General features: G+C 43.4%; 1 protein-coding gene across 3 annotated transcripts; it reads right to left on the reverse strand.

Annotated features, from left to right (window-relative positions):
- Positions 1-11,270: 11,270 nt before the first annotated feature.
- On the reverse strand, positions 11,271-88,542 carry LOC125464981 (sestrin-1-like). 3 transcript variants are annotated; one of them, XM_048557985.2, is made up of 10 exons: positions 87,951-88,542; positions 28,937-29,002; positions 23,131-23,328; positions 18,771-18,953; positions 16,716-16,940; positions 16,279-16,426; positions 16,071-16,186; positions 14,840-15,030; positions 14,611-14,755; positions 11,271-14,174 (listed from the first exon to the last, which is right to left on the reverse strand). In XM_048557985.2, exons 1-10 carry the CDS (start codon positions 88,230-88,232, stop codon positions 14,088-14,090), a joined length of 1,641 nt encoding a protein of 546 aa, XP_048413942.1. In that variant the 5' UTR covers positions 88,233-88,542; the 3' UTR covers positions 11,271-14,087. The 3 variants fall into 3 exon arrangements, with proteins under 3 accessions (XP_048413942.1, XP_048413941.1, XP_048413943.1); XM_048557984.2 differs by having other exon boundaries at positions 16,071-16,189; XM_048557986.2 differs by lacking the exon at positions 87,951-88,542 and adding an exon at positions 41,536-41,725 and having other exon boundaries at positions 16,071-16,189.
- Positions 88,543-108,152: the final 19,610 nt, after the last annotated feature.

Consider the following 108,152-nt stretch of genomic DNA (forward strand, 5'->3'; position numbering starts at 1 on the left):
CAACAATCCTGTTCTGGCTCTGCTGTAGAGCTTATTTACATGATCCTGTCTTTCTGGCCTTGTGAGGTTTTTCACTTCAGTTACGTGGCCAATTCCTTGAGGAAAGATGCAGCTGAATCTGCTTCCATCATCCTTTAGGCAGTGTGTTGCTCCTCTTTCCTCTAGCTGGCAAGCTCCCTCAAAGTGAAGGGGATGTTTCACACTGAGTACAGCCTGTGACAAGTAGAATCTTTTGCTGTGGGGGAGACTGTTGAACTGCAGTTGCTGCACTGCCCTGACCAACTAATACTGTCTCTGCTTTTACCCTCCACCACGGGAGAACATTGGTAGGATTTGTAGGTTCGGTTGCATCATGAACATATCTTCCATGCCCATTAAGCCTTGAGGGGGACTTGAACCCAGAACCCCCACGGATGGCGGGGTGGGGGGGGGGGAATTGCACAGTGTACTTCCAACCTTGACATGTTCTACAAATAATATTTTGCTGTTTCACCTTTGACTCTTCAGCCATTCGCCTTTAACCTGTGCCCTCTGCTGTTGCCAAAGAATTTTTACTATTGCTTACTCTACTAAAGTCATTCATGAGTTTGAACATTTTTTATAAGTTTCTTCTTAGTCATCTCTGTTCTAAGAATGAATCAAGTTTCTTCAGTCCCCGCAGAACTGAGGTCCCTCAACCCAGCTCTGTTCCTACAAATCTATCGTGCGTCTTCTTTAAAGCATTGACATCCCACAATCTAATCATTGCAAAAAGAGTTGATGCTTTTCATATCCTTCTCTACATTACTCTAGCCCTCTGGATAGTTGTCATTAACTCCTATCTTAGTCTTACTTTCATTATACGGGTCAGCTCTATGATGTTAAAGTAAATGGGGTCAGTTGACTACATGGCTGGCTTGCGATGCAAAGTGATGCCAACAAAGTAGGTTCAATTCCCACCTCGGCTGAGGTTACCTCTCCTTCTCAACCTTTCCCCTCACCTGAGGTATGGTGATCTCTAATCAGAGACAGCCCTGTGGTCCAATAGGGCTATGGTGAAATTACCTTTATGAAATTAGTTTAAATAAACAATGCAACTTCTCTAAACACAATGCTCATTAGGATACGCAGCAGTTCTATTCTAGCACTGCTCGAAGTTGTTCCGTTTTCTTGTGTCCCAGCCTTTCTTGGTTGGACCTTTAGCGATTTTGAGTCCAATAGCTTGGATCGGCCCCTTGAGTCCTTTCTTAAAACCCAACTGTTTGGCCAATCGCTTGGTCAGTGCTCTGAATTTTTTTTTCTAAGTTTAATGTCCATTCTTCCTGATAACAATGTGAGGGGGGGGGGTTTATAAGTTAATGCTAAAACACGAAGGATGTTACATACAACACACATACAGGCAAACCACGGGCCATGGTCATACTGGACAGGTCAGGTCCCTGAGTGAAACCTGGCTTCATATGTTTTCTTTTAATTTAGTGATTATTCAATGAAATATATTCACACAACACTGCAAATTTTTTTCGAACAACAGGACATAAATTTACAGTTGGTTCTGTTATAATGTGCTTTCCAGCAACGGGGAATTGGTGATAATGTAACTGATAAATAGGGGAATGCTATTTCCAAAACGCCAACTTGTGTTGGCTATAACCCGGTTCTATCGGTGCACAGAAGAGCATGTGTCAACATCAATCAGTTTCCTCAATTTCTCTGCCCTTCTCACCAAATCCAACCTATCTCTCTCCAAACTGACTGCACACTGTGCTCTCAGATCTAACATATTATTAAGCCTGCTGATTAGGGTGGTGCTGTTGTAGTCTGGTGTACTGACCTCCACGGTGCAGAGGCTGAGTGCCAGCTCTCAGATACCTCCTCCTACCTTCCCCTGGACCATGAACCCACCATGAAACATCAGGTCATTCTATCTGCTACAGTTACAGATTTCATTTCATCTGGTGATCTTCCCCCCGTACTTCCAAGCTGATAGTCACCCAGCCCCACACAGCTTGCTTCTACCTCCTCCCAAAAATCCACAAACAGGGCTGTCCAGGCAGACCCATTGTTTCAGCCTGCTCCTGCCCCACAGAACTCATCTCTTCCTACCTTGACTCGGTTTCCTCCCCCCAGTCCAATTCCTACCCACATACATCTGTGATTCATCTGACGTCTTACACCAGTTTCAAAACTTCCAGTTTGCTGGTTCCAGCCTCCTCCTCTTTATCATGGATGTGCAATCCATTTACATGGCCATTCCCCACTGGCAGGGTCTTCAGATTCTCTGCATCTTCCAGGAGCAAAGATCTGAACCATTCTCACCCACCACCACCCTCCTCCGCTTGGCCAAGCTCGTCCTCACACTCAACAACTTCTCTTTCAGCTCCTCACATTTTCTTCAGGTCAGAGGGGTTGTCATGGCTATCTGCATGGGCCCTAGTTATGTCTGTCTCTTCGTGGGGTATGTGGAACATTCCTTGTTCCAGTCCTATTCCGAACCCCACCCACAACTCTTTCTCCAATACATCGATGATATCATCGGTGCTGCTTCCCTGTCTCGTCTGGAATTGGAAAACTTCATCAATTTCACCTCCAATTTCCACCCTGCCCTCACTTCCACTGGTCTATCTCTGACTCCTCCCTTCCCTTCCTTGACATTTCTGTTTCCATTTCTGGGGATAGACTGGCCACTAATATCCATTACAAACCCAACGACTCCCACAGCTACCTGTTCTATGTATCCTCACACCCTGCTTCCTGAAAAGACTCCAACCCATTCTCTCAGTTCCTCCATCTCTATTCTATAGGTTTGGATGAGGCCAATTTCAATAATGGAGCCTTCGAAATGATCACCTTCCTCCTCAATCGAAGATTCCCCAGCTCCATGGTCAACAGGGCCCTCAACCAGGTTCAACCCATCTCCCAGACTTCCGCCCTCACCCCTTCTCTTCCCTCCCACCACAGCAATAGGGTTCCCTTGTCCTTACCTATCATCCCGCCAGCATCCACATCCAGATAATCAGGTGCCATTTCTTCCACCTCCAGCGAGATGCTACCACCAGACACATATTCCCCTCCCCTCCCTTGTCCAACATCCACAGGCACAGTCCCCTTCAGGTCACCCTGGTTCACATGTCCCTCACCCCCAACACCCCCCCACAGCCCTACGGCACCTTCCCCTGTAACCGGCAAAGGAGCAACACCTGACCATTTACCTCCTCCCTCCCCAGTATCTAAGGGCCCAAACATACCTTCCAGGTGAAGCAACACTTCACCTGCACTTCCCAGAATCTAGTCTACTGCATTCGCTGCTCACAATGTGGCCTCCTCTACACTGGGGAAACGAAGCGTAGACTGAGTGGCCACTTTGCAGAACATTAACGTTCTGCTCACAAAAAAGACCCTGAACTACCTGTTGCCTGCCACTTTAATGCACCACCCTGCTCCCTAACCAACATCTCTGACTCTGGCTTGCTGCAGTGTTCTAGCGAAGCTCAATGCAAGCTGGAAGGACAACACCTCATTTACTGCTTGGGCACCCTGCAGCCCTCTGGACTCAATACCGAGTTCAATAATTTTAGGGCCTAAACTCTCCCATGTCCCAGCCCCTACCCCACAAACCAGGCCTTGCTACCACACAGCCTGCCATTACACTCCCCCTGTTGTTAGTCACTAACAGTCCCCATTAACAACTATTCACCCTCCCAGCCTGATCGATATTAACTCTTTGTCTGTCCAACTGCTCATCTCTCTCTTTCGGCTCTATCCTATCATTTACTCCCTAGCCCCTCCCCTCCCCTTTTTTCTGTATATAAACCAACATTTTCCCAGCCACCATCAGTTCTGAGGAAGGGTCACTGGACCTGAAACGTTGACTCAGTTTTTTCCTTCACTGGTGCAGCCAGGCCTGCTGAGCTTTTCCAGCAATTTTGTTTTGATTCCTGATTTACTTTTGGGTTTTATATCGTTAACATCAGATGATCGTTGCGCACGCTTTGTCATGAAGCGTTTTCTGTGAGAGATACAGTACTCCGTGATTTTCGGGATTTCTTTTGCAAATTATGCCGTGTTACTGACAAAAATGTGAAGACAAAGTGACAAGAATGTTAGCTAGGAGTGTCTTGGCAATAATATTGCGGGTAGTGAATGTAAAAGAAAAGCTATAACACTGGAGGAGAAGATAGATGTTATAAAGCGTTTTGAATATAGTGAGAGATCATGTGATATAGTTTGCATAACAAGAATAGAGGAGTCTATCTTACACACCAACAGATACAATGCAGAGAAGATTAAAGCAAGCTGTATTGCTGGAATAAGTCTGAGAGCTAGCAAATCTGAGAGGTCATGGACAAAGGAACTTGAGGGGATGAAGCAGTTTCTAAATGTGTGGATAGAAGATCAAACGAAACAGTGATCTGGGACCAACTTTCTTGCCATAAAAGAGAAAACCTTATCAATTTGTGAAGATTTAACAGAAATCACTGAAAAACCTGCAGATGTGCCTGCCTTCAGTGCTAGCAGTGGTTGGTTTGCTGCTTTTAAGAACCTTTATGCTTTTCATAATGTCAGAGGAGTTCCCAAGAACCAAAGAGCAACGTACTGATCTTGCAAAGTAAGTTGGATTTGAAGATGTGGAGAGTGAGGATGCTGAAGAGCTGCTTCAGTCCCACTATGAAGACCTCTCTACAGCTGATCTACAAAAACTTATGGCTGAAGGGAAAGTGGAAGCTGGAGATGAAGTCCAGGATGCAGCACCATGAGAGCTTTTTACTTCTGTTTTGTCTTCTATCCTGAGGGAAATTGAGAAGCAGTCGCAGCTCGTATTGGACAATGATTATTGTGCAGAACACAGCAGGGTAGCAGGTTGTGGAATAAGATCTTCCTCATGAAAGAAGAAAAAGGCCAAAGCAGTAAAAGCTGGTTGTCCTAATTAAGCCAACCCTCAAGTAACAGTAAGAACACAATGAACAGCCGCCCACATCTGGATTAATTATTTTCACCCTAACCCTGCAACCACAAATGCACCTGATGGTGATGATGATGATAATGGTGATGATGACCCTCAGCCCCTGTATTAACAATACAGCAACCTCAAAACCTCCTCCCCAAGTTTTCTTGACATTTTTTGAGGTATGATATTAGATTAGATTAGATTCCCTACAGTGTGGAAACAGGCCCTTCAGCCCAACAAGTCCACACTGCCCTTTGAAGGACCCCACCCAGACTCATCCCCCTATAACCCACACACCCCTGAACACTACGGGCAATTTAGCAAGGCCAATCCACCTAACCTGCACATCTTTGGACTGTGGGAGGAAACCGGAGCACCCGGAGGAAACCCACGCAGACACGGGGAGAATGTGCAAACTCCATACAGACAGTCACCCGAAGCTGGAATCGAACCCAGGTCCCTGGTGCTGTGAGGCTGCAGTGCTAACCACTGAGCCACCGTGCCACCCCTAAGTTTACTTTAATATTATTATTAGACGTTAATTAAACATTTATTCAAACGGTGCTGTCCTTTGTGTTAGGTTTTCAAGTGATTTTGAGTGGCATTTTTTGGTGGTCTGCCCCAACCCTGTTTTTCCTATAGGTCCCATGATTTCTATTGCATGATTTTTTATAATGCAATGTTGTGCAGGAACTGTATTACACAAAGGGCATTCAAAAATCAAGTGATGTGGAAGGCAGTTTAGAAAGATCTTAACACAAATGTCAAACCAAGTTTCAACCTGCTTCCCAACTCTATCCATTAAGTCCAAATAAATGATTTTCCAAACTCAAGTTTTTACTTAAATGACTTCTTTCAGTTTCTTCCCTGTGGTCTATGGGTACAATTTTATGATTCCTGTCCAGGTTTACAAATATAAATGTTTGACAATTCTGAAGGCTTAAACGTTCAGTTTGGACAAAGTGAAGACTTTGATATAAACGCTCGAGGCTTGGAAACTCCCCAGGCTAGAATTTTTTTTTGCTGAAGTAGCTGGTTCCCCTGAATTAAACTCTGTTCTCCTTCTGCCTAAATGTTGAGCTCTTTCCTACATTTTTTTTCTCACTAACAATCTAAGGCACTTCACCGCAATCGTGTGTTTTCTTGGATTCAGGTAACAGTGCAAATGCATTTCAGACCCATCTGCGACTCATTTTGAAATAAATCAAATTCCAAAATTGATGAAAGACACTTTACCCCACTCATCCATCTTTAATTTTTCTTTTCTAAAACTCTGCCATGGTCTTTCCAGACCATAGGGCTGCTCTCTCATTAGAGAGAGACTACTGGTGATGATCTAACCTGAGGGTCACCCCATCTCAGGTGAGGGGAGAGGTTGAGAAAGAGAGTCTTTCACAGTAACCTCAGCTGGTGTGGGAATTGAACCCACACTGCTGGTATCACTCTGCATTATAGACCAGCCATGCGGCCAACTGAGTGAATGATCCCCCTTTTCCTTTCAATATTTCAGGGCTGAAATTTTAAATAGAAACGTTTTCAGACAACCTCCACCACAGATACTGCTAAGTTTCTCCAGTGCTTCATTCTTATTTCACATCTCTGGCATCCAAAGCTTTTTTTCTTTTATTGCATAAATTTTTAGAGTGCATGTGCTAGATTTAGACAATGAAAGGGTGATATAAAGTTTCTAAGATATCAAGAGGAACATACAGGGCAGATGTAGAGAAACTACTTCTATTGCTTTTGAAGTCTAAGGCTAGGGAATAAAAAAAAGACTCTTTAGGATTGAAATTAGGAAACATCCAAAAAAAAATGGTTGCAGAAATATGCAATGTTCTTCCAAGCAGAGCCATTGACACCAGGTCAGTTATTAAATCAGAGACTGATTAATGTTGACTGAGCTAATAAATCATTTGGGTCGAGTTAGGTTGGAATTCAACCATAATCTCATTGAATGTCAATAGAACAGGTTCATGACTAATTGACCTCCTCCCATTCCCATGTTCTTACCTGCCATTTCCAAATTCATTGTGACCACCCCTTATTTGCTCATACCTTTCCCAATGCTCACTAATTCAAACCTGTTTTACAGAGTTTAGACATTTTCATGGGGCAGCAGGAAATAAATTATGACAGTTATCATGATCCATATCCTTCGTCATGATTCCTTTTATAAATATACTCAGCCATTTCCTGCAAAAGTCCATCTTTGATCAGGAACATTCAAAGCCACAGCACCCTACAATAATGTGTGCTGTTGACTATGACTGGGCTGTATAAGTTTTGGACCATTCCCTCTGAAGTAAACTTCCATTACAACTTGCAATATGAGAAGAGGATACTTTATTCTAATGTGGTTCAGGTAAACCAGGGCCCAAGGTATTCAACTACAGGAGGAATGTGTTTGTGTTGACAAGGATGCAGATGAGATTTACCAGGATATTGCCTAGACTGGAGGGTTTGCTACAAAGAGAGGTTGAACAGATTTGGGGTGGTTTTCATTGGAACAGAGGAGACCAAGAGTGGACATGATTGATATATATTAAATTATAAAGTACATACAAAGGGTAGATAAAACTTTGACCCCTTATGACCACTGGCAGAAGTTTATGGTAAGAGGTTTAGAACGGATGGAAGGACTTCTTTTCCCTCCCCTCCCACTTGTGAGCGCATTGGGAATCTCGAGCTCACTGGCTGCAAGACGCAAAAACCCTTATAACGTTTAATATGCCTTTAGATGTTAGTTTGTGATGCCGAGGCATGCAAGGCCATGGGCCAAGAGTTAGGAAATAGGATTTGAAAATTTTGACAGCTGTAGACCTCTGTGATTTATAGAACACATACTCCATGTCCACAACTTAAGGACTTTAAAAGAATAACTTATGCGTGTACGAAAAATACAGTTGGCAAACTGGGTAATGGCGTCTGCTCGGCATCAATTTACATAGCAGGTTTGGATTTAAACAGCATCCTATGTTTTGAAGGACTTTCTTGGTCAGAATAGGAATGTGGAAAATAGGAGATTGTCAGGCAGCATACAGCTCACAAAGGTACAGGAAGTGCTGAGAAGTTGATAAACGTGTTCACATGGTAGACACTGTAGGTCACTGACTTGGCCCTCCCCTCTGGGTCCTGCCCTGTGGCAGAACCCAGCACACATTCCCAGTTTGGAAACTGTTCACAGTTCTCCATTCAGTGACACCTATAATTCACACAACAGCTTTAAGCAACCCAGATTATCTGAAGCATAGAGTGAATAGGCTTTCACAATTTTATACTGCACAAAGACAAACACTGAAAGGCCAAAACCAGGCCATCCTGTGCATATGCAGATAAAGAAGCAACATCCTGGAATACGGAGGAGACAATGGAAAAACAGGGAAACGCCAACATAAGTGAACACCCACATCCTGAGCTCACTGACCTACAAAGGTTCCTGGTTAGGAAACACCTCGATTTTAAAACTCTCATCCCAATTTTCAAGTCCCTCATGACTCTGTCTTTCCCTATCTCAAGCAGGGATATGGAAACTAGGACGGGCATTTTAAAATAGCGATCATCGCCTCCAGTCCCACAACTCTTATCTACATCCTCTAATTCTGACCTCTCGCCCATTCCACATTCAATGACATTTTTGGATTTTCATGCCTGTGTCCGCCTCAAACATCCACTTGAGATCCCCAAACCAAAACCCTTCTCCTTCCCCTCAGGCAATTTTTAATTCCTACATCAAAAATGCTGTCTGTACTCTTCAGATTTCTAGCATCTGCAGTATTTTGTTTTCAGAATCTTATAAACCTACCTAATCAAACATCTGGCTATTCCCTCAATTTCTCTCCACATTGGTCAATATCACATCACACTCTTAACAGATACAATGGGGCATTCACTCATGCTGCTATATCAATGAAAGCTCCTGACCCACAATTACAGTATTTTAAGGATGCTAGTATTGGGTCCTGTGGAACTGTATTAATACCAACTAGAAATAACTCAAAGTGCATTAGCATGGCTGGGCTGAGGAATGAGGTCAACTGAGAATGTCAGTTGCTAAACCATGTAAAAAGGCCATTCAGACCAACATACCTGCACAAGTTCTATTACCAAGCGTCAGTCTCCTCCTTTTTCCTCTGCCACCTCATATGCCTACAGAACCATTTCTATCCAAACAGTCAACTAGTACCTTCTTGAATGCCTCTACCACATTACCAGGCAGTGAGTGCACTCCAGGCCCTACTCACCAAATGATAAAAGTTTCTTTGCAATAGAACTCCTGCTTTTTTTTTTGCACATCCCTTTAAATCTATGCCCTCTACACAGGAACAGACCCTTCAGTCCAACTTCCTGTGCCAACTGGGTTTTCTAAGCTGTGCTCATCGCATTCGCCTGCATTTGGTCCATATCCTTCTGAACCTTTCCTGTCCAACTATCTGTCCAAAAGTCTTTCATTGTATCTGTAACTGCCTCTACCATTGCCTCTGGCAGCTTGTTCCATATACACACCACCCGTAGGGAGAAAAAGTTGTCCTTTAGCTCCCTTTTGAATCTTTCTCCTCACATTTTAAACATATCCTGTCTAGTTTGGGACTCCTCTAACCTGGGGGAAAAGACCTTTGCTATTTATCTTGTGGTGGAGGCAGGTTCAGTTGAGACATTCAAGAGGGATTTGGATGGTTACTTGGGTAGAAATTATGTGCAGGGGTATATGGGTGGGAAAGGGGAGACTGGCACCGTGTAATGGAACCAGTATAAATGCAATGGACTAAATTACCTCCTCACATGCCACAGCAATTGAGATTCTCAGCTGACCTCTCATTCCCCTCACAATTTTATGAACCTCTTAAAATTAACATCCCTCAGCCTTCGAAGCTACAGCAGGAGAAGGAAAAAAAGTTTCAGCCTCTCTTTAATAACTCAAGCCTTCCAGTTTCAGTAACATCCTTGTAAAATCTTTTTTGAATCCTTTCCAGTTTAATAATATCCTTCCAAAGCAGGGCAAACAGAATGGAGGTCAGCACTCCAAACATATCTTGTACAGCCATAATGTGACACCCCAACTCCTGTACTCAATGTTCTGACCCAGGAAGGCAAGCATGCCACACGCCATCTTCACATCCTTTGGTACACCACGTAAGGAACCATGTATCTGCACCCAAGATCTGTTTGAGTGCACGTCCCATGGTCCTACAATCAACTGGAAACCTACACAATTCCTACAGAGCCAGACAACAAATGCAGGAATATTTCCCTTGGGCTGTCTAAAACCTGGGGACAGTGTGAGCATAAGGAATAGGCCATTTTGGATGGAGAGAAGCAATTTCCTTACTGAGGATAGTGAATCCCTGGAATTCTCTAATCTCAGAGGGTTTGGGGGCTCAGATTTTGAGTACATTCGAGACAGAAAGGTAGACTTATAGATAAAAAGAAAGTTATCTTTGGATATGGAAAAACAACATCTTTGGGAGCATGTGGAAAAAAAATGGTGCCGTGGTGAGTCAACCTTGATCTTACTGAATGGGAGAGCAAGCTCGCGGGCACCCCTCAAAAGCAGAAACAGTTGGAAATGACTAGTGGTGGTTCAAACCAGAGCTTGTTTTAAGATAACCAAGATCAATTTGCACCAGTAGCAGATATTTCTCCCATGTCTGTAATCCAACAAACCACCCCCCCACCCCACCAGCCCCATCCCTGACCCTATCCCCTCTTGTTATGACATGGCCTGCTATGCTAACCACCCACTGTTGCCACTAATAGTCCCCATTAGTAACCATTCTCAGAGGCTGATTGTTATCCATTCCTTTATCCAACTGTTCTTCTCTATGGGCTCTATCTCCAACTATAATTTAGTCCTTTCCCCTTCCCCTACCCTACCTTCTACCTTAAACCAACATTTTCCTACTGACCAACAGTGCTGAGGAAGGGTCACTGGACCTGAAACATTAATTCTGATCTCCCTCCACAGACCTGCTGAGCTTTTCCAGTAATCTGTTTTTGTTTCAGATTTCCAGCATCTGCAATTTTGTGGGTTTTTAAAAAAAAAAAAAATTTCCAAGTTTTACTGGCTCTTCTCGCTGCTCCTAGGAGGCTTATATTAAAAATCAAACTCTGATTGTCCAGTTCAACAGACAAATCTTGAAACAAATCATTCTGACAGGGCATGGTGACACAGAGGCTTCTGAATGAGATTTGTTTTTGTAGAAACTGGCTGCCTATGTTCATTGACATTAAAAAAAAGTGACAACACTTGGCCACAAAACAAATCTGGCATTTCTTGAGGATGCATAAATACAAACTTATTTCTAAGTCAATAATCCAAAAATATTCAGTGTAAGAAAAACAGGCATTTTGTAAAAAGTATCTTTATTTTCAGAATTCAAGTCAAAAGTGGTTTACAACTTCTAAAACTCCCACAAAACTCCCAAGATGAAATTAAGTCAGTCAATAAACAGCTTAGTAAGTTCAACATAGGTTTCTGAAGTCTGTTACATTTTCTCTCAAGTCCTGCTTGTAGATTGGAAGCCAGCAGAAAAATATAACCCAGATCAGTCACCCATGGACAGAATCAAGCTATGTTTAGCTTCCACAAATGCAACATGCCCATTGACACAAATCCAAGAGAATTGCCTGTAAAATTTGTTGCAAGCTTCTAGCTGTTTTTAAATTCTCGCAAATCTAAATGTTATACCTCTGGAGGTCAAAACCAGCATAAAACTGAACGAGGGGAAAGAAGAGTTAAATATGCTGTAGAGTTTGAGGGACAGCAAGGAAATGGAAATCAGCAATGCATCAGTTAACTTTGCTGCCCATTATAAACTAAAATAGTTCAGTGCATCAGTGCAGAGGATGTCTCAAATGTAGACATTTCCAAAAATTGATTTTGCCTGTATCTTACTTAGGAAGTCTAATATCTGAGAAACTAGGGAGTGTATTAAAGCTCAGTGCATTCTCAGACACTACCTACAAAACATATTCAATGCTATGTCACAAATAGGCATCAACCCTTGTTGACTTTAAAAGGATTCTTTTTTAAAAAACAGAAGTACAACGACTTTCACGCGATTAGGAACATCTAAATAGCTATTCCAGCGTGTTCGGAAATTGGTACTTGCTCATTTGACCTTGTTATTGCAAAAAAGTAGTTTATTGAAATTGCACAGATGATTCTTTTTACACTGAACATACTGTCATTACTTTTATCCTTTGGACTGTGCTGTGTTTTATTTGAAAACCCAACCCTATGGCTAAGGAAATGAGTGCATGATCATCCCAATCCAGAATTCAGGCAGGCTGTTTGACTAACAGGCCATAAACAGGCACAAACCAGACATCTGTATTCATTCTACCTTCCCCTTTCCTCCAATGATGCTGCTGAAACTGAGGCTTCACAGGAAACCTTTGAACAAATTCACACAACTGCAATGGGTTACTGGGCAAGCTAATAATTTTAGTGTTCAATCACTGGTGTATAAATACTCACCAACAAAGTACATATTTGAAACATGGCGCATTATTTCAAACCACCCAGTTTGTCAGGCATCATTTTCCCCCACTATTTAAATAACTTCCCACCATATAAAATAAAGCCAGGTGTTAATGTTGCAGAATACTTCTACGTAAACTGGTGACTCCACACTTAAGGACATCAGGTGGTAACTTCACTGTACAAGTTAGGTCTCTGCATCAGTCACTTGCCCACTGCATTCTGCCAGGGAATCCTCTAATGTTATGGATAATGTAAGCGGCATTGCATTTACAAATGATTATAGCTTCATTTCAAAAGACCAAGAACAAACTCACTGAGCAAACAAAACACAGTTGAGTGCTGGATTTATCTGCTCTGCAAAGAAACCAGTATATTTCAGGGGCAAAAAAAACTTTGCTCAGATGTGATGCTGAATAAAGATTCTCTCCCACTACTGTACAGAACTTTGTTACAAGAAAAAGGTATCACATCTTATATTGGTGTTGGCTCGCAGGAAATAAATTCTACACATTACAAAAAAAATGGTAATTCTAGTTTATCAACGTGTAAAAACATTAACAGCAGAAAAACTGTTTAGTGCAGTAACAAAATGCATCCGGATGCTTAGAAAATGCTTTGTGCAAAAATCATGAACAAAAAGTACATTTCACAGAGGAAGGCATGTGCAAATCAAGGCATCAACAATTCTTTACAAGGATGTGTATTTTGCAAAATATTGACTTTTTTTTAAACTCAACCTTTTGGAGCACTAATAATCATTGACTAAAAAGGAACCTGCTACACTGAATCCAAGAAAAATGTATTTCAACACCACAGGTTTATCATGGGTGACCATGTAACAGCATCATATTTACCGAATTTCATTGCTGCTGTTAAAAACGTCACCACTGGTGACACTTTCTACACGATCATAATAATAGCAGGGCAATGAAAAGATTTAAATGCTGCAAGAAATATGTTTTTGCAAATTTGTTCCTGTTTAAATGTGTTTCCTGGGCTATACAACAGCTTTGTTTCAATAATCCTGCAAAACAGCCATCCAATTTAAGGGTTTAGGGAAAATACTTAAAACCGGACTAATGGTTCCTTGAAGAGAATTTCAAACTTGGCATTCATTTTCCCCCCCGCAAAGGTAAACAGCCCATTCCAAAATGAAAACATGCCGAAAGTGAACATTCTAGTCTAAAGTCACCTTTGGTAATGTACTGTAAGACCAGTGTATGACAGATGATACCATGCAAAACAAAAGCTCAGTAAAGAAAAATCGATTTGTGACAACATAAATAAATACGAGATCAGTGAGAAGTGTCAACATACACACATACAACAGTCTGTGCTGTGACAGCGCAGCCAGGTTCACAGTTTAAATTTAATACAATACATTCAAGCTTTTACTTCTCTAGCATTAACACCCATGAGGTGCAAATAGAATATTTATATGCATCTGGTTTAAACTCAACGTTTCAAACCTTTCTCCAAAATTCACCATGTAGTGAACACAGCAAAAGGAATACTGAAATTCTTCCCCCAAAAAAAAAACCACATTTGTAAATTTTACTCTAAAAAGATCGAATGTCAAATATCAAGAATCTGTTGATTGCACACTGCTGCTCACTTCAGGTGAAGGTGGTCAATAGATGCTTTCGAATGGGGCCAGTCCTGAAAGTGTTGACGGAATCATGTCATGTAGCGTGTGATAGCCCTCAATGCATACAGGAGTGCAGCTTGCATTCTGGCTTCAAGAAGGAGCAGGTTTATATGCACCTAAAATTAGGGAAAGAAATGGTCTTAAAAAATGGCTTCCATTGTGACATTTGCAAAAGAATTAGAGGACAGAAATACAGGTGAAATATTCCACTGCTTTCAAAACAAAAGAGAGAAAAAATATACAAAAGGAAATAAAAATAAGTAGAAGGGAACAATCAGACGCACTAAACCCTGGGGCTCTCTTACTTTTAAAGAGTCCAGTTGTGGGGCCGTAATAAAGTCTATCACTAACTCTCATCTGTAAAGCACAGGGGTAGATTCAAAATGCTTGACGACAGGTTTTGTTAAACCATGCCATTTTTCATTAAGTCTCTTAGATTTAGCATCAGACAATGGGACAATTTTGCATAATTATTGATGTTCTACCTAGCCTTGCAATCAGAATTAAAAGCTAAAAGTGAAAAGATAAGATTGCTTATGGGGAGAAACAAACCTTTTCTGAATGTCGGAAGTGTCTCCAGAAACCGAGATACATTCTCTTGGTCGTTTTCTCAGGGTAGCAGGCAACAGTTTTTATATAAATCTTCAAGTTGCGCTCCAGAAGCTGGTTGACCTCTCCATAATCATAGTCATCATATCTTAGCCAAAAAGAGAAACAAAGTGTATGAAAATTGAACAGCTTTTGAGTTAGAACATTCTTCTTAAATTACACAGCAACATACCTTATGCCAAAGACACAGTGAATGTAATTCCAAATGGCTCGTCGCAACATGGAGGTGTCAACATCACAGTGCATGGCCATGGTGTTATAGGTTAAATTGTACACAACCTGAAACTTCTCATCCAAGAGCTGTCCGACCTCAGGGTACAGCCGGTTAATCAGAGAGTAGCCATGGTCTTCCCATGAGTAATCCTGTCAGGATATACATAACATGTGAATACAGATCAGAAAAAAAATTGGATAAAATAATTAAGAGTCTCAAAGATCCCAGAGATACTTTTATAACCAACAATATTTTTTAGCTGACCCCAACCCCCACACATCCCCTGGAGATGCTGCTTGTGATAGAGAGAGAGCGGAGGAAAGAACAAAAATCAACACAAGTCAGAACTTCCTCTGGACAGGGAGCAAAACACTAGTTAGTTAGTTAATTTGTTGAGTCAAGAGAAGTTAATTGTAGTCTTTTTATTAAAAAGATGATTTAGTTACAGGATGCAGCCAGCCTTTATTGCCCATCCCTCATCACCCTGGAGAAGGTGGTGGTGGTGAACTGCCAGTCCTTGGGGTGTAGGGACATCCAGAGTGCTGAGAGTTCCAGGGCTCGGACCCAGCGATGGTGAAGGAACAGGGATCTATTCCTAAGCTGCTATTGTTTCCAAGTCTGGATGGTGTGTAGTTTGGAGGGGAAATTATAGCTACTGGAGTTCCCATGTATATATGGCCTTATCCTTCTAGCTCATAGAGGACTTGGGTTTGGAGGATTCCATCAAGACAGCTTTGACAAGTTACTGCAAGTTATCTGGACGTTACACACTGCTGCCACTGAACATCAGTGGAGGAGAGAGAGAGCGGTGAAGGTCGTGGATGTGGTGCCAATCAAGCAGCTTCTTTTTCCTGGATGATATCAAGCTTTGAGTGTTGTTAGAGGTATATCCATCCAGGCAAGTGGGAGTATTCCATCACTCTCTTAACCGTACCTTGTCAATGATGGACAACAGCAGGGGAGTTACTCTGTGTAAAATTCCTATCTCATCCAATTAGCATAAAACTGAAATCTGATTTGTACACAACTCATTTCAGACCCTGGCTTCATCGTGCTTGCTCTACCAATTCAATTCAACAAGTGAAGAAGGCACAACCTTTAGTGCTAACTAACCAACATTTAGGACCTTTTGTCTCTGTAGTTCAGAATCCTCTCAGAGTTCATCGTTTCTGATGGAACACTGAATTACCTGAGCCCGGAACGTTGGAGGAGTCTGCTCGCCACGCCTGCTAAAATCCTTGTACCCAAAATCTGCATCTTCAACAAAGCATGATAAGTTGGTCAGAGAGAGCGATTCATTATCATCTGCTGGGAGAGGAGAAGTGTTTTATTTTCCTGAATACAAGGAAAATTCTCGCTTATTTGTTTGAATCAGAGCAGCAAGCTGGGTGATTAACCTGTAGGCGCAACCAGCAAACTTTCCCTCTTCTCCTTTTCAAATCGCGTTGCCATCTCCTCCTGGCTCGCTTCCTCATCCTGTCTGCCTTCCTGCAGCAGTCTCATTTTCTCTATTAGAATCTCCAGCTCGTGTAAATCATCTCTACTCTGAAACACATTCAGGAAAATGTTTATGTGAGATGAAAGCCCATTCCAAAAATAAGTTCAGGTACTATTTGCTGTAAATTCACCCCCGATTCTTAATGAAGAAATGCTAATACAGAAACAGGGTTGCTGCAATTATTCCACACAACAGTTCAACGCAATACACAGATAAATATATAGATCGACAGAAATAAAACTTCTCATTCACAAGATTAAAAGTATTGTCAATGCATTGCTTGCTGTATAGCTATTCATAAATTACACATTAAAAGGAGAAAACCTCTGTACTTACCGCACCACCATTAACAGTCTCTTCTGAGCCACTGTTACTAGCACTGTCGGAGTCACAACTTTGTGGAGAGGGAGATCTGAAGGTGAAGCCACCATCCTGGTCCAACTCTGGCCTGATCCCACAGCCTAGAACGAAGGATGCCAGGGAATGGTAATGCGTGAGGAGGACGACAGCATGGATGAGTTCGGCGAGTGACCAGCTACTTTCGCCAGTCTTCAGCAGGTTCTTCAAGAAACAAAAAAAAAACCGGAAGATAACAAATTAAACATCCAGAAGTTATCAAGTCACAAAGTTGCCATAGTCCCAGAGGACCATAGGGCTGCTCTCTCATTAGGGAGAGACAACCGGTGCTAGTTTAACCTGGAAGTCACCACCTCAGATGAGGGGAGAGGTGGAGAAAGACAGTCCTTCAATGATAACCTCTGCTGGTGCAGGAAAAGAATACTGCTGACATCAATCTGTACTGTGTACCAGCTGTTCAGCAAACTCAGCTGTCAACCCCAAGTCACAATAATGGCATGCTGTTGTGTAAAAGTGGAGGGGGAACCAAAATGAACCGTGTATGTTCCAATGTGGTGAAGTGTAAAATAATGCTCACATATTTAGTGCAGACAAAAACAAACTTACTAAAGAAGGGCCAGGCTATTCAGCCCCTTCAAGCCTGCTCCACCATTCTGAGGCATCACGGCTGATCTGATTGCGGCCTCCACTTTCTCGTCTATCTCAAAACCAGCAACTCCCCCGTTACTCAAGGGCTTACTTGTTGACAATTGTTAGTATACAAACGAATATCTCCACTGCTCTGAAGACTATTGTTCCAAAGACTCCCCTATCAATATTGCACATTTCAGTAAAACCCTGTCATTTTTCTAAACTCCAGAGGGGACAGGCCAACTTCTCCTCATAATGCAACACAAGGGCATCAACGCAGTGAATGCCCTCATGTGTCTGATGCGTTTACAATTTTCATTAAATAAAGAGACTAAGACTGTATACCATACTTCAGACATGGTCTCATCAACACCTTGTAAAGTCATCTCTTACTTTCTACTCCAATTTCCTCCCAATAAACAGCAACATATTTTTGCCCTTCCTAATCATTGCTGCATGTGAATACTAACTTTTTGAGATTCCTGTATGAGGACACCTAAAATCACTCGATCTCCATTGAAATAATCTGCTTTACCACTCTTAGAGAGAAGCTCAGTATTCCATACCAAAAAGTCAACTAAAAGCAAGACAGTTCAATAACGTGTCCCCATAACAAGCAAACACTTCAGTCTCTCAAATGAGATCACAGTGAAAATTCAAACAAATGGCAAACTTAATCAATACTATACATGCTAATTACTGAGCTCCAACAATTTAAGTAGCTTCTGGTTCAAAAGGTGATGTCCTTCCTCTGGCCCAGGAGGCCTACGTTCAGAGGCCTATATTCGAATTCCACTCTCCACAGTAGTGTTTAATCATCTCTGAACAGAGTGATTAGAAAATATCTAGAATGGAGTAACGAGGGTCCTTGTGGCACAGCAATAGTTCGCCTACCTTAGGGCCAGAAGCTCCTAGTTCAAGTCCAATTTGCACCAGATGAGCATCACAGTGCTGTCGATTGCTGTTTAAAAACCCAACTGATTATTAATACCCTTTAGGGGTGGAAACTACCATTTTTACCTTGTCTGGTCTAAGAGCCTAGACCCCACAGCAACATGGCTGACTTTTAAATGCCTTCTGGGTAATAAGTGTCCACACCCCATAAATGAGATATCTTTTAAAAAAGTAACAGGTCCAAGCAGGTTGATTAAAATAACTACAATATTATGGTCAGATTGCAGGCTGAACTTCTCTTTTGTTTGGGGTCTTGTGGTTCAGCAATAGTGTCCCCATCTCTGAGCCAGGAGGCCCAGGTTCAGATCCCACTTGCTCCAGAGGTGTGTAACAATCTCTGAACAGGATAATTGGAAAGTCTTTATAAATAAAAGTTATCTTTGATGCAGAGTAAATATGAGCATTTTACTTAATTTTATATTAGTCATGATCAAATTCGTTCCAATTTACCTCTATATGTTCTTTGGTGATCAGCCATGGTCGATGTGCTAGAATTTTGTTGATTTCATTGAGATTCCTCATTTTCTGAGGTACAAAGTTGAGGCCATTTAGCCACTCGGGATTTCCACCAACGTGAAGAAACTCACTGATATGGAGGCTGACAAGGTAGGAACACTGATGCCGTGCAGCAGCCTGAAAGACAGATATACGATCAGAACTGACTTTATTCTGATTTTACTCATTCGCAGAAGAGATCAGAAAAATTCTGCCGATGTTTCACAAACTATTGTGAAGTGTTTCTCAAAATTGTGCATTGAACCATAGCAAACAGGCAGCCTAAAGCTCAAAACTTCTTTGAAAACAAAATGTTAAAATGTTGGTCTCGTGCATGCTCGCTCTACATTCATGAATACTTTCAAACTATGATTCCACCTACTGAACCTTGCAATACACTCAGAGATAATGGGAACTGCAGATGCTGGAGAATCCAAGATAATAAAATGTGAGGCTGGATGAACACTGCAGGCCAAGCAACATCTCAGGAGCAGAAAAGCTGACGTTTTGGGCCTAGACCCTTCAGAGAGGGGGATGGGGAGAGGGTTCTGAAATAAATAGGGAGAGAGGGGGAGGCGGACCGAAGATGGAGAGAAAAGAAGATAGGTGGAGAGGAGAGGAGAGTATAGGTGGGGACATAGGGAGGGGTCAGTCCAGGGAAGACAGACAGGTCAAGGAGGCGGGATGGCCGACTCCCACGGCTACCAAGAATACACCTCCTCCCACCCACGCACCCACCTGCAAAAATTCCATTCCCTATTCCCAATTCCTTTGCCTCCGCTGCAGCTGCTCCCAGGATGAGGCATTTCACTCCCGCACATCCCTAATGACCATGTCCTTCAAGGACCCCAACTCTACCCCACCCACCACCCCCCCTCCCCACCACACCCCCCAACCCGCAGCGGTCGAGAACACCCTTGACCGCGTCTCCCGCAACACATCCCTCACACCCTACACCCACAACAACTGCCCTAAGAGGAATCCCCCCTCGTTCTCACACACCACCCCACCAACCTCCGGATACGACACACCATCCTCCGACACCTACGGCATCTACCATCTGACCCCACCACCCAAGACATTTTTCCATCCCCACCACTGTCTGCTTTCCGGAGAGACCACTCTCTCCGTGACTCCCTTGTTCGCTCCACACTCCCTCCAACCCCACCACACCCAGCACCTTCCCCTGCAACCGCAGGAAATGCTACACTTACCCCCACACCTGCTCCCTCACCCCCATCCCAGGCCCCAAGACGACTTTCCATATTAAGCAGAGCTTCACCTGCACATCTGCCAATGTGGTATACTGTATCCATTGTAATCGGTGTGGCTTCCTCTACATTGGGGAAACCAAGCGGAGGCTTGGGGACCGCTTTGAAGAACACCTCCACTCGGTTCGCAATAAACAACCGCACCTCTCAGTCGCAAACCATTTTAACTCAGAAGAGCCATGAGGAGACATGAGAAGTTGTTGGCGGATAGGATCAGGGTAAACCCTAAGGCTTTCTATAGATATTTAAGGAATAAAAGAATGACGAAAGTAAGATTAGGACCAATCAAGGATAGTAGTGGTAAGTTGTGTGTGGAGTCAGAGGGGATAGGGGTAGCACTAAATGAATATTTTTCAACAGTATTCACTCTAGAAAACGACAATGTTGTTGAGGAGAATACAGAGATACAGGCTACTAGACTAGGTGGGATTGAGGTTCACAAGGAAGAGGTATTAGAAATCCTACAGAGGGTGAAGATAGATAAGTCCCCTGGGCCGGATGGGATTTATCCTAGGATCCTCTGGGAAGCCAGCGAGGAGATTGCGGAGCCTTTGGCATTGATCTTTAACTCGTCATTGTCTACAGGAATAGTGCTAGATGACTGGAGGATAGCAAATGTGGTTCCCCTGTTCAAGAAGGGGAGTAGAGACAACCCTGGTAATTATAGACTAGTGAGCCTTACCCTCAGTCATTGGTAAAGAGTTGGAAAAGGTTATAAGGGATAGGATTTATAATCGTCTAGAAAAGAATAAATTGATTAGGGATAGTCAGCACGGTTTTGTGAAGGGACGGTCGTGCCTCACAAACCTTATTGAGTTCTTTGAGAAGGTGACCAAACAGGTAGATGAGAGTAAACCAGTTGATGTGGTGTATGTGGATTTCAGCAAGGCGTTCGATAAGGTTCTCCACAGTAGGCTATTGTACAAAATGCGGAGGAATGGAATTGTGGGAGATATAGCAGTTTGGATTGGAAATTGGCTTGCTGAAAGAAGACGGAGGGTGGTCATTGATGGGAAATGTTCATCCTGGAGACCAGTTACTAGTGGTGTACTGCAAGGGTCGGTGTTGGGTCCACTGCTGTTTGTCATTTTTATAAATGACCTGGGTGAGGGTGTAGAAGGATGGGTTAGTAAATTCGCAGACGACACTAAGGTCGGTGGAGTTGTGGATAGTGACGAAGGATGCTGTAGGTTGCAGAGAGACAGAGATAAGCTGCAGAGCTGGGCTGAGAGGTGGCAAATGGAGTTTAATGCAGACAAGTGTGAGGTGATGCACTTTGGTAGGAGTAAGCGGAAGGCAAAGTACTGGGCTAATGGTAAGATTCTTAGCAGTGTAGATGAGCAGAGAGATCTCGGTGTCCATGTACACAGATCCTTGAAAGTTGCCACCCAGGTTGACAGGGCTGTTAAGAAGGCATAGACTGTTTTAGCTTTTATTAATAGAGGGATCGAGTTCCGGAACCAAGAGGTTATGGTGAAGCTGTACAAAACTCTGGTGCGGCCGCACTTGGAGTATTGTGTACAGTTCTGGTCACCGCATTATAAGGAGGATATGGAAGCTTTGGAAAGGGTGCAAAGGAGATTTACGGGGATGTTGCCTGGTATGGAGGGAAGGTCTTACGAGGAAAGGCTGTGGGACTTGAGGCTGTTTTCATTAGAGAGAAGATTGAGAGGTGACTTAATTGAAACATATGAAATAATCAGAGGGTTAGATAGGGTGGATAGGGAGAGCCTTTTTCCTAGGATGGTGACGGCAAGCACGAGGGGGCATAGCTTTAAATTGAGGGGTGAAAGATATAGGACAGATGTCAGAGGTGGTTTCTTTACTCAAAGTAGTAAGGGAATGGAACGCTTTGCCTGCAACGGTAGTAGATTTGCCAACTTTAGGTACATTTAAGTTGTAATTGGATAAGCATATGGACTTACATGGAATACAGTAGTTTAGATGGGCTTCAGATCGGTATGACAGGTCGGCACAACATCGAGGGCTGAAGGGCCTGTACTGTGCTGTAATGTTCTATGTTCTATGTTCCTGCTGTGCCACAATGATGGCAGGAACAGGAACAGCAACTCATTCCACTTGGGAACCCTGCAGCCCAATGGTATCAATGTGGACTTCACAAGCTTCAAAATCTCCCCTTCCCCCACTGCATCCCAAAACCAGCCCAGCTTGTCCCCGCCTCTCTAACCTATTGCCTCCTCAAGCCACACCTCCATTTCCGACCTACTAACCACATCCTGCCTCCTTGCCCTGTCCGTCCTGCCTGGGCTGACCTATCCCCTCCCTACCTATACTCTCCTCTCCACCTATCTTCTTTTCTCTCGATCTTCAGTCCGCCTCCCCCTATTTATTTCAGAACAAGGGTGGCAACTTTCAAGGATCTGTGTACATGGACACTGAGATCTCTCTGCTCATCTACACTGCAAAGAATCTTACCATTAGCCCAGTACTTTGCCTTCCGGGTACTCCTACCAAAGTGCATCACCTCACCCTTGTCTACATTAAACTCCATTTGCCATCCCCCTCTCTGATGAAGGGTCTAGGCCCGAAACGTCAGCTTTTGTGCTCCCAAGATGCTGTTCAGCCTGCTGTGTTCGTCCAGCTTCACACTCTTATCTTGCAATACACTCAACTTCCTTCATGCTGCCCTCAATAACCCAGACAAGTCTTTATTACACCAGAAAAAAAACTACATACCATTGCTTGAAATAGACAACTCGAGTTCTGAAGCGTCTCATTGAATTCAAATGTTAACTGTTTATCTCACCACATTTGCTGCCAGACTTGCCCAGTTTTTCCAGCATTTTGTTTTTAAATACAGATTTTTATCATCTGCAGCATTTCGTTGTAAAACATATGCGTCATGCTATGAGCAGTCAGCTGCTGAAGCACTGGGAGAGGGAGAAATAGGAAACTTTATGAAATTCCCAAGAACTAGATTAGTTTGATCTTTGCCACTTGCAAATTCAGTGCTGTTCCAGCAACTTTATTCAGTTTCCTTTAAGGAATTACAAAGTCCCAAAAGCACTACAAAAGGAACTTACCATTACTGCAATGTAATGTCTATAGTGATAGGGTAAAGGGCCGTCCATCTGTAAAAGATAGTACTGTGTTTTCCAAAAGCTCTCAAGGTACTGAGGGTGTAAGCCCATCACCATGGTAACATTATCTACACGACCAGTGGAGACAAAAGCTTCAATAAAGATCTGCCTCTCAGCATCTTCTAGATCTTTCTGCAGAATCTGTAAAGAAAAGAAATTTTAGATAAACTATCAAATGATCATCTTTACCAATCCTAAACATCCCCTTTAATAGGCACTTAATGTTAAAACTTCACATTCTGAGATTCAGTTAAAGTCACCATCAGCCCAGAGGACCACAGGTCCTCTCTCTCACAAGACGACTGGTGATAGTTTAGCCCGAGGGAAACCGTGCCTCAAGCGAGGGGAGAGTTCTTCATGTCCTCCTCAGCTGGAATGGGAAGCGAACCCACACTCCTAGCATTATTCTGCATTCCATATACTCAGTAGACAGGCAAAAGACTATTTTCATGTATTTCCAACCAAACTGAGTTTAGGAGAAGTGATCCCATAATAATGGGGGGAGTTTTAAATCAAAAGCTGTTCCTGGAAAATGATGCTTTCAATTTCAGAGTTTTCTGACAGATACGTTGCAGCAAAACTCAAAGATGTTCTGAACAAGGTATCTGGTTAAATGACTGCATTGGTTTGAGTGTAAAGTAGTCAGATTCTTTGAACAATAAATCGGACATATAACAACAGCCTCTGACTTTGAGAAACTGACCCCAATATCCCTGACTCAGAGTGTTCAGGTTTTTTTTTGCTTTGGTTTTCAACAATGTCAGCAGCTGGATATTTGAAACTTACTTTTAAAATTCACATGGGCACTTTTAAACAATTCATTCTCAGGATGAGGGCACTGCTGGCTAAACCAGCATTTTATGCTCATTCTTAATTGCCCTGAGGGCAGATCAGAGACAGCCACATTGCTGTGGGTCTGGAGTCACATGTAGGCCAGACCAGGTAAGAATGGTAGTTTCCTTCCCTAAAGGACATTAGTGAACCAGATGGGTTTTTCCGACAATCCACAATGACTTCACGGTCATCTTTTAAATCTTAATTCCAGATTTTTGTTTTTATATTTTGATTTCAATTTCCATCATATGCTGTGGCATGATTCAAATCTGGGTTCCTAGGACATTAGCTGGGTCTCAGGATTAACAGCCCAGCAACTATCACTAGGTCACCCCTATAATCTGGAGAGGCGCGTTGGCCAGTCTTGGTAATGGTGGCAGTTACTTTTTAACCTTTCAGTGAACGGGATAGATTTTTTCCTGACAATCATTATCAGATTGTTAATTCCAGATAATTTCTGCCATAGCAGGATGTGAAACTGGATCCTGTGGCTTCTGGACAAATAGTCTAGCTGGTAAGTGTTGTGAGCAAAGCATACATTTACAATTTCCTGAAAGTAGTTCAAATTGAGCTAGCTTACTTCTAGGTGAGCCACAGATATAATGGTTTGCTAGTAAAAAGCCAACTGTAAAACCTAGATGATTATGAACAGCTTTAAAATTCCATAAACCTCTATTTTACTAGCCCTGTCCTAAACCACACCATATCCTATTCGTGGAGCACTTGTGCTCACTGACCTGTAATGCCTCTGAGTTAAGTAAGGCCTCAATTTAAAAATTCTTATTCCGATTTCAAATCTCCTCACAGCCTTGTCCCTCCCTTTTTCTAAACATTTCAGCACAATTTGAAGAATGCAGGAGCATCTCTGATTTTAAAACTGCTCCACTGTCAGCAATTGTGCATTCAGCTGACTGATCCCCAAGCTCCTTAAACCACTCTGATGACAGTACAAAGAATAAGCATGCTGCATCAGCAAACTCCCAGAAACAAACCTGAAACATAGCACTTCAGAACCGGAAACAGATCTTAAGATAGTACGTTTCCTCAGGCTGTCATTCCTTCAGTTCAAATCACATCCACAGGGTTTAAGTTTTGCTGTCAATATCCATGATGATTCACTTCAAAAGTAACACTATGCTCCCACTACCCTCGTCTTTAAAGACTCCAGCGAGGAAAATAAATTATTGCAGATAGGCTGCTCGCCATCAGTTCAGAGTTTACACATCTACTTAAGAACAGCTAGACAGGGTAGATGCAGATGTGATGACTCGCTCAGGCTAGTGAGTCTAGAACCAGGGGCTACCATTTAAAAGTAAGGGAACATCATTTCTGACCGAGAGTAGAATTTTCTGTTTTACTCATAAGGTGGTAAATCTTGTAAATTCTCAATTGACAGAGGGCTGTGGGAGCCCAGACTTCAAGTATCTTTAAATTGAGGTTGATGGATTTCAGATTCCCAACATCAAAAGAGTCATGTGGGTAAAAGGCACTAAGTGTTCAATCAACCATGATCACACTGAATGACACGCAGACTTGATGGGCTGAATGGCCTACTCCTGTTATTATGTTCTAGTGGGAACAGATCTAGGAACATTGCAGAGGGTGGAAACACAGAAGTAAAGCAAAGTTTTCTGATCATATTTATTTTTCTTAAAACTAGGCACAACTGAACTCCATGTGAGACTGTGTCCACATGACATGCAGATATGAAAATAAGGAACAACTCGCTACCAGTAAACAACTTCCCAGCTGATGTAATCTAAGGCTCAGATTAGATCACTTGTTTACTCAAATTGCTGTACTGCCTTACACACGTTAGATCATGGGTTTTCTGATCAATTTGTAGAATTAAGAAAAGGGAACAAAACGACCTTGCATCAGTTATTGATTCTGCAACAAGGCTCACAACGAGAAACTCAGGAGGCAGAGTATAAAGTATGGCTTAAAATGTTTACAGGACATGGCTGAGCTGCTTCGGGTCGGTGTTTAGCCTTTGCAGTTTTTACAAGCTCCAAACAAGGATTCTCCACCATTTTTAAAAGCAAAACCAGCAGCTTACATTGTCTTAAAACGGGCAGCCATTTATTTTGAAACTGAGACGAGCAGAAGTTCTCACTCCGAGCTGGACAGTTTTTGGAACTCTCTTCTTCGAAAGGTGGAGGAAGCAGAATCTTTGAATGCTTTTAATAGCAAAGTCAATAGATTTTTGACAAAGAAAGATGTGTGATGTGAAAGTTATGTGGAGTAGCCAGAAAAAAGGAGTTACAGTACATCAGCCATGATCTCACTGAATACTGCAGGGTTGAGGAGACCTATTCCTGCTCCTAAAGTAGATGTGGGTATATTTACATAAATCACATGCACCATGACAATAGTTTCACGGAGCTCCTCCACCCAAACCAGCTAGATTTCAATTCCCACACCCTTCCCTAACCCGCTCACAATCCTCCAACCCAATTCTGGTCACCTTTAAAAGGAAAGAGTTCAAACCACTTTCTGAACAGCAGACTATGACACTCATTCCTGTACATCTCCAAATGAGGCAATGAATTTCCTTTCAAAGCTAAATACAGTTACGTAAAGACTGGTGTTATCTGAAAACCAACTTCTTTATTGACCATTCCTCACTTTGAGCAGGTTGCAGTAATGTAGGAAAGTGACAGCGCTATGAAAGGACGATAAAATCCAAGCTGAGAAGTTAATTAATATCTGCAACTACAGGGCCATTATCCTAAAGTGCTTGGCAATCTGATCCAGGGATGGGTTTGCAGAACTGACAGTCCCGTCCTGGGACCTGGCTCTATTTTGGTGTTCAACAATAAACAATGTTTCTTTCTAGTCAGGTTTCCTGAGTTAACATACATATCATGTGCTTTTCCTGCGTGTTCCAGTCACCAAAATTGAGGCATTTTGATTGGAGTTACCACATTCTAAATTATTTTAAAAAGTGGGAGTTTCTGAAATCCAACCTGGTCTCAGTGCTGAGACTGCTGGAATGATGACAGAGTGTACTTGCACTGTCAAATACTTTCACAATCCACTCCAAACAGATACGAAGCCGTCACCCACCGCAGAAACACCATCACATAAAAGCGCTTTTAAAATGCAGTAGCTTAATATCTTTGTGACAAGGTGTCACACGGGAGGCTGCTAAAAACAAAAACACAAGCCTATGGTCTTCTGAGCAATGTACTGGCTAGAGGATTGGCTGATGGGCAGAAGACAGACAATAGGGACAAAGAGGTCTTTTCCAATATGGTGGCTGTTATCTAGTGGAGTTCTACAGAGGTCCGTGTTAGGACTGCAATTATTCATGTTGGGCTTCAACTATCCGGTCAAAGGAACCAAGGTCATTATCACTTACAAACATGGAAACAGACAGATAGGTGGAGGGGGAGGTAGTGTTCAGGAAGTGCAGAGGCTGCAGAAAGACTTGGACAGGCTAGGAGAGTGGGCAAAGAAGGGGCAGGTGGAATACAATGTGGGAAAGAGAGATGTTATATATTTTGAAAGAATAGAGGCATTGGCTATATTTTCTAAATGGAGAAAGGCTTTGGAAATCTGAAGCACAAAGGGACTTTGGGGTCCTAGTTCTGGATCCTCTTAAGGTTCAGTTGGCAGTTAGGAAGATAAATGCGATGTTAGCATTCATTTCAAAAGGGCCAGAATACAACAGCAGGGATGTACTGCTGAGATTGTAAAAGGCTCTGATCAGACTGCATTTGGAATATTGAGATCAGTTTTGGGCCCTGAATCTAAGGAAGGATGTGCCAGCATAAGAGAAATGCCAGACGGAAGACTCCACTAAACAAGAGAGAGATGTTTACTTCAGGGGATGAAGTTTGGTATAGGAACCACAGGAATGGCCCTGCACAGGGAAGAGGCATGGTTGACATCAGGGCAGGTCCAATAACATATAAAGTTACTGCAAGCGCACGAACCATTTGAAAGCTGCAAAAGTGTAATCAGTGGAAGAGCAAAACATGCCTGGTTCCTCAACTGCCTTTCAGTCTATCAACCATGATCGAATGATGGAGCAGACTCGATGGGCCGAATAGCCTACTTCTGCTCCTGTATCTCATGATGTGTCTGAAAGTGGGGAGCAAGTAGATGGCTCTTGTTTACAAACCAGACATTTGGTCAGGCAGTCAGTGTCTTGGCTGATATCTACGTAGAGTTGAATGCTCAACATTGCTGGAACCATGCTCCTGATATACGTGGCAACACTATTGTTCAGGCTGTCCAACTGTCAGGCTCCAAAATACAAAAACATTAAACCTGCCAGTAGAACTGGTTCATGATGACAGCGCTGCAGTTATATTGGCAGGGATGTGTGGTCACATAGATAACAAGATTGCATCATACAGGAACACCTAAAACATTGTAAACAATTCAGGGATGGAACCACTTATTTCTGAACAAATGATCTGACAGTGATATTTAATGAGGGATAAGCTTATGGGGTCTAGAGTGCATTACCAGAGTTAATGATAAAATCAACAGTCATGTCAACATTTAAAGGTCGACTAGCTAAATGTCTGTGGGAAAAAGGAATCAAATATGAGGAAGATGAAAGACACAAAGGATTACAGCTACAGTTCAGCATGGATGGGTTGGACAGACATTTGTATGATGCAATTTCTATGTAACACAGACAAATCCTGAATAACTCAGAATGGAGGTGAAATAAATTTAGTTTGGAAATGAAGCTCTAAAATTAAGCCTGTTAAATCTGGAGTCTTCTTCACTGATCTGCAGCCAATGCTCATAAAACAAGTGTGGTTTATAAAAACAAAAGCAGAATAATCTTGATTCAATCCAAGAATTACACAGTTTTGATACAGAAAAGGAACATTGCAGCAGTAAGCACACACAATTAAATCAACAATGACTGAAATTCAAGAAGAGACTGTACCTCTTTGACTGGAATGAAGGCACTTGGACCCTGTCCTAATGGGCGAGGTATTTTTACCCTGCGATCCTAAGAAAAGTACAAGAAAGGCACAGTCAAAGCCTGTATGACATCACTTGTTTTAAAAGCAATCAAAAACCTTTTACATTTCAATTACTTAGAATATTTCACATTTTATCAGAAGCTGGGCTTGAACCACGCACTTTCACGTGGAGTGGAGAATAAAAGATTACAGTACAGACTCACTGGAACTTGTTCACTTGTCTTTTACATCATAAACACATTTGAACAAACACTTACAACTACACTCACCATCAGCAGGTACCAGTCATAGCTCAGGAAGAAGGGCACAGACTGAAGCACACAGTATTCCATTAGATCCTGCCAACCGTTCAAAGGTGTGGAATTCTCTTGTATCAAACAATTCACTGACCTATTCCAAATACATGCAGTCTTCCGGTTTCTGAATTACTCAGAATTCCTCACTGATGTCACACCCATACTAATTGCAAAACCAATTAAAACATGCCTCTGTGCTCTGCCACAGAATCCATCAGTTATGTGTCCCACAGAAAAAGTTTTAAAAACTAGGGAATTGAACACTGGTATAAAATTCAGTGTTTAGAGATATCCAATCCGATTTTGCTCTCATTTGGTCAGGCTATAAAATAAGTTCAACACAGTGGTTTCTCGGTTAGGGAAATAGAATACTTGATACTTAGCTAGGAAGGTCAGGGCTTAGTTCCCACTTATGTGTGAGCTTAACTGCAGAATGAGATCAAGTTGACAAACAGAAATTGCTGCACAACTTGAGAATTAGATGGAGCCTTGTTCCTTAGGAAAGCAGCAGCCCAGATCATTTCTGATGTCATCCTTGTGTCCTACTGGGAAATGCAGGTAGAGTTTGATCAGCAAGATGAGCCAGTTGGGCAAAGCTTCCAGCAGGAAATTGATGCCCACCATAATGAGGGCAAACTATCCTACTGCAGGAAACAACCTGCATCCTGGTTACCAGTTGTTAAACACAGTCTTATAATCACAGCCACTTGCAACTTGCAAGTGGAAGACATCATCGGGTACGGAGTGGATCACAGGTGGTGAATGCAGGAATGCTCACTTCAAACCCACTTCAAACCCAAAGTAAATGAGTGGTGGAGCTCTCATTCACCTACAAACATTCCTGATGGTGTGTCAAAAGCACTTCAAGCAGAGCTGAAATAACCACAGCAAGGCAACAGAATAATATGAAACGAGAAAGAAAGAATTTATACCGATGAACATTAAAGATGGAGAGAATTTGCCATTTGAAATACAATTACATTCATGAAAGCAGAAAACAAGGACAAATCATGATATCAAGAAAGCTCACCAGGAGGGGCTGTTTCTAATTTGACTACAGTACTCACCTCTTCGCAGTAACTACTCCACGTAGGAGCCAGAAGACCATAAGACAGAGGAGTGGAAGTAAGGCCATTCGGCCCATCGAGTCTACTCCACCATTTAATCATGGCTGATGGGCATTTCAACTCCACTTCCCTGCACTCTCCCCATAGCCCTTGATTCCTTGTGAGATCAAGAACTTATCGATCTCTGCCTTGAAAACATTTAACGTCCCGGCCTCCACTGCGCACCATGGCAATGAATTCCACAGGCCCACCACTCTCTGGCTACAGAAATATCGTCCCATTTCAGTTTTAAATTTACCCCCTCTAATTCTAAGGCTGTGCCCACGGTCCTAGTCTCCCCACCTAACGGAAACAACTTCCCAGCATCCATCCTTTATAAGCCATGCATTATTTTCTAAGTTTCTATTAGATCTCCCCTCAACCTTCTAAACTCTAATGAATACAATCCCAGGATCGTCAGCTGTTCATCGTACATTGAACCTACCGTTCTAGGGATCATCCGTATGAATCTCCGCTGGGCACACTCCAGGGCCAGTATGTCCTTCCTGAGGTGTGAGGCCCAAAATTGGACACAGTATTCTAAATGGGGCCTAACTAGAGCTTTATAAAGCCTCAGAAGCACATCACTGCTTTTATATTCCAACCCTCTTGAGATAAATGACACCATTACATTCGCTTTCTTAATCACGGACTCTACTTGCAAGTTAACCTTTAGAGAATCCTGCACCAACACTCCCAGATCCCTTTGTACCTCTGCTTTATGAATTTTCTCACCGTTTAGAAAAAAGTCCATGCCTGTATTCTTTTCTCCAAAGTGCAAAACCTCGCACCTGCTCATGTTGAATTTCATCAGCCATTTCGTGGACCACTGAACCCTGCGGGACACCAATTGTCACCGGTTGCCATTCGGAAGAGGAGCCTTTTATCCCAACTCCCTGCCTTCTGTCAGGCAGCCAATCCTCAATCCAAGCCAGTAGTTCACCTCGAACACCATGGGCCCTCACCTTACTCAGCAGCCTCCAATGAGGCACCTTATCAAACGCCTTTTGGAAGTCTAGATAGATGACATCCACTGGGTTTCCTGGTCTAACCCACTTGTTACCTCTTCAAAAGAGTTCTAACAGGTTTGTCAGGCATGACCTCCCCTTACTAAATCAATGCTGACCTGTTCTAAGCCGACCCTGTACCTCCAAGAATTTAGAAATCTCAGCCCCAAGGAGATGTGTAGCAGGAATTATAGGAGCAACTCAGAGCACTTTTCAACTTCAGAGTCACTCACCCAACTCCTCCAACAGAGGAACTGCAGTAAGATTTGAAGTTCAAATCTATTCATTCTGAATGCTGAGCTTTAAAGTCTGTTTTAATGTGATGGAGGAATGACGTGTCACCCCAAAGCTCTGAATTGACATTTCTGTCTGACAGATCAGTGGCTTTTTTAATTTGGTATCAGTTTGGGCAAACGAAAATCAATCATTCAGATTACACACATTCATCCTCCTTCGTATCAGGAAAATGAAAACAGTTGCTTTCCCACCACCTTTATTCAGAACATTTCTTCTAGTGGGAAGGCAAAAACACTTGCTGAAACTGCACAAATAAATTTACTCAACAGTAGACTCTAATCATCAGTAAGGGCGCAGGGTAGTCAAAACACAAAGCTCTGTAACTGTATGGTGGGCAGAAACCAAACTCTGTTTCCATCTTCCCTTAGAGAGAGTTTGGAAGGTGACCACACAACCTAGAAAAGCAGCAGGTTCTGAGGGAGGACAGTTAGGAGTCAACCACATTGCTGTGCGTCTGGAGTCATGTAAGCCAGACTGGCAGATTTCCTTTCCGAAAGAACATTAGTGAACCTGATTTTTTATGACAATCAACACAGTCGCCTTTAGACAACCTTCTTATGCCCAATTTTTGTTAAATTCAAAGTTCATTATCAGCCAGAGTGGGATTTGAGCACATGCGCTGCGAACGCTGGCCTGGGGTATTGGATTGCTAGCCCAGTGACGTTGCCATCATGTCACAGACCTCCAGAGATTGAAAGTCAAATTCAATGACTGGTGGCTTTTCTGAAGAAGGGTCTAGGCCCGAAACGTCAGCTTTCCTGTTCCTAAGATGCCACTTGGCCTGCTGTGTTCATCCAGCTCTATGCCTTGTTACCTCAATGACTGGTGACTTCTTATGGAATAGAATCACAGAATAGTCACAGCACACCAGGAAGTCAGCGAGTCCACTGTCTCTATGCTAGGTCTCTGCAAAAGCAATTCACCTACAGCCACTCCACTCTCCCACAAATCTGTTACTTGCAGATCCAATTCCCTGTCAAAAGGGAGGACCAAACTTGTTTGAATCACACTCTCAGGCACCACATTCTGGATCTTAACTACTGTGTGTGTTTTTGCTCACGTCACCATTGCTGTTTTTCTCACCTACCTTAAACAGGTACCTTCTGTTTCCCATTCCTGTCACCAGTTTCTTCCCCTTTACTTTATCTGGGGTCTGCAGGAGTTTTAACACATCTATTCAATGCCAGCTCCTGCTTACAGGCAGCCATTGTTACCTCAATATGGTTGCCAATTTCTCAGGGTTATATCCAATCTTACCCCATTGAAGTTTTCTTCCTTTGCATTGTTTCTTGTTTCTTTTCTTACATCCCACACATTGACATTTTTCAGAAAAACTCTCAACTGCAAGTTTATGAAGACATAACTACTATCATCCAATTAAATCAGAGAGAGAAGGCAAAATGTTCTCTCAGATGGGTCTTCAGAGCTTTCCACCTTAAACGGTGTTGGAAGCAGAGTCCGTGAATAAATTGAATGTAAAGGTGCATAGATTCTTGTTAAGCAAGGTGAAAGGTTATTGGGGTAGGCAGGAATGCAGATTTCAGTTTACAATCAGGTCAGCTATGATCTTATTGAATGACAGGGCTGGTTTGAGGGACTGAATGGACTACTTCATAGAACATTACAGCACAGTACAGGCGCTTTGGCCCTCGATGTTGTCCCGACCTGTCATACCAATCTGAAGCCCATCTAACCTACACTATTCCATGTACGTCCATATGCTTGTCCAATGACGACTTAAAATGTACCCAAAGTTGGCAAATCTACTACCGTTGCAGGCAAACTTCCATTCCCTTACTACTCTCCGAGTAAAGAAACTACCTCTGACATCTGTCCTATATCTTTCACCCCTCAATTTAAAGCTGTGCCCCCTTGTGCTCGCCGTCACCATCCTAGGAAAAAGGCTCTCCCTATCCACCCTATCTGACCCTCTGATTATTTTATATTTGTTTCAATTAAGTCACCTCTCAACCTTCTTCTCTCTAATGAAAACAGCCTCAAGTCCTTCAGCCTTTCCTCATAAGACCTTCCCTCTATACCAGGCAACATCCCCGTAAATCTCCTTTGCACCCTTTCCAAAGCTTCCACATCCTTCTTATAATGCGGTGACCAGAACTGTACACAATACTCCAAGTGCAGCCGCACCAGAGTTTTGTACAGCTTCACCATAACCTCTTGGTTCCGGAACTCGATCCCTCCATTAATAAAAGCTAAAACACTGTATGCCTTCTTAACAGCCCTGTCAACCTGGGTGGAAACTTTCAAGGATCTGTGTACATGGACACCGAGATCCCTCTGCTCATCTACACTGCTAAGAATCTTACCATTAGCCCAGTACTTTGCCTTCCGCTTACTCCTACCAAAGTGCATCACCTCACACTTGTCTGCATTAAACTCCATTTGCCACCTCTCAGCCCAGCTCTGCAGCTTATCTCTGTCTCTCTGCAACCTACAGCATCCTTCGTCACTATCCACAACTCCACCGACCTTAGTGTCGTCTGCGAATTTACTAACCCATCCTTCTACGCCCTCACCCAGGTCATTTATAAAAATGACAAACAGCAGTGGACCCAACACCGACCCTTGCGGTACACAACTAGTAACTGGTCTCCAGGATGAACATTTCCCATCAACTACCACCCTCTGTCTTCTTTCAGCAAGCCAATTTCCGATCCAAACTGCTATATCTCCCACAATTCCATTCCTCCGCATTTTGTACAATAGCCTACTGTGGGGAACCTTATCGAACGCCTTGCTGAAATCCGTATACACCACATCAACCGGTTTACTCTCATCTACCTGTTTGGTCACCTTCTCAAAGAACTCAATAAGGTTTGTGAGGCACGACCTTCCCTTCACAAAACCGTGCTGACTATCCCTAATCAATTTATTCTTTTTTAGATGATTATAAATCCTATCCCTTATAACCTTTTCCAACACTTTACCAACAACTGAGGTAAGGTTCACTGGTCTATAATTACCAGGGTTGTCTCTACTCCCCTTCTTGAACAGGGGAACCACATTTGCTATCCTCCAGTCATCTGGCACAATTCCTGTAGACAATGACTTCCTGCTCTGAATTCCTATATTAGTACATTCCAGGTCCCCAGGCCTGTAAATCTATATGCACTTTTTTTCTAGCAGTGGGCCAGTGCTGACAGTGCCTAATTGTGCTTCTCTTTTAAAATTTGTTCATAGCCGGGCCAGCATTTATTGCCTCTCTCCAATTGTCTGGAGGACAGCAAAGGGTTGATCTGTTGGCCTGGAGTCACATGTAGACTAGTCCAACTAAGGACACATTTTCTAAGCCTCTTGTGGTACAATGGTAGCGTTCTTAGCTTTGAACTAGAAGGCCTTGGTTCAAGTCTCACCTACTCCCGAGGCATGTCGCAACATCTCTGAACAGGTTGCTAAAGCAAGAACAGACCGCCTTCCTTAATATAGCAGCTTTTTTTAAAAATTGCATTCAAATTCCACCATCTGCCAAGGTGGGATTTGAATCCACTTCCTCAGAACATGAGCCTGGAGTTCTGGGTTAGTCCTCCAGTGACACTGGGGCATTTTCACTCCACCACTTACTCCCCAAGTGGCTGATGGTCCCCTCTCCCTTTCTCTTCCCCTTCCTGAAAACCACCATTAAGCCACAATTACTGGGAGCAGCGGAGCACCAAGTACGGAACTCAGTTGGGTCGAAGTTCAAGCCACAAGCCAGGGAGCCAACACAAAAATCTAGACTGACATTCCAGTGCAGCACTGAGTGCGTGCTGTGGTGTCTCATCTTTCAGATGCTCCAGTTGTTCTTAGGCAGATGTGACCAATTCCATGCTGCCATTTTGATATCTCCAGCATCTTGGCCAGTCATTAAATCACATGACTCGACCAACTGGCATTTGTGGGAATCTTTTGTGCACAAATGAGCTGCCATGTTTCCTACATTTTATACCAACTACACTTTGAAAGTACTTCAATAATTTTAGAGAACTTTGGGATGTCTTGAGGTTGTGAAATACAAGTCTGTTCTTTATTCTTCATTAACCAATCAGGGGAGTGTGGTTCTGGGAGATGGAGAGGCAAACTATCATATCACATCTGCACTTTAAACAGGCTTGCAAATACCAGAATGTAACAACTACAATGTGACTAATCTTTATGCCATGGACAGAGACAAATTAAACCTTCATGCAGCCTCAGGTTTGCTGCCTTTCACATTTCAAAGTGGTTTTAACAGGACATTTGTTCAAAAAAAAAGTTCGGTATTATTTTACATGCACTGATGGTTACAGGAGGAAAGTTCAGGACTTATGCTGAGCCTCAAGAAACATTATATTGCAGACATTGTATCTGGCAGGTAATCTTATACAGAAACAGGCCAGGTCAAACCGAAGGCTACTGTTAACACTCCAACCGTTTACATGTTGATTCAGCATGAGTTACAAAGAGGATTCTTAAGGAGCTTGAGAGGGTAAATGTTGAGAGCTTGTTTCCCTCATGGGAGTGTCTCGGACCGAAGAACGTAGTCTCAAGGAAAAAAGGGGTGCCAATTTAAGACTGAGATGAGAAGGAATTGAGGTTGAGCATCTTTGGACCTCCTTGTAACAGAGAGCTGTGGGGGTAGAATCCCTGGGTAAGGCTGAGATAGATGGTGAAGGGGCAGGAAAGTGGGCGTGAGGAATGCTGGATCAGCCATGATCCTACTGAATGGCAGAGTAGGCTCAAGGGGCCATGTGGCCTACTTTTCATGCTATTCCTTATTGTTTTAGTTTCAGGAGCAAAAAAAACTGTGTTTTAAAACACATTTACATGCCAACGATCTGCACGACGGCTTGCTGAAAGGGTCTTTCGATGGCAGCTTTCGAGGGTTACATGGTTTCAGTATTATTTCCAGCAGCCAATTCCCCAAGTGAAACCCATTTAGAAGGGAACATTTATATTCCCATTTCTGTTTCTACTCCAACCCCAACCACTTCCTTAAAAAAAATCTGATTCAAGCAAAAAAAAACTTATTTTTCTAAAATAACTGCCCCACTTATTTATATTTGCACAATGCTTGAGTATACTCGTCTTTTAACAGCCCAAGCTCTCACATGGCAGCACCCACGAATACCCACCTAAGATGTTTGCAGGACTTTTAACGATGTTTGTGTTAAGCTTGGAAAGGGTAATGGGCAGTCTGCTGCGGGGTTCTGGAGACCACGGTCAGGTTGCTTCTTCACTTCGAATGATGAAGAATGTCTGAAACTGCCTGACTGATGCTAAAATAGTCTTTGAAGGTACTTCAGTTTTAATTTTAGTCTAAAAGTTGGTATGGGACAACCGGCATGTTTCTGTTCAAACTCCTGCCTGTGACTCGAGGTTTAAAAAAAAAATTGAAGTGTACTGGAGGACTACATCAAATAATCTAGACCAGAGTCAGAGCATTTCCAAGAGAACATTGCTTGAGTCAAGGTTACTTTGCTGATGTCAACAGGCAGCAGTTCTGATAGCATTAGCCTGCACTAAGCCTACCAAGCCACAAATCAAAGTGCATCGAGCTCTCTCAGCCTATCCAAACCATCTTCAATATTGGCTCACATCATTATTGTTTTCTTATTTGCATCAAGTTACCACAAAGTCCACCCTCACACTTAGCTAAGCAAGCACCAGTCTTAAAGCAAAGACTTCCATTGGCATAGCATCTTTTACAACCACAGCAAGCTCCCTCGCACAAAACGTGAGACAACAGTGTGATTTTTCAGAAGTCAGTCGAGCAATTAAATACTGACCAAGGTTAACTCTTGGCTTGCCTTTGCCACAGAATCTTTTAGATTCATGCAAGATGCAGACAGGGACTCAGTTTAGCACGTCACCCGAAAGCTGGAGAGTGCTGCACCCTGTCAGTGTGGCACACCGAGTGCCCACTTTGAGTTTGGCTCAAACTCTGAAGCGCAGTATACTTCAGCCTCAAGAGACAAAAAAAAATGCAGCTGCTGGAATCCAAGGTAGAGAAACAGGAGGCTGGAAGAACACAGCAGGCTAGGCAGCATCTGGAGGAAACGAGAAGTCAATATTTCGGGTATTACCCTTTTCAGGGCAGCAGTGCTAAAGAAGGGTAATAACAGAAATGTCAACTTCTCCTTTCCTCCAGATGCTGCTTGGCCTGCTGTGTTCATCTAGCCTCTGGATCGTATTTTAGCCACTGACTTGAGGGGTAAGAGACACTCACTAAGCCATGGCACCAATAGCACATATCATCATAGAACATAGAACATTACAGCACAGTACAGGCCCTTCAGCCCTCGATGTTGTGCCGACCTGTCATACCGATCTCAAGCCCATCTAACCTACACTATTCCACATACGTCCATATGCTTTTCCAATGATGACTTAAATGTACCTCAAGTTGGCAAATCTACTACCGTTGCAGGCAAAGCATTCCATTCCCTTACTAATCTGAGTAGAGAAACCACCTCTAACATCTGTCCTATATCTTTCCCCCCTCAATTTAAAGCTATGCCCCTTCGTGCTCGCCGTCACCATCTCGGGAAAAAGGCTCTCCATATCCACCCTATTTAAGCCTCTGATTATTTTATGTTTCAATTAAATCACCTCTCAACCTTCTTCTCGCTAATGAAAACAGCCTCAAGTCCCTCAGCCTTTCCTCATAAGACCTTCCCTCCATACCAGGCAACATCCTAGTAAATCTCCTCTGCATCCTTTCCAAAGTCTCCACATCCTAACATGTCTATGTTATTATATTATCCCAAGTTATTAAGAACGTGAATAACTGAGGCCCTAACATAGGTCCTTGTGAAACCACAATTCGTTCCAAATTAAAACCAAAACAGGACTTTGGTGCAGCTAGTGGGCTTTTAGCATGGAAATTGCTCATTATGATTCTACAAAAAACAGTTATTAAAATTTTTTAGTGGTCTCAACATGGGAATAGGCAGGTTAAAGAGAAGAGTGGTCCCTTTTTATTTAAAGCAAAGCCTCTTTTTGAAAGGTTTGCTTGGAACACTTGAGAATTGTCGCTTGGAGAAAAAAAAACATCAAGACACATTTAATGTGGTCTTTTAACCCAAAAAAAGGTTGCTCTAATATTCTTCAGGTCTCCAACGTTTGACATTTGCGATGAAGTCTTTTGTTCTTATCTCTTGAGCAATCTTTCAAAATAGTAAAGTAAGCAAACTTCAGTACAATCTGCTCCCAGCTGCACATTTATAAGCAGGTCAGGCCATATATAATTGCTGCAAAGACATTAGGAACTGCTGATGCCAGAGAATCTGAGATACGGTGTGAAGCTGGATGAACACAGCAGGCCAAGCAGCAGCATAGGAGCAGGAAAGTTGATGTTTTGGGTCGAGACCCTTCTTCAGAAAAAACAATGCTGCTTGGCCTGCTGTGTTCAGCCAGCTTCGTACCGTGACATCTCATATATAATTGCTGTCTTACTTTTGAAAGCACAGCCAAGCAACAAAAACCATTTCTGCCACCAGTAAGGTAATTTGTTCATTTATTGTAGTTACACAGCTGGCTTGGAAACATGTCCAGATAGATCCTCATCAATGTGGGGCTGTGTAACATTTAAACATCTGAAGTTGTTTTCCTTAATTTAAAAAGGATGCATGCAAAACACTGCTCCTGACTTAGTAACCACTCTTCCCACATTTTCAACTTTCCTTCTGAAGCTTGAAGTACCATACAATGTGGTCCCAGTGTTTGATTGCTGGTTTGTATTGGTCGCAACTGGTTTTAAGTGGAAATCGGAAGAGCACCTCAAGAATTTTTAAACCAACTTAGACTCTCAATTCTCTGACTAGGACGACAATACTGTTAATCCTGATCAACAGTAACCAGCAACATAAACAAACATTCAGCTAAACAATTTCCCAAGGCCTTGAACAAACACAAAATCACAGAGTTACAGGAGAAAAATCAAGGCACACAATCAAAAACTCATTCAAAAGGTGTGAATTTGAAAAAAGAAACCTATCATTTTGAAACACTAGGTGATAGAGATGACAAATTCGATACATTTATCACAACTGGAAGCTGGGTGTTACTGAACAATGAAGCACATGTTCCACGTGTCGTTACATCTTGCAATTATGGACTTAGCATTAAAATTCTCCCTAACCCAGTCACAGGAATAGAAAATGGAGAAACATTCAAATCAACACCCCCAAGGAACAAAAATTTATAGTTTGTCAAGAAAGGCTTAAGAGTGGGAATGAGATTAGTTTGCAGATTTCAAGAAATGGTTTAATAATTCCTCAGACTCTATTGACCCAGAACTGAACATATCTAAAATCACTCCGGTTCCTTATGGTGGTTAAAAATTTACTCTCCCTCTCCTCCCACTATTTTAAAAAAACTTGCTTTGCTAACCTCCAAAGTTGGAGTTGGAATATAACTGCAAGACAATAAGTTGCTGAGTTGACAAATTCAACACAGGGCCTAAAGCTCAAAGTTCCACTTTTTAATACAAAAGTGAAGAGGATTTTTGTTCCAGAAACTACACCAGGCGTTTAAACTATTTTGCAGCTTCAAAACGACTACCACTACTTCTGGGAAGGGGTGGCTTTGGAATCTAAAAGAAAAACCAACTACAGTGGGTTCTTTTCAAATACAGACACCCAAGAAATGGTGGGTATGTTTAGATTTGAAATATTTATTTTTAACAAACAGAAGAACATCCAATAATGGGTCTGGCTTTTGATGGTAATCAAAATTATTTTTTTAAAAACTATTTTACTGAGCTTATTATGGCACATTATCATCTTGAATGCATTTAAACAACCAGTTTACAAAATAGGAAAACAGACAGTTGTCGGGGGAGGGGTGTTGATTTCTAAGACCACACAGTAATGATACTCCGTAACCTTCAGAGGCACTTCCAAACATCTCTCACTCAAACACACAGACACAAATCCAGTAAAACTCCTGTGTGAGCAAACTTAAAGACAGGATTGAGAGGGGAGAAGGGGTTAACGCATCCCAGTTGCACACCCTTGTATGATGCAGGAACTCACCATTAAACCCCAACAATGAAACAGTTCTTACAAAAAGGAAAACACGCATCATGTTTTAAAGGGACTGGATGACAAATTGACATGCAGATCATAAAAGAACTTGTTATCAAACAGAAAATATGGATGAAAATAGGCACAGCATTAAAAGCAGAGCACCAGCTACTGAAGTAAATCCACACATTATAAAAAGCCTGGGATTATCCCCTTGCTAAGTAAGCTGACAGCAGAAAGTGTCCACTTTTAGTTCTTTAAGCAAAATCAAGCTGATGAGGCATTCACACAAAGCTCAGTCTCCAGTTGACCTGATATAGTCTCCTCTTACAAGATCCAACAAAAGAGAAATGACAGCAATCCTCAGACCTTTTGGACTGGCAGGAGGTGGCTACGGCGACTGAAACAATTGTGTTTGAGACAGAGACCAGTACAGAAACAGAAGTAGACGATGAAAAAAAAATAAAAACTCAGCTGTGTTATAAACAGAATACAATAGAGATACAGAAAAAGAGCATGTAGCCAATATCTAGGAGACAACATAACAGAAATATATAGATGATACGTAATGGTTATAGCCAGACAGATAATATATCTACAGCCAGTTTCTGCGAGATATTATAGACGATAAAGTTATAGGTAGCATACCACATTTATAGGCAAAGTGTATAATAGATAGACGGTATATATGTCACAGACAGTTGGTATACAAGAGGACGGTAGACAGTATGCAATACCTATAGACGGTATACTACAGAACAAGAAACAGACGGTATATCTCTCACACATAGGCCCACACAGTGTGGGCCAGGCCCTCTGTGATGAGGTGATTACCCCCTCTCTCCCTGTACCTTAGTGCGGACCCTCTTGCATTGCTGGCAGGTAGGACAGTCCGCGGCCACAGGCTCCAGGCGGCCCGATGAGACGGGGGCAGCGGCGGACACTCGCATCCCGCACGGAGCCGGAGGTGAAGCTGAGGGCTGGTGGCGTCGGGGGCTGGGGGGTTGAAGAGCCGGAGACCGGTGCCTGCTCCGACCACGGTTGGAGACGCGGAGAGTCCGCGAGAACCCCGCCCCCAGCCGCTTATATAGGCAGAGTCCCGCCCATCACCAGAAGCCCCGCCCCTATGCCTTGTATAGAGAGGCTCCGCCCATGGCTCTCAGCCCCACCCCTACCTGATGCCCCTGCTCATCCATCGACGCCCCGCCCCCAGCGTCTCATACAGACAGGGGCTCTGCCCCTATCACCAGCGACACGCCCCCACAGTTCGGCCGAGTGCAGCAAAGCCCACCCACATGTACTCTGGCCCCGCCCATTGAGCCTTATATAGAATGAGTCCCGCCCCCTTCTTTTACATAAATAGTGTCATTTACGCGTGAAAATGTTACACCTTTCCCCTCTCATCTCAAGCCTGGTAAGTTTGGACTCGCCTCCCCTGGGGGAAAAGCGGAACACCGTGAAAAATATAGAGTACAATCCCCGTCCTAGCACACTTTGCATCTATCCTCCTTTCCCCAAAGCCCTTTGCAGAAATTGTTGGTGGTGGGGGGGGTAAAAAAAGAAAATTTCCTCCGGAGAATGTATGCACGAAAAAGAAACCGAGTTTATGGAACTCCGGGTCACATTCAAACTTATAAAACCCTTGCGATGGAGAGTGTCCCAGCCCTTCCAGCTCCACATTGCTTCCTGAAGGACAGTTTCTCTTCCAGCTTCATGGGAGAAGTGCCTCAGCTGAAGCCATCCTGTTTTTAAGATGTTCAGACACTCAGTTCCCACAGCCCATTATAAAAAATATTCTTTGTGTCAGCTTCTGCCCGCAAACCTCCAACGTGCTACTGTGTACAGCCCTATCAACTTTAAATGCAACTCTATTTCAGCCCACAAACACATGTGAAGTGAAATCGGAAAAGCAAACTTTCGTTTCAATCCTAGCTACAATATTAGAACACAATGTGCTTTTATATCTAGAATTTAACGACGAAAAGGGGATTTTTAACATTTGTAAATTGAGGCCAAAAGGGGCGGAAAGCGTTAAACTTTGGTCCAAGTAACAGACCAGTTCCTGGAACTAATTTAATCAGGGCATTTCCATTTGCGCCGATGGGAGTTTGCGGCAGATTGAGCCAGAGTTACATTGAAGTAGCAACAAGCTAGATGTGGAATCAAGATATCAGATCAAAGGTACTTTGTATACAGCCGTGGCCAATGAGGATCCCCCAGACCAACCTGAGGTTTTCTATTGGTTGCATAACCAGCCAATAATGTCCCGCTAGCAACAACTAGTTCTTTAAATAGTGACGTGCCTGTAAACAGGAAAAGGAACTGTCCTTACAGCCATCCGCTTAAAGTTTTCTTGTTCCACACAGTCCTCACAGCCCAGAGTTACAAACATAGAAAACAGAAGCAGAAATAGGCCATTCAGCCCTTCAGTCCCCTGTTTCCACTTTCTCCCGATCTCTTTAAGCCCGAAGAAAACACAAAGTTTTGACCTCTGTGGCAGAGAATACTCCAGACCACGTGCGTGTGCTTGAGATATCCCAGCTTTTCCTGCACTGGGAGTGGGGGAGGAGCATACTGTTCATGCTTTTTTGTAAAATATGAAAAATAAACAATGGCCACCTGAAATGAGCTCCCCAGCAAAGCTTCAACCTTCCACAGAAAGGGCTCAATGGTAATATCGTGACTTCTGAGCTCAGAGGCTCAGGTTTAAGCTCCTCCTTCCAGAGGTGTATAATAGGATCTCCAAACAGGTTGTTTGGAAAATATCTCAAGCCTTTCAGCACAGGTCAAGGAGAGAAACCGGTAAGAGGCAAAAATATCACCCAACAGCCCCTTACAGTCAGAACCAGGGATACTTATAACTGGGAACATAGAAATAGCTGATCAAACAAGGACTGTGTTCACAAAGAAGGACACAAATAACCTACCAGCAGTAGTGGCGAGCGCAGGGTTTAAGTCATGGAAGGAAATCTGTATTGGTAGAGAAATGGTATTGGATAAATGGATGAGATTTAAGGCAGATAAATCTCTTGGGCCTGATAATCCACATCCCAGGGTACTTAAGGAAGTGGCCGTTGAACATAGAACATATAGACATAGAACATTACAGCACAGTACAGGCCCTTCGGCCCTCGATATTGTGCCGACCTGTCATACCGATCTCAAGCCCATCTAACCTACACTATTCCATGTACGTCTATATGCTTATCCAATGACGACTTAAATGTACCTAAAGTTGGCGAATCTACTAACGTTGCAGGCAAAGTGCTCCATTCCCTTACTACTCACCGAGCAAAGAAACTACCTCTGACATCTGTCCTATATCTTTCACCCCTCAATTTAAAGCTATGCCCCCTCGTACTCGCCGTCACCATCCTAGGAAAAAGGCTCTCCCTATCCACCCTATCTAACCCTCTGATTATTTTATATGTCTCAATTAAGTCACCTCTCAACCTTCTTCTCTCTAATGAAAACAGCCTCAAGTCCCTCAGCCTTTCCTTGTAAGACCTTCCCTCCATACCAGGCAACATCCTAGTACATCTCCTCTGCACCCTTTCCAAAGCTTCCACATCCTTCTTATAATGCGGTGACCAGAACTGTATACAATACTCCAAGTGGGGACGCACCAGAGTTTTGTACAGCTGCAGCATAACCTCTTGGTTCCGGAACTTGATCCCTCTATTAATAAAAGCTAAAACACTGTATGCCTTCTTAACAGCCCTGTCAACCTGGGTGGCAACTTTCAAGGATCTGTGTACGTGGACACCGAGATCTCTCTGCTCATCTACACTGCTAAGAATCTTACCATTAGCCCAGTACTTTGCCTTCCGATTACTCCTACCAAAGTGCATCACCTCACACTTGTCTGCATTAAACTCCATTTGCCACCTCTCAGCCCAACTCTGCAGATTATCTATGTCTCTCTGCAACCTACAGCATCCTTCGTCACTATCCACAACTCCACCGACCTTAGTGTCGTCTGCGAATTTACTAACCCATCCTTCTACACCCTCATCCAGGTCATTTATAAAAATGACAAACAGCAGTGGACTCAACACCGATCCTTGCGGTACACCACTAGTAACTGCTCTCCAGGATGAACATTTCCCATCAACTACCACCCTCTGTCTTCTTTCAGCAAGCCAATTTCAGATCCAAACTGCTATATCTCCCACAATTCCATTCCTCCGCATTTTGTACTATAGCCTATTGTGGGGAACCTTATCGAACGCCTTGCTGAAATCCATATACACCACATCAACCGGTTTACTCTCATCTACCTGTGGATCACTTTGCTGGTCATCTTCCAAAATTCTCTGGACTCTGGACCCGTTCCTACAGATTGGAGGGTAGCTAATGTAACCCTTCTATTTAAAGTGGAGGTAGAAAGAAAACTGGGCATTACAGACAATGAGTCCGAAACTGGTAGTGGGGTAAATGCTAAAGTCCATTATAAATTATTTAATAGCTGAGTATTTGGAAAACAGCGACAGGGTCAGATAGAGTCAGCATGAATTTACGAAATGGAAACCATGCTTGACAAATCTACTGGAATTTCCAGGGAATTAACTCAGGGTTGATGAGGGGCAGCAGGTGGATGTGGTTGATTTTGACATTCACAAGGCTTTTGACAAAGTCCCACAAGAGAGATTAATGTAAAATTAAAGTGCATGAGACTGGGGATAGTCTATTGAAACAGACAGAAAACTGGTTGGCAGACAGGAAACAGATTAGGAATAAATAAGTTTTTTTTTCTGAATGGCAGGCAGTGACTAGGTAATGGTACAAGGACCCCAGCTATTTACAATGCATGTTAATGATTTAGATGATGAAACTAAATGTATCTCAAAACCTGCAGATGACACAAAGCTGGGTGGTACAGTGAGCTGTGAGAAGGATTCAGAGATTGGCCCCACCCCCCACTTCCTGCTTCCCCATTCTTCTAAACTCCAATTGACTCAATATCTCCTCATACCTCAGTCCTCGTAGCCCAGGAATCAATTTGGTAAATCGTTACGAAAATCCCTCCAAAGCAAAAATATTTTTGAGATGTTACAGAGTGATTTGGATAGGTGGATGGCAGTAGAAATGGCAGAATGTATGTTGGCCTTTATTAATAAGAATTCGAGTACAGGAAGAAGGATGTATTACTGCAATTATACAGAGCATTGGTAAGGCCACACCTGGAATAGTGAGTGCAGTTTTGGACTCCTTACCTGAGGAAAGATAGCTTTGCTATAGAGGGAATGTAGCGAAAGTTTACCACATTGATATCTGGGATGGAAGGACTGATGCATGAGGAGAGACTAAATCGATTGGGATTGCATCCACTGGGTTACAAGAATGGGAAGGTGGGGGATCTCATAGAATCCCATAAACTTCTAACAGGTCTAAACAGGTGAGATGCAGGAAAGATGTTCCCAATGACCAGGGAATCCTGAACTGGAGTCTCAGTCTATGGATATGGGGTAGACCATTTAGAACTGAGATGAGGAGAAATTTAATCATCCAGAGGGTTGTGAGTCTGTGGAATCCTCTATTATGGAAAGCAGTAGAGGCCAAAAGATTGTATGATTTCAAAAAGTTATAGGTAAAGGGATCAAATGATATGGGAGAAATGTGGGAATGGGTTATCGATTTGGAAGATCAGCTGTGATCACAATGTTAGAGTAGGCTCAAAGGGCTGAATGGCTTATGCCTGATCCTATTTTCTATGTTTCAATCTGAACAGGTTGATTAAAACAAAAACAAAATAAATACCTGAATCACCTCCCAAAAATTCTCTTTAAAACATATCCTTTCAGTGGTTATCACATTACATTTTGTGGAGGCTTCCTGCATGCAAATTTGCTGCCATGTTTCCTGCATTCCAAATGTGACTACACTTCAAAAGGTGCTTCATTAGTTGTAAAGCATTTTGGAAAGTCGTCATTGTGAAAGGTGAAGTTAAAATGAAGTCTTCTTTACCATTATACAGTCATAGACTCACTGAGTTATACAGTACAGAAAGAGACTCTTCAGTCCAGCTTGTTTATGCTAACCAGAAACGACAAATAAATCTGGTCCCATTTGCCAGCATTTGACCCTTATCCCTCTAAACCCTTCCTATTCATGTACCCATCCAGATGCCTTTTAAATGTTGTAACTGTACCGGCCTCCACCACTACCTCTGGCAGCTCATTCCGTACACACAGCACCCTCTGCTGAAAAAGTTACCCCTCAGGTCTTTCTAAATCTTTCCCCTCTCAACCAATGCCCCTCTAGTTTTGGACTCCCCCACCCCAGGGAAAAGACCTTGGCTATTCGCCCTATCCATGCCCCTCAGGGTTTTACAAATCTCTACAAGGTCATCCCCCAGCTTCTAACATTCCAGGGAAAATAGCCCCAGCCTATTCAACCTCTCCCTATCGCTTAAACCCTCCAACCCTGGCAACATCCTTTGTTTTTATGCTTTTTTAAAGCCTGAAAAATTACATGGCTTCCCTTTAATTGATAATTATCTGAATTGCATTTGAAACCATTAGGCCATAATACATTGAAGAAAAAAACAGACCATTCAGCCCATCGACTCACCTTCGCCATTCAATCAGATCGCAGCGAAACTGTTAATCCTCAACTCTACCTTCCTGCCTTTTCTCCATAACCCTGGGAACCCTCACAGATTAAAACGAAAATCTCTCTCACCCTTTAATATACTTAATGGCTCATCTTCAAAAGCCCTCTCTAGTGAAGAATTCCACAGATTCACTCCCCTCAGAGAAGAAATTCCTCCCCATCTGCCTTAAGTGTGTGACTACTTATTCTGAGACAATAACCTCTGGTCCTAGGCTCTCCCACAAAGGGATGTACTTGTCTCCATCTAATCTGCTTGGTGCCCCAAGAATCCTGTATGTTTTAATAAGGCCACCTCTCAGTCCTTTATTTTCCAATGAGTACGGGTCCAAAGTATTCAGCCTCCCTCACAGAATAATCTCTCTGTACCTGGTTGTCCATATTTCTCTCTCAAAATCCAGCAGAGACATCAACTTAGAAGGCGTGATCAAGTCAAATTTAGTATTTCTCCTGCTTTGGACCTATGTTTGTTTTTGATTGAGCAGCTGTTGCCAGGAAAAAGTAGGGGCAACACAACGGCTGTGTTTAGCATTGCCACCTCAGCACAGAGGGACCTGAGCTTGATTTCACCCTCAGGCGACTGTCTGTGTACAGTTTGCACGTAAGCCCCATGTCTGTGTGGGTTTCCTCAGTGTGCTCCAGTTTCCTCCCACAGTCCAAAAATGTGCAACAGGTGTATTTGAAAACACAAGCTTTTGAAGTCTTGCTCTTTCTTCAGGTGGTAGAGAAAGAGGTGGCATGAGACATAGAATTCATAAGTAAAAGATCAAAGGGTTACACAAGTGATGAGGATGTACTAAGCAAACCTAAGACGTTGTTAACTCTATAGTCAGTTAAAAGTTTTTAATTGATTAAAATGGATATGTATATTCTCAAATTTTTTTCAAGTCACTGCCCTGAGAGAACTAAAAGGTTTTATCAGTGTAAAGAAGAGGTGACCTTTTAGGTCAGACAGTGCATGTTAGGTGCGAGACCTTGCTTAGAATCTATTTGTATTTTGGTTTGGAGTCAGAGTGGTTTTATTTCTAAAGCAGGAATTTATAAAATGCCATATTGACTGACTATTGATATATTGTGTGTTTTTTGAACAAAATTCACCCCATAGATTTACATCTATCTATGTACGTGTGTGAGTGTATGTTTATGTGTGCGGGGGGAAAGAGAGTGAGAGTGTATATGTCTGTGGTGGGGGTGTGGGTGGGTGAGGCGGTGGGGGAAGAGAGCGAGCGTGCGTGCTTGTGTGTGGACACAGAGAGAGAGAGAGGCCGTGCGAGACAGCAAGTGAGCGCCCGCACATATGGTGTGTGTGTGTGTGTGTGTGTGTGCGCGCACACATATGGTATGTATGTGTAAGGCTGTACGGTACGGTGGCGTCGCCTGTAGCACGGCATGAACCCAAGATCCTGGTTGAGGCCTTCCTCATGGGGACCAAACTTGGTTCTCAGCCTCTGCTCAGTGACCCTGCTTTGTTGTGTATCCTGAATTCCGCCTTGGAGAACATTTACCCGAAGATCCGAGGCCGAATGTCCTTGACTGCTGAAGCGTTCCACGACTGGGAGGACATCCCCGTTTGGCAACTGTTACACGGCATGTCTGATATGACCTCTCTCACTAACACCCGAATGAAGAGTGAGGCTCTGAAACCTTGTGTTTTCAAATGAGCCTGCTGGGCTGTAACCTGGTGTTATGTGATTTCTGATCTTTTCCACCCCAGTCCAACACCAGCACCGCCACATCAAAAACGTGCAAGTTGCATGGATTGGCCATGCTAAATTGCCGCGTAGCGTCCAGGTATGTGCAGGCTAGGTGGGTTAGCCATGGGAAATGTGAAGTTACAGAGAAAGGGTGGGGAGCTGGCTCTGGATGGCATGTTCTCTGGACGGTCAGTGCACACTCCATGGGCCGAATGGCCTCTATCTGCCCTGTAGGGATTTCATGAGTCTATGAAAATTACACCCTGCGCAGCTCCCTGTGGTATATGGTAGTTTAGCTCAGTCATTAGACTGTGAGTATCTTGATCACATCAACACCAACAGCATGGGGCCCAGCCCTGTTACTGTCTGGATAGGCCCAAAGTTTGGATCCCTCATCCCTCCATTGCTAAATGTTGACAGCACTTGACAACACATAGACGTTCACTAAGGATGTGTTTTTTCACAAAGCACAATACAGCTCAGAAACAGGCCCTTCGGCCCTCCAAGGCTGCAATGCCACATTTTGCCCTCTGTACTAAAACTGTCTTCTCTTACAGGATCTGTATCCCTCTGTTCCCTTCCTATTCATGTATTCACCCAGCTGCTTCTTAAACGCTGCTATTGTGTCTGCTTACGCCACCTTCTCCGGCCACGCGTTCCTGGCCCTCACCATTCTTTGTGGAGAAAAGCCTTCCTCACACATCTCTTTTAAACATCCTCCCCTAGCACCTTCAGCCTGCGTCCCCTAGTAATTGATCCTTCCTCCCTGGGAAAAAGCCTCTCACATGCTCTAGGCAAATAACTGATTCTATTCGGCAGGCCCGACAGAAAGGAAGAAAGTACACAGGATCAGACCCATCTGGAACAAGTAACCATTACTGACTTTCCTACAACTGTCCTGATGAGGAGGCGGCCATTCAGCCCATTGTATTGTGAAGTTGCATTGAAGAAACGATCCAACTGGCCTCTTTTCCCACAGTCCCGAAAGTAGACAATAATGTCCAATTCTACCCAAAAAGACACCTCTGATTCCAATTCCACAGCCCTTTCAGGACTCAGGCCAACTCATAACTCAGTGACTAAAAGAAAATCTCCTACATCAGCTACAGCTACTGGTATAAGTCTTTGGCCATTATAGAAGAGTATCAGCCAATATTTAGCAAATGGATGAAAACAGGAAACATTACAGTAGCAATATCCCTTACATATGAAATGATTAAAATATATATATTTTTAAAAAGTCTACACTTTAAGATACATGTTGTGTGAAAAGAGAGAGAGAGAGAGAGAGAGAGAGAGAGAGGGAGGAAAAAAAGCTCCATTGTTGAGTAGATGATTATAGCTGAGAAAAATGATGAGAGCGCACTTAATATTGTGGAAGAGGACAATGTGTACCTTACTTTATAGCATCCGGTGAGACAAAGACACGGCTATCTCACATACAGGGGCTGAGCAGCTGCCGAGTGTTGCAGCAACAACAAGGGCATGTGAGAAAGTGGGAGTTGGAGTCTGCAGAGACAAAAGATGATATACAAGGAAGGAACGCTAGACAGCAGCTGCAAATGTTGCAAACAGAAAGATAGGCACTGAAAGCAACTACAATGCTGAATTCAGGGAAATAAAACTGTGATAACAGTAAGTGGCTGAATCAGTGAAATAAATGGGGGATTTAAGGAAAGATTTAATTCTGCATCCAGTATTTCTATCTACTTTGTATACGCCTCCTCTAGCTTGTGAAGGAAGCCAAGGGTATGTTGGCCTTCACAGCGACAGAATTTGAGCACAGGAGCAGAATGTCTTGCTGCAACCGTACAGGGCGTCAATGAAACTATGGATTCATACAGCGCAGGAAAGGCCCTTCGGCCCATCGAGTCTGCACCGGCATAACTACCACTAAAACAGCACAATCCCAATTTCCTGCACTCGTCCCATATCCTTGAATGTCATTCCACACCTGGAATATTGTGTACAGTGTTAGGCTCCTCATCTGAGGAAAGGTGTTCCAGTTACAGATGGATTTCAGCAATAGTTCACCAGACTAAATCCTGGAATGGTAGGATTGACGTATGAAAAACAACTAGAACCACACTTACTGGAGTTTAGGAGAACGGGGTGGAGTACAAATCTCATGGAGACTTATAAAATTCTAACCGGATGAAACTGGGTAAATACAGGGTAATGTTTCCAAAGACCAGGGAGTCCAGAATTTGACTGAGACCTATGGATGCAGGATAGGCCATTTAGGCCAGAGCTGACGAAAAATCTCTTCACCCAGAGTACAGTGAGGTGTGGAATTTTCTGCCACAGAAACTGGTTGAGGCCAAAACATTGAATGTTTTAAAAAGGACTTAGATATAGTTTTTAGGGTTAAAAGGATCAAACGGTACGGGGAGAAAGTCAGAACTGGGAACGGAGTTGGATGATTAGCCAATGGCAGAGCAGGCTCAAAAGGCTGAATATCCTACTCCTATCCTTTGTCTATGTTTCCTCCTCTCCTCAACTAGTCTATCCTGCCACAATATAGTGGCACCGAAATAACATGCCCAAGAAAGTGCTACCCTGATATTCCCATTCCAACATGGGATGGATATGAGGCTCAATGGAAAGAACTAGTATCCTGTCCAATGGTGGACAATGTGAGGTGAGGCTGAATTCCAACAGCATAAGGACAGGGTCGTACCAGAGCAGACAGTGTCAAACCCAGACTGAATGTGAAATTCAATCATGGAGATTTAACTAAACTGGCTCCTGGGATTGTTCTGAGAAAGAGTGAGCAGATAGGCGTTACAACTATCAGAATGGGTTTCATTGAAACAAACACAGCCCGGGAAGGTTTTTTTCTTTATTCTTCCACAGAATTAGGGTGTCACTGGCAAGCAGCGCTCCCTCCCAGTGACCATACATGCCGATCACCATGCCAACACATTCTCGACTGGTTTCTCCAGCCACTGCCATGCATAGGCCCTGGAGATCTGCACAGTCGCCGCAGAAATCAGAACGTAGCTGGTGAAGCCAGAATTTGTTGCCCATCCCTAACTGCCCTGAAACTAAATGACTCACTCGGCTATTTCAAAGGAGCAGCCAACGCTCAATCGTGCTGCAGCGGGTTTGGAGTCATGTGTAGATCAGAGTCAGTTACAGCGACAGATTTCCTTCCTTACTGGGCATACAGGGTGGACGCTGAGATAGCATTCCCCCGGCTGTGGAATTCGACGTATGCGTGTCACAGTCTTAGGATAAGGGGTCAGCAATTGACAAACAAAGGGAGAAAAGTTAGGCCCATTGTATCTGTGCTGAATCTTTAAAAGAACTCTATCCAATTGGGAGACCTTGGAAAACAAAAAATCCTTTCCTGCAACATGGCCATTCTTGGTCAGGCCAGCATCTGTCAACTATCCTTAACTGCCCCTTCAACCGAGGGCTTGGTCGGGCCTTTTTGTAGAACCATAGAACACCTACAAGTGTGGAAAGAGGCCATTTAGCCCCTCAAGTAACACTGGCTCTCCAAAGAGCATCCCAGCCAGACCCACCCCCGTGCCTTATCCCTGTAACTCTGCATTCCCCATGGCCAATCCACCTAACTTGCACATCTTTGGATTGTGGGAGGAAACCAGAGCACCCAGAGGGAGCCCACACAGACAGGTGCCCAAGGCTGGAATTGAACTCGGGTCCCTGCTGTTCTGAGGCAGCAGTGCTAACCACTAAGTCCCCGTGCTGCCCTGCTCAGGGGGCGATAAGCAGTCAACCACGTTGCTGTGTCTGGAGTGACAAATAGTCCAGACCAGACAAGGCCAATATCCTTCCTTCCCCAAAGGACTTTAGTCAATCACTTGGAATTTGACAACAATGGTAGTTCTCCTGGTCACCATTACCCAGCCTAACCAAATAGCCCAGATTTATTAAGTGAATTAAAATTCCAACAGCTGTGGTGGGTTTTGAAACAAGGTTGCGTTATGGAGGACCTTTGGATTACTGGTCGAGTCGTATTCACAATACACCACTGCCTCATCCCCCCTTCCCACTCTCAAATAATTAGGAATTTTGAAATTCTCTACACTAGAGCGCTGCGGACATTGAGTGTGTTCAACATTGGGTTAAGAGTTTATTGGAAACTAAAAGTAAAAGGGGTGAGTAAATGGAGGCGCGTAAAGTTGAACCAAAAACTGCTATGATTTGTGATGTGCCCCTGCTCCTTTTCTTAAACTATCACATTTTTAACCATTTCCATCCAGCGTATCCAGTGCTACAGATGTCAGCTGGCCATAAGTCTAGCTCTATGCAAAATTTGGAAACAAGATTAATCTCAAAGACAATGACAACTGGGCGATTTACTCTCACTAGTTTCATTTCACTCCATTGAATGATTTAACTTCAAGATTTTTAAAAAATCCATCACAGGATGAGTGTTTGTCTGGCTAGCTAGCATTTATTGCCCATCCTTAATTGCTCAGAGGCAGTTAAGAGTCCATCACATTGATGTAGGTCTGGAGGCACATGTAGGTCAGACCAGGTAAGGATGGCAGCTTCCTTCCCTCAAACACAATAGTAAAGCAATTACAGACTGCATTCGGAAATGAATTTTTTTTGCGCGAAAATAAATGAAGGACATTTTTGTAAAAAAAAATTCATTTTGTTTGTGGTTATTAGACTGAATGTTAAGACTTTTGTCCTTCAGCTCCACTCATTTGATGGAAACAACTTTGCTGCTTACGAGACACAGCTTGTGGCCTGCTCTTCAGTCCATGCAATGGGATCCAACCCAAGGTGAACTGCTACTAACTCGTCAGCAGAAATCTCTTAATTAGTCAACAGAAGCTGAAGTGATCTGAAAACATCAATCATGCAGAGCGGAGAGGGGAATGCTTTATCTGTTTTGTGTATCTTTAGATGTGGGAGTGCTGAGTCTCAGTCATCCACTGTGCTTTAAAGTGCATTACACAGAAATCTCTTTAAACATTTGCAGTAGAGCAAGAAACACACAGTCTACAAGTTATTTGTATGCAAAATATCTGAGAATTATCCCATGGTGGGTCAGCGGTTAGCGCTGCTGCCGAACAGAGCCAGGGACCTGGGTTCAATTCCGCCCTCAGGTGACTGTGTGGCATTTGCACATTCTCCCCATTTCTCTGTGGGTTTACTCTGGGAGCTCTGGTTTCCTCCCACAGTCCAAGGTCATGCAGGTTAGGTGGATTGGCTGTGCTGAAAACTGTCCCGTTGGCCGTGGTAAATGCAGGGTTATGGGGATAGGATGGGCGGGGAGGTGCTGGCTCTGGGTGGGATGCTGTGGAGGGTCGATGTGAGCTCAATGAACTGAACAGCCTCTTTCCATCCTGTAGGGAGTTTATGACAAGAAAGTAGCAATTGTCTCAAATTTGCTGACTCAGACCCTGCAACAGGCAGAAACTAGTTAAGAGACCGAGTTTTGCAACTGCCAGAGATCAGCTCTTCAGACAGAAATAGTGTCAGAAAAATAAGCTTTTGTTTTGGCACATTACGGAGCTATTTTAGAAAAGCAAATAAATTCATATTTAACTTATGGGATTTTTTTAATCCATAACAAATGGAGGAAAATGCTTGATATGGCATTTTAAAAGAAATTTGGACAAGCCATAGAAGAATAGTGACTGTAATCCTATAGTCCGTAACCTCACATTTTTGTAATAATACATTACGCACGAACAGCAGTCACTGATAAACTCATCATTCCAGCATTTCACTTCTTCCTATAAAATAAATATTCTCTAAAATTCTGCAAGATGAAACATTTTAACAGGATTAGACCGGGTAAATGCAGGAAGGATGTTCCTGATGACCGAGGAGTCCAGATCCAGGGTGATAGTCCGAAGGTATAAGGCAGGCTGTTTAGAACTGATTGGAGGAGAAATTTATTCACCCAGAGAGTGGGAAGCCTGTTGAATTCTCAGCCACAGAGTGTGTTTGAGGCAGGAACATTGAATGTTTTCAAGAAGGAATTAGATAAAAGTTTTAGGGCTAAAGGGATAAAGGGGTATGGGGGCGAAAGCAGGAACAAGGTACCAAGTTGGATGATCAGACATGATTATAGTGAATAGTGGAGGAGGTCCAAAGGGTCGACTGGTGTACTCCTGCTCCTATTTCTGATGTCTCTGTCCTACCTTGAAAAAGCATATATGATTTGTTGCACTAAAAATTTAATACATCAGCTTGCACAATGTTTAACAAACCGTGGCACGGTGACTCCGAGGTCAGCACTGATGCCTGACAGCGCGAAGGGCGCGGGCTCAATCCCCCCCTCTGGTGACTGTCTGCATGGGGTTTGCTCATTCTCCCTGTGTCTGCGTAGGTTCCCCCACAGTCCAAAGATTTGCAGGGTAGGGTGGATTGACCATGCTAAATTGCCCATAGCATTCAAGGATGTGTAGATTAGACGTGTCAGCCATGGGGAATGCAGAGTTAAATGGAAAGGCCAGGGGGATGGTTCTGGGTGGGATGCTCTTCAGAGGGTCAGTGTGGACCTGTAGGGCTGAATGGCCTATTTCCACATTTAGGGATTCTATGAACTGAAGCATTTCTCTTGACAGAGGGTATAGCAAGGGGCAGGTGAAATGCTAGATTAATTTCATTCTGTTGTACATGCAAGAGGTAGCTAGGGATCAGATTGTTCAAAAATAATGTATGCACACAGGCTCCACAGCAGCTTACCAATGAAATTCTGCTCATTCAAACTGCTCAGAGCACCAGAAGCCAGTGAGGGGTTGTTCTCAGTCTCAAGTGCTCTGCAGGGCCTGGGAATAGAAAATGCTGTGGTTTGCTAATCTCAATGGGAAGAAAATTACAATCCTTCAAAAGATTATAACATTTAGAAACAAACATTTTATCAGCACAGAAATTGGAGCACACAGAGTTTGTGCTGATTCATCGTGGTGTGGGTGACGTAATGCTCCTTTGATGGGGTTGCTGGGAGTGAGGCTGTGACAATCCAGGTCTACGACTGTGAGCCAGCTGCACAGAACACAGTTACAGGGAGCAACATCTTTCAGTTCAACCTCATCCTCTGGCACATTTCACAGTTTAAGAGTTACAGGTCAGCTGATTATATCCACCTCTAAGTTGGTTGTGTGAGAAACAGGCCAGTCTTGAAGATTGGCTGTTTTACAGCTCAGTTACAGATTTAATATTCAAATGTCAGGCTGAGAACACCCACAGAGGGATTTGCTGAACCTTTTGCATTTGCCATGGTTTAGTCAAACAAACATCATAGATTTATAAAAACCAAAGGAAACAAAAAAACCAAAATCAGGAACAAAAACTAAATTGCTGGGAAAGCTCAGCAGGTCTGGCAGCATCTGTGGAGGAAAACACGTTAACGCTTTGAGTCCAGTGACCCTTCATCAGAACTCATAGATTTACAAGTGAGAGGGACCAAGGACATCACAGTTCCCCCCACTACCCTCACCCCTCAGGACAAAAGAAAAACCTTGCAATACTGGGTTCAGAGTTCAGATGATAAAGGGAGTACGGAAGAGAGCTATACTGGCTCCTGAAATATCCCAGTACCAATTCATGTTGTGTGGCAATTTACCTAATCTTAACCTTAGGCAGAAGAAAATCGGACCAGGATTACTGCTCCTAATAACTAGCTGGTGTCTGGCTTCCCAAAGTGGGAGTTGTAAGATGAAATTTTGGGGCCACCTGTTCTGAAGCAGCAATGGCCACTGTCTGATACCTGCTCCTGCCTTAGTATGCTCCCACCCCTCTCACTGAGGGCTTGTGACAATTTTCAAACCTCAATATGGTTCATAATGGCATAAAATCTGGGGACATCTGTGTCTAGTGACAGAATCTAGTCTGGACGAACGCTGCAATAATGAGTTTTCAATAGTTGGTTTAACACTGCCCCACACAGAGAAAGGACTTCTTCCATATGCAAAGGAAGAAATCTTGAATGATTTATGGTTTATCACTTGTATTTTACAGTGAATAATAGTAAAATACACTGTAAAGCTTCAACTGTCACCACAATCCAGCACTTTGAACAGTTTCAGTATAAAAAGAGTAAAAAGGTTTAACTGAAGCGTCTACCTTTGTTCCACCATGAGTTTGGAGTCAGCTCACCAGCTGCCACCTTGTAGCCACCAATAAAGAGGTGTCACTACTCTTTCAGCAACATGTCTTCGCCCCTGAGCCTGCCTCACCAACACCGAGTCCCATGTTAAACCTACACTCAGCCCATAACGAGAAGTCCCGAGCTCCACTGCCACCATGGCATTGCCAATGACCAGGTGTCCCTGCTCCAGGCCCACCATGACTGTAACCAGAAATCCTTGGCTCAGCCGCCTCTATTGATGCCAGGAGTCCCTGCTCCAGGAATACCATACTGCTGCCATCTTGACGATCTGGATCCACTGGAACAAACTGCCTTATTCCAGCAGTGTATCTGCCAAGGTACATCCTGATGAGTGCGAGAGAGGTAGGCTCACTGTGAGTCTTCCTGAAAGGTCCTCATTCAATGTCATTTTTCTGATACAGGTGTAAAAGTTGTATAGAACAGCGATTGGGTACACAGTTTATTTGTCAGTGTTTCCCCAAGCTCCATGGTTTATTCTTATCTAGAGGTACTTTTATAGGCAGTAATCTGATGGCAGCCAAACACACTACAATCGCAGCTGTATGCAGTAACCTTATCAACACAAAATAAGAACCAAAAGAACTGCAAATGTTGGAACTCAGAAACAAAAACAAAATTGCTGGGAAGTCTTAGCAGGTCTGACGGTATCTGTAGACAGAAATCAAAATTAATGTTTTCAGTCCAGCAATCCTTCCTCAGAACAGGTTCAGAACGAGCTCTGAGGAAGGGTCACTGAACCTGAGACGTTAACTTTTATTTCTCTCCACAGATGCTGCCAGACTTGCTGAGCTTTTCCATCAATTTCTGTTTTTGTTTCTTATGGACACAAATTCCCAAACATTTTGGGATGCTAAATACTCTATTGGAAGGCTGGAACACTGGCATACTGCCCTCTGCTCAGCTCAAACACTGAAGGGACCAATATTTACAACACACCTCATGCCAGTTGAAATCTGTTCACTCAGCACAGACCAAAGACCAAGGACATAGGCTATGTTGGTGCACTGAGTGTTGTAATCAACGCTGGTTCTCTGCAGACCTTGTTTATCTATTCTCCTTAGCTTGTGATCAGAAAAAACAGCAAGACTGGCATGAGTGCAACAGAATGATGAAAATTATTGTACAACAGGGTCTTCCACTGATATAATATTGATGTCTATAGCACCCCCATATCTCCAACTGGACCAAACCCTCCAGACATTACATCAGCTAAAAACACGCTGTATTGAACCTTTTGTTGAATTTAGAGTTTTGGCAGTCGAACAAAAACAAATGATATCACTTTTTTGCCTCAGCAAATATTAATCTTTACATTATAAATTTTGTCCAGGTCAAAGTTCACAAAGATACAGAAAAAAACTCCATAAATATGCAATACATTTAAAAGAGAAGATTATCACTGGCTTGTCAGTAAGATTGAATACATCACATTGTAAATATTACTGTCCTTGACTAACAAAGTAGTTTCTCAGTGAAGATATTCAACAAATCAAGTTTAAATGAACAGGATTAAGCTCAACTGTGTTTTTAGTTGATGAGGGAAAAACACTCATGCTTTACAATGTTAAACAAATTAGTTAAAAGCTGTTGCTTATTACTTGGATGAAACTGTCCATGCAAGTCACTACGTCCTTTTTGTTAAATTCACTCATAAGACATGAGCATTGCTGGTAGAGCCAACATTTATTGCCCCTCCCTAGTTGCCCTTGAGAAGGCAGTGGTGAGCTGCCTTCTTGAACGACTGCTGTCCATGTGCTGTAAAGGGAGCCACAATGCTGTGAGGGAATGAGATCCAGGATTTTGACCCAGTTACACTGAAGGAACGGCGATACATTTCCAATTCAGGATGGTTGAGGGGAACTTGCAGGTCATGGCATTCCCATGCATCTGATACCCTTGGACTTCAAGATGGAAGTGGTTGAGAGTTTGGAAGGCGCTGTCTAAGCAGCTTTGGCAAAGGGTTGGTGTAAGGGATGGGGGTGGCGTGAGGGTAAGACAGAGGGACTGCCAACCAAAATGTATCAGGTCAAAGGACAGAGCTAGCTAGAAAGTAGCTGTACCCATTCTTAAGAGAACAAGAATGAGAGGGCGTAGATTTGAAGAGATGCACAAAAAAAGGAACAGTGATGTGAGAAAACACTTCTGTACAGTTAGGGTCTAGGATGCACTGCTTGGAAGTTTGGTGGAAGCAGGTTCAACTGAGGCACCCAACAGGGTACGGGATGTTTATCTGGATAGAAATGGTATGCAGGGAAATTGAGAAAAGGCAGGTGACTGGCACTGGGTGACAGGGCCAGACTAGATAATAGGAGCTGGTGCAGACAGGATGGGATGAATGGCCTCATTCAACATAGTAACAGCTCCATGATTCTATGGGCTTACTTTCCTTTTCAACAGTGCTTGGTTTCTTCATCTGCCTTCTGAAAAAGTTTCACCATTGCTTCTCATCTTTGAAATAATTAGTGGAATTAAGTAAAGATCTTTTATTCTTTGGCAACTTTTCTAGTTTCTTGGCAATCTTCCCCTGGATCCTATTTTTCAGCAACATGACACTTTCACACGACTGTGTAATTATGTCTTCCCAGCAAATGCTACACCCTCCAGCTTCAACAGCGTTGTATGCTTGTTATTCTTTCTCAAAGCTTTCTTGATGGTTCATCCAATTTTTGGGGAATATTAATACAAATAGGTGATTACATCCGGTCTTAACAAGTGAATAATTTTGGGATTTTAAATGTTGTTGACCATTCCGGTCATCTGCAGGATTGTACTTTGGTTTTCAAATTTTGGAACATTGTATTCTCTCATGAATCAGTCACTTTTTAAAATGAGTTAAATGAAAAATTAACCCAAAAATCAGGATTAAAAATTACATGGCCAAATATGAAGGGATACAGTGCTGGACTTTCTTCTCCCAGAGAGTGGTGAGCCTGTGGAATTCTCTGCCACAGAAAGACCAAAATGTTGAACGCGTTCAAAGAGGAGACAGACAGTTCCAAAGGCCAAAGGGATCAAGGGGTATGGGGGATAAAGTGGAAACAGGATACAGAGCTTGACAGTCAATCATGATCATATTGAATGGTGAAGCAGGCTTAAAGGCCCGAACGGTCTATTCTTGCTCCTTTTTTAAAAAATGTTTCTACGTTAATTACGCTGCGGTTTGAAAGGTTAAGATACAAGAACATATAATGGACAAGGTCTTGTTTTTCTGAGTTTACAGAGTTTGATTGGAAATACTTAACATGATTAAAAGGATATGAAAAGACAAGAGATCCTGTTGGAGGATCCAGAATATAACAATCTGCAAACTAGAGCTGGGCTAAATGAAAAGTCAGGAAACACCCTCTCCTTCACACAACTAGCAGTGGAAACCTGAAATCCGTCTCTCTAAAAAGGCGGTGGAGATTAAATCAAACAAAATTTTCCAGACAGACGTCAAGTATGTTGTTGTTAGATAAAGGTTATGAAGGGATGTGAGACAAAGCCACGTTAAACAGAGTGAGGTGTTTTCTGCAGCTGAATAGTGTGATAGACTTTTGGGCCGAACAGCATAATCCTGTTCCCACTTCATGGATGCTTCCAAACCCATTCCTTTAAAGCAACCATTTTTAGCCCTGTATTAGAGTCAGAGAGATCATGCCAGTTAGCTCAGTTGCCTGGATAACTGGCTTGTGATGCTGAATAACATCAACAGCATGAGTTCAATTCCCATACTGACTGAGGTTACAATGAAGGGCCTTCACGAGGGGACATAGCTACAGGACAGATGTCAGAGGTAGGTTCTTTAGTCAGAGAGTGGTAAGGGCGTGGAATGCCCTGCCTGCAACAGTAGTAGACTCGCCAAGTTTAAGGGCATTTAAATAGTCATTGGATAAACATATGGATAATAATGGAATAGTGTAGGTTAGATGGGCCTCAGTTTAGTTTCACAGGTCGGCGCAACATCGAGTGCCGAAGGGCCTGTGCTGCGCTGTAATGTCTATGTTCTCAACCTCTCCCCTCGCCTGCGGTGTGATGACCATCAGGAATAACCACCACCAGTCATCTCTCTCTTATGGGACCAGCCCTACAGTCTGGTAGGACTGTGGCGACTTTTACAGCACAGAAAGGGACCCTTTAAGGCCACTCTGGTCAAAAACCAGCTAACTATTCCGAACCCATTTTCCAACGCTTGGCCCAAAGCCTTCTGTGCATCAGCATCGCAAGTGTGCATCAAAAATACTATTACTTAATGACCAAACTTAATCTACTAAGTGCAGAAACTGTTTTATGCAACACATTGGTACATTCCAAAAACATTATAACGTCTGTTCAAACATTAACTGGTTACTAATTATCTCAGACAGATAGAATGATCAGACATAAGCATGTGAAAAACATTAATGTTTGCATGGGACATTATTCTGGAATTAATTGCAAGGCTTTGATGAGAAAACAAGCATCTGAGTGTAGGAGTCATTACTAATGTTGTTAAATCAATATGGTGAGTTCAGATCCTATACGAATAGTGGAACACAGGCACAGGACCAGCCATGTGTCTCAAATCTCTTCTTGATCGTATACAATGGATTACTTTGTAGTTGGCTCCTGTAAATCCACAAGTCAGCTGAAACCATCCATGCACCACCTCATTTATCAGTCCATGATGACCTGTTTCATCCAGTTCACAGCCACATTGGCACTCCATACGAGCAAACTTCTGAGCAAGTTCTGCCAGCAAACATCTTTTTGAATCAAAAATGGAGTTACTGAGACCAGAATGGTCCTTGCTAAACACATTCAGAACAGGATAAGGCCTCTGTGCAGTTGATCTCCACTATGGATGCCCTCAGTACAAACCCTTTACACAAAGACTCGAAAAAAAATGCACATAACAGAGAAGTCTTGGCCTGGAGAGAAAACGGGAATATGGCATTGAGATACAGAATTAGTCATGATCATATTGAATGGTGGAGCAGACTGGGGCAGGTCATTTGGCCCTGATCACCAGTGAGAAGGCTGTCACTGGGCTCTGGGAATTTGTGATTAATAAGTGAATAAAAATTACTCTGCAGTTCAACCATTACAGTTAGAAAGTATGGATACCATTTTGTACATTGTTCCTTGAAAGTGGAGACACAGGTAGACAGCATAGAGAAGACAGAGTTTGATAAACTTGCCTTTACTGCTCACTGCGTTGAGTATAGGAGTTGGGAAGTCACATTGTGTCTGTACAGGACATTGGTTAGGCCACTTTTGGAATACTGCATGGAATTCAAGTCTCCCTTTTATAGGAAAGATGTTGTGAAATTTGAAAGGGCTTGGAAAAGATTTACAAGGAAGTCAGAATTGGAAGGCTTGAGCTATAGGAAGAAGCTAAACAGACTGGAGCTATTTTCCCTGCAGTGTCAGAGACTGTGGGGTGACCTTACAGAAGTTTATAAAATCATGAGGGCATGGATAGGGTGGACAGCCAAGGTCTTTTCCTTAGGGTGGGTAAATCCCACAGCTGGAGGGTTTAAGGTGAGAGGGGAAAGATTTAAAATGGGGCCAAAGTGACAACTTTTTCACTCAGGGTGGTGCGTGTATGGAAAGCTGCCAGAGGAGGTAGTGGAGGCTGGTGCAATTACAACGTTTAAAAGACATCTAGATGGGTATATGGACAGGAAGGGTTTAAAGGATGGCACAGTGGCTCAGTGGTTAGCACTGCAGCATCACAGCACCAGGGACCCAGGTTCAATTCCAGCCTCGGGCGACTGTCTGTGTGGAGTTTGAACATTTTCCCTGTGTCTGCGTGGGTTTCCTCCGGGTGCTCTGGTTTCCTCCCACAGTCCAAAGATGTACAGGCTAGGTAGATCGGCCATGCTAAATTGCCCATAGTGTTCGGGGTGTGTGGGTTAGGGGGGGATGGGTCTTGGTGGGATGCTTCAAGGGGCGGTGTGGACTTGTTGGGCCAAAGGGCCTGTTTCCACACTGTAGGGAATCTAATCTAATTTAAAAAGGGATATGGACCAAATGCTGACAAATGGGACTAGATCAGTTTAGGATATCTGGTTGGCGTGGACAAGTTGGACTGAAGCGTCTGTATCCATGCTGCACAGCTCTAAGTCCTGCAATCACAATGAAATAAATGATGGTTAATTAATTTTTCTAGTGGACTTGGGAAGAATACTGCTGATGTCAAGTGGGCAAGGGAATGTTCAGTGATTGGATCGGGCTTAGTGGAGGAAAATGATAAAATACACCTTCACTCTTTAAATACAACATTCCCAGGGTAGTTCACAAATAATAATGAGGGAGAAATCAACATGTGCGCATTGACCTAAGCAAATCCAATCAAAAGCTTATTATTTATGAAGCACATCTTCAGAGAGCCAGCTGGGAGTTTGGAAGCACTTCCACACTTGATTGATCAATTGCCAATTTTACATTTGGAGACTGACTGATTTGCATTAACCAGGTTTATTGAGGGAAATGCAGCAAGGGCAGATAAGTGGAATTAGATCACAGGTCACCCACGTCCTCACAGAAATGTGAAATAGGTTTAGGTGGTTCAATGACCTCTACCTGTTCTTGCGCTCAGTTCCAAAGTGATATTACTAGATGTTATTACACACCTCTGGAGCAGGTGGGCCTTGCTCACTGCAGGGACATTGCCACTATACCACAAGAGCTCTTCAAGTGGTATTAATTGATTTCAATTAGGCAGTTATCAGGGCTCCATGAATGATCTGAGGAAGCAAGAATCAAAAGTAAAAATTCTCTATTGATCCCAAGAGTGTAGAATTGTGAATTGGTAATGAAAGAGTTGGGAGCGAACAATGTTATTCTAACCAAATATCATCCATCTCGATTTGGGTCATAAATTTGATTTGAAAGTAAATCTTTAAGCTAACAAAAATCAACCTAAATAAACACTTTCCCTCAATGGGAGGATCAATGAACAAGAGGCATTGATTTTAAAGTAAGGGGCAGGAGATTTAGAGGAGATGCGAAGAAAAAGATTTTCGACCCACAGAATGGTGAGAATCTGGAACTCTCTGCCTATAAGGGCTGGGACAGGTAGAAACCCTCATAACATTGAAGAGGCTATGGGCCAAGTACTGGAAATAGGATTAGAATAGTTAGGTTGTTGTTTTTGAACATGGGTTGGATGGGCTTAAGGGCCTTTCTCGGTGCTGTAAACCTCTACTACTCTGACTCACAAACTAAGAAAGGAGGAGTATAATATTTCATTTTCTCTGGTTATCCTGGTGCGTGTTACAGCATGCTACTGTTTAAAGTATAGTTACTATTATTTAGGCAAATTGAACAGTGTGCACACAGCAAGGTCCAGCAAACAGCAGTGATATCAGTGACCAATTAATCTACTTCGGTGTTTGCTGATGGATAAACATTGGCCAGAGCACACACAGAGTTCCCCAAGACTTCATCGAATGGCGTCATTGGATTGTTTACAGCCACCCGAGCGTGCAGATGGCAGCCTTTACTTAACACCTCTTCTCAAATATGAAAGCTCAAACAATGCAACGTTCATTTTGTACTCTCCTGAAAACATCAGTCTAGATTACATGCTCAGGTGCCTGTTGTGGGGTATGAACGCTTGATCTCCTGACTCAAGGGGTTTGGACTCACCCACGCCATGCTACAACTTCAATAAACATATGCACACCCAAATTTAAAAGGCCAATAGAAATCCCAAAGCAATGCACAGGTCCTGTTCATTTGTCTCATAATTTCAGACAGCAGTGTCTGTCAAGAAGAAACTGCACTAGTTTTCTCACTGGGATTCACAACTTTCATCCAAAGAGCTTCGTAGGATGACAGCATTAAGTCAAGATTCACGAATCTCCCAGTAAACTCACTTTGCATTACTGAGGTAGTTGTTTGACGTACTAAAAACCTGCCACCAATGTAAATTTTGTTTATTGGCAAAGTGGTTTCCTACAAGGTTTTAATTTTGTATTTTTATATCCTGAAGTGCTGTTAAACACAACTAAATGTTCTTTCCCTCCCCATCATCAAATCACCTGTAAAATGTGACTGATAAATGGGAACTGCAGATGCTGAAGAATCCAAGATAACAAAGTGTGGAGCTGGATGAACTCAGCAGGCCAAGCAGCACCTCAGGAGCACAAAAGTTGACGTTTCGGGCCTAGACCCTTCTTCAGAGAGGGGGGTGAAGGATCTAGGCCCGAAACGTCAGCTTTTGTGCTCATGAGATGCTGCTTGGACTGCTGTGTTCATCCAGCTCCACACTTCACCTGTAAAATGTATTTTTTTTCCATCTATTAACCACCAGTTAAGTCATCAGTGTTGCCAATTTGTTAATCCACTAAGGGCATCACAGAATATCAAAGGTATGAGAGGGGTCGGGGTAGCAGAAGAGTGCTAATGCAAAATGGAGTTGGAAGGGATCTGTAAGATTTATTTTTTATATCCAGAAGCACTCTTACACATATCTGAACTTTCTCCTTTCCCCATTACTAAATCACTCGTGTTATTTTTTAAAATCTATTAAAGTCTGTTATTTACCAGTAAATCACCTGGTGTTTCCAACTGAGCAATTTATATGCAAAATCTGTCAAGGCCAATGGAAACCAATTTGGGAAGTAGGGGGAGGGACTAGGTCAGAATGGAGCTGGAAGGGGGCCTGCAAGTTTTTAAAACTCTTTGAAGTAAGCTATCCAGATATGTACCGATGCACCTCTGAGCTGAGTAGGAGTTGAGGCCTGACCTCTGGCCTAGAGGTAAGGATAGCACCACTGCACCCCAAGATATCCTTCCTGTAAAGGTTTAATTTTTTTAAAAAAACTGATTTTCTAATCAACTTGGTCAGAGACGTTACTACACATGTCTGGAGCAGATGAGACTTGAAACTGGTTCTCTCAGCCTGGGGTAGGGACAGGGCCTATACACCACAAGAGGGACCAAGTTTAACTTCAATTTATTTCCCTTTTTCTAATCAATCTGTTCAAAATGGATACTACCATTGCACCACACAAGATCCTTCCTGTAAAGTTTTAATTTGTTTTTAAACCTGTTTCAGAGATGTCAAGACACCTCAAGAGCAACTCTCAAACTTGGATCTCTTGGTCCAGGGATAGGGACACTGCCATGATACCAAAACGGCCCTTTTTTTTGCCTCCTTTCATGGGGCCAACTGAGCGCTTCATTTTCCTGTGGTTATATTTTTACTTTTGTTTTGGTATATAGAGTGAGACACAAAGAAAAACATCATGGTGAACATCCTAAATTATATATATTTTACAGCCACCAGGAGAAAACAAGAAAACAAGCCCCTCTTTGAGCTCTCATTGATCAATTTCAGCTGGACCAATAGTTTAACTATAGATTCAACTCAGTCTTCCTGGCCACTGTGTTCTCTCACGTCTTTTGTGGTTTGCCGGATAAATATTGTAGGAGTGATAATGGGTGTAATCTTAAACCAGGTCAATTGAATGGGGTAGAAATGCAGCATTGCAAAAGTTATTGAGTATTCTCTACATATTTCACTGTTGGGTAGTTTGACCTGAAATTTGTTTATATATGCTCAGGCTGTGTGTGTGAATTCAAACCCATACATGGTACCAAGTCTATTAAATTTTACTTACTGGAAGCTACTTGGGCAAAATATGGATCAAAGATGCATTCATGTGGACCCTGAGAAAACATTAGGAGGTGACATCTGACTGTCCTGCAAATCCACCTTGGTGTTTTTGAAAAAAAAAGTCAAAAACAGATTCAGAAAGAGTAAGATAGGGAGCAATTTTGGGCCCTGCTTCTAGGGAAGAATGTGCTGGCATTGGTGGGCGTCCAGAAGTGGTTTACAAGAACAATCCTGGGAATGAAGGGCCTTGTCATACGAGTAGCTGTTGATGAGTCTGGATCTGTACTCAGTGGAGTTTAGAAGGATGAAAAGGGTTGAGACTTAGAGAATACTGAGAGGACTGGATAGAGCGGGTGTTTCCATTAGTAGGAGAGACCAGGACCTGATGGCACAGTCCTCAGAGTAAAGGAATGGCCCTTTAGAATGGAGATAAGGAGGAATTTCTTCGGCCAGAGGGTGGTTTAAACTCTCTGCTGGAGAAGGCTATGGAGGTCACATCACTGAGTGCAAGAGACAGACAGTTTCTTGATTAGTAAAGGGATCAAGAGAATGGGGTTGAGAAACATATCAGCCAGGATCGAATGGCAGTGCAGACTTAATGAGCCAAATAGCCTGATTCTGGTGACACACAGCTTATGGAATTATGACACACCAGAAATTCAACTTTAGAACATTTCCTGAAAACAGCCAGTCTAACCTCAATATGTTCATACACACCTCAAGCAAAAGGCAGATTTGAATGGCTCATAAGGAGACTAAAATTGATCCTGAAAAACAAAGAGTGTTGAATCATTGTCTCTCTAGCTGGATATGTGATATGCTCATTGCACTTATGCATTTGGCGAGAATGCCCAGCTACTTCAAAGTTGTTCCTTGCTAATGGATAAGTTGCCTGCAAGAATAAACAAGTTCACCATTCTCATGGTTGACTTAAACATTTTTCAAACACAGGCAATTTGCTTGCCATAAGTATTTACGATTTAATCCACTAGGTCAGCTCAGGCATTAGGTAATAATTGGCTTATGTTGTGGTTAATGAGGCAAATCACAGGTATTTTGTAATGGGAAGGTGCAGAGAATGTTTCAGTTTTATCCCTTTATTTCCCATATCCTTTAATTCTATATGAGGGGTGATGGTCAGACAGGAAAGCTCACTTTGGGAGCTTAATGGGGAAGAAATGCAAGAGTCTATACATTGAAAGATAATGACAGGCATAGATAAAGAGGATAGCCAGAGACTTTTTTCCAGGGTGGAAATGATTATTACGAGGGGGCATAATTTTAAGGCGATTGGAGAAGGTTTAGGTTCTTCACACAGAATGGTGGGCGTGTGGAATGCACTGCCACTGGAATCCACTGGTAGTGGAGTCAGATACTTTAGAGACTTTTAAGCGACCCTTAGATTGGCACATGGAGGATGGTAAAATGTACGGTATGCAGGGTAGATTGATCTTAGTAGGGTAATAGGTCGGCACAACATCGCGGGCCAAAGGACCTGTACTGTGCTGTACTGTTCTATGTTCTATGTAAGCAGATCTTGTCGCAAAACTTGAGGATGGAAGGAAGAATAAAGACAAGTTTGAATTTAGATGGTATCTTTCACATCCTCTGGCTAGCACAAAACAAACCAAGTAACGAATTGGTTTAAAGTCACAGCAATATAGTTAGGTGGTTACACAATTAATTTACGCAGATTAAATTTCAGCAAAATAAGTCAAATTGGTGGCTCATAAGAATTTTGAGGGTTGCTTTAGCTGAGACAGCACAGAACACTCCATTGTAAAATGTTTTCATCCTGAACAGGTAAATGGGGTTTCAGATTTAAACCCATCCTAAGGATTACACTTCACTTCCCATATGACCCTTCCCTCAGTGCCTTGCTGAAAAATGGCAGATTGATTCCACCAAGCCTGCACATCCCCGACCCTACAGACAATTTCACATGGCCAAACCACCTAACCTGAAAATCTTCGGACTGTGGAAGGAAACTGGAGCACCTGGCAGAAACCCACACAGACACGGGGAGACGGAGGGCGGCATCCAAAGCGGGCCACTGGCACTGAGAGATAGCACTGAGCCACCACAACACCCCATAAAGGCAAATTACAGATGAAATCTGAACCTGCTGAAGATAATTCATACTGGTCGTGAAATGTCAATTCTAATTTTTATCTCCATAGTTGCTGCCAGACCTGCTTGGTTTCTGCAGCATTTCCAGGTCTGTAACCATCTCTGACATGCCTCGCCTGTCACTCAAGCTCTTCATGAGCAGCTGAGGTGTCAGAAATTTGCTGAGATCATTGAGCAAGAAGGTTTCAGCCTGTCTCAACAACCATGTCGTCAGGAAGAGCCAGGTGTTTCTCTCTACAGATACAAACGCACCGAGCGATCCCTCTCGGCCTAGAGCGCACGTTCAAGCCCATTGGAGAGACGCAAATGCAGTTCTGAAACAATACACAACAAGCTTTGCAATAATTTTAATTACTAACAGTTTACAACATTCTACAGTGTCATGTCCAACTTTCAAAAGAAGATTATTGACAAAAGCAATCAGGAGAGAAATTCAGGCAACATAAATATATATAATCATAGAGTACAGAAGAGGTCATTCAGCCCATCAAATGTGTACTGCCAAAAATATGATAATCTCACTTTCTTGCTCTAGGCCCGTAGCCTTGAAGGTTATGACATTTCAAGTTCTCATCTAATCACTTTTAAACGGTTGTGAAGTTTCCCACTGCATCGATCTTTTCAGGTGGTGCATTCCAGACCTCCACCACACTCTAGGTGAACAATATTTTTTCTCAAATCCTGTCTAAACCTCCCGCCTTTCACTTTAAAATGATGCCTCCTTATTACTGACCTTTAACCAAGGGGAACAGTTACTTTCTATTTACCCTGTCCATGCCCCTCAATGTTATACACCTCAAAATGCAAGAAATGACGATTAAGAATGACATTGTTTTACGTAGCATGGGATGAAGGTGCCAATTCGCCTGACCATTGTGATGAGGAAATGCAGACGGAATTGTTAAACTCTCAATCTTAGCTGATTAATTTCAAACCAGGCAGGTAAACACTGTCAATCATTGCTACATTCCCCATGGCAATCTCCATTACCCTTTCTTCAAAGGGAAAGGTGCAACAAATGGACTCTTTTTTTTTGCCTGCAGAGAACACAATCCTGTGTGATATTACACACAGTTTCCAGTGTGCACAGATGAATCCCATTGCAAGCCCAACTGATGATCTCAAATTGGTTTCTGATGTAATTCTAGCAGAGGTTGGGTTATTCAGTAAAATGTTGCCCAACTGCAGAATAACATCATTTGCAAGCGCAGGATGACAGGACACAGATGGCATGCTGCCAATTGTCAAAAGGGTCATGTTGTTTGATGGTCCCTCTGTTGATAGGACCTACATATAAAACCTCGCAATCTCATATCCCCTCTCCAACAAAAAACAGTTTGTCTCTCTCTTCCACAGCTATAATGTACAGCTGAAATAGTTTCTGTTGGCAGTCAAAATGCTGGTTCCTTCACAAAGTCAGGGAAGGGCAGTGCCACTGTAGAACAGCTTGTTAACTCAATCTAAAGGTACCGTTCGTGACTAATGCTTCAAAGTACAACTGTTTTGTGGGTGAGGGCAGCAAATCTTTTTGCTTACTGTTCCTTCTTCCCAGCAAAATGACTTGGAGTCCAAGGGATTAGTCTTTGGGTTTGACTGTTCAGCTTGAAACCTGCACTCATTAGGAAAATAACCAGGCCAAAATTATGGAACCGAAAAGATTTTAAGTGATCTCAGCATGAACTTACAATATGGTAACATCAGCTCACTAGGAATGCATCAAACGCTTGTTTGCCCCCTCCACATTTTAACAAATTTCTCTACAATATCCTGGTAACCATTTGCTACCCAGAAAATGAACAAAAGCCTTTCATGAAACACTGTTGCACCTTTAGTGAGATACTCTTAAACCAATCTGTACAGGACTCCTCACAATGTCCCAATTGAGATCAAAGACACTACAAGTTCAGATCTAGGTTCTCCTACCTTACTCCTGTACTCAACTATAGCAAAAGTTGGAATAAACTATTTATTTCATGTATTGTCCTCATAACAGCAGGTTAAAGATCATCATGTTCCTACAAATACACCACTCCTTTTTGGTATTTGGAGAGGTTATCTCTGTCATTTTGCTTTTATAGTTACGCAAGTAACAAATATTGACATTCTAGTCTTTCTCATTCTTCCTTTTAAAATTTTCTGTTTGGTGTAAACTAAATTGGTCAGCTATCTGTCAAGATTTTAAGTTAAGACACTCACGCTAACAGTATTGTTCTGTGTGAACAATACATGGAGGATCAGGGTTTGATCCACATTCTGTTCCAATCTAGTCATCAAGATGTTCTTGCGATGAGTCCATTACTTTGGGCAGACAATGAAGAATTAAAATCAGACTGAGTAACTGTTCCTCAGCAGCCACAGACTCCCACCATACATCTCGCATGTCAATGTTAGTTGGCTGGACAGCTGCTTTGTGATGCAGTGATGCAAACAGCATGGGTTCAAATCCTGCACCTGTTGGGGTTACTATGAAGTACTCTCTTTCTCAAACTTTCCCCTCACCTGAGATGTGGTGACCCTCAGGTGAAGTCACCACCAGTTGCCCCTCTCTAAAGACAGCACATTCTGGACATATAGGACAACAGCGACTTTCCCGTTTTAATAGAACATGGTTCAGTTGGATGTTGTTACGAGTCAAATAGTCCATTTAGTTCAAAACATGGAAAAAAGTGCCAGCCAAGTTATTAAATACCAGGGTGAGTTAGGAGGTTACAGCAATTTTACCGCTGGCTAACTAAATAAGTTACAAATAGTGTAGTCTCTTGAAATGAGCAGAGTTTACAGAAAACAACAATCATTGTTTTGAGGACTCTGCTTCTCTTTCATTCCTATCCAGCATTCAGCTGAGTTCAAACAAAATCAGCTGCAGAGGCACATCGCCATGTCCTAGTTACACTCAACTGGAATGGACTGGTTCCAATTAGCTGTAGCCTAACCTGTGCTCCTCAGTGTTTGCAAATCAAATAAGACAGTGACAATTGGCACCAATAAAATAAGTCAGTCTCATGTTACTGAAAAACGTTCAAATCGCTTGATCAAACTCAATGCAATTACTGAAGTTCTAATTGTACAAAATTCAAAATTTCCAGCTCAACCTTCCTGTATTTTATTTAATGAGCAGTAAATTAACTCAACAGCGTCATTATGTCATGCAGCACAGAAGCAGACCCTTCAGAACAATTCATCTATACTGACTAGGTTTACTAAACTGATCCAGTCCAGTAAGCCAGCATTTGGCCCATATCCCTCTTAAACCCTTCCAGATGCCTTTTAAATGTTGTAATTGTACCAGCCTCCATCACCTCCTCTGGCAGCTCATTCCATACAAGCACCACCCTCTGCAAGAAAAAGTTGCCCCTCAGGTCCCTGGGAGAAAGGCCTTAGCTATTCAACCAAGCTCAAATCCTCTAATTTGGCAACATCCTTGTAAATCTTTTCTGAACCTCTTCAAGTTTAACACCATCTTTCCTATAACAGGGAGACCAGAACTGAATGCAGTATTACACAGTAGCCTCATCAATGTGCTGTACAGCCGCAACCAGTCATCTGTGAACTTTCACAGTGAGGAGGTCACTCCTTTCCAGCATGTGGATACTCTCATATTAAAAGCTGACATGCCCAGAGTTCCAGAAGAACGAAAGACATTCCGTTACGTAGACGCTTTCAGGAATTTTTCACATGGAAAGCAAAGGAGCCAATAGTACAAAGCAAGATCCCACAAATAACAAGGTGATTTTAAAAAAAACCAGGTAAGATTTCAAAATATCTCCACAAATGTGAAATTCAGGGTTTTTCCCTCGGTCATGATGATCAAATATTCCAAACCAGTCTTGTCAATAGACACTAGCAGTTATTTAATGTATTGCAAACAGTGTACATAGATTGAAAGGATTCTTCTCGCTCCTCACCTCCATGGTAAAAAGAATTGCAATTAGAAAATTGTAGTTGAAGATGATGATATGATTCCACTTATCAGTTTAGCTAATTAACAGAACACTCATTCCAGTCAGAGCATTTGGGTTTCAAACCCCATTGAAGAGATAATAACTCTATGTTGGCCATGTTATTCAGGCAAGAATGACAGACTCCATCTCAGCATCTATCCTGGGTCCTTGTGGTGCAGTGGTAATGTCCCTACCACTGAGTCAGGAGGCTTGGGTTCAGGTACCTGCAACTTAACACACCACTGTGTTCCCTGGCCAATGTCTCTGTCTCGGGCTTACTGCAGTAATCCAAGGGAAGCTCAGTACAAGCTGGAAAAACAGCATCTCATTTTCCGCCAGGGGATCCTATAGCACTCTGGACTCAATATTGTGTTCAGTAATTTTAAGGCTGGAACATCTTCCATGTTCTTTACGTAGTCCCACACCCAGGCCTGACATGACCAGGCTTTCAGCACAGCCAATGCTTTTTCACCTACTTATGGTCCCCATGATCAGCTTTACTTTCGCCTTGGCTTACTTTCGTCCATTCCTTTGTCTGCCTGACTGTTGTTGTCTCCACTTTTTTGCTTATTCCCCACCACTTCCCCATCTTCAGCATCTGTTCCCAAGTTACCTTAAGTCCAATGACCCTTCTTCAGAACTGAACTTTGCTTTCTCTTCATACTTGCCGAGTTTCTCCAGCAATTTCTGTTTCAAGTCCCATGACAGTTGGTCATTTTGATCAAGAATTGATGGAATTCTGTACTGTTATGTACCTGATTTTTAGCTGTAGTGTTAACCCTTAGGTGATGTAGACCTAAAAACTAGGGTTAGGAATGGGCCATTCAGCCCCTCCAGCCTGTTCAATACGATTATGGCTGATCTCATCTCAGGCCCTGGTCTCCATACTGCTTTAACACATTAATTGATCCTTTGAGAAAAGTAACTTCTCCTCATCTGTTTTAAATCTGCTACTCCTTATCCTAAAAACTACACTGTCTCACAAGGAGAGGCATCTGCTTTTTGTCTACATATCCAGTGAATATTCCATGGCACACTTTAAAGAACAGGGGATATATATGCAGATCAGAATTTATCCTTCAACTAACAAAACATTTCACCATTTTTCACAGGGATTAGTGTGAAAGTTAACAGCAGCACTAGTCCAGATAGTGGTAACTACCTCATTTAAAAAAAACACACAACAAACAAACAAACAATTAAGACTGTTGCCTTTGGAGAGATGGAAGCTAAGGAGAAGTCTGACGGAGGCTTTCAAAATGAAGAATGAGCTGGAGAGTGCACACGGGGAGATCCTAGCTGTAAAAGGAACAAGAGCGCAGATTTAAAAAATGATATGCAAAGGAGCAAAAATGTAGTGTGAAAAGAACATTTTCACTCAAAGAGCAGTTAGGGTATGGAATGTGGTGGAGGTAGGTTCAACTGAACCATTATCTTTATTTAAATAATTATATCCTTCACATTGCACAGGGAAAAAGCAGGAGACCATCTAGTGCCAATGATGATCATTTGAAGAGCCACCCCAGATATGAACAGCCAAATGGCCTCTATGATCTATGAACAATTAGTGACTGTGACACGGTTTCGGTAAGAGAACTCAATAAGACATCCTAAAACGCTACACAAAAACTGAAATTATCTTCATCAAATCCTTGCTAATAGCATGCAGGTGTATAAAATTGCCTGAAGATAAGAATCTAGTTTTATCCTTTGCCACTAAGCTTCATCCTACAAAACCCTTCCCTATTGATCCATTTCTGTCACACTTATTCTCTTTATCTTGTTTTCCCAAGTAGCATCATCAAGCCCTCTCTTCTGCCCGAGGGCCTGCTCAGTGACAGGAGGGGGGCATCAATGCAGCAATTTGTATACTCCATCTTTGCCACTGACATCGAGCTTCCTTGTCATCTTCCTTGCTGCATTAAAATGCACAAGTCGAGAGAAATGGGTTCAATTTGTTTGCACTGCTCTGCAACGGTGTTCCAGCTGGTGGTCCTGTTGGAATCACCAATAACTTCAGCCAGCTCAACACTGCCACCAGCAGAAACCAGGAAATAAAGCAACAATAGGCAGCACGCAGTTTCACAAACAGAATGATCTATAAACTTGAAAAATAAAGCTTGTTGATCCCAGCCAAGGTGACGAGACAATTTTGAATCAGAGCAAGGTATAAAAGGTGAAGCAGAAAGCCACCAGTACTGACTACGTACTATTTGAACAGTGTGCACATGGGTCGAGCTCAATTACGAGCAACTGAACAACATGTCACCTTTAGCAGAAAAGGGAACAAAAGTGGAGAGTTAAAGAGAGGAAAATGTGTTAGTTAAGCAATAGGAATTCTGCAGAGTGTCGCAGATCAATGTGTCACTCTATTATGATAGGAGTTAGAAACTTGCAGAATGCTTGTCTTTAAAATATATGGTTAAGATCCTAGGAGATTTAAGTATGGTATTGTGCAATGCGTCTAATTTAATTGTACAAATCATAATCCTGAGGTTATGTCTCCCTCACTTGAAAAACCTGTTTGAGCTAAGGCCAGCACCTCGGCATTTAATGCAGCTGCAATTATTCAACAAAACAATCCTTTTTATCCTGAGGGAGACGTTTGTAGCACTAATCAAGATTATTTAATTCCTTTCGGAGGGTCAGTGCAAACTTGAAGGGCTGAATGGTCTCTCTCTGCAACGTAGGTGATACTGTGATTCTATCATGTCAGACTAGGAGAAGATGTTTCTTTTTTTTAATATACCATTATGGTGAAGGTCACGTAGAGTTAAATATTTTAGTCCTAAACATGGATCATTGAAGAACAAAAATTTCAGGTGTAGGCCTGGGTGGGAGAAAGTGGGAAAGTGGCACCAACTGAGCTCTTAGAGAGCCAGCACAAACACTTTGGGCTGAATGGCATTCTTCTGTAGCATAATTGGTCAAGAGCCATTTGAATGTGAACATTTAACCTCGTTTCTGTGGCAATACAAAGAAGTTAAGATGATCCTGTTTACAGTACCATTATTAATACTTACTATTTTCTTGTGGGTCATAGGGATTGCTAACAATTACCTGTCCCTAGTTGCCCTTGAATAGGTGGTGGTGAGCTGCTTTCTTGAGCTGCTGCAGTCCATATGTTGTAGGTAGACCCACAATGCCCCTATGGAGGGAATTCCAGGATTTTGACCTATTGACAGTGAAGGAACGGTGGTATATTTCCAAGTCAGGATGGTGAGTGGCTTGGAGGGAACTTGCAGGAGGTGGTGGTGTTCCCAAGTACCTGCTGCCCATGTAGTGGATTTAGAAGGTGCTGCCCAAGGAGCCACGGTGAATTTCTACAGTGCATCTTGTCAGTAGGTACACACCACTGTGATGTGCTAGTGGTGGCTGATTTATCCTGGATGGCAGCAAGCTACGTGGTATGAAGTGGTTCATGAAGATCCTAGCACTTTCTCAAGGGAAACTAGGAATAGGCAATAAATGGTGATCCAGCCAGCAAGGCCCACATCCCATGAAAAAATGTGAAAAAAATTAATTCAACTCGAAAACAAGCCAGAAAACCTCCTTTTCTTGTCTCAGAACCAGAGATGGTGCATTAAGTCAAGACCAGAGTGGCAGAGTACATCTTACATCCATTACAACTCCACTTAAAAAGCAAAATATTTCAGAGTTCCAGCAGCTGCAGTATAAACAGAAAATGCTGGAAGTACCACATCATTTAGGCAGCGGAGTAACTGGATTAACAGGTGGGATCTGCCCCTCCCTAGCAGTGACAGGAAGTGCGAGTAATCGGGCATGTTGGCTCACCTGTTCCTACTACTTCAGCACTGAGTTCCAAAGGTCAGGGGCCACGGTCAATCCTGCTGACCTGCCATCAATTACAGCCTTGAAATGGTCAATTAACAACCAACTATGGGTATCCACCCACTATCGTCCCAATTAACCATGTTCCAGACGGGCAAGAGAAGTGGCTCAGGTCCCACCTGCCCCAGAAGTCTCTCATTTCATGCCTGAACAAGTTGATTAAAAATATTAAGCAAGGTGGTGGCCATCCATCGTGGCATGGTGGCTGGGTTTGAATGGGGGCTTTTATTTTCCCCAATCTGGGGCCAATCAGGTACATACATGAGGGAGTAAGGGGTGCCTACTGAAAGGCCTTTGCTTTGGACCCCACTCACTACAAAAATAAGCTAATTGCGGACCAAAATGTACCATAAAATGTGAAGAAGGTAACACCATTATTAAAATAAAAAGCAGACAGCAACCTTCCAGCAACCACAGCTGCACAGTTAAACTACAAAATCAGGAATTTGCTGTCCAGGATAGCTGCTGAATCAACAGATGTTTGAGAATATTATTCTGCTAAAAGACTCACCATTGAAATGCATGGAAGAACGCTCAAATACAAATGTCAAAATTCTGAGACTCCCTTCCTAGGAGCAGTGCAAGTGTACCTAACCCACCTGGACTTGCAACAGTTCATGAAGATGGCACACAACTAGGGATAGGCAACAAGCGATGCCCACATCAAATGAACGAATACATTTTTTAAAAATTGCATTACTGGCCTCATGCCATATACAGTGAATTAGTGAAAACTTTGTATCTTTAAAAACTGACATCTTGTCATTTTTAAACAGCACGTCCTTTAATTACTGTTAAGCAAACTCTGTTGCTCAAAACCAAAGCCTATAAGTGTAAAGCATCATTCCTTCAGACCTGAGTTATTTTTGGAGGTAAACAGAAAATATAACTATTTTTGAACTTTCAATTTCTGTGCATGATTTGGAATTGTTCAATTCCTTGTTTGGATGCTGGCTGTTCTGCTCACAGGTTCCAGATCCCCGCAAAAGGGCACTTCACTTTCTGGATAGAAAGCCGACAGCAGTTTCCTTGCAAAAAGCTCAAAGCGCCCAAGAGAACACAGTAACTAGTTGCTGCCGAGTGTTTACTGCAGGCTACAAGATCCAGCCCATTGCCTGCAGTTTATCAGCTAGGTTAGTTTGCAGAGTCACCAACAGATCTCCTCCTCACTCCAAAGACAAGTCTCAACACATTCGAATTTTCTACTGACTTATACTTTGTTCCATTTTGCCTGTAAATAAAAAAGAAATCAATTCACCAGTGGCTTCAGAAAGCTTAACAACACGTGGATTGGTCTGGAACCATCCTGGATACAATATCATCTCCACACATAATAATTTTGATGAAGTCTACCTAGCGATCTACACAGCTCAGGCAGATTAACAGATATCTCAATGTGCCTGGATAAGAAGGACATCGGAGGAGAAGGAGGCCATTAAGCCTATGAAACCCATTCCACCATTCATTGAGATCACGGCTGATCTGATAATCCCCAGCTCCACTTTCCTGTCTTTTCCCCATTACCTCAACTCCCTTACTGTTTAGAAATCTGTATCTCAGCCTTGAATACACTTCACGACCCAGCCTCTACAGCCCTTTGCAGTAAAGAATTCCACAGCTTCACTATTCTCAGAAGGAAATTCTCTCTCATCTGTCTTTTATATGCAGCCCGCAATTCTGAGATGACTCCCCCTGGTCCTAGACTCTCCCACAAGAGGAAACAACCTCTCCATATCTACCTTGACAAGTCCCCAAGATTCTCTTATCTTTCCTCTCATTCTATGTTTCGATGCGTACAGGTCGACTGACTCAAGCTCTCCACATAAGACAGACCCCCCCAAACTTGGGACCAGACGAGCGAACCCTTCACTGGACTCCCTCCAATGCCAGTTTATCGTTCCTTTTAAAGGGACCCCCAAACTGTTTACAGTATTGCAGCCCTGGTTTGATGACTAAAACAGCCAGAATCCCTACTCGAAGCTACTTGTGGAAAGTGGTTAGGTGGGGATATCTGGCAGAGTCAAGGCAATGCAATTCCTTCCACTACTGTGATCAAAGATTGAGTGCTCGCCTTAGGAAGTGGGAGATGCCTAAGAAATTGTACCCCTACAGGAGCTGCAGATGGACTCACAATGGATTATCCACGAGGCTGAGAACATTTGTGGACAGCACGTTTAGCGAGCCGCTCACATCACCAGTAAGGGCGACACAGACAGAGGGGTGGGTGATCACCAGGAAGAGTAGTGAAGGGTAGGCAGGCAGTGCTGCAGCCCTCCGTGGCCATTGTCCTCTCAATATCCAATGTGGTTTGCCTGTTTGTTAGGGGGCATCATCTCTCAGGAGAGAGCAGCAGCATCCAAATCAATGATACCGCGACTATTCCTGTTGTATAACAGAGCGCGATGACGTGGCGGTGCTGGTGCTGGGGCTGGGCTGGGCTGGACAAGGTCTGAAGTCACATGACACTAGGTTATAGTCCAACGGGTTGATTTGAAATCACAAGCTTTCATAGCACTGCTCCTTCATCAGGGGAAGTGACGAAGGGGCAGTGCTTCAAAAGCTTGTTATTTCAAATAAACTAGTTGGATTGTAACCTGGTGTAGTGTGATTTCTGACTGTGTAGGAGGGTCGAGGGTCAGCGATAGGGGACTGCGTAATCAGGGGCACAGATGGGCATTTCTGTGGCTGCAAGTGAGAGCCCTGGATGATATGTCAAGGATGTGTTGGAGCAGGTACTGGATATTCTGAAGGGAGAGGGTAAGTAGCTATCAGTTATAGTCCATATTCATACCAACAACACAGACAGACAGAGATTGGAGGTCCTACAAAGGGGGTAATGTAGGAAATGGAAAAGCAGGACCTCTGGGATTGCATTCTCGGGATCACTTCCTGTACCACATTCCAGTGAGGCTAGGATGGGGAAGATAGCACAGGGTAAATACATGGCTAAGGAGCTGGTGTAGGAGATAGGCCTTCAGGTATGTGGATCATTAGGAATGTCAGCAGGGGCAGGTGGGACCTGTACAAGGATAATATGATGGATAATTTTAAATTCCCCTACATTGACTGGGAATCACTTACTGCCAGGGGTCAGATGGAGGTAAATTTGTTCAGTGTGCCCAGGATGATCTTTTGAAATGACATGTAAATAGTCTAACGAGGGAATGAGCCATACTAGATAAAAACTGAAAGAACCATCAATGCTGTAAATTAGGAACAAAAACAGCAGTTGCTGGAGCCATGCTAGAGCTGGTATTTGGGAATAAGCTCGACCAGCTGATTGCAGTTCCAGAGGGAGAGCATTTCAGGAACAAAAAGAGAAATTGCTGAAAAATCTCAGCAGGTCTGGCAACATCTGTGGAGAAAAATCAGAGCTAATACTTCAGTTAACAGTGACTGTCCTTCAGAACTAATGTAGCTAGGAAAAAGATTTTTATTGCAGAAAATAGGTGCGGAAGGAAGTAAGGAGTAAACGATAGGTGAGTACAGAACCTAAACAGAGAGAGGAGAACAGTTGGATAGAGAAGCGGATAACAATCTGCCTAGGAGGCTGAATAGCTATTAATGGAGACTGTTCGTGACCATTATTGGGATATGTATAATAGCAGACCATGTGATAACAAGATCTGGTGTGTGCGGGTTGGGGCAAGGACATGTAAGAGCTCAAGCCATAAAGCAAGTTAAACTTGATATTGAATCCAGTAAGAGGAGACTGTAGGTGGCCCAATTAATAAGTTTACAGATGACACAAAGATTGGGGGAGCTGTGGAGAGTGAGGAGGATTGTCAGAGGATACAGCAGGATAAAGATATGCTGGACACTCGGGCAGTGAAATGGCAGATGGAACTTATTCCAGACAAAAGCAAGATAAGGCACTTTGGAAGATCTAATGCAGGAGGGAAGTATACAGTAAGTGGAAGAACCCTTAATACCATTAATGTACAGAGGGATCTGGACGTGAAGTTCCACAGTTCCCTGAAAGTGGCAACACAAGTGAATAAGGTGGTCAAGGCAGCTTATGACATGTTTGCCTGCATCAATTGGGACATAGAGTATAAGCAATTGGCAAGCTGTGTTGCTGTTGTATAAGATTTGGTTTTGGAATATTGTGTATGGTTCTGGTCACCATACTTCCTGAAGGATGTGGAGACTTTGGAGGAGGTATGGAAATGGTTTACCAGGAAGTTGCCTGATTTGGAGGGTATTAGCTTTGAGGAAAAACTGGACAAAGCTGGTTTGCTTTCACCTGAACATCGAAGGATGTTGGGGGGGAATCTTAAAAGAAGTATGCAAAATTATGAGAGGCATGGATAGAATGGAGATTTGGATTCCTTTTCCCAGGGAGGAAATGTCAATCACTAGGGGACAGAGATAATGGGAACTGCAGATGCTGGAGAATTCCAAGATAATAAAATGTGAGGCTGGATGAACACAGCAGGCCAAGCAGCATCTCAGGAGCACAAAAGCTGACGTTTCGGGCCTGGACCCTTCATCAGAGAGGGGGATGGGGAGAGGGAACTGGAATAAATAGGGAGAGAGGGGGAGGCAGACCGAAGATGGAGAGAAAAGAAGATAGGTGGAGAGAGTATAGGTGGGGAGGTAGGGAGGGGATAGGTCAGTCCAGGGAAGATGGACAGGTCAAGGAGGTGGGATGAGGTTAGTAGGTAGATGGGGGTGCGGCTCGGGGTGGGAGGAAGGAATGGGGGAGAGGAAGAACCGGTTAGGGAGGCAGAGACAGGTTGGACTGGTTTTGGGATGCAGTGGGTGGGGGGGAAGAGCTGGGCTGGTTGTGTGGTGCAGTGGGGGGAGGGGACGAACTGGGCTGGTTTAGGGATGCAGTAGGGGAAGGGGAGATTTTGAAACTGGTGAAGTCCACATTGATACCATTAGGCTGCAGGGTTCCCAGGCGGAATATGAGTTGCTGTTCCTGCAACCTTCGGGTGGCATCATTGTGGCAGTGCAGGAGGCCCATGATGGACATGTCATCTAGAGAATGGGAGGGGGAATGGAAATGGTTTGCGACTGGGAGGTGCAGTTGTTTGTTGCGAACTGAGCGGAGGTGTTCTGCAAAGCGGTCTCCAAGCCTCCGCTTGGTTTCCCCAATGTAGAGGAAGCCACACCGGGTACAGTGGATGCAGTATACCACATTGGCAGATGTGCAGGTGAACCTCTGCTTAATGTGGAATGTCATCTTGGGGCCTGGGATAGGGGTGAGGGAGGAGGTGTGGGGGCAAGTGTAGCATTTCCTGCGGTTTCAGGGGAAGGTGCTGGATGTGGTGGGGTTGGAGGGCAGTGTGGAGCGAACAAGGGAGTCACGGAGAGAGTGGTCTCTCCGGAAAGCAGACAGGGGTGGGGATGGAAAAATGTCTTGGGTGGTGGGGTCGGTTTGTAAATGGCGAAAGTGTCGGAGGATGATGCGTTGTAACCGGAGGTTGGTAGGCTGGTGTGTGAGAACGAGGGGGATCCTCTTGGGGCAGTTGTGGCGGGGGCGGGGTGTGAGGGATGTGTTGCGGGAAATACGGGAGACGCGGTCAAGGGCGTTCTCAATCACTGTGGGGGGAAAGTTGCGGTCCTTGAAGAACTTGGACATCTGGGATGTGCGGGACTGGAATGTCTTATCGTGGGAGCAGATGCGGCGGAGGCGGAGGAATTGAGAATAGGGAATGGAATTTTTGCAGGAGGGTGGGTGGGAGGAGGTGTATTCTATGTAGCTGTGGAAGTCGGTGGGCTTGAAATGGACATCAGTTACAAGCTGGTTGCCTGAGATGGAGACAGAGAGGTCCAGGAAGGTGAGGGATGTGCTGGAGATGGTCTGAGATGGAGACTGAGAGGTCCAGATGCCACCCGAAGGTTGCAGGAACAGCAACTCATATTCCGCCTGGGAACCCTGCAGCCTAATGGTATCAATGTGGACTTCACCAGTTTCAAAATCTCCCCTTCCCCTACTGCATCCCTAAACCAGCCCAGTTCGTCCCCTCCCCCCACTGCACCACACAACCAGCCCAGCTCTTCCCCCCCTCCCACTGCATCCCAAAACCAGTCCAACCTGTCTCTGCCTCCCTAACCGGTTCTTCCTCTCACCCATCCCTTCCTCCCACCCCAAGCCGCACCTCCACCTCCTACCTACTAACCTCATCCCACTTCCTTGACCTGTCCGTCTTCCCTGGACTGACCTATCCCCTCCCTACCTATACTCTCTCCACCTATCTTCTTTACTCTCCACCTTCGGTCCGCCTCCCCCTCTCTCCCTATTTATTCCACTTCCCTCTCCCCATCCCCCTCTCTGATGAAGGGTCCAGGCCCGAAATGTCAGCTTTTGTGCTCCTGAGATGCTGCTTGGCCTGCTGTGTTCATCCAGCCTCACATTTTATTATCTTGGAATGTTCCTGTGCTGTACTGTTCTTTGCTCTAGCCACTGTCATTGGCTGAGCTTCAATCTCCACACATTGAATTTCCTACACAAGTGGCTACACTTCAAAAGTACTTCATTGGCTAGCATATACTTCAGGATGTCCCAAGTCAGAAAAGGCATGACAGGCCAGACACTGGAGACACATGTGAACACGAACCTAGGCTAATTTGTCATCTTCCAAGCCAAGGCTCTACTTTACTCAAATCAGGATAAAATACACAATATGTAGTTAGATGCCCTGTGAATGGAAATAGCGCTGTCTGAAAGCCCTTAATTGAGCGCTTAAACTAAACTTACTCTTGCAATGTTGAAAAGCATGCCAGTCAATTTGCATACAGCAAAGTTCTGTCAACAAGAACATAGTTCATGCCTGATAGCCTGTCATGAATGCATGTTTCTCACCAGAAGAAATACAAATATCCTTCTTCAAATGGTGCCTCAGGTTCTTCCAATTCCATCGGGGAGGGTGGGAAAACCCTTACATTAACATCTTGTTCCACCTTAACCGAGGCCATCTCAGATACAGCAGTACTGAAACATCAGCCTGGCTAATGTGTTAAATTCTAGAGTGAGGCTTCAACTTATGGCCTTCTGAGTCAAGGCAGATAACTTGAATAACTAACTTGTCACTGTAACCCAGGTCCAGTCAGACTGGATAATTCCCTTTTTTATGCTATGCCTGGCCCAGTGATATTATAGCTAGGCTTTTAATCTACAGACCTAGGTAATGCTCTGGGAATTGGGAACAAATCCCACCATGGCAGATGGCGAAATGTGAATTCAATAAAAATCTGGAATAAAGAGTCTAATAATGACCATACTTTCATTGTCAGGAAAACCCCATCTGGTTTACCAATGTCCTTTTAGGGAAGAAAACAGCCATCCTTACTTCATCTGACTCCAGACCCACAGAAATGAGTTTGACGTTTAACTGCCGTCTGGGAAATTTGGGATCGATAGTAAATGCTGATCTAGCCAGGGTCATCTGCATCACATGAATAAAATTTTAAAAGGCGATAATAAAACAACAGTTATCAGTCACTGGCTCAGATCTCCTTCAATGACTACAGGTATGAACTGGAAAATAATTTAGAAGCAATTCTCTTCTTTCAGCAGTAATGATCAATTACAAAGAAATAAATTGCTGCAGATGCTGGAAATCTGACACAAAAACAGACAAATCTGGTGAAAACGCAGCAGGTCTGGCAATCTCTGTGGAGACAGATACCGAGTTCATGTATCAAGTTGAAAAAAGCCAGACCTGACAGATTTCAACAGCATATTCTGTTCTTATTAACGACCACTCACTGTCAGATGTAAAACTAACTCCAGCTCCGAACAAACCACCAGGATTCAGTGTTTCAAAATTTTAAACAATCCCTCTACAGCATTTACAAATTCAAATAAAAAATAACTTATCTTTAAATTCCTGTAAAATGTTCTACTGTGGGAAGGGAGTTAAATTGATATTAAGAACCCAAGCCACCTAATGTCCACTTTCCTACTCCTACCTCTGGTACAACCTAGAACAGTTCATTCAATAAGTTGACATGTGCATGCCCACAGATAAAGAGGACTACTATCATCATCATCATCATTCCATGAGCATTCAATCCCAATTAGATCAGCCCCAAATCCACCTTAGCTATGATGGTGGATGGGAGTAGTTGAGGTATTAGGATAAAATTTTAGTTCATGATTTTCATTTGACTGAAGATAAGGTTGAGTGAACTGAGCCATATTTTATTGCTGTTACCTAGGTGTAGGTAATTACATGTACACAGGGGGTTAGTTAGCTCAGTTGGCTGAATGGCTGGTTTGCAATGCAGAGTGACACCATCAGTGTGGGGTTCAAGTCCTGTGCCAGCTGAGGTCACCACGCAGCAATCTCCTTCTCAACCACTAACCCTCATCTGAGGTGTAGTGACCCTCAGGATAAACCACCACCAGTCATCTCTCTCTGATGAGAGAGCAGCCCTACATCCGGACTTTACTTTGCACACCCACAGAAAAGGTTACACTGTCTTATCGCTGCGTGAACATTGTTTCCCCAGAACCAGCAGGCGAGCAAGGGAGATGAACAGAACGCAGCAGTTTGGTGGTAGAAATACATTCTAGGGAAGAAATAACAGAATACTATTGTATGGCAGTGATTGGCATTTCAACAGTCCTTGCCCATTACCTTCCAGTCGATGGAACAAAGGTAAAGTTTCCAAATGAGTGCAAAATTGGTGGTGAAGTGGACAGTGAAGGTGGTTATCTCAGAGAACAACAGGATCTCGATCACATGGGCTGAGGTGTTTAATTTAGATTAAATGTGAGGTGTTGCATTTTGGTAAGGCACACCAGAGCAGGATTTATAGAGTTAATGGTAGGGTCCTGCGGAATGAAGCGAATAAAGAGGCCTTGGAGGTGTAAGTGCGTAGTTCCTTGAAAGTGGAGTCGCAGGTAGCGAAGGCAGTGTTTGGCACACTCGCCTTTGTCTATCAGAACACTGAGTTCAGGAGTTGGGATGATATATTGCGGCTGTACAGAATATTGGTTACATCATTTCTAGAATAGTGCAATTAGTTCTGGTCGCCCTGCTATAGGAAATACATTGTTAAACTTGAAGGGGTTCAGAAAAGATTCACAAGGATGTTGGTGTGATTAGAACATTTGAGCTACAGGGAGAGGCTGAATAGGCTGGGGCTATTTTCCCCGGAGTGCTGGGGGCTGAGGGGTGACCTTATAGACGTTTGTAAAATCATGAGGGGTATGGATAGGTTAAACAGCCAAGATTCTTTTCCCAAGGTAAGGGAGTCCAAAATTAGAAGGCATAGGTTTAAGGTGAGAGGGGAAAATTTTAAAAGGGACCTGATGGGCAACCTTTCCACACAGAGGGTGGTGTGTGTATGGAATGATCTGCCAGAGGAAGTGGTGGAGGCTGGTACAATTACAACATTAAAAAGGCACCTGGATGGGTATATGAATAGGAAGGGTATAGTGAAATACGGGCCAAATGCTGGCAAGTGGGACTAGATCAGTTTAGAATATCTGGTTGGCATGGACTGAATAGTCTGTTTCCATGCTGTACAACTCTATGAAGTCCACTGCTGCAACGTCCATTCACAGGGAGAATAGTGGGCTATTAAACACATTATTCTATTAAAGGCCAGAATAGGTTGTACAAGACTGATCTATAAATATCTGATCCAAGTAACTTGCTAGAATTAGCATTTTATATGTGGAAATTCAACAGTGTTGGTTACAAAAATGTTTGTTTTTGCACATCTTTATCAGAATGTTCTAGACCACCTGAACTCACCAAGGGGTGTAGACCTTTTACATGTCTGAGGCGAGTAGTTCCAGCCCCATAGGCATTCGTATTCTGTATCGATAATTGGGTACTGAATTTGATAACCTAACAGGCAGACTGCATGGTACTTGTTGCCAGCTGTTACTACCTCAGCTGTCCATAAAAGTAGATAGCAAGGGACCTCTACCCCGCAAAACCCTTGAGGGTGGCTTTTTAATTACGAGCTTACAGCACACTCCTTGCAAGCCTCTAATGTCTTACCTTCTGTCAACCTGAGGCCACATAAAGCCAAGATTCTTTCGCACCAAGTCCCAGTCACCCATCAACCTTGTGCACTGACACCCAGTCAAGCAAAATGTTGATTTTAAAATTCTCGCTCATCTCAAACTCCACCTTGGCAGTGTCCCTCCAGACAGCAATCCTCAGAATATTGCAATTCCCCATGTTCAAGAGTCATAGAGATTCTACAGCACAGATAAAGGGGCTTTGTCCCATCGGCTCTGCACAGACATCCCTGATTTATATCGTTCTGTCACTGCTGGCCGGGCCTTCAGCCGCCAAGTCCCAAAATTCTGGAATTCCCTTCTTAAGCTCTCTGTCTCTTCCTTTGAAACTCTACTATTTCCATCAGGTTTTGGGCTATCTGCCCTCATAACTTTCCTGTTGTGGTATGTAATTTCTTTCTAGTGCTCTTAAAATGGCCTCAGGTTGCATCACTATGCTAGAAGCATTAACATCGTTGACCTGTTTTATGTCAACAGGCCTCATGTCAAAAGTCAAGGAATAGCAATTGATAAGGTTTTTCCTTTAATAAGATAAACAGCTCCAAGGATATCCAAAATCACAAACCTGTGATGCACGTACACTGTATTTCTGGAACACTTTCAGTGCCACAGATGTAATTAATTTCAAATTCCACTTGCCTTTTTTTGTAAACTTGTTTTAATTATCACAGGGATCAAGCTCATATCCTAGCATGGCTGAATTGAACAATGACCGAAATGCGAGGAGAAACAGACCAGAAAAAATAAGAGCTGGCAGACTTTTGGAAAATCCAGCCTCCGTACTGCCTTCATTATCGGAAGAGGATCATCGACATTTGATCGGGCACACTGGATACAAGGTCAAACTCAAACGTCACGTTACAATCAGTTTCCCTCCACCCTGCCCCGTCCCCTCAGCTATACGTAAATATGGTGAAACTCTCCGTCCAACAATTTAACAGAGAAATCGCCCCGATAAACTCCCAACATTCAGCAGCAAACATCTGGAAAAAGACGAAAGCAAAAGGCACTTTGCGATCGACTTTGTAAACAGAGGTGGGCGTGACCCCACCATTCTGGAAATCTAGACGTCCCTTTAAACAGCAGATTACAGCAGCAAAATGAATCGGTCTCACATAATGAACAGGCGACTCAGAGACGAATATATCAACGGGATGAGGAGAGAGGGAGATGGAAATGGAGAGGGAGTAAGAGCTAGAGAGAGATGGAAGGATGGAGCAAAAGAGAGAGAGATGGGGAGAAAGAGAGAGCTGTAGAGCGAGAGATGGGGGTGGGGTAGATAAGGGGATGGAGGTGACAGGTATTGGAGCCACTCTGTAGGAAAGGGCTGCCTGGAATTGTACTCACCAGCACAGTCTGCAGGATGTGCTCGCTCCTCTCCTGCACATCGGGGAAGGGGCAGCTCCGGGAGAGCCGGAGCAGGAGCAGAAGCAGTTGCTGGAGCTGGCTCCCCGCCGCTTCCCTTAGCTGCTGCTGGTCAAGGCAGGCGTGCACGGTGTGGGCCGCTCGCTCCATCGCCGCCACCCGGCTGCCCGCTTCCCGGCTGCGGACTAACTCGCTCCATTTGCGGAGGTCTCCGGGCGGGCCCGGCTCCAAGGCGGCGGCGGGATCGCCTCTGTCCAGGGACATCGCAGTGACAGGAGCCGCTGAGGCTGCAGGGCGAGCCGCTCATTCACACTCCGTCATTGATCGGGGAAACTCTGCAACAAACTTCAGAAAAGTTCCAAAAACTTTTTTCTCCCCGTTCCACAGGCACTTTCTTCAAGTTCACTGATTCCAACAAATATAACAGAGGCTTGGTGAATTGTCGCACTCGTGAAATAACTCGTCTGCTTCAAAATCGAAACGTTATTTCTTTTAAAAAAAGGAAATATTACTTTCACCAGAATTGTATCCTGCAGCTGACGCAACTTTTACAAGCTACAACGAGGGCGGCCTACGCATGCTCGAACGGCGTGACGGCCTCTGGGGGCTGTAGTTCAGACCGTGTACCCTCCCGTACAAGTTGCGGCCGTGAGGACTACAGCTCCCGGCGGGCACCGCGCCGGCCCTCCTGGAAGACACGCCCTCCCGAGCTGGTGAGAGTGAAGGTGCTGAGCTCAGTCTTAGCTTCTAAGCCGGTTGTATGTCCCCACGTATCCGCGCTGTTCTGGAAATAAAGACGTATAGAAATGGAACGAGCATCAAGGAAACATGCAGATGCAAAAGGCAATAAGCATGGCACGTTCTGATGAAGTTTTGATTCTCTCTCTCTGTCTCTACACAGATACTACCAGACCTGCTAAGCTTTTCCAGCAATTTCTGTGTGTGTGATCGTGACTGCTTTCAGCACAGCTTCAAACCCATTTTCACTTACTTCTGGGCCCTACGATCCGCCTTTCTGCCTTACCATTATCTATCTCAGCCCACTCACCACCTATCACCCACTCGTGATATCCAACACCTACCACCTGTACGTAGCCACTGTCAGGTCTGAAGAAGGGTCACTCGACCTGAAATATTAAGTCTGCCTTCTCTCCACATACACTGGATATTTCTCTGGGTATTTCTGTTTTATTTTGGGTGGGGGGAACAAATGATATATAGGACTTCATAGTGAAAGGATTCAAGTGCAGGATCAGGGATATAATAATGAAACAAAGAAGTGTAGTTGCTGGAGATCTGAAACAAACAGAAATTGCTGGAGAAACTCTGCAGGTTTGGCAGTATCCATGGAGAGAAAGCAGACTTTACATTTCAGAGACTGTAGGAACTGCAGATGCTGGAGAATCTGAGATAACACAGTGTAGAGCTGGATGAACACAGCAGGCCAAGCAGCATTAGACGAGCAGGAAAGCTGATGTTTCGGGTTGAGACCCTTGTTCAGAAAATACATTTACATTTTAGGATTTACATTTCAGGATCAGTGAACCTTCTTCAAAACTCCCACACAAGAAATGTATAAAATTCTAACTGGACTAGATGAGGTAAATGCTAGAAAGATGTTTCCAAATACCACAGCCTCCAGAACTAGGGATCAGAAGTTCAGGATATGGGAAGGTCATTTAGGACTGAGATGTTGAGAATTTTTTTCATCAAGAGGGTAATATGTTTTTGCAATATTCTCCTTGAGAAAGCATTTGTGGCTAAAACATTTAATGCCTTCAAGAAGTTTACAGATATAGCTCTGGGGACTAAAGGGACCAAAGAATATGCAGAGAAAGTGGAAATGAGACTGAGCTGGATGAAAAGCAATGATTATATTGAATGTTGGAGCAGGCTTGAAGGGCTGAATGGCCTGCTTCTGTTTCTGTTTTCTATCTTGCTTAAGAGTAATGTAAATGGTTAGTGTTAATAGAATAATAATAGTGTTAATGACACTAATAATCTCGAGGTCTGGGTTCACGCTCTGGGGCATGGGTTTAAATCTGTTCAATTTTTTAAAAAATTTAAATAATAGACTTTGAATTAAAAGCTAGAATCAGTAATGGTTAACATGAAACTATCATAATTTGTTGTTAAAAACAAACTGTTTCAGTAAATTCCTATAGGTAAGGGAATCTGGCTTTACTTGGCTGAAGGCTTGAAAACTGAATGTGTTGGCAAGTGGATATTTTACAAACTGCAGGGAGGTTTGTACCAGAGTTCCCCAGGATTCAGTATTGGGACTGAGTGTATTTAATACACACTCTATTTTAGGAATGTAAGAATTGTTCAAATGTGAGTGATATTGTTAGAATGCTTATTTTTTAATTTAACCTATTTAGGGATGTTATTACATACCTCTGGAGCAGGGGGGAAATTGAACCTGGGCCTCCTGGCTCATGGGTTTAGCCACTACCATTGCACCACAAGTAGACCCTGTAATGTTACATAATGTTTACAATGTAATTGGAATCAATTCCACTGACAAAATTGGCATTTATGGTAGCTATTGGTGAGGTGTACAACCAGCAGTTACAGACTGTGCTTAGGTGAAGCAACTAGGAGGTAGCAAGGACTACAGATGCTGAAAGTCCTGCATAAGGATCCAGACCCGAAACATCAACTTCCCTGCTCCCCTGATGCTGTCTGACCTGCTGCACTCCTCCAGCTCCACATTTTATCGACTTAGTTGAAGAATTCTTGTTTGTATTCATTTTAATTGTGTAGAGAATTTCTAAATTAAACAAAGATGAAGAAGCATCCACATTATGTGTTTGAAGGTAATGTTGAGGAGTCATCATGGTTACCTCACTGGCCATATAGCCCTTAGAGACTGCCTTCTTACTCTGCTAAGAAAACGGCTCAGGAATGCAGTGAATACTATCTTGGTATTGTTCAGAAAGTTTGGTTATAAAATGGAGGAATAATGTATCACTTTAAGTTTTAATGGTATTTCTTTATTGTGATATTAAGAAGGGAGCAGACATGGTTTTTACTTTCATTTTAGATGTCTTCTCGGTGTAGTAATGGAATGTCCTATTCTTTACAAATGGAAAGGAAATGTACATAAGACCACAAGATATAGGAGTGGAAGTAAGGCCATTCGGCCCATCGAGTCCACTCTGCCATTTAATCATGACAGATGGGCATTTCAACTCCACTTCCCTGCACTCTCCCCATAGCCCTTGATTCCTTGTAAGATCAAGAATTTATCAATCTCTGCCTTGAAGACATTTAATGTCCCGGCCTCCACTGCACTCTGTGGCAATGAATTCCACAGGCCCACCACTCTCTGGCTGAAGAAATGTCTCCTCATTTTCATTTTAAATTTACCCCCTCTAATTCTAAGGCTGTGCCCACGGGTCCTAGTCTCCCCGCCTAATGGAAACAACTTCCCAGTGTCCACCCTTTCTAAACCATACATTATCTTGTAAGTTTCTATTAGATCTCCCCTCAACCATCTAAACTCTAATGAACACAATCCCAGGATCCTCAGCCGTTCATCGTACGTTACACCTACCATTCCAGGGATCTTCCGTGTGAATCTCTGCTGGACACGCTCCAGGGCTAGTATGTCCTTCCTGAGGTGTGGGGCCCAAACACATGTACTGTGTTTGCTTCAATTCAACAGAATAGATGACAGTCATTCAATGGTTCATTTCTCAGACTAATGCCCTCACCAGCCAGGGTCAACCTGCCTAATGTAAAATTTAAACAAAACCTGACTGTTAACTGCCATCCATCATTCCTGATGCAATCTCCATAACAGCATTTCTACCAATTGGAGTCCACTTGCTAACCAATCAGCATTCTCATGCAGCACAAATTTTGGTTTCCCTTTGAACTGGTATTCTTGTGAATTGCCCTGATTAGGTGAAGATGAAAAGTTTTGACAAATGTGTCCTTTTTCATAAGTACTCAAGTTCTATACCACCAAATGACTACTTGAAAGAGCTTTCTCAGATTTTCGTATAAATATCACCTTCAGGCACGAGTTTAGCTTCACACGCTAGGTAAGAAATCCAAATACAGATTGATACCTTCAAGACTATTTTGATGTTTTGTCTTTTAAAAGTTATGGAATTTCAAAGTTCAGCATGGTCAGCAGAATGGTGTGTTAGGTGATAATATCTTTAAAAAAAAACTGGAAACAATAAGACAACTGTACCTCTATAATGATTAAGAACCTCAGTGACACAAAATACAAGAGTTCTCACAAAATATAGAACAGTATCTACAGTTAAATTGTTCAATAATATACCTTTCCTTGCAAAGTGGCTTAAACAAGATCAGAAACTGAATGTAAATGTTGCTTAACCAAAAAGTTACACTGTAAAGAAAACATTAAGTTGTATTTATGGATGTGAAGTGCTAATAATCTGGCTGTATACCAAAAAAAAGTGTCATAGAGATGTACAGCATGGAAACAGACCCTTTCATCCAACTTGTCCATGCCAACCAAATACTCTATACTAATCTAATCCCACTGGCCAGCATTTGGCCCATATCTCTCTAAACCCTTCCTATTCATATATGCTTGCAGATGCCGTTAAATGTTGTAATTGTACCAGCCTCCACCACTTTCTCTGGAAGCTCATTCCATACATGCACTACCCTCTGCATGAAAAAGTTGCCCTTATGTCCTTTTTTAAATCTTTCCCCCCTCACCTTAAACCTATGTCCACTAGTTTTGGACTCCCCTACCCTGTGGAAATGGCTATGACTATTCACCCTATCCATGCCCCTCAGGGACATTCCAAGGAAATTTTCCCCTGCCTATTCAGTCTTCCACTATAACTCAAACCCAGCAACCGTGTAAATCCTTGTAAATCTTTTCTGAACCCTTTCAAATCGAACAGCATCTTTCAGAAAAGAACGTTAATAGAATAGAGTGGCATTCTTTTAACTGCAATACAGCTATCTAAATGCACAAAGGTTAACTCAGAAAATAGCAGCTGATTTATTCCATTCACCTCCATCCAGGCCTCTACTTCTCAGGGAACTGTAAGTGCTGTAGTGGCAGGTGAAATAGCTGTTAATAGGTCACTCAATTCATTTGACTTGGAAAATAGATGGAAAGGAATAGAACTAGTTCGATGAGGAAACTGATTCATAACTTTAACTTTGGACATTCTAAAACAAAATTAGGACCAGTGGGAAAAAAGTACATTCACATAAAATATTAGCCAAAGCAGGCTTTATTTTTTAGAAATGGCAACAATATTACAAAGCTTATTTTGTTACGATTCTTGTCTATTTAAAACATATTATTGTTGAAAATCAGAAACCGAAATAAACTTTCAAAACATGCCTGCTGAATCAGTCGCAATCAATTAGGGATGTAAAACAAACACAGGGCACACTGAAGAAACTTACAGGACTGGCAGCGTCTGTGGAGAGAGAAACAGAGTTCACATTTCAAGTCCAGGAAATGTTAAGAAGCGCTTTGAAGAAGAGGCTTCCAATCTAAAGAAGAATTATATTGGAGAGCTTAGGAGGATATAGTTTCAGAATAAATTTAAAACTGAGCTAAGAAAGAATTTCTTCTCTCAGAGGATTGTGACTGTTTGGAACTTCTTGGCATTGAGGACCGTGGAGGCAAAGTCCTTGTGTATATTCCAAGCTGAGATAGATAGCTTAATTAATAGGGGAATCAAGAGTTATGGGAAAAGGACAGGAAAGAGGACATGAGGAATGTCGGATCAGCTATAATCCCATTAAATGGTGGAGCAGGCTTTAAGGGCTGAATGGCCTACTCCTGTTCCTATTTCTTCTGGTCTTAAAGTATTACAAGTTTTTCTCTCCACAGATGTTGAGTTTCTCCAGCACTTTGTGTTCATTTTAGATTTCCAGCATCTGCAATTCTAGGGATGTGAGGGGTTTTAAGAAAGCACAAATAAGGAGTTGGGGGTCAGGGTCAAAAGGGAAGGTGTTTAATAGAGTGGAAGGCAGAATAGATTAAAGAACAAAGTAGATAATGCTCCAAGGCAAAACGAGATAGATAAGTGGACAAGAAACAAAAGGTACAATCAGAAATGAGAATGATAGATAAACTGTTGCTGTTTGAATAAAAATAGGGACTGAGGTTAAGATCTTATAATGTTAATTCAGATAATGAGTGTATACTGTTGACAAATATGTAAATAAAAGATGAGATGCTATCTTTGAACTTCTTTAGAACAATATAGGGGACAGTTGACAAAAAGGTCAGTGTAAGAATGAGCAACAATTAAAATAATAACAGAATAGAAACTTTACTTGCAGATTGAATGAAGGTGATTTCTGAAACTTGATTTTTACCTCTGTATTTTCAGTAAGTTAGACCCACATTCATTTTTGTTAGTTCAGATCGCTATTTATTAATTGCTCCAAAACATATTTAGTTATGTTTAGAAATATTAAAACTAAATTCAGAACATAAACTGCTGAAATAAGAATTTAGAAATTAGTTGTTATATGTAGAAAGCAGCTCTGGAAATTTACCTTTGTCTCTAAGTATTTATCAAGCAAACTAATTAACAATCATTTAAAAGCAAGATAACACAGTGTGAAGCTGGAGGAACACAGCAGGCCAGGCAGCATCACAGGAGCAGGAAAGCTGCTGACGTTTCGGGTCGGGACCCTTCTTCAAAAATGGGGGAGAGTGAAGGGTGTCTCTAAAATAAATAGAGAGAGGGGTGTGTCAGGCTGGGAAAGGTAGGTGGGATAGTGATAGGTGAGTGCAGGTAGGTAGTGGTGGGGATTGGTCAGTGAAATGGGAGGAGCGGATAGGTGGGAGAGAAGATGGATAGGCCAAGGAGGTGGGGATGAGAGGGAGGGTTAGTCACGGGATGAGGCCAGAGGTGGGGAGATTTTGAAACTGATAAAGTCCACATTGAGACCATTGGGCCATAGGCTCCCACAATGACATATGAGGTGCTGCTCCTCCAGTTTGCAGGTGGTGTTGTTGTGACACTGAAGGAGGCCCAGGATGGACATGTCATCCAGAGAGTGGGAGGCACAGTTGAAGTGGTTCGCGACTGGAACAAACCGAGCGCAGGTGGTCTACAAAGCGATCTCCGAGCCTCCATTTGGTCTCACCGACGTAGAGGAGGCCACATCGGGAACAGCGGATGCAATAGAGCACATTCGCAGTTGTGCACATGAACATCTGTCAGATGTGGAAGGTGTTTTTGGGGCCTGGGATGGAGGTGAAGGGGCAGGTGTAGCACTTCTGTGGTTGCAGGGATAGGTGCTGGGGGTGGTGGGTGTAGTGGGGAGTGTGGAGTGGCTGAGGGGGGGGTTGCAGAGACACTGGTGCCTCTGGAAGGCAGATAAGGGTGGCCGGGAAAAATATCCTTTGTAGTGGGGTCAGATTGCAGGTGGCGGAAGTGGTGGAGCATGATGCGTTGAATCCGGAGATTAATGGGGTAATACGTGAGGACATGAGAGGTTCTGTCTTTGTTTTTATTGCGGGGAGGGGGTGTGAGGGCAGAGGTGCGGGAAACACAAGAGATGTGGTCGAGGGCGTTTTCAACCACTGAAGCGGGGAAGTTGAGGTCCTTGAAATATGAGGATATCTGGGATGCCTCTCCATGACTGCCTTGTCTGGTCCACCCTCCCCACTCACCCTCTATCCCCAGCACCTTTCCCTGCAACCGCAGGAAGTGCTACACCTGCCCCTACACCTCCCCACTCACCCCCATCCCAGGCCCCAAATAAACCTTTCACATCAGACAGATGTTCACCTCCACATCCGCTAATGTGTTCTATTGTATCCACTGTTCCCGATGTGACCTCCTCCACATCATGGAGACCAAGCAGAGGCTCGGAGATCGCTTTGTAGAGCATCTGGGCTCAATTTGCGACAAACACGCTTTCCAGTTGCGAACCACTTCAACTCCCCCTCCCATTCCCTGGATGACTTGTCCATCCTAGGCCTCCTCCAGTGTCAAAACAATGCCACACACAAACTGGAGGAGCAACACCTCATATGCCGCCTGGGAGTCCTACACCCCAATGGTCTCAATGTGGACTTTATTAGCTTCAAAATCTCTCCACCCCCAGCCTTATCCCATGATCAACCCTCCCTGTCATCCCCACCTCATTGACCTGTACATCTTCTCTCTCACCTATCCGCTCCTCCCACCTCACTGACCAATCCCCACCACTACCTACCTGCACTCGCCTATAGCCATCCCACCTACCTTCTCCAGCTCTACACACCCTCCTCACTATTTATTTCTGAGCCCCCTTCCCTCTCTCCCATTTTTGAAGAAGGGTTTCCAAAGAAGGGTCTAGGCCTGAAATGTCAGCTTTCCTGCTCCTCTGATGCTGCTGTGTTTCTGCAGCTCTTGTTATCTCAGACTCCAGCATCGGCAGGTCCTACTATCTCATTTTACAGAGCAAACTGTGTCATATTTTACAATGTTATGGATGTTGAATCCAGTTTATGTCATTCTACATGAAATTTTGTTTAGCCCAGGCGTGGAAAATTTAAGATAATAAAATGTGAGGCTGGATGAACACAGCAGGCCAAGCAGCATCTCAGGAGCACAAAAGCTGACGTTTCGGGCCTAGACCCTTCATCAGAGAGGGGGATGGGGAGAGGGAGCTGGAATAAATAGGGAGAGAGGGGGAGGTGGACCGAAGATGGAGAGTAAAGAAGATAGGTGGAGAGAGTATAGGTGGGGAGGTAGGGAGGGGATAGGTCAGTCCAGGGAAGACGGACAGGTCAAGGAGGTGGGATGAGTTTAGTAGGTAGCTGGGGTTGCGGCTTGGTGTGGGAGGAAGGGATGGGTGAGAGGAAGAACCGGTTAGGGAGGCAGAGATAGGTTGGACTGGTTTTGGGATGCACTGGGTGGGGGGGAGGAGCTGGGCTGGTTGTGTGGTGCAGTGGGGGGAGGGGACGAACTAGGCTGGTTTAGGGATGCAGTAGGGGAAAGGGAGATTTTGAAACTGGTGAAGTCCACATTGATACCATATGGCTGCAGGGTTCCCAGGCGGAATATGAGTTGCTGTTCCTGCAACCTTCGGGTGGCATCATTGTGGCAGTGCAGGAGGCCCATGATGGACATGTCATCTAGAGAATGGGAGGGGGAGTGGAAATGATTTGCGACTGGGAGGTGCAGTTGTTTGTTGCAAACTGAGCGGAGGTGTTCTGCAAAGCGGACACCTCCGCTCAGTTCGCATGCAGAACACCTCCGCTCAGTTCGCATGCAGAACACCTCCGCTCAGTTCGCAACTTGGAGACCGCTTTGCAGAACACCTCCGCTCAGTTCGCACTTGGAGACCGCTTCATTCACAAGATGTACCTGAATGACAGTTTTCTTCCCTAAAGGGCATTATTGAACCAGATGGATTTTTAATGACAATTGACAACAGTTTCATGGTCATCATTAGACACTTAATTCCCGGCTTTTATTGGATTCACATTCCACCATAAAATTCCAGACACGAGGGGCATTTTAATTTTACAGACAGTGGTTAGTGAGTGGAATGAACTTCTGGAGGAAGTGGTGGATAGGGGTACAGTTAGAACATTTAAAAGATATTTGCATAAGTACATGAATAAGAAATGTTTGGAGGGATATGTATGATTTGGGATTATGGTGTACATGGACGAATTCCACGCTGTATGACTCAATCTGCTGTGGCAGGATTCAAACTCAGGTCCCTAGATCTTCAGTGATAATGGGAACTGCAGATGCTGGAGAATCCAAGATACTAAAATGTGAAGCTGGATGAACACAGCAGGCCAAGCAGCATCTCAGGAGCACAAAAGCTGACGTTTCGGGCCTAGACCCTTCATCAGAGAAGGGGATGGGGTGAGGGTTCTGGAATAAATAGGGAGAGAGGGGGAGGCGGACCGAAGATGGAGAGAAAAGAAGATAGGTGGAGAGGAGAGTATAGGTGGGAAGGTAGGGAGGGGATAGGTCAGTCCAGGGAAGACGGAAAGGTCAAGGAGGTGGGATGAGGTTAGTAGGTAGGAGATGGAGGTGCGGCTTGGGGTGGGAGGAAGGGATGGGTGAGAGGAAGAACACGTTAGGGAGGCAGAGACAGACTGGGCTGGTTTTGGGATGCAGTGGGGGAAGGGGAAGAGCTGGGCTGGTTGTGTGGTGCAGTGGGGGGAGGGGACGAACTGGACTGGTTTTGGGATGCGGTGGGGGAAGAGGAGATTTTGAAGCTTGTGAAGCCCACATTGATACCATTGGGCTGCAGGGTTCCCAAGCGGAATATGAGTTGCTGTTCCTGCAACCTTCGGGTGGCATCATTGTGGCACTGCAGGAGGCCCATGATGGACATGTCATCTCGTTCTCACACACAACCCCACCAACCTCCGGATACAATGCATCATCCTCCGACACTTCCGCCATCTACAATCCGACCCCACCACCCAAGACATTTTTCCATCCCCACCCTTGTCTGCTTTCCGGAGAGACCACACTCTCTCCGTGACTCCCTTGTTCGCTCCACACTGACCCCCAACCCCACCACACCCGGCACCTTTCCCTGCAACCCCAAGAAATGCTACACTTGCCCCCACACCTCCTCCCTCACCCCTATCCCAGGCCCCAAGATGACTTTCCATATTAAGCAGAGGTTCACCTGCACATCTGCCAGTGTGTTATACTGTATCCATTGTACCCGGTGTGGCTTCCTCTACATTGAGGAAACCAAGCGGAAGCTTGGGGACCGCTTTGCAGAACACCTCCTCTCAGTTCGCAGCAAATAACTGCACCTCCCAGTCGCGAGCCATTTCAACTCCCTGTCCCATTCTTTAGATGACATGTCCATCATGGGCCTCCTGCAGTGCCACAATGATGCCACCCGAAGGTTGCAGGAATAGCAACTCATATTCCGCTTGGGAACCCTGCAGCCCAATGGTATCAATGTGGACTTCACCAGCTTCAAAATCTCCCCTTCCCGCACCGCATCCCAAAACCAGCCCAGTTTGTCCCCTCCCACCACTGCACCACACAACCAGCCCAGCTCTTCCCCTCCCCCCACTGCATCCCAAAACCAGTCCAACCTGTCTCTGCCTCCCTAACCGGTTCTTCCTCTCACCCATCCCTTCCTCCCACCCCAAGCCGCACCTCCATCTCCTACCTACTAACCTCATCCCACCTTCTTGACCTGTCTGTCTTCCCTGGACTGACCTATCCCCTCCCTACCTCCCCACCTATACTCTCCTTTCCACCTATCTTCTTTTTGCTCCATCTTCAGTCCGCCTCCCCCTCTCTCCCTATTTATTCCAGAACCCTCACCCCATCCCCCTGTCTGATGAAGGGTCTAGGCCCGAAACGTCAGCTTTTGTGCTCCTGAGATGCTGCTTGGCCTGCTGTGTTCATCCACCTTCACATTTTATTATCCCTAGATCTTAAACCTGGCTGCCTGGATTAGGAGTCTCTTGATAGAACCACGAGACCAAACAAAGATTTTAAAAGTAAAGATGTTTGCCTCAGCCAGAGGACATGACCAAGGTGTACAAAGTTATGAGGGGCGTGAAAAGGATACATAGGGAGAAATGTTTCCCGCGAGTAGAGCAGTCAATGCTGAGGGGATATTATCATAGTGTTACAGAGATTTACAGCACAGAAAAAGGCCCTTGGACCAATCAAATCTGCAACAGTCAAAAACAACTACCTAACTATTCTAAGATAATAAAATGTGAGGCTGGATGAACACAGCAGGCCAAGCAGCATCTCAGGAGCACAAAAGCTGACGTTTCGGGCCTAGACCCTTCATCAGAGAGGTCTAACTATTCTAATCTCATTTTCAGCACTTAGCCCATAGGCTTGGCATTGCAGGTGCACATCTAGATACTTCTTCAATGTGATGAGGGTTTCTGCCTCGACCACCTAAATGGGCAGGAGATTTTAGATTCCCACCATGTTTGGGCTAATAAAGCTTTTCCTCTCATCTCCTCGAACCTTTCTGCCCCTTACCTTAAAGTTACAATCCCTGGTCATCGATTTTTAAGGTTAAGAAGCAGGAGGTTTTAACAGGATTTGGGGAATTTTTTTTTTGCCCTGAGGCTGGTGGTTTTCTGGAACCCACTGCCTAAAAAGATAGACCAGGGAGCTCTGAAGACATTTAAGAGCTGTCTAGATGGGCAGCTGACACTCCATAGTATACAAGGTTACAGACCAAGTGTTGAAAAAGGGAGTAGAATTGATAGATTCTTGATGACTAACACTGGAACAATGGGCTGAATGGCCATCTTCCATGCTATAAAACTCTATATTTACTTTATTGAGAATCAGTTATTGTTCTAACGCAACATTTTTAAACTGTTATTTCTCCCCTGAGTTGAATAATGGTGTCAAGCTAGACCACAGAAAGGTTGGAAGTTAACTCCACAAGAGAGAGTGAAATAAGACAATTGCACCATTCTAAAATCAAGATATTCTGTTTGTGGATTATCAGATGATAAATATAATGTGAAGGGCAAATGAGCAGAAAATAACTCAACACACCGTATACAGGATATCTTGCCTGAATTATTACACACCAAAATGTTGACAGATTACACACATTAATACCAGCTGCTACACCTTGTCTCAGGGTACAGACTAGACCATTCAGAACTGAGATGAGGATAGAGATAACAAGGTGTAGAGCTGGATTAACACTGCAGGCCAAGCAGCATCATAGGAGCAGGCCTGGACCCTTCTTCAGAAATGGGGGAGGGGAAGGGTGTTCTGAAATAAATAGGGAGGGGGGGCCAGGCAGAAGATGGATAGAGGAGAAGATAGGTGGAGAGGTGCAATGGGAGAGAGATCCACTAAAGCTTTTCTGCCCGCTGTGTTCATCCAGCTCTACACCTTATTATATCAGATTCTCCAGGAACTGCAGTTCCTACTATCTCTGAGATGAGGATAGATGATTTTTCACTGAAAGTGTAGTAAACCTGTAAAATTCTCTACCACAGAATGCCATGGAGATCACATCATTGAATATATTCAAGAGATAAATTAATCTTTAGATTTTAAAGGCATCAAGGGGTATGAGGAGAAAGCAGAAATGTGGAATGAGATAGACGATCACCCATGACCATATTGAATAGTGCAGCAAACTTGAAGGGCTGGGTGGCATTCTCCTGCTCTGAGCTTTTACATGTCACTATTGAGCATGCCAACACCAAGCCCAAACCTTGGTGAAGGAATATGAAACATCCAGGATATACATTCACTAAAGTGAGCAATCCTTAAGGCAGTGATAATGGGAATTGCAGATGCTGGAGAATCCAAGATAATAAAGTGTGAAGCTGGATGAACACAGCAGGCCAAGCAGCATCTCAGGAGCACAAAAGCTGACGTTTCGGGCCTAGACCCTTCATCAGACAGGGGGATGGGGTGAGGGTTCTGGAATAAATAGGGAGATAGGGGGAGGCGGACCGAAGGTGGAGAGAAAAGAAGATAGGTGGAGAGGAGAGTATAGGTGGGGAGGTAGGGATGGGATAGGTCAGTCCAGGGAAGACGGACAGGTCAAGGAGATGGGATGAGGTTAGTAGGTAAGAAATGGAGGTGCGGCTTGGGGTGGGAGGAAGGGATGGGTGAGGGGAAGAACAGGTTAGGGGGGCAGAGCTGGTTTTGGGATGCAGTGGGGGGAGGGGAAGAACTGGGCTGGTTGTGTGGTGCAGTGGGGGGAGGGGACGAACTGAGCTGGTTTTGGGATGTGGGAAGGGAAGGGGGGATTTTGAAGCTGGGGAAGTCCACATTGATACCATTGGGCTGCAGAGTTCCCAAGTGGAATATGAGTTGCTGTTCCTGCAACCTTCGGGTGGCATCATTGTGGCACTGCAGGAGGCCCATGATGGACATATCATCGAAAGAATGGGAGGGGGAGTGGAAATGGTTCGCGACTGGGAGGTGCAGTTCTTTATTGTGAACCGAGCGGAGGTGTTCTGCAAAGCGGTCCCCAAGCCTCCGCTTGGTTTCCTCAATGTAGAGGAAGCCACACCGGGTACAATGGATACAGTATACCACATTGGCAGATGTGCCGGTGAACCTCTGCTTAATATGGAAAGTCATCTTGGGGCCTGGGATAGGGGTGAGGGAGGAGGTGTGGGGGCAAGTGTAGCATTTCCTGCGGTTGCAGGGGAAGGTGCCGGGTGTGGTGGGGTTGGAGGGCAGTGTGTAGCGAACAAGGGAGTCACGGAGAGAGTGGTCTCTCCGGAAAGCAGACAAGGGTGGGGATGGAAAAATGTCTTGGGTGGTGGGATCGGATTGTAGATGGCGGAAGTGTCAGAGGATGATGCGTTGTATCCGGAGGTTGGTGGGGTGGTGTGTGAGAATGAGGGGGATCCTCTTTGGGCGGTTGTGGCGGGGGCGGGGTGTGAGGGATGTGTTGCGGGAAATGCGGGAGACGCGGTCAAGGGCGTTCTCGACCACTGTGGGGGGAAACTTGCAGTCCTTGAAGAACTTGGACATCTGTCTTGGACATCAAAGGGGGTGGCCATGGGCACCCGCATGGGCCCCAGCTATGCCTGCCTCTTTTTAGTTTATGTGGAACAGTCCTTCTTCCGCATCTACACAGGCCCCAAACCCCACCTCTTCCTCCGTTACATTGATGACTGTATCGGCGCTGCCTCTTGCTCCCCAGAGGAGCTTGAACAGTTCATCCACTTCAGCAACACACTCTCCGCCGCATCTGCTCCCACGATGAGGCATTCTACTCCCGCACATCCCAGATGTCCAAGTTCTTCAAGGACCGCAACTTTCCCCCCACAGTGGTCGAGAACACCCCTGACCGCATCTCCCGCATTTCCCGCAACACATCCCTCACACCCCGCCCCCGCCACAACCGCCCAAAGAGGATCCCCCTCGTTCTCACACACCACCCCACCAACCTCCGGATACAACGCATCAACCTCCGACACTTCCGCCATCTACAATCCGATCCCACCACCCAAGACATTTTTCCATCCCCACCCTTGTCTGCTTTCTGGAGAGACCACTCTCTCCGTGACTCCCTTGTTCGCTATACTTGCCCCCACACCTCCTCCCTCACACCTATCCCAGGCCTCAAGATGACTTCCCATATTAAGCAGAGGTTCACCTGCACATCTGCCAATGTGGTATACTGCATCCATTGTACCCAGTGTGGCTTCCTCTACATTGGGGAAACCAAGCGGAGGCTTGGGGACCGCTTTGCAGAACACCTCCGCTCGGTTCGCAATAAACAACTGCACCTCCCAGTCGTGAACCATTTCAACTCCCCCTCCCATTCTTCAGATGACATGTCCATCATGGGCCTCCTGCAATCCTTAAGGCAGCTCACCTGTTAGGACAATCTGCCCACACAAGCCTTGTATTGAAGGATGGGAGATGATGGGAAGTTTTTTTCAAACCAGCATACAATATGTGCTCATTATGAAATGCATACTTAGTTGAATTTACCATTAAATGTATGTATCTAAAGGTCTTAATTCTAATCAGCAAAATATAGCATTTTTACTTAAAGATTGAGTAAGAGACCACATATTTTCCATTTTTGGAACTGTAAACTGAAATAGATTTTGGACTGCTATAATTTTAATACCAGGAAGGTTTTGTAACTTGAAAGACAAGTGTTGTATCTTGTCCAGATGTAGGATACAGTGTTAGAGGGGAGAATTTGAGACTAACCAATGCTGCAAGTCATCCAATATAAAGAAATCTGGCCTGACCACAGCTTTTCATAGATATGTTCTAATTACACACCCCTGACATAAGTGGGACATGAAACTAGGTCTCCAGCCTAGTGCTAGTAACTCTACCACTGCACCATAAGAGCCAACAGATCGCTGATTGGTTATTTGTTGAGTCATAAAGAGCTATAAGTGCCAAGAGCAGCATAATGGAAAAAATATCCAAAACATGCAGACAGTAAGCTTCCACTTCCATCCTCTCTCCTTCCCTCTGTGTGCAAATTGAAAAACTGAGAAAGCTTAAAAGAAAGAATTCATCCAAGACCAGTTTACGTCATCACCCATCAAACTGAAGAATGACCATCACCTTATGAACAACAGTATATCACAGAACATGGAACACTCCAGCACAGGAACAGGCCCTTCAGCCAAAATGTCTGCTGTGACCATGATGCCGTCCTAAACTAATCCCATCTACCTGCAATGGTCCACATCCCTCTATTCCCTGCCTGTTCATGTATTTGTCTTAATGCGTCTTAAAAGTTGCTATTGTATCTGCTTCTACTGCCTCCCCAGGCAGCACATTCCAGGCACCTACCATCTTTTGTGTAAAAATACTAGTCTTGTACATCTTCTTTAAACCCTCACCTTAAACACATCATGGTTGAAAAAAAACCGCGGGAAAGTGAATTTCCATCTTGTGATCTGGAGTTTTTATCTTTGGAATTTTGTTAACTGTGTCTGTATTCTTTTCAACTCATAGCAAATTTTAAACTATTTATGGTAGAGCGCTTGCTTTGCATGTGAGCGATATTGGCATCAATGCCCACATTCTCCATACCCTTGGGATGGCATGGTGGCTCAGTGGCCATCACTGCTACCTCACAGCACCAAGGACCTGTGTTCAATTCCACTGCTGGATGGCTGTCTGTGTGGAGTTTGCACATTCTGCATGTGAGTTTCCTCCCACAGTCTAAAGATGTGCAGGCTAGATTGGCCAAGCTAGATTGCCTGTAGAGATGTGGAGATTGGATGGGCCAGTGTGGACTTGTCAGGCAGAAAGGCCTGTTTCCACACTGTCGAGATGTTATGATTCTGTCTTAATTGTGATTGCGTGTGTGCATTTGGCACTTAAAGGGGTATAGTTTAAGTTGCATAAATTTGAAAGCTTTTTTTTCACTGCTCATTAAAATAGTGTTGGAATTATAGAGTTTACTTTTATTGATATTTGAAATAACCTGACGATAGTTACTTTTGTCCTGAGTATTAGTCAGACAAAGTGGTCATTTTAGTGTTCTCATTCTGCTTTTGTACATTTTGTCATGGCTTGTTGAACAGTGGGGAATGATTAATGGCACAATCTTTAATCTCTTCCCAGCTAAGTTGTGATGGTTAATAAAACTTTATTTGCATTTTCATCATTTTTCAGCCAATCAAAATATTGGTTTATATTTTCAAAAAAGACACTTTATATTTCCAAATTGTTTCCAACAAATGTAGGATTCATTACAATGTGTGCTGCCAAATTTAGTACTCTTTTTCTTTAAAGAGTAGGGTGATGATGGTGTTAGGTTTTTCTCCATCGCTGTTTGGTCTTCTGGAGTACTTACGCGATAATATGCAGAGTCAGCAAAGCAACTTCCCATCAAACTCATGTGAAGGAAGCAGTAACATATGTTAAAAGTAAAAGAATTTGTAGTATGTGGTGCTGCATTAGGTCAAAATAAACAGAGGCATATTTACAATGGGGTCAGTCTCAGTTTGATACTAGATCTGGTCAAAGAAAGATGTCATTCAAACCCTTTGGAATTTCTTTTACTGTTAATGAAGTACCAGTGTACTTTATAGTTCAACAGAAAAAAAAACAGAATAGATGAGACTCACCAACATTAGAAATATGAATTAAGGAAGGAGACCAATAATTTTAACATTTTCCCTAACTAATTAGAGACACTGTTGAGTACATGCAACCACTCGCCAAAAAAACCTTGGGAAAAATACATAATATGGTGCAGTACTGGTTGTGCAGATAAAGGTGCCTCCATGTTAGATCCCTGTTTTGTGCTAAATTAGCAAATTTCAAACAACAAAGCCATTTCTTGACTTTGTCTGCTGAGGCACGTTATGCGAAGGACATGCCATTCCTACTGTCGATGATTGCTAAGCCATTCATGCTGGAAACTGTGCACATTACTGAAAGTCGGTTGAGGACAATACCAGGTGCTTCTTCAAGGGGTCGAGATAACTAGTCACCACTCATCGATAGATTTCTACAGGAAGAATGGTCCTTTGTATCAAGTTTTAAGAGGGCTCCAGCTGCACAAAAAACCTTAACACAAAATCTTCCCCGCCACAGGAAGTTCATTAGGATTCAAAATTTTATTAAGTAACAGATTTAGATTTCATAAAAATTTGCTGGGGTTCAACACTCTGACATCATTCCATTTTTATACACTCATATTGCAATAATGAAAATGAGTCACTAAATCATCCAAACTTACAAAAGCAAAAGTTTTATGACACAATTCGGAAACATCTTATTGTAAATGGCAAAATGAAAGATTCAACCCTTTTCACCCTTCATAGACACTCAATCCCAATGAAGTATCACTCTATCTTCTTATGAAATGTTCCTATTCAACTGGTGAAATCATGCGTTTCCTTTTGGTGGATTTCTGCGCATTCACAGTTGTGATCCTCTCAGTTACTATCTCTTCCTGAGACACAGGTTAACTGACTGACCTTTCTCATTAACACATTATTAAAAAAAACTCAAGAGTTTTGTTCAGCTATTTTGACTACTTTCGGGTTGCTAAACAGCACATCTGCCGATTTGGATAGTTTCTTCTAAACTGAACCTGCTCTGACCTCTCTGGGTTGTAAATCTTAACATCCTAAACATTTCAACTATTATCTCACTAGGTAGCTTGTTTTGTCATTATTTCTTGGAACTGCTGTTTTGACTCAATGCTAAAACTGTTTCTGACAGACAAGACAGTCATCTTCACAGAATTCAAAACCAAAAACAGATTTACCTCTACTTTAGAATGTTAGTTCCCAACTAATCATATTATTGATCTTCTTCACAACTATTTCTAAAGGGAGGAAGTAAGCATTAATCTTAGATGAATAAAGGTCAGAATACATCCTTAACAGTTAAGGCTTTAAAAAATGGGGTGCTGAAGAGACAGACCTCACATTGCCAAAGACAGTTGGGATAGATGCTGTGGAGGTTCTTGTAATTGTCCAACATGTTTGATGCTCTGGCAACCTGCTGATCAAGATCAGCAACTGCAGGGAAGTTGAGCCAACAAATCATGGAAATGGTGCATGGTGGATGGTCCAAGTGGGTCCATCTGCAGCAAATGTAACTGACATGGGGGAACTGTATAATTACCAGGAATATCACAGCTCTCTACAGTTCAGAGAATGTGATCCAAAGGCTGTGTTGCCTACCCATTGCCCAGCTTTGGGACATCTTCTCAGACCTGGAGGTGAACTTGAAGTAGAAGTGGCTATGTGGTTACTAATGACGTAGGCAAGACTAAGAAAAATTGAGGAACTGATGATGCATCAGTTTAACAAGTGATTGATAATAGGTCCCAATAGATTGCCCAGTAATAAAGAATAAAGTGTTTTAAACATAGAAGTATTGTATCACATGACAGAATATATTACTCTGAGAAGATAAATCTGTGGACTTGCCCCTTTAAAGCAACATGGGTTTAATGATTTTAAATGGTCATACCCTGAAGCTCGTAATGAGCGATCGTTAGTGCCAAATAACTCCACAGAGGCCATCACCAAGACACCCTTTATCAAAACATAGACTGTCCTTGATACAGATCCAGCTCCCAGAGTGAACAAGATGTCTGACACTCCTACTCTTATCTGTTAGCCAGGTGTCCCTGATTGGACCAGATGAGCAGCCCCAATCAGGGAACTCATATTCTATCAGGTCCAGGTGGTTGCTTTTCATTGTTACTGGGATCTTACTGTGTTATTTGATTATTTTGGAGAATTTGCATGCAAGACACCCTCTGTATTTCTTTTAAGATTTTTGTTCTGAAGCATTTTTTTGTCAGTTGCGATGACAGTCAGGGACTTGGAATTACAAATGCTGTAAAGTCAAGTTGAAATGTTATCCCTGTGACTCTTCACAAAAGCCAAGTACCGTCCAAGATTTCTTCCAGCTTTTTTATTATTTCCATTAGCTGTGGTGCTTTTTATTTTAGTGAATGTTACTCATTCTCCAAGTGTACATGGCACATACTGCAATGGGAACTTTCTCCCTGGACAGGTATTACCTAATTTCCTGAGAATTTGTCACTTTTTTATTGTTATTATGAACATTCAAATTAAAAAGAGTAGAAGGCAGCCATTTAGCCCTTCGAGCCTGCTCCACCATGCATCGAGGTCATGGCTGAACTGTGCTACAAATTTCACATTCTAACCAACTCCTGATAATCCGTAATTTTTTTGATAACAATGACTGATCTACTTCTGCTGTAAAGTATCCAATGCCCCCTTCC

Source organism: Stegostoma tigrinum, chromosome 24, assembly GCF_030684315.1.
Source record: "Stegostoma tigrinum isolate sSteTig4 chromosome 24, sSteTig4.hap1, whole genome shotgun sequence".
NCBI classification, from domain to species: Eukaryota; Metazoa; Chordata; class Chondrichthyes; order Orectolobiformes; family Stegostomatidae; genus Stegostoma; species Stegostoma tigrinum.

Coding starts and splice junctions, on each gene's coding strand:
- LOC125464981 (XM_048557984.2), bottom strand. CDS start 88,232: ATGTCCCTGGACAGAGGCGATCCCGCCGCCGCCTTGGAGCCGGGCCCG. Junction 29,003..87,950: donor ACATCCTGCAGACTGTGCTG/GTGAGTACAATT, acceptor TACTTTTCTTAG/GATCGCAGGGTAAAAATACC. Junction 16,427..16,715: donor AGACTGTTAATGGTGGTGCG/GTAAGTACAGAG, acceptor AATGTGTTTCAG/AGTAGAGATGATTTACACGA.